The 143,694-nt window shown below is 45.7% G+C and overlaps 4 protein-coding genes across 5 annotated transcripts; 1 reads left to right on the top strand and 3 right to left on the bottom strand.

The window, feature by feature from the left end:
* The first annotated feature begins 13,337 nt into the window (after positions 1-13,337).
* Positions 13,338-18,235, top strand: TENT5D (terminal nucleotidyltransferase 5D). Its single transcript, XM_069867662.1, has 2 exons — positions 13,338-13,518; positions 16,537-18,235. Exon 2 carries the CDS (start codon positions 16,556-16,558, stop codon positions 17,729-17,731), a length of 1,176 nt encoding a protein of 391 aa, XP_069723763.1. The 5' UTR covers positions 13,338-13,518; positions 16,537-16,555; the 3' UTR covers positions 17,732-18,235.
* Positions 18,236-56,974: 38,739 nt separating this feature from the next.
* Positions 56,975-58,136, bottom strand: LOC138726170 (syntaxin-1B-like). The gene has a single exon (XM_069867668.1). The coding sequence runs from the start codon at positions 57,976-57,978 to the stop codon at positions 57,097-57,099; it is 882 nt and encodes a 293-aa protein (XP_069723769.1). The 5' UTR covers positions 57,979-58,136; the 3' UTR covers positions 56,975-57,096.
* Positions 58,137-60,542: 2,406 nt separating this feature from the next.
* On the bottom strand, positions 60,543-111,340 carry BRWD3 (bromodomain and WD repeat domain containing 3). 2 transcript variants are annotated; one of them, XM_069867337.1, is made up of 40 exons: positions 111,083-111,340; positions 110,948-111,006; positions 110,676-110,705; positions 110,489-110,548; positions 102,092-102,242; positions 99,768-99,866; positions 94,211-94,371; positions 93,051-93,272; positions 91,501-91,601; positions 90,736-90,806; positions 89,786-89,886; positions 88,006-88,046; positions 86,998-87,102; positions 85,606-85,759; positions 84,970-85,104; positions 84,049-84,177; positions 83,415-83,640; positions 82,547-82,717; positions 81,244-81,427; positions 80,569-80,662; positions 80,171-80,320; positions 79,203-79,279; positions 78,709-78,886; positions 78,102-78,218; positions 77,543-77,650; positions 75,985-76,109; positions 75,670-75,752; positions 75,149-75,260; positions 74,713-74,774; positions 74,467-74,622; positions 74,028-74,148; positions 73,335-73,460; positions 73,164-73,245; positions 72,461-72,517; positions 71,817-71,957; positions 71,402-71,554; positions 69,604-69,767; positions 68,976-69,073; positions 68,346-68,504; positions 60,543-67,219 (listed from the first exon to the last, which is right to left on the bottom strand). In XM_069867337.1, the coding sequence occupies exons 1-40, from the start codon at positions 111,114-111,116 to the stop codon at positions 66,435-66,437; spliced, it is 5,382 nt and encodes a 1,793-aa protein (XP_069723438.1). In that variant the 5' UTR covers positions 111,117-111,340; the 3' UTR covers positions 60,543-66,434. The 2 variants fall into 2 exon arrangements, with proteins under 2 accessions (XP_069723438.1, XP_069723439.1); XM_069867338.1 differs by having other exon boundaries at positions 68,346-68,498.
* Positions 111,341-131,654: 20,314 nt separating this feature from the next.
* On the bottom strand, positions 131,655-141,914 carry HMGN5 (high mobility group nucleosome binding domain 5). The gene is made up of 6 exons (XM_069867559.1): positions 141,620-141,914; positions 139,806-139,835; positions 139,313-139,342; positions 137,970-138,020; positions 133,645-133,788; positions 131,655-132,355 (listed from the first exon to the last, which is right to left on the bottom strand). Exons 1-6 carry the CDS (start codon positions 141,632-141,634, stop codon positions 132,308-132,310), a joined length of 318 nt encoding a protein of 105 aa, XP_069723660.1. The 5' UTR covers positions 141,635-141,914; the 3' UTR covers positions 131,655-132,307.
* Positions 141,915-143,694: the final 1,780 nt, after the last annotated feature.

Raw genomic sequence — 143,694 nt, 5'->3', positions numbered from 1 at the left:
AAGTCAGTGTGTGCAGCCCAGCTGCAGACCCGTCACCTCCCATTGACCGCCCGCTCCATCACCCTGCAGGCACCGGGGCACCAGTGCCATCAACGCCCACAGCCTCTGCCCGCTCCTGGGAAGGGCTGTCTCCACTTTCCCTACAAAGTGGCAGTTAGGACATGCAGATGGGAGCAGATTTTGCTCCAAGTCATCTTCTAACACTCACTGTCCTGGATTTCTCTGCCTCTTTGCGCAGGTCCCCTTTGGGGCTGTATCCTATTCTCCTTCTCTATTCCTCTTGTAGAAAGAAAAGTTTTAAATTGTGCTTGGGATTGCCGTGACTCCATGAGGTTCACACAGCCCCACCTCTCCAGCCTGTCCAGGTCCCTCTGGATCCATCCATTCCCTCCAGCGTATAGACCACACCACACAGCTTGGAGGCATTTCTATGGGACCTTTTGTCTTGCTCCTAATATTTGTGCCAGAGGACCAACAAAGGCTGGGATTGCGTGACATCCTGAGATGCATTTCTGTTGCAAGAGAAATCTTTCAGCAGATAACGTGCATTTACTGGCAGTTAATGCTGTTCTAACAGCACAAACGAGCAGAGGGTGCAATGAAACCTACAGCGAGGTGTGCAGCCAAGTGTGACCACATCTGGGGACGTTTCCTGCTTTCAGCCTGTAGCTGAAGTGCATGGTCTAGGCTGCAGAATGGTCCCCAGTGCAGAAGCAACCTGTAAAGAGGGACATCGTGCTGCTGTGCTTCGTGCAATCCTCTCGGGGGCTTGGGCATGGCTGGAAAAGTCCTACAGCAGGAGATCACCTGGGTTTGAGGGCGAGCAGCAGGAATTCCATGATGTCATTTGAGCACTGATGCAGGAAGGCATTTCAGTAGCTTTTCTGCTCATCTGCAGCATTTGGGCAGGATTTCATTCTCATCCCTCAGGTGCTCCAGAGTGCTCTACACACACAATCAAATTATATGAGCTTTACCAGGGCAGGAGATTGGATTAGCAGGTAAACAAGCCAGGTCAGGTTGTACAATTCTGTGCAGTTTTTGCTTCCTTGCATCATATAAAGAGGCACACATTTAAAACCACCAGCATTTCCATACAGGGAGATCTCATCATAATGGCCACACATTGATTAAGCGAATAATTTAAATTTGGTACCTGATGAAGGAGCCAGAGGTGAAAGGCACGCACAGGGCTTGTTGTCCTGACAGGACAGGCAGGAAATAGCATTTTCCTGAGCTTCCCAGCTGTCCATCAGTGACAAATTACTGCTTGTTCCCAATTAGCCTGGCTTCAGCTGCTCTAAATATATTCTTTTTACAAGTGCCCTGAGATTAGTTCAAGTTGCTCCAGACTTCAGTGCTGACGTTGGAGGAGATAAACAGAAGCAATTTGCTGATTCACCATAATGATTTTCATAAAATATGAGTCAGGGTTTTCTTCTTTCATGTAATGATGCAATTAGGTCGGCATGCTTTGAGCACTGAGCTCTGCTGTATGTGTTCCCAGTAGCATCTAATGTTCCTGTGGGATATTTTTGGAAGTATAACCAGATTTGCGGGGCCACATTTTCTCCTGTTTCCTTTGGCTTCCCAATAAGCTGACATTCACCACTCTGTGTTTTGAATTAGAAGCATCTTTTTCATTCCATTGCGTAGCCATGATGCCAAGAGGATTTTCTGCAGCCTCTCACCTGCTGGACTGTTAAATCTCGATGTTCTCTGTGAGCTTTTCCACAGCTGGAGCAAAGTTTGCTTCATGTCTGAGGATCTACCTCAAATTACAGAGTAGGGAGACACCTCTTTCCTTGGATTCCTCATTCACCTTGGATCAGGGTCTTCTTTGCAGTCCTTTCATATGGGACCTTGCACGTGCGCTGCCCCTTCCATGGGTCTCACGGTTTGTCTGGCAAACCTCCCTCTCCTTATGGCTCTGATGGTGCTATTCTAGTTCACCACCATTAAAGAAGCTCTTTCAAACTGAAGTAGTTACTGTAGAAAATGTCATCAGCATTTTAAATAAATCTCCCAAGGGAATGTTTTAATGGTCATTTTTATAGCTTATTTTGTGCTTTTTAACTTTTTCCTCCCTGGCCAAAGGTCAAGAAATTATTTCGTCCAGACCAGACCAGAGCTTGAGCATCAGCACAAGAACAGAGCTACTTCTGACTAATCTCATGGGTTTGATTGTTTAGATTCATTTTCATTCTGAGCACCAATGGCAGAAGAAAAAAGTGAATTGCAGTCTGCCTTCAGAGAGCCTTTTCTAGATGAATGCAAGCATTCTCCACTTCTAGGTTCAGGCAATAAATAAACCTAACAAGTCTCTCCACATTTAAGAGTAGAACTCCCTAAAAGGCTGCGGGAGCTGTAAAAGCCCTGACCTTGGTGGACTTGTCTCCTTCCACCTCCTTTAAGAGAAATTTGCACATCAAGTAGTTCTCAGTACCTGTACACAGTGAGATTCCATTATCCTGCTATGGCCACTAAATTGAAAAAAACAGGCAGAGATGCTATAATTCCTTCCTAAATCTGGCTGAGTGCTCGATGCAAGGTGCCCAGTGATGAGAGGAAGAGGTTGCCATGTGTGCAGCCTGCCGGCTTCACCCTGACAGGGTGGAAAGGAAAACTTCTAATGGCTGCGTTTTTCTCTTTTTTTTGGTGTTTGTACAAAAGCAAATGCCTGCTTAACCTGCAAAGAGTGCTTGCTCCCATGTTGGCTCAGAAGGATGGGCTTAAAATTAAGGCCATGGGAATATTCTTCTTGGATTATTTCCTTTGAGACATAACATATATCATGAAATCCTGGAGTTTTGGAAGGAAAACATAGTCCCACGATGGAATTTTCCAAAAGCAGAGATGATTTTCTTCTACCTTAATGATCTGCAGAGTGGAGAGGTAATCGCGAGGGATATCTTGGATTTAAATACATGGGAGAACTGGGGAAGTGCAGATCAGGATCTGACCTTTACAGCTTCAAGTGTGGTAATCTTCAGCATTTTACCTCAGTTTTTATTGCTGTCAGAGTCTGAACTTGCGCTGCACATCCAAATCTCAAGGAATTTTGATAAGGTCTGAAAGTAGGGCTGGACCCCATTGTCGCAGCTGAGGATGGAGGTGCTGTTATTCTAGCAAAACATGACCTTGCATTAGGTTATCTGCCACACACTACGGACCTTGAGCATTGCATTCATAAAACTTGATCAAGGGCACGGTTCCAAGGCTCTGTGAAAAATTGGCTCTGCTTCTAAAATTTTATTCAGCAAGAAATCAGTGTTTGTGCGTCACTCGTCAAAAGATGAGTAAGCTCAGGGTATAAATGATATCGACAATAAGGAATTACAGCTAGATTATCCCACTTTTCACTCCTGTTGAGTAATACCTTCCTTCTTAACTAGGGAATTAGAGATAAGGAAATCTTTAAACTAGGTGTTTGCTCAAGAGCTTTTCTGACAAGAATGTATTTATGTATATGTTAAGTGCTTTCTTGAATTAGGGCCAAAGTAGGAGGAGGCAGCAAGAATTCAGGTTTTAGGGAGCGTTTCTTTTATGTGACATCACGGAGGAGACCTGGCTTCAGAGAGTACTGTAAAATCCTCATTTCCAGAACAAACAAAGTGCTCTGGGCAAAATCCTGGCTTTACTGAACTCGGTGGCAAATATCACAGCTGCCTCAGTAGCCTCAGGATGCCATCACGCAGACATCCTTCTCCTTCATTCAAGTGCCTCCTGGCACTTTTTGACTTGTTGGAAAAGCTCTTGCTGCCAGCCCTGTGCTGGTGTCCCTGGCCTGCCTGCCTGTGTCCATTTGGGAAGCCTGGTGACATCACGATGGCACCGATTTACATCCGCCTCCCCCAAAATGCGCAAAGAGCTAAAGGCACCATTCCAAGAAAATCCACCTCTCCCTGGCTGACATTAAATTAGATTTATCAGCCATCAAACATCACCTTTTGGCTGTACATTAAACACTATTCCCTCCCAAGTGCAATAGAATGGGGAAAAAGTAAAGGCATTTAGCTCTTACTTAGTAATTCACTGTTTTAAAGGTGCAATAAAACCATTAAGTAATTAATTTGTCCAATTAATATACATATTATGGTGGGGAAGAGCTGTGGGCTTCATCCTGACAGAGGCTGAGTGTCCTGTTCATCCCTCTGGCTTGGCTGCGGTGGTCTAAAACCAGGCAACCAGAAAACACAATTGTTATAGCTGAGAACTCGTTTGTGTTTGAATTTTATGAGTGTTTGTAAGTTACAGAAGTCTCATTGCCTAATTTTTTTTCCATTTGGACAACTAGGAGATAGGAGTTAATATAGTAAAGAAATAATAAGCCAAGAAAAGGAATAACAAACCGGTATAATAATATAATTTAAATATAAATACTTTTCACAACTGGGGATACAAACAAACTTGGTATCTGTGATACGACATGATGTTGGCTATTGAGTGGGGTTCTTTAATTAGGAAATTAATTAGGCTCACTCATTGAGCAGAGTTAATCAGAACAGCAAAGTAAATTATCTCTGTTCTTGGTTCCGTGTAGTGGCAGAAAGTGAAGTGAGATACTGTGCAATAGCACATCTATCCTAGAATCATAGAATGCCAGGTTGGAAGAGGCTTCAAGGATCATCTGGTCCAACTTTTTCAGGTGGTGGCCCAGCACCCTGCCAAGGTGAGACTTGAAAGTGCCCAGTGAAGAGGGATCCACCACTGCCCTGGGGGGATCATTCCAATGTTTCACTGTACTCATGGGGAGATGTTTTCTTCTGGAATCCAATCCAAATGCAAGGTGTTTACTACTACAGAAATGAGCAAGAAAAGGCACAAATCCATAACCTCACCACATTTTGATAGGAATGGTTGGACTCGATGATCCGGTGGGTCTCTTCCAACCTGGTTATTCTATGATTCTATGATTCTATGAAGGATTTTATTCCATCTGGCCAGTTAAGTAATTGATCTTAGATAATATATTTTAGATGCCCACAGCTGGAGAGCCTGGTTGTCTAAATAGACTCATGGAATGGTTTGGGTTGGAAGGGACCTTAAGGATCATGTAATAAAACCTCCCACTGGATCAGGGGCTCCAAGCCCCATCCAGCCTGGCCTGGAACCCCTCCAGGGATGGGGCAGCAGCCACTGCTCTGGGCAATCTGGGCCAGGGCCTCGCCTCCCTCATTGTGAAGAATTTCTCCCTAATGTCTACTCTAAATCTTTCTATTTAAAGCCGTTCCCCTTGTCCCGTCACTCCACGCCCTTGAAGAAGTCCCTCCCCAGCTTTCCTGTAGCCCCTTCAGGTACTGGAAGGTCACTGTAAGGTCTCCTTGGAGTCTCCTCCAGGCCGAACAGCCCCAGCTGCGCTCTTTAAAGCTAGAACAGAGTCCGAGTCACCCCCTAAGGCCCAGAGGGGCCTTCCTGGGCAGCCCCACTCCCTCCCGGCCCAGCGGGGCTCTGTACCCTCCCCTCCCCCCCTCCCGCCACCGTCCCCCGGTCCCGGAGCGGCGGGCGGGCGCCCCCTCGTGGCGGCGGCGGCGGCAGCGGCGGCGCCGCCTCGGGGCCCGTGACGCGCGTTGCCATGGCGACGCGTTTGCGCTGCCGGCGGGGGCGGGCGGGGGGGCGGGAGCTTCAGCACCGGGGCGGGCGCGGACAGCGGCGCGAGCGGCCGGGACCCGCGGCGCGGGGCTGCATCCCGACCCCCGCATCCCGGGGAGTGCATCCCGACCCCCTGTATCCCGGGACTGCATCCCGACCCCCGCATCCCGGTGAGTGCATCCCGAACCCCTGTATCCCGGGAGCGCAGCCCGACCCCTGCATCCCGACCCCCCGGATCCCGGGGACTGCACCCCGACCCCCGTCCCGGGTGAGTGCATCCCGGGGAGTGCATCCCGATCCCTGCATCCCGAACCCCGCATCCCGGTGAGTGCATCCCGACCCCCCGGATCCCGGGGCTGCATCCCGACCCCCCGCATCCCGGTGAGTGCATCCCGAACCCCTGTATCCCGGGACTGCATCCCGACCCCCCGCATCCCGGTGAGTGCATCCCGAACCCCTGTATCCCGGGAGCGCAGCCCGACGCCTGCATCCCGACCCGCCGGATCCCGGGGACTGCATCCCGACCCCCGTCCCGGGTGAGTGCATCCCGACCCCTGCATCCCGGGGAGTGCATCCCGACCCCTGCATCCCGATCCCTGCATCCCGAACCCCGCATCCCGGTGAGTGCATCCAGAACCCCTGTATCCCGGGAGTGCATCCCGATCCCTGCATCCCGGGTGTGCATCCCGAACCCTGCATCCCGACCCCCCGGATCCCGGGGAGTGCATCCCGAGCCCTGAATCCCGAGCCCTGCATCCCGACCCCCGTACCCCGGTGAGTGCATCCCGAACCCCGCATCCCTACCCCTGCATCCCAGTGGGTGCATCCCGACCCCCGCATCCCGACCCCCGCATCCCGGTGCGTGCATCCCGACCCCTGCATCCCCAGTCAGTGCATCTCGACCCCCTGCATCCCGACCTCCCGCATCCCGTGGAGTGCATCCCAGTGTGTGCATCCCGACACCCACATCCCGGGGAAGGCATCCTGAACCCCCACATCCCCGGGGCGTCTGGTCAGTGCATCCCGTTGCTCCAGTCCCCGGGGTACCCGGTGAGTGCCAGCCATACACCTCCACCCCTGGGTTGCGCGGGGAGTATGTCCGGTACCCGCCTCTCCACCCCTGGTGAGTGCATCCCATACTCCTGAGGAGCCTGGTGACTGCACCCCGTACCCCCTCTTCCATCCCCGGGGTGCCCAGTGAGTGTGTCCTAACCCCCCTCGGTCCCACTGAGTGCATCCCGTAACCCCCTCCAGCCCTGAGGTGCCCAGGGGTTGGGGGGATGAGTGGATGGCTTGCAGGTGGCTGCTGGGGCAGCGCTGCCAGGGCTTTGCCTGCTCCCTGGAGCATCCCGAATGCCTCGGGATCTAAGGATGCCTTGGGGTGGAGCAGTTGGTCCATGCCCCATCCCTCGGAAGCGGTCAGTCCTGGTTACAAACGTGGGGATGGTCACCTCGGGCTTGGCTTTCATCCTCTTGCCCCAAAGCATTTGCTATAAAAACTTCATCAACTTATTTAAGAGCCGTTTGACTAATTGGCAAAGGGAATGTGTGTGTGTGTGTGTGTTTTGGGGGTTGGGGGGATGGTCATTGCACACAAGCTGTCCTACTCCAGGTGTTTGTTTGCATGGATCCGAATGGTCCCTTGAATTCTGGGCAAGAGCTGCCTCACCAAATTAATAGCAGCAGTGCTAGGAGTGTGGTGTTCACTGCTCACTGTCCGAGTAGATGCTGGAAGCTCTCTGTCTGAGTAGATGCTGGGAGCTCTGTCATCTCGTCCAGGTGGCACAAAGTAGCCCTGGTATCATCTTAGGTCTTTTTTAGGTGTTGAGGAAGGGTCATCCACATTCCCCAGGGAGGTTAGACCCTGGAGATGACAGTCAGACACCAAGGTGGGATGTTCTGCCCTAACTATTTGGGAGTGTTCTTCAAATAAGCGTGCCTGAGTGAAAAGCAAAACTGGTTTCCAGCAGCTCAGGGCCAGTACTCTGTGTCTTCCCAGCCAGGAAATCACCCTCCGGTGCTTGCTGCCTTCTCCCTTCCTCAGGGTACATCTGTTACATCTGTTAAGCCCCTGCAAAGCTTTAACTGTATTTATTATTCCATCAGAAAGAGCATGGTTGACTACACAGGCACACGCATCGCCTTCCGCGTGCTGCATTAACAGGAATTGTTTGTTCGTGGCTCTCATAAAAAGCAACAAGGTAGGGATGAATAATGAGGTCGATCATTGTGAAAGGCTGAGAGACGAGTGATAAACAGAAGTGAATCGAGAGCAGGGACTCCTGGATACTTTATGCTCCTGTGTCAGATGTGAATTGTATGTGTCCCATTCAGAAATGTAAAAACAATCCCCTCACCTTTTCGTCCCACTCTGTGATGTGGATGCAGCATCCAGGAGTAAGAAAGAAGGGCTTGGTGTGTGGAGAGGGAACAGCAGACTCTGGATTATACCTTCTATTCCTTTATGTCTTAGCCCTTTTACATTCCCACAGCTTATTTTAAAGAGAGCAATAATAACTCCTTTAATTTGTGGTTGCTTCAGCCCTCTGACCCCGCGGCAGTGGTGGTTGCCCACTGTCCTTGCTCGGCTGTGCATTAGAGACATAACTTTACAGTAAATCTAGCTTTGTTGCTTCATTAAGCATCAGCCGTACGGCACTGGAGTACGGACCGTGTGCTCTGTAATGATTCAGCTGCCAGAAAGGGAGACATCTAACATCGACCCTTGCGAGCAAAGGCCTGAACTCGAATTCCTGCTCTGCAGAGCCTCTCAGCAGCTCCTGCTCAAGTTCAGAAGTAGCTGCTGACTCAGTAGGCTCTGATAATTTATGAACCCGCTATAAATCAGGGACAGATAAGTGAACCGAATTCCTTGAAAGAACACATTGAAAAAACACTGAGATTGAGTTATTCTGGAGGCCGAGTTAAGCAGCATTTAGGCTGGCGGTGGAAATTCATTCATTAACACTGCTTGCAGGAATGGTATTTTTAAACTGCTCCCAATCCAGCTTGGTTTCATGGCTCTCCTAGTTGGTGCCTCTGATGTGATGATGGACACCATCCTCAGCATCCTCTGGGACTCCTGGGTCTGAATCGGGGCTCCTCACCTCCAGGATGGGTTTGGCTGCGCCATAACAAGGCGTGAAAGGGCTGGTAGCTTGTGCTCTGCTTTGCCTCGTTCATTCGTGTTGAGCAGCCCTTGGTGGGTCACTGGGATTATTGACAGTGTTGGCTGGATTCCCAGTAGCTTGGTAGTTATCTCTATATGGGGATGGAATTTGGCTTGTGGATGAAAGGCATTCCTACGTTTTACTCGTATACGTTTACATCCGCTGGTTTTAATGGCACGTGATGAAACCCAAACAATTAATGTGATTTGTAGGCAAACTCCAACTGAAATTTCACCATCAAGCTACGGAAAACGTGGAGCGAGGGATGGTTCAGTGAAACTGCACAAAGTAGACTGAGTGCAGTAACATTGATAGCTGTGAAATTTGAGTGGAGTATAGAACTTGGCTTCTTCATGTCGCAGGATTGCTCACAGTTAAACCATCATTTCAGGTTTTCTATGGCTCTAAAAACTGTTTATTTCAGTAAATGTTAACAAGAGTGGTTTTCTTTCGTAAAACGCTACAAACTGGTAGAGCAGATGTCAATTTTTGTCAACATCAGCTGATTTTCTTCTCCATTACCCTTTCAGCTGGATCTTTGCTTATCTAGCAGGTCCTGTCTGCTTGACATCCAATGTCACAGGGAATGTTTATTCACCTTTGGTGATAGAAAGCTTGACTCAGTCTTTCTCAAAACCTGGTGTTGTAATCCGCATGATGGTCGTTATGCATTATTGATAGTGATGGAAGAGTCACGAATACACACAGTTTTGCTGCAGGGCCTCAGCCTTTTCCTTTGGTTTATCGGTGCTTTATCTTTCCTCTGCACTTTAGTAATAATGTCAACAGACATTTCATGCTGCCTTCCCCGCCAAAGAGTCGCAGTCCCCTGGTCCTGGTGCTGCAGCCGTGTTCCTTTTTCCTGATGTAGTTTGAGTGGAATTACGCAGGTTTTTTTTACTTCATAGAGTCGTGGAATGGTTTGAGTTACAAGGGACCTCAAAGCCCATCCAGTTCCACCTCTGCCATGGGCAGGGACACCTCCCACTGGATCAGGGGCTCCAAGCCCCATCCAACCTGGCCTGGAACCCCTCCAGGGATGGGGCAGCCACCCCTGCTCTGGGCAACCTGTTCCAGGGCCTCCCCACTCTCATCGTGAAGAAATTCCTTCTTCTGTCCAGTCTAAATCTGCCCCTCTCCAGTTTATACCCATTGCCCCTCGTCCTATCACTCCATGGCCTTGTAAAAATTCCCTCCCCAGCTTTCCTGTGGGCTCCTACAGTTATCACAGAACTCTAGAAAACATTTCAATTACCAAAAACCTATTTGCTAGCAGCATCCTCACTCTTACTGATGCAGAATTAAGAATGAACTCTTGTACAGCAAGTACTTCGAAGTTAATAAATAATTCATGTATTTCTTTTCGCTTTTGACAATGTAACTCATAAAATTGGGAGAACAGCATTAAAAAGAAATCCCAGTGCTGTATTGTTTAGTCAGAGAGTAACTTTCTGATATAAATACAGGAATTAACTCATAAAAACATGAATCTACATTAAAGTGATAAACACAAAGAGTAAAAGAAACAAAGAGTGGAAGACAGTAATGTTTGAATAGCACCGCGGCTTGTCCTCCCCTTGGCTCTGTGCGACACGTGGCTGTGGAAGGTGCCAGCCAAGCCTGGCCCAGGCTACAGGCTTTTCCAACTCAATTTAAACTCGCCACTTGCTGTAGCAGTCACGAAGAGCCTTCATTTGGAAGGATCCTAGACCGCTTAACGAATCAGCCTGGAGCCGGTGCCCAGAGTTCATGTCTTGTGCCATAAACTGAAAATACTTCTGGAGTGAAACAGGATAATTGCTAATAGCAGATACTTTTACAGACTATGCAGAGCAGAGCAGGAGCGCTGCAGAGAGAGCTTTTTGGAGCATGAGTGTGTTTGCCTTCACCTTTCTGGCTCACCCCAAGGAAAACTCTCCAAATCCATTGTAGTACTGTACGTACTATCGAAAGCCACCCTCGCTGCTTCAGTGGCTCATTACTGATGCAGAAGAATTGATTGAATGAGCTGAATTCAGCTTCTAGCAAGGCACAGCGGTTTGGGTATGCTCAGTGAAAAGAAGAAATCCGTTTAATTTACTCTGTGTGTTGTGTCGGAACCCCTTCAAAACAGACGTGACTGCAAATCTAGTGGTGTCCTCCAATGTGTTCGTGACCAAGGCTGTCCCACAAGACAGGTTCTTGGGGACACTGCCACTTCTGTAACTTGTCAGCTCTCCCTTGGGGGTAGATGAGAGAGTTTCTGAGGAGAGCCTTGACTTTGTAACGCCCTCTGGCCCCTGAAAGCAGCCCAGGATCAGGACTGTAACGGCATGCTGAATAGCTCGTCCCTCTTCCTCCAGCAGTTGAAGAGGAGAGATAATTATGGAGATGGTTAATAGGTGGAAAAGGAGGATTGTTTCATTCTCTACCTTGCCTGCTTTTGCTGCAGTTTAGTCATAATAATGAGAGTTTTTGATAAGTGAGCTTCAGATTGAGTCATTGGTATCTCGAGTGTGTAAATAGATGTTGTTGTTAGTCTGAGGAGCCAAGCAGAGCAATCACACGCTGCTCTTGGGAGCTGGCAGGCAGAAAGGAGAGGCCAGCATCCCCGGTGAGAGGAGAGGGTCCCTGGCTCTCATTCAGGACATCACCTGAAAATGCCATGGGTCAGATGTTGAGGTGTCCAAGCAACACAAGGGACAGCCAAGAGCAGTTGGGAACCTGCTTTCAAGCACAGGCTAGCACGGCATGTCAGAGGGAGAAACTCAGGGCACAGAGTCATGCATCGCCTCCTAGAGCCTGCTGGTTCTCATTATCATCTTCTGCTCGTTATGCATGGAGACACAAGGGCAAAAGACTTTGAAACGGGTTTGTTGGTGCGTATTGTCGTAATTCACATTTTGAATTCAGCAATGGGGAAAATATTATCTTAGAGACACGAGGTTATTGTTGACACAGTTGTTTTTATTTTTGTTTTTGCTTAAGTTTGAAAAATCCTGGAAACCACGAGCACAGAGTAATGAAATGAGGCACTTTTCCTGTAATGACAAAGCCAATAAGCAGCAGCCATTGAGAATAATGTCCTAACAGCCAAGGCACTCCATCAATCTCAACTGCTGCTTCTATGAATGTATTTTGTAATAATGGGTGTTCTTTTACAAAAAAAAAATATAAAGGTGTCTCTCTCCTTCCCTAAAAATCACCAGGGGAAGCCATTAATTCAACTCTGGAGTGAATCTGGTCTATCATGATGATATAGCCATTAATGGATATCACATATCCATTAAACCCTCCACCCTCACACAGAAAGAAATAACAATAGTTCATTGTTAAAAATACTAAATGATGTGGGTTTTTTAAAGTAACCAACTATATTTGTTTAGCTTTTCCTCCAGGAGGCCAACTCCACATGCTGGGACTCTTCTATCTAAGCAGTCCAGAACCTCTTTTCCTTGGCATCGAAGGCAGAACTGGCTTCTCCCTTTCAGACTAAGCAGACCTCAGCCCTTGCCAGGCTTAACCCTGCACTCCCAGCTGCAAACACGAGCCATCCCAGCACGGATTTGGGGAGCTAGCTGGGAACAGACAGGCGCAATTAAGCCCAACACGAGTTGGAAAGCAAATGTGAGCTGCAGACAGGCCCTGGCACATTAAAGCAGAGAGTGAGGAAAGCAAGTACTTGGCTTCTGGCAGCAGTAGAACGGCATATTCAGTGATAAAAATCTGACTGCTGTAGCATGGAGGAAAAATCCATAATCATAATAAAATGCATAACACAATCCATAGCTCCTCGGGCTGTTAGTTCTGCTTTTCCTGCAGACTATGCATCTATTTACATTGAAACCATACTTGGGAAGTTATATTTACTTAGAAACATGTGCATTTTCAGCATAAAAATTGAGATTGTGGGACACAACTCAGCACGAAGGAGTAGATTCCCGTGTCGTGAATTGGCCAGTGGAGAGGGCTCTGCTCGGGATCGCGTGAGGAACCAGGTGTAGGTGTGAACTGTGTGGGATGAGGTGCAGGAAAGCCTAAAACATGCTTCCAGGTTATCTTTGAGTGAGAAACAAATATTTAAAAGTGCCCTTATTTTAGCTTGGAAGTATTTACAAACCCAGCTGTAATTCCTGCATCAGCTGTCAATGAGCCTTGCAGTGCCTGGGAATTCCAGCAACCACTGAATTCTGGGTTTATGGTAGATGAACCAGCTGCCTGGACTGCCCCAAGACAAGATCTTCCTGCATCCACACGCAGCTTTAGAACGAATGTGAAGCCACCGCACAATTCACAATATTTAATTTTACTGCATTATTAGTTCCATTTTTGTATGGTCCCACAATGTCCCTGCTAATTTGCATATCTATTAAAAATATGAAATTCTTATTTGAATCCCATAGAGAAAATAGTAAGTTTGTTAATATTCTTGCAGAAGTTTATGTATGACCTGAAATCCAGAGTTTTTATCATCACTTCTGTGCCTTTCCTCTGCTTTTACCTTATCATTTCTGACTTTAAAGGATTACTGTTAGGACTGAAGGACTGCCAGGTTGTAATACATGATTTATTACGTACAGCAGGTGACTGGTAGTGAACATTTATCTCAAAATGAATGTTGTTGTTTGTTGTGCTTCTTTTTTTTATCCTGCAGCTTTCCCTGGGAGATTCGTGTGTTTGTCAGTGACAAGATGACAATTCATATTTTCACCAAAGGATCCAGTGAGTCATCCTGTTAACTCTGCTGAAATACATGCTTGCTGGCCATCCTGCCGCGGTGAGTCTGGGGTTTTGCATTCTCTCTGGAAATGTTATTCAGGAGTTATGTGTCTGATAGTACAAATTATCTGTACCTACAGCAGGAACTTCACAGCCTCAAATACACCAAAAATTGCATATCACCCCTATTTTTTTTTCTAAGTTATTGAAGTATTTTAGAGCAAATGACAAGGCTGACTGAGTTTCATACTGTGCTATTAGCAAGGACGCGGTTTGTTTGACCCTGGAGGATGTGTAAGAAGGGACCTCGTATGTTGTGGGAACAAATACGATGGCATCATTTGTCTGGCCTTGGAAATGTTGCCTTATGAGGGGATCCACGTGCGGCTAAGAACGAGCGCACCGTGAGTCACGGTGGAAGAATTCGCTACCCAAAACCCCCCAGATCTCCAGGATGAAGTAACATGGATTATGTATTCACACTGGTTGCCCAAAGAAAAGTCCTGTTACCTTGTCCCTCCTGAGAACTCCCAGCTCATCATCGTGTAACATTTCAGTGGGGGACCGGCTGCTCGGCTCCTTTCCCCAGCTCTGTGCTCTGGGAGAGGGCTGGGCTGCTCTGCAAATCATTTCCATGGAGGAGAGGAGCAGAGCAGCCTGGTACACAGCTCTCTTGTTTTCCCTTGTTCCTTAGGTTAGGTTAGATTGGAGAAAAGGTGTGACACATTTTTGTTGATAAAATCTCCCCTCCTTTTCCGCTCGCTTCTGCCCATGAAGGTGATTTTCTGTGGCACAGTCCAAGCAAATTGCTTTCTGCTTAAGCGTATTTTGCACACCATGCAACCTTATCTCACAGGAGAAGAGCATATGGCCTTGAGTTATTATTTGTTATTTCAGGGTAACTAGGTGGTGGCTGTACTGAAAACTTATGGCAACTCATGCGTTATCTCATGATAACGGGATAAATAAACAGTATCTTCACTGCATGCATTAACATTAATGGCAGGAAAAGCTCATGAAGGACGCTGTCAAACCAGTTTAAATATGTCCCCATTTAGGATGCCCCAGATGCTTTGCTGCTTTTACTCGTCTCGTACACATTTAAATTATGACTGGGACTCCCTCCACAGTTGACATTCTTGCTTGCAGAGCTAATGCTAGCTGCAGTCCTTAAGTCAGTGATCACACAAAATGCTTTAAAATGTCCAGTGTAATAGAGAAATGTATCTTTGGATTAAAATAAAGCGTTAGCAAGATATCATGGAAATCATTGGTAATGCATATAATGTGTATGCAGCAAAGCCAGCACAAAGATGTGAGGGGAGGACAGCAATAGTTACCTTGAGCATCACTGGGGTCGCCCCCAAAGCAAGGCTACTGCAGCAGCCGATGGCATTTGGCTTGATCTTTAAGAGATCCCTTTGCAATCGATTTCAAACAAAGTAAAGACAATTGGAGCATTAAACTATTCTCTATATCTGTTGGAAAACAGATAAATAGGGAGCAGATAGAGGCAAAGGGAAGAGAATGGAGCGAACACAGCTGCACAAAAACTCTTTCAGATGTATTCTGCTTGAGAATGCCAGCACCCTGCAAACCCTTTGAAAAGGCACTGAAGCAACATTATAGAGTGTATAAAAAGGGAATCTTAAACAGTTCATTGGTAAAATATGAGCTAAATTTGATGAGCCTGTCCTCTAGACTGTAAGTATCTGTTTTTATGAAAGTGGTGTGGAACATGAAAGCACTCATTAGTGTAGCAGATTTTCTTTGTTCGGATGTGAAGCCAAATCTGCTTTTGTTCTTCTGATGAATCTGGTGTATGGCAGAGCGCTGGAAGGTGGTTAACTAAACTAAACCTTCCAGCATCATTGTAAAATCAAACTCGTAGCTGTTTGGTCTAAACCCTGCCGAAGAAAATTAGAGCCTCTGATTTCAGTATAAAAATAAATAATAGCAAAACTGTGTTTAATGATCCCACACAAACTAAACATTCTTCCACATTGCAACCACTTCATCAGCTGAATGTCCAAGCACAAGCTGGAATGTGAATCAGGGAAATCTTTTTCTAACCTTATGGTAAGGTTAGAAACCATACAACCCCAGCACTCACTTATGTTCAGCTTCGTCTGGCGGCTGTGGCCACGTGCAGTGTGTTGCCATCCTTCTGTCCCTTGTTCTCTCTTGTTTTACACAAAGATTTGAGTAATTATAGCCTCAGCACTGCTGCTGATTTATTGTAACTGAGCTCCCTTGCATTAATAAGGACTCCCGAGGTTAGCCTGAGCACCTCGGTATATAGATTTGCCTCTGCTTGAAGAAATAAGGCTCCTAATGACAATAAAATGCCTGGAAATTGTTCTTGTTGCCAGACAGGATTAAGGAAAAGAACAAGAGAAATTCCTTCTACAAAAGTGCGGGGCCATGTACCAGCTTGCAAACTGGAAGCAAATCAGTAAATATAAGAAAGAAAAGTTTATTTAGGTCAATCTATAAATTAATTATATTCTTGACAACTTAATTCCTGGATTTCCTGGGACATTCTCCTTGCTTGTCAAAGTAGAAGGCGGATTTCAGCACAGAACCCTTAGTATTTCTCCTAAGGCATTGCTCAGACATTACTCTTGAGGCTCTGAACGCACAGAGCATCACTGGATTCTCCAGGAATCACTTTACAGACAGAGAGTATCAGTTTTGCCCATTTTGCTCATTTCAGCTCTTCACAGTGAAACTTAGTTGGAGTTTCATTCTAACCACCGAGTATTTAATCTCGTTAACCTCTGAGTAGTTTTAGATGAAGTCTGTATGGTTTACTGCATTTACTTTGAGTCACGGATTATACAATACCACAATGGCTTCTCAGCAGGATTAAAACCCGAGCACATTAAAATTCAATTAAAAGCCTGTGACAAGTGCAGTGGCTGACTCAGACCGTTAACTGTGTCTCTGTGAAACCAACTGCTTTGTCACTGCACTGAGGAAGGGAGATACATGTTTGTTATAACCCGGTGAAATGTCAGGTGCTCTTGTATTTGAGCAAGTTCTAACAGTTCTTTCTTAATTTGTTTCTCCCTAGTTAGCCAACCGACATCACAATGACTGAGGAGTCAGAGCACAGGTTCAGTAGTCTCACCTGGGATCAGATTAAAATCCTGGATCAAGTTTTAGCTGAGGCCATACCCATTCACGGGAGAGGAAATTTTCCAACGCTGGATGTAAAGCCAAAGGATATCATTCACATGGTCAAGGAACAGCTTATTGAAAAGCAAATCAATGTTAGAGATATCCGCCTGAACGGTTCGACAGCCAGCCACATCCTGGTAAAGCAGAACGGAACCAGCTATAAGGACCTAGACATCATTTTTGGGGTGGAACTTCCAAGTGAGCTCGAGTTCCAGGTTGTTAAGGAAGCAGTTCTTCATTGCCTATTGGACTTCTTGCCAAAATGTGTTAATAAGGAAAAAATCACTGCCCAGACCATGAAAGATGCCTATGTGCAGAAAATGGTCAAAGTCTCCACCGACCACGATCGCTGGAGTCTCATCTCGCTGTCAAACAACAGCGGCAAGAACGTAGAATTGAAGTTTGTCAACTCACTCAGGCGGCAGTTCGAGTTCAGCGTGGACTCCTTCCAAATCATTCTGGACTCCATCCTCAGTGTTTACAGAGCGACAGACTGCAAACTGACGGAAGAGTCTCACCCCGCTGTTATCGCCGAGAGTATGTATGGAGACTTCAACGAAGCGATGGACCACTTGAAATACAAACTGATTTCCACGAGGAACCCAGAGGAAATCAGAGGAGGCGGCCTCCTGAAGTACAGCAATCTCCTGGTTCGTGACTTTAAGCCAGCCGATCAGGCTGAAATTAAATCTCTGGAACGTTACATGTGCTCCAGGTTTTTCATTGATTTTCCAGATGTTGCTGAGCAGCAGAGGAAAATTGAGTCGTATCTGCGCAACCACTTCATTGGGGAAGAGAAAAGCAAGTATGACTACTTGATGACTCTGCGTGGAGTTGTAAACGAGAGCACGGTCTGTCTCATGGGGCATGAACGGAGACAAACTCTGAATATGATCACAATTCTGGCTTTAAAAGTACTCGGAGAACAAAATATCATCCCGAATGCAGCCAATGTAACGTGCTATTATCAACCTGCTCCGTATATCAGTGACAGAAACTTCAGCAATTACTACATTGCTCACGGACAACCCCCTATCATCTACCAGCCGTACCCATTTCACATACAAATGCAGAGCGGCCTGGTTTAGGAACACGAGAACCTCCTCAGCAATTACACTCCTCTCTCTTTCCAGTTCTCTCCATAATAAAGGCCTCATTAAGCAAATTTTATCAGCACTTTTGATTTAAGGACATATCTTTGTGCAAGTTGCCAAAGTTATTTGGTTGGTCAGTGTCTAAGCAGATCATAAAATAAGTGAGATGGCTGTCATTATTCATGATGTATTTATACTCCTACGTGTGTTTGGGCTATACTTTTTTTTGATGAAAAGAGAAGGATATAAATTATTCTAATTTTATAAAATGAAATGCACTAACTTCTGGGTTCTAAAAAATTCTTAAGCAAAATTTAAATAGTGTATATGAAAAATCAAGTCAATAAAATACCTCTCAGTAGAAATGTCTGATTTTAGAAGTGATAGTGTTCTGGGTACGTTAAAGTAGCTCATCCATCAGTTATACCCATGCAGTTCCAGCAGCATTTATTTGCAGCACCTTTAGAAAACATACATTGATGGGCTGGTTTGGGCTCTGCTTTATGGGCTCTGTTCTGATCACTCCTCAGCTCCCATCAAAGACACGAGGTCCCACTCCTCACCAGAGCAGAGTTAGCAGGAAACACAAAGAGGAGACTTGGCATTTTTGCATACGCCCAGATTTCACTGATCTGAGTGAGAGATTTGGCTGCTTAAGTAACGCAGCATCAAACCCCCGGATCTGCCTCGCAGATAATGAAGGTTGTAAGAGATACAACTCCTCTGATTAAATTGGTCTTGAAAAACAAGGTAATAGAAGGCGAAAGAGAGGGAAAATTGAGCACATAGGGCTAGCTTTCTATTGCTAATTTGTTATTGATCAGAGATGCTTCAATGAATATAAATGGAGTCAGGAAAAACCAAAAAGCCTAGGACTGCAATGTTTTTAGGTGAATTAAAACAAATCCTTGGCAGTGGCATTTGAAAAAGTATTTTATATTAGCACTGTCCTGCATACGTTTCGATACCTGCACACGTACACTAGTAGCAAACGAAGAGTTATCTTATTATCAGGAAGTAAAACCTTAGTTAAAAGTTTGTGTGTGTGTGTGTTTACCAAAGATAAGTTTTAAACATGTCCCGTAAGTGCCTCCCTGAAGCAGTTGCTCCATGAAAGCCGTAATGCTGTTGGCGATCATGCTGGAGAGCACCTGAATTACAGAAAGGGAAACGCCTGCCCTTGGCTCTCCGCCGATGGGTCACTAAGTGTTGGTAGCACTGAAGGTCAGTGAGGTGTGAACCGTTTGCTTCAGTGTGAGCAGGTTTGGGAGAGATGGATCGGAGGCGTTCCAACTAGGACTCCACCGGTTTAGGTGCTGACTGTGGTACAAGGAGGAATAGTAATGAAAGATGGATTTGAGGTGTTCTGACCAGAACTCCTCCAGTTTAGGGGCTGATTGTGATACAAGGAAGAACAGTAATGGAAGGAGATTTAGAATGGGTGCAGTTGTAACACTGGAACAGCCAACTGGAAATGTAAGCAGTAGAGTTTCTTACATCTGATGCTTCGTACATCACTGTGTTGTACTATGAGTTCATCGCTGTGCGTCCTCACCATCTTTGAAAACAGGTGTCAGGTCTTAGAAATTTCTGCCACTTGGGAAAGAGTGTTTGCTTTATTTTACACAGAAATATCCTATGTACCGCTATTTTTCATCAAACATTTCTAAAAGTTCTGAGTTCTGTGGAGTCCTATTGCCAGTGAGATGTAGCTTTCCTTTTTCCTTTTATATGCCTGTACAGTAGAGCAAAGAGCTGTTTCGAGACAACTTTGCTGACCATCATCACTGAAATCAACACTTTGCTGTAAAATATAGTGCAAAACCCCAATGTTTCTGCAACGTAAAAAGGGCGCACCAATTTACTTGGAAAGTGACTCATTTGGTGATGTCTTTCATGAATATAGTACTATTATTTTGCTGATTTTTCAAGTATGTCCAATTCTGTGTCAAAAAGCACATTTCATTGCACTTCCACTTGTATCTTTCCATCGGCTAAACTATGTAATGAAAGCAGAAATTCTAATTGCTGTGTTATCAAAGATGATACCACTCCATTTGCACGTAAGCACTTCTAGGTAATTCCCCGTCAGAAGCAAAATGGAGTGAAACATGGTGAACTTTTTCTTGGTTTTAATTGAGATGTTTAGATTACAAAGGGATCCTTTAAATTTAGTTTGGTGTTTGCCATATTAAGTAGCACTGTGAAATTCTGTAAGAGCCTTATGTAACTTGTGCCCCTGCTAACACGTGTGCTTCAACTCTCAGCACATGTGCTTCCAGGGCCAAAGAGCTGAAAGCTGGGCTGGGCACAGCTGGGACTTCCTGATGAATCTGCGGGATTTAGGCATCCAAATGTTGACTTTCAGGAGGAACGGGGCTCCTAAGCTCCCCAAATCTGTTTGAAAATCTCAGGCCATCTGCACTGACCTGTGACCTTAATGTAATGTAGCTACATCAACTTGGTAGTCCTCCACGCCGGGCTTCCTGGCTTGCTGGGTGGAGAAGAGTGTTGATCTTCTCAAGAACCAGGAAACAGGTCAGCTGGGAAGGAGCATTTTCAACATGTTGTGTTTAGCCAATGATCCATCACCTGAAGAAACATTCTGAAGGTCTGGGGTTTTGTATTTTACCAACAAGTAGAAACACGTGTCATCCTGTGTGAAGGACTGTAATTCTCTTTTGAATCGGGCATTGTGAACAGTGTCAGGAATGGTGAATTAGCTCTGGATTTGTATAAACCAGCCTGTCTGCTTGTACAGCAACTCTTCATTTAAATATATTTTTTAATTCTGCTACGGCTCTGATTTTGCATCCAGGTTAGATAAGAAAGGACTCAGCCAAAGTCCATGGAGTTAGCAGGGAGAATCCAGCTAACTCTAATGGCCTTTGAGTGAGACCCCACAAAAGAGTGAAGGACTTCTGTGCGTACCTGCAAATAAAGGTACAAAGACATCAATATGCAAAAATGTCTCAGGTATAAAAAAAGGTCTTGTATTTCTTATCTAGAGGTAGTTCAGCCTTGAAGGTTGTGAGGTTTAGATATAAGTAGAGATAAAACCTCACACGTCTACATGTACACAGGCAAATAACAAATCTAAAGGGATTAGGTGTTTCCTTCCAAATGTTATATTGATACCTGGCAGTAGTATTTGAGCTGGAGAGGTTTTTTAAGGTAGTAGTGATTCTGTAAACCATTATTGAAAAGAGGATGGTGTTGCCTAGACTGCTGCTTGCAGACCACTGATATCAATATGTAAGAGGAAATATTATAACCTCTTCTCCAGTTGTTACTGATTTTACTATGAGCAGGTATAAATCTCTAGAAAAATGAGAGTTTTCTCAGTACCAGTGTCCTGAGCGTGATGTTTACATTATAATTATATCTTATTGTTACAATCTGTTCAATAATTATTATAACTGGAAATTGTAATGTTGATTTTATTTAATCACATAAAACTTTTTAAGGTTTACAGCTTAAAGTGATCTAATGTTGTCAGGACCTAAGTGTTAAGGTTTCAAGTGCTTTTCTGAAAAATGTCATTTGAATTTTGTGTTCTGTTGTAAAAGGTCTATTTGACGTCTATACTTTGTGGTAGTTCCTTTAAAAAGTGATTTGTGAGCTTTCTACTTGACTCCATACAAAGGGATTTGCAATGGATAAAAAGCAATGTAAACGGGTCCTCAGTCGAGGTGTTTCATCATCTGTTGTGTTACACGGAGCCAGCAGATCTGTGGATCTGATTTCCCACCGTTTCATAGCTCTTTGAGGAGTTAACGTCAACATCAGTTCAGTCAGGTGTGTGTCCAATTTGATCTGTAGAAAGAGCTCAAAGGCAGAGAGAGTTTGGCAGCCCAGTACTGTTCTTACAGCTCAGGTTTGGTTTGATATGGTTATTCTGTGATTCTGTGATATGTTCTTCTGTTAAACTAAACAAATGGAAGGGTGTTCAGGACAAAGCTGTTGCGGATGAAAGACGTATTTCACTTCATGTGCCACCCGAAGCGGTTGGAAAGTATTGTAATGCTAAAAATGTGTACTAATCACACAAATTTGTAGGTCATTATTCCACAGTGTTGATTAGTGCCTTTGGGTATTTGGGGAGCAATCATTAAAATAACTTTCTTGTTTAATGTATGGTTTGCTTGCAATACCTTTGTTATTCTGGTTGGACGTGGATTGTAGCCTGAGAGTGCTAAAGGTGCAGTTATGGTTCATAAGGTAAATAAACCACCACCTCAGATTTACGGCTGCTCCGCTGTCAGACCCATGCTGAAGGTTACAGAGTGATTGGATTGAAGATCATGAATATTTTTAATACATTTGAATGGCTCTGTGCTAGTTGTCAAACAGGCTTGTGTCAAATATTCACATTTTAAGTGCCTAGATATATATTTATATAATAAAAACATGACTGTCTGCTGGGTAAATAAAATTGGTACTTAACTTGACAAATGATTTGACTTTACATATGCCTAAATATACGTTTTCCCTACTCTGAATGCACATCCCCATCAATCTAAAAATCTATCCAAGCTCTGGGTGCAGGGGGGCAGTGAGACACCCACAGTCTGGGGAAGCTTTTTTTTCAATTTGTTTTAATATTGCTCAGAACACGCTCTTCCTTTGGTTTTTCATAGCAGAATGGATATGTTTTTGTAAAAGCATTCCCATTTTTTTTTAAACCAGTAATAATAATTTAATCGTAATTTAATTCCCTGACACTTTCTTTGATTTTATACAGCTAGATTTTTAATAGTCTCCTTCTCAATAAAACAGTAGGTGGGGTGATGGGAAGGCAGCCCACATAGGGAGGATTTCTTTCCTTAAATATTCACCAGACACTTTCCTGAGGAATTCAAAGTCTAAGGAAATACATGAAGGTAACGGAGAGCTGCCTTGTTTCTAGTCCCTGCCACCCCTCATTTTTTCTGCTCCATCAGTCTCAGTCATTAAATACTATTTCATAAGCAAGTGATTTTCTTCTTACCAGCTGCTTCCATATTCAGCTCCATTTCATCTTGTACCATTGCAGAACCTGCGTTTCTGAAATCACAATTAGTTACCATGGAAAGCAATTCAATACACTCAAAGGCTGCTCACTCAGCTGTGCATTACAAAATAAAAACAAGAGGAACTCCAGTGGATCCCAATCATGTGCGTATACGTTTGTGGGCCAGTGTGTGCTATGAACGTACACAGGATAATGTAATTTTTGATTACGTTTTCCTCATGTGCTGCGTGTATATGAGCAGCAAATCCCACTGAGATGCAGCCCTGGTCCCTTACAAACCCTGCCCTCCAATAGGAGCCACTTTTTCCACCTCTTCTATTTCATTTTCCTGTAAAAATTCACATCCTGTTATTGATATGAATTTATTTCACACTCATTCCCTTTTGCTTTCTGAAATAGACGGGAACATGATGCTGCCCATATGTTCCCATATTTCTACGCACACACAACCGTCAGCATTTCAGCATCCTTGGCAACTGCCTGGTGCCGGCTTCGCCGTCCTATTTCCCCATGGAGGAGAGATAAGAGTTGGGAGCACAAGTCTTGGCTCAAGGTGTTGATGTAGCCCCCCCTTTATGGCAACAATTCCTTCCACCAGTGTTTTATCAGCTCCTGACACTTTACAGACAATAGGGTGAAATTGCAGTTGTAGTTTTGTCTAAACGATAAGAATGGATGTTGAAATAGAAGTGTTTTTATTGTATTGCCTGCTTATCCCTGGCAGTTCCCAAGTAGTGACATTTCCCAGTCAAGAACCTGGAATTATTACCTGCCTGGAATGGCTTATATGTCCCATCGGCTCAGAGGAAAGAGCTGTGAACGTCTCCTATTGAAGTACAAACAACTCGTTATGCTTCTTTAGAAGTCAATTAAACTCTAAGTTCCAGCCCAAACACTTGTTCATGTTTTCAATCAAAAAGGGAGAAAGATGACCAGGAGAAACAGCATCGTAGCTGTTGAATTTAATAGTGTGGGACAAGCACAGCTGGTCTAATACTAGACTCTAAATAGTTTATTGCATCGATTAGTCCTTTCATTAAATAATGTATTCAGTCAATGAATTTTTCAACCCTTATTATAGGCAATGAGAGCATCAGAGTTTTTCTACCCCGTGTGCCGGCCAGGTACGTGCTTCATGGAGCTTCCGCGGAGACCATTCACAGGGCACACCCAGGCGTGCGTGCGTGTGCTCTTCTGAACCCAAACGTGGTTTCTGAGCCAGGTGGAGCATCTCAACAGTTGTGTTCTCCAAAGAAGCACTTTTCCCAGAGGATAACTTTGAAGTTAAAATGGTGGAAAGAAATTTGTTCGAAGGATACAGCATTTTCTTTAACACCTGCTTGAACATTATTACAGATTTTATCAGCGGTTGAGCTCTGTCTTCAAGTCCTTGACAAGAGCTGGCAATCAGTCCGAAGGGCCCCCAGGTTGCTTAAAATCAGTGGGAAAATCTTTCCTGTCTCTGCCCTGGTAGTTCATCCCCTGATCCAGAGCAGTAACTCGCTCCTCCACATACATTTGTGCTTTGAAAAATAAGCAAAGGTGGCAGAATTGGGAATTGTGTGTGTATGGGCTCTGTGCAGCTCACACTTAACGGCTATGGGCTATGGTTTTACAGCAGGAGGTTGTACAGCTGAATGAAAAATAGGTGAGAAGATTGAAGTAATAGAACAGTAAAGACAGAGGCTCTGGGTTGTTCTTTTTTATGTCATGGTTGCATCTTAGACACTCTAAAAGCCAATTTTAAAGCCATTGAAAGCCATTAGAAATCCTTCCTTCGGTGTTGATGGGGTTTGGATCAGGCTTAGCCTTGTGCACATGGCTTTCTGCTTCTAATTTAACATGAATGGAAGATTTCAAGATTGGTTTTCATTTAAAAATGTGTTTTCCTCCTCCTTGCTTCTCCTTGTTCCCTGTTTGAAGCCTCCTCCAGGCTGGTGTTAGAGCCCGCGCCGACAACCCCTCCTGCAGCTCAGCCTTGTGCAAACACCGGGGCCACCGCTCGACCCCGGCTGCTGCAGTTCATGGCTGGCAGTCACCTGCTTTCACCCCTTTACATATGTTGGCTTGCTTGGCTGTTAAAATGAGAAGAGAAATAAGTGCATTTAATCAACCTGAAATGAAGTACACAGCATTAATGGAACTAGCAAAGCTGCCGAACCCAACCGAGCCCTTTGCTTCAGCAAGAAGTGGAAATAATTGAAATTGCAACCCCCAGCCTCTTGGAAACGTGGCAGAACAAGCAAACACCAGCAATTTTTTTCCCATGAACTGGTTCTTTCCCAAACCCTGACTTGTTTAAACACAGGCATCCCCTAGGCAAGGACCACCAGGACATCAAATCCATGGTGACCTCCGCATTTATGAAACAAACCTGCAATTTAAAATGAAAACTACAGCTGAGAAGGTAGACAACAGCCAGGGGTGAGTGTGCAGCAAAGGTACAAGGAGTTGGGGAGCCACAAGCATTAGTGGTTCCCAAGAGCCAGGGGACACGTGTGACACATAGTGAGGTGATGATACCCATTGATCTGGGTGTCTGAGCCCCTCTGCCTATGTGGTGAGTAGCCAAAGAAGTAATTCTCCCCTAGAAACCTACAGCTGAAAAAGGCTAAAACCATGTTCTTCCCCGTTTTGACAAATTGGTGATTTTCACTCCTGAGTACCTAATGACCAAACGCTTGATGTATTTACATGCCACCTACCTGTGGAAGCCAAGGAAGATGGACCCAGCCTGGAGCAGCTCTCTATCAGGGCAAGATGCGCTGATCTTGGCTTTGCCAGGTCGGGAGGCAGAATGGAAACGACGTGTCCTCCTTCTGCTCGTTGACCATGAAGGACCCTCTGCCCCACTCCTGCTGGGGACAGCGGCTCTATGGAAACACTGCTGGACATCGTTACTTACGGTGTTTTAGTCACCCTGGAAACAAAGTAAATGCTACCAGACATGACTTTTAACACAGCTAATTGTATCATTAGTGTCAGTGCCACTTAACAACTGGCATATACCTTCCCTGGTCCAGCACTGGCAACGTTGCCATGGGAATGACCCAGCTCCGCACCTCAGTGGGGATGTGCACAAGATGCACCAGGACCATGATGAGGTGTCACAGCTCTCTGCCGCTCATGCTAGGGCAGGTTTGCTGGCTGATCTAAGTTCTCCATTTGCTGGGAAATACTGTTTTTGGGGACAAGAAACAGCTTGGGAACTCAGTTGAGTTTTGCAAGCCCTCTGCCCTGAAACGTTTGACCCTGCCATCCCTTTGTGCTGTACTTCAGCCTCCTGTTTCTTGACAGTGCTCCCACCTCAATATCTACAGAAGCAAAAGAATTCATTAAATCAAAACCAAAAACACCCAAGAGCAAAATGAAGGCTTTCCTCCCTCTTTACCCAGGACTTCCCCAACTGGTTCAAGCAACGTCAATCGGCATTTTAAGATTTCTGAATGGCTCAGAGAAGATTTGGCCTTTCAATACTGAAAAGGGGCTGATAAGAAAGACAGGGAAATCTCTTTAACAGAGCCTGTAGCAACAGGACAGGGAACGAAGGTTTTAAACTAAAAGAGGAGAAGTTTAGAATAGATATTAGGAAGAAATTTTTTATGCTGAGGGTGGCAAAACACTGGCCCAGGTTACCCAGAGAGATGGTGTGTTCCTCATCCCTGGAAACATTCAAGGCCAGGTTAGATGGGGCTTTGAGCAACCTGATCTGGTTGAAGATGTCCCTGCTTACTGCATAGAACCGTTCCATGATTCTATGACTTTGCTGGGTGTCCAAACTGTTCATCACCTGGCACGGGCATCTGGCTCCATGGACAATGTGGCCATGTCCAGGAGCCACATCCAGCCAGGCCACACTGCACCAAGAGCCCAGCAGGATCCTGAGGCCCATGGATGTGCAAGAAAACACTGCTTATTTTTCCTCCTCAATTGTACGTACCTGGAGCCAAATAATTGCTGATGGGTTTTCACGGAGCTTAACGGCTTTATAACCACACATGAAAAATGTTGTCCTTAGTTTCTGAGTGAGGAGCAGACAGCTCTAATGAGCTAATAAATGATCCTTGGAAGAAAAAAAGATACTGAGTTATTAAATCCTAGTCCTGAAGGCTACACACATCGGCTCGGCAGACTTATCACGCCTTTTCACCCCAGGAACAGCCGTTATGGATGGTGTGGTGAGTCCCAGGCTGTTCATCACCATCCAGCTTTTTCATGGAGATGCTGTCACCATGGTCTGGCTGTTTTGGGGTGATGGCAGCAGTTTTGGGGTGATACATGCATTTCAAGAAGCTGATCTCCCCACAAATGTGGGATAGATGGTTGAGTTGGGTTTTTAAAGCAGAAACCTGGAAACAAAGTATTAGTGGAATCAGAGAAATCACTTAAAAACCAGAGAATTACTGATCTGCCACTGAAAACCAAATGTGACTGCTCTGCTTTGCCCGGGAGAGATGAAACGCTGCACTAGCAGATGATAACTAAGGCATCCAGCGTGGCTGGGGGCTACCGTGGTCAGATAGCAGAGATTTAGAGTGGGACCATGTAAACAACGGGGAGATAGATGGTATGGAGATGTGCCCAAAGCCCCAAGAATAATTACAAGTGCCCGGTGGATGTTTTTCAGCAGAAGACAAATAGTGTAATTTTGGATCATCCTTCTGGGGATTCAGCTCCATGGTTCAAATGCAATGGGATTTTTTTATCCTTTTAGTGCCACTCATTTTTATCCCCTTGGTGGTCACCGCTCACCCCAAGCCCAGCCGTGCACTCACATCTGACATACCTTTACAACACCAAAGTCCTCAAGACCCCACAAACTGCTCTGTGCTTCAGTTGTGTCTTGGTCTCACGCACAAAAATTTTATCAACTGATGATAAATCTTTCTGTCTTTGTAGATGAAACACTGTAAAATGACTTGAGCTGGCAAATGAAAGGAAGAAGGTTGTTCTTGACTGGAAACCTTTTATTGCAAGGTTGGGCTCAAGGGCACTTGTTCCTGCACTCGTCCCATCCATTTCCACCCCAGCCCTGAGAAAGCCAGCGAGAGGGGAGGTTGGGCACCATCAACCCATTCAGCAGTGTGGATTTGGCTCTTCCACCAGCTTCCCGTAAGGAAGGCCCCAGGGGAAGGTAGGGCTGAAGATCTCCAACTCCAGCAGAACCTGTTCATCGCTGTTTGTTCTCCATGTACCACTCAGTGCCATGCCCAGAGCGACTCAGAGTAACACTGGCATAGATGAACCCACTCAGCACCTTTCTTGTGGCTGTTTAAAACAAAAAAAGCCCAGAAGATAAATACGGCTGGGCGGGCAGTATAAATCCAAAGACACTTTGCAGAAGCATCTTTGCTGCCCACCACAATCCCCCAGGCAGAGTCTGCCCTCAGGTGTCAATTATTGCAAAATTGGCTCCAGCTGAAGAGCACCTGCTCATAAATATCCACAAATCCTCCCACATCCTGTTTGCATCACCACCCGTGTACTTTGTTGGGAGAGAACATGAGTAAATGACTGACTCACAATATCTTATTTCTCAAATTTCATGCAGTTTTGGAGTTGTCCTTGTATTTTACATTAAGATGCTTGTTCCTTTCATAACCTTCATTACACATTAGGAAGAGCGCATGCAGAACCAAATAGCTCTTGAATTCATAAATACGGAGCAATCAATGTATTTTATTTTGCAATTATTGCGATAAACAAATGGGATATTTCAGTAATGCTCGAATGTGCTCTGTAAGTAATGCCTCTCATTGTCCTTTAATTGTATGTATTTGGTAAACGAGCTTTAAAGGTTCTATTAGTATTCATTAGGCAGAAGCTACCATACGTTTCCTGCAAAATTAATAAAATAGAACTGTTTCCTCTTATCATGACGTAGCTGAGTTGCAGCACCAGGCAATGCACTTTTATTACAGGTTTCTACTACTGTTTCCACCCAAAGTGTGGGTTTGAAGATTACAAAGTGGCTGTTTTCAGTTAATGGCTGGGTTATGACCATAGGTGTGTGCACCTACCAATTTCCTTATGATTTTCAGGCTAAATTCAACTGCTGAGCTAGAAAATAATCCTGGAAATCCCACTCGCTCCTAGGGTTGGAGTGCTAAAATGCTCCTGTAAGCATTGCCAAGCCAACAACTTTTGGGGTGTCCCAGTGCTCCCCTGGGCCAAATGCCCATGGTCAGACCCCAAATTCCCTTGGTTAAGGAAACCCTGGGAAGAGGAGGTGGCCAACACCTACATGGGATGATGGAACTGTGCATGCAAGCAGCTCCATGGAGCCCCAGCTGAGCAAAGAGAGACCAGAACTTGAGAGCACTGGATTTAGTGACACTGGAGAAGGGAGATGTGCTGTTTGCACTGTCAGAGTTGTGCTTTAGAGCCGTTAATGGACTGCCAATATTTTGCTGCCACTAATTTTCACTCTTCTTCCCCACCCACGGAAAATTCAGTACAAGCAGGAGCCTGTTCTCAGAGGCATCATTAGCTGAAGCCCTCCTGGTTACAAGCACCTGCTTGGCAAAATACAATTCTTCCCTCTGTGTCCCAAGCTGCACTGTTCAGCTAAGCTTGTTGTCCAAACTGCTTGGCTGCATCTTTCTATTAGGACCCAGAAGTCTTTATTACTCTAAACTCAAACTATTTCTCCTGTGGGAAGCACTTCTAAGACTGCTGATGGGTCTTCCCTGAAGATTCACACCCTGCATGGAGGAGGTCATGAAGAATCATAGAACCGCTTGGTTGGAAAAGACCTTTGAGATCATCACATCCAACCATTCCTGTCCAACTAAACCATCCCTGAGCACCTCATCCACCCGGATTTTAAATCTCTCCAGGGATGGGGACTCAACCACCTCCCTGGGCAGCCTGTTCCAGTGCCTGAGGAGCTGCATTGTGTCTGATTCCCAAGAATTTGGAGTGGCTGGGAAAGCACCTCACCTGTGAGCCAGGGCAGAACATAAAGGTGAGTCTCCGGAAATAAAACTCTCAGTGGTTTTATCTGCTTTTTGCTTTTTAAAAAAAAAAATCAAATGCATTTCAGTTCGCTAATTTTGTTTTGTTGGGTTTTGAAACATAAACCAAAAAAAATGTACTTGAAAAATGAAACAAACTGCATCAAAAAGCCCAGAGAACAGCTGCAGAACTCCAGAAGGCTTTATAAACCCACACGTACAGAGCCGAGGGCATCTTTCCTAGGGAATTAATGAAAACTTGACCTAATGAGTCACTGGCTCTCAACACAGAGGAAAACACTCAAGGAGGCGGGGATGTCGAGCTGAGGCTGAGCAGGTTGTGCAGACGGGTGGAAATGCCACCCCAGCTCTTCCATCCAGGCGGCACCTAATGGCTTCGTGGGGGTTAAGAGGAGAGACCTGGTGTTGTGTGAACATCCACACTGATGGGTTTTTCAGAAGCAGGAAGCAACAAACCGTGGGAACAAACCCGCCTCCGGAGCAGTTGTGCATCATCGCCGGGAAAAAATACCCACCTCTTGTCGAGGTGTGGAGATATCAAGTATACAATAGAGGATAGAAGAGAAAAAAACACGTATGGCAAGGTCAGAGAGGGAGAAGGTTTGTTACGAGTTTGTTGTGGAGACGCTGGCTTGGAGCCTGCCAAGCGATTAATAACCTGGAATTGAAAAAATCTGTCAATCAGTTTGAGCTGAATGAAAAATGACTGAGGGCAGAGCAGGGGTAGAGGCTGCAGAACGTGTCTGGTTCCCGCAGACAGATGTAAAAAAATGACAAGAGGGGAAAGTGTATTAAAAAAACAATTCAAAATCAATCAGGAAAGCTATAAAAAAACCCCATTAAAATATAATGAAGGCTAAGAAATACGGAATATTACAGTTTTCAGCTTCCCCAAAGGACTATTAAATAAGGCAGTGGAGAAAGGCAGGGAATGTGGGCTCTCACTTGGAAAGGCAACACTTGCTGGAATAGTGACACATCAGACAGTGAGAAAAGTTCATAACCAGAGGATTATTTATGGCAAAATACAATGCCACTCCCTAATCACAACAAACTGTGGCATTTGGCTCCAAACCACAACAGAAATGGAAGAGGCCACGTTCATTGAGCAAGGAGGATGTGTTTAATATACAAAGAAATGGGTCAAGCAGCTGATAGCTCTATATAAATATTTAAATGGCAACAGAGCAGCCAATCATGTACATTGCGTGGGGATTTAGGCTAAATAAATGAAGTTGGCCTTTCCCACCCTGACATCTGTGGGTCAGTAAATATTTGGGGTGCTCAGTCACCGAGTGCAGACACTTTGGGAAGAAGAAAGCCACAAGCAGGCACTGAATTTTAAAAGCAAGTAACTTTGTGTTCCCAGGCTCAAAGGAAATGATTGCTGGTTTCTATTTAAGTCAGAACAATATAGAACTTGGTTTAGTTGTTGCTTAAGGCATCTGACATCACAGATACATTGCGCAAACTGAAATCTTACCCACCTTTTCTTGATCTGTAACAGGTCAGGCGAGGACTGGTGTGTACGTGCTAATGGCATGTGACATTAATGCATGGAAAGACAAACTCAAGCCTGCTTTTGCTTAAAGCACAGGAGGAGCTGTGCTGCTTCTAATGGACATCCCACTTCAAGGCATCCCTAGAATCACATTTACGGTCTGAGCCGTGGTGCATAGGTGATGCATGAGAGATTTGGGTGTTTTTCTCTTTTGGAAGAGGGAACAAGCATCACCTCTCCCTTTTCAAGGACAGAGCAATAGATTCCTTCCGTTCTGTACTTGTACTTGAAGAGAGCTTGCATGTATCCTTTCCAGGCTAACCACTAACTAAACATCTCAGTGTGAGTATTTCTGACTGGTGAGCAGCACAGAGGGGCTCAGCAGCTCTGACTAGAAATAGAAACACTCTTCAGCAGAACCTGAACTTGCTGCACTTCACCTGGAGAAGGGACACGAAAACATTGCATAACGTGTTAGCGCTGGAGGATCCCTGGAGAAGTGGTGGAGGCACAGGAGGGGACAAATCCCAACTGGAAATTTCCGAATGAGCTGCCTGTGATTCAAGCCAGCAGCAGGTGAGAGGGGGAGCACAGTCTGAGCTGGAGACAACACGCCACGAGCTGGGGGTGCCCAAGTGGTTTCCCTATAAAGCGGTTTTAAGTTTTACAATTTTAGATGCAATGCAAAATAAAGGGTATTTCATAAACCCTCCCTTCCCCAAGCCAGAGACAGGTACACACAGCCAGGCGTAAGGAGAGCTGTAACAGCAGAGGGACAGCAAAACCACATGGAAATGTAACTCCAGCGACTCATACAAACATCTTTCAATGCAGCCTTTTGCTAGGCTGAGGCAATACATATGTATAAAGCAGGTAAAATCATGTTATCAACACAAAGGAAATAATATTCCCCTATCAGCTTTACCGGGATCAAAATTTACCCCTCTGTGTATGGTACCCAAGGTCTGGCAACGTAACAGCATTCCCATCCCCTCCGTGTCTGTGTTTCCTCTCCTTAAAGGAGCATCTTGCTGAGATAAAGAAAGACGGGGAATTATACATTATTGATTTAGATCCTGCAGCTTGTTTGTCCTCAGAGGAACTTCACTAGTTCCAGTCAATTATCCATTTTAAGTCTCAACAAGAGATTGCTGGGGGTGGGAAGAGGAGGGGCTCCTATCACATTAAGAATTTAAACGTGCGTGTGGTTGGCATCAGTATCTTTTCCATGGCCCTTCAGCAAGGGCTAATAAAGTTGTGCCAAGGCTAGAGGAGCAGTGCTGTGAGCACCCCCAGATGTTCAGGGTGCTCTGATCGTTCCCTGCTCAGGCTGGTACAGTCGGTGGTTGATACGGGGCTTAAATAAAAGAAATACAGCTCCTATAATAACCAGGTGATAAAAAAGATGAGATTGCTCCTGAAGTGAACTAAAATGTGACATCCTTCCCAGCTCTGTGAGGATTCAAATTCACTTGAAATGGGAAAAAAACCCAGAATATCAGCATCAGGAATGCTGCTTGGAATCATTGAAAAGCTCTCTTGGTTTCCTTGAGGTGTCGCAGACATACACACAGACACCAAGCACACACGTGCACCAATTAGCACTCACATTGCTCTTTTCACATGGCTGTTACTCAAACGCAGTTGAGGCACCCAGGAGAAACTCCACTTGCAGGGTGCCATTCACACCAGAGCAGCCCAGGTCTGTCACACTTTGCCATTGCTAAACCAGGCAAACGCAGAGGAGGCAACAACCATCTATTAACGCATCTCAACCAAGTACAAGAGTTTTTTCAAACTTCTGGCTCTTTTTAGCCTGAACTAGTTAATTTTCCAAGATGTGGGACCTGCTCAGAGCAGATGTATCTCTGCCAATACTGAAAAAATGAGCTGCCAGCTGGAATGTGATGACCCCTGGTACAAGTATGAATACTATAATAAAATAAAGATGATTTTCTTACAGTTGAAGACAGGGGTGTCTACACAGCCTACTCTCTAGCAGCTACACGCAGCTGCCCCTCTTACCTTCTCCCCTCTCTTCTCTATCCTAGCTCTCAAAAGGCAGGCACTACCCCAACCTCTCCTTTTATTTACCCAGAACACCTGGGAGCAATTTCTTGCAGCACATAATTAGCTTTAAATGAACAGTTGGGTCATTTGTCACCTGTACTTGTTGAGCAACACAGAAGGTGCTCAGAAGGTGTCCACCCTGCCTGCGGTGGCCAAAGGGACCTTTGCTCGTAGAAGCCGAGGTACGGTTTGATGTAATACCTAGTACTTAAGAAAGTTTATTTCTTACAGTAGTTCTGGAGTGGCAATAGAGTTGTGGCATTTATCTGCAGGTAATGAGGTGTGCTGAGGCAGGACCCCTCTCCTCTGGCTGCTAGGAGCCTGCGAGCAGTGAAACGAGGCTGGTCTGCTCTGGGTTGTAACATCAGGGTTGTTTAGGAGCAGAGAGGTGAGTCACAGCAGCGTGGACAGGACAGGCAGGAGAGAAAATGTTTGGAGAGCTGTGTAGCAACACCAAAGCCTGCTCTGCTGGTTTGCTGACTTATTCCAGGTGCACCCTGTGCTCTGCCTTGGTCCATCAAACAATAATTAAAGCAACTTTTGCTCCAACACAGTGTTCGGCTGAGGGGATATTGGGGGATATTCCCCTCTTGTTACTCCTTGGAGGGTCCCAGTGACTGGCAGGATGAGACCTGTGTACTGAGCACATCTTAAGCGTGCAAGCAGTTCTGCAAGGCTCTTTTTAACTCCCCACTCCACTGCCCTGCTTAATTGAGGGCTTAGTTGTGAGACGGTGGTGCGGAGAGGAGCGTGGAAGAAGGATGCTATTTTAAGTAAAGCCATTTGTTAATCAGGGTGGAAATTTACTGAGGAGAGGGGACCTGGGCACAAACAGCAGTGCTTTCCCAGGTGCCTGCTTCAAAAATACCCAGATAATGTGAATTTAAAAGTACCTGTTCATCCAGCAGGTTCACCCCAAAACTTTAAATCTTCTTTCTTGAGTTTCTGTGGGTACAAAAAGCTGGGTAAGTACTTTGTGCACTGGTTAGGAGAATAAATATTGTTAAGGAAGGGTTGTATTGCCTTGCTACAGGGCAGATCTCCCACCTACTGGAGCTCTTGCAGCTGGAGGCGTGGGCTCCAGCAGACATAGGCAGTGCAGGAGAGAAGAAAATCCCTAAATGTAGAGGAATACTATGAAGAACTCTCTTCATTGATAGCTCTGGGCTACAAAATGCTTTCTGACGTGTATTGATTCAGCAAAATGTCTATAATGTATAATAATGCTACTTTGCCATTTTATATCCAATTATTTCTACTCCGTGTCCTTGGGATTTCCCAGCTGAACACGATGAAGTGGGTAGAGAGGAGTCTTTACTGTTTTGCTTGCTCAAAAAAAAAAAACTGCTGCAGCTGATGCTGAAGGAGCTGCTGAAATTCTTCAGCGTAGGCTGGGCAAGGAGTCATCTCCTGTGCTCAGGTGTGGAGCTCTCCTAAACCTGTCTGCTCCTTTGGTTATTCTGGTCAGGGCTTCTTTCTCCTTGCAAGAAGCTAAGCACCCCAGATTCATCTCCTAAGTCAAGCGCTGTAGTGATGCAGGAAAGAAGGGAGGTTGAGATAAGATCTTAGGGAGAAATGTTTTCCTGTGAGGGTGAGGAGGCCCAGGTTGCCCAGAGCAGTGGTGGCTGCCCCATCCCTGGAGGGGTTCAAGGCCAGGTTGGATGGGGCTTGGAGCCCCTGATCCAGTGGGAGGTGTCCCTGCCCGTGGCAGGGGTGGGACTGGGTGGGCTTTGAGGTCCCTTCCAGTTCAATGATTCTATAAGATGCGCACCAGCCCCTTCAAACAGCAAAGTGTTTTGGGGCTGAGGGCACAGTCCTGGCTCAGCAGGGCCAGGAGGAGCCTGTCTCACTGGAGTTACCGTCATGCCTCTGAGGTTTAGCTGCTCTCACCTGGAACAGCTGCAGGGGCTGCCTGCCTGAACTTATTGCACAAATAACCTGCGTAATAAGCTTTGTAAAATAGTCACTGCCAATGCTCCAAACTGCTGCAGAAAGACCTTGCACCTGTGAACATTGTTCCAATGTAAAAGGCTTTGAGCTCTTAAAATCTGGAATTGGACCAAAAAAACCCAGTGTAGAAGAGAAGGCTCCCGCGTGCCCCGTCGCAGCGAGAGATGAATCATTCTTTGTGCAGCTGGGTAGATGCTCTCTGCAAATGACAGGAGAAGGACCAAGCATAGAGAACATCTGGAGCTATCAGGGGGAATGATGTGCCTGGTGTGACATTTGACATTTGCTCTGTGCCACCTCTCAGAGAAAAGCCACTTCACATCCTAGTAGCACAACACCCGGACCGCTGATACTCGCAACTGGCAGGTGACCTGCACCTCTGCGTTTCCCCCGTCCCTCGTGTTTTGTCATCTTGTGCAGTAAGATAAAAAGCAGATTTACACCATGCAAATGAAGTGAACCTTCACATTAGTTTGTCTATTTATTTTCCCTTAAATATTGCTGTTATTTCTATTGTACAGCCACTCTTTGCTGCTTCAGGTCCATTGTTAATGTGCAGGAGCAGAGGCTCTTTTACAAGCTGTTAACATTCATCAGCACTCCAGGTCCGAATGCAGAGCAAACCTTTCCTGTGCTCATTGTCATTCACCGCGTGACACCAGCAGCGCTAGGGACGTGGCCAGAGACCAGCGAATTCCTATGGTGGGTTCGCTGGGGCTCTGAGCTGACATCAGAGCATGCGTCACCGTGGTCCTTGGCAGTTGCCCCTGGAGACAGAAGTAGTCCGGGGTGATAATTATTTAGATTCCTCTTGAGCTCCAGAGGTTTCCAAAGGATTTTTCTTTTGCTGTCCTGTGCAATCATGTTGTCATGGTGACCAGAGCAGCACGCTGGACACCAGCCTGGCTCCGCTTCTCAGAGGACAAGCTGCCCAAGGGAGGAGCTGATGGGTTCCCATGGGGTTTTGTCACACCTGGGCAGAGAGAAATGTTAGAGAAAAAGGAAAAAAAAAAAAGGGAGATCTTTTCTAAAACAGAGCTGAATTTTTTTGCTTAACCATGATCAGAGATTCAGATTGTCCTTACTGTTCTGCAGAATCAAACATTAAAGATAAGAAGCCAAATCACAGCACTGGAGTGAAAACTTCCAATGAACTGAGTGGTTCTGGAGCTGGCACCAGCCGAACGTGAGCTGTGAGTCCTTTGTGCTGTTCCCCTGCACAGCCCGACAGACCTTCCTGCACAGCCCATCACTTACTCCTGTGAGTACACGTTGTCTTGGCAAGAGTAAGGCTCCTTCCCGTGGTCCATAAATTACTGGATAGACTACTCCTATGCAATTATTGGATTAGTAATGCGTTTCATACCACGCTGTGACTCACCTGCAGGGTTCCCTTGTTCTCCGAGCACAGCACTGACGAGCCTGGTACAGCTCAGCAGGGCTTTGTAGTGGAACAGTCACATCAGGCGCCTCTCTCCCTCCTGCCTGAGCCAGCCCTCAGTCAGCAATAGCTCTCCTGTACCCCGAGCAGCTCCAAAAAGGCTTCGAGGTGCCTAACCAGTTTTGTCGATGGGAATATGTGTGGGAAGGAGCATTTGCTGCTCTGCCAGAGGCTGCCCATCCGGCCAAAGTTTTGCTCTGCTGAGTGAAAGGAATGGTAAAAGGGGCCCGGAGTCGCTTCAAAGGGAGCGTGTGTTGCCTGTACAAGAGAACAGCCTTTCAGCACCTCCTGAAAGCCCCGATTCTCCTGAACTCTGTCAGTGGGTGGTAGATGCAGGCTGGAAACGGTCCAGGGACGTTGAGCCAAGTCGTGTAGGACTCGGTGCTGAGTCAGCAGAGCCTGGCGAGGAGCCCGCGGGCAGCGCTGCCACCGGCCCCGCGGTCCAGCCCGTGATGCTCCTTTTGTCTGGCTGCCACTGGGAGGATGAGGCTTTGTGCAGGCTGCGATACCATAGTCTAATGTTTAGTTTTACGGCTCCTCCGCTGTCAAAACAATTCAGCTTTCGTATGCCTGTAGGCTAATTAGACAAATGCATGGAGATAACTTCTCAACCATATATGAAAACCTGGGAGAGGAATCAGCATTTCTCACTGGAAAACGTTTCCTCCACTTCCACCCTTTGTGCCTCCCTAACCCACCCATTTCCCTCCAGCACAGCCTTTTTCCAGACAGGTCGAAGTGTTTTACTCAGTCCTGTGCCCAGGATGGTGGTGCCCCAGGCCACCTTCAGCCACCTCACCAGGGCCACCTTAGCTCTACTCGCTGCTGGCTGCCGCCCAGTGATGCAGAGCAGGATGAGAAACCTCTGCTTTGGGGCTCCTCATCTAGTGCCAAGGGCTGTGTTGGTTCACTAGCAGCCACACAAGGGCAGGAGGAATTCACCATGGGTGCATGGAAAAATCCAAAAGGAGGGTATCATGCTCCCCCCTACCTGGCCAGAGACTCTCCACAGAGAGGGCACCTTCCTTTTCTAGACCCTGGGTCACCAGAGGCAGCCAGCCTCAGCAGTGCCAGGATGCTGAGGGCTTGTGATCATCACCTTGCAATTCCTGGTGTTCCATAAAATCCCAGGGATTGACCTTGATGCGTCCCAATCAATACTTGGTATCTCCTTGGGTCTGTGTTTGTCCTAAAGGATGTTTATCATAAAGAAATTAGTGAAGGCAAAGTACATACTTCAGTGTTTTCCACTACTAAACAGGTGTTAATCCTTAGTGAATTATATGTGCATGAATCCAGTAGCACTATTTATATTATCTGACCTTTGTTGAGTCAACTTATTGTTATAAATAACTACTCTTAACATGCAGCCAGTGTACGAGTGGCCTGTAATGATTCAGGAACAATCACAACCTAATTTCCCACTGATAATTCCTAAGATATTTGAATAAAAAGAAGACTATATTTGCATATCTCCGCAGAAGGAAGTAATCTCCCTTAAAAATATTCTGGTTTGCAAACTGCATTAGTCAATGACTTGAGCACAGTCACTTCTATGAGAAATTATGCTAATACATATGGAAGATTTCATTTTCCTTAAAAGAAAATGAAAGCACAGTAAGACACAGAATCATCCGAATGACTGCAGAGAGAGACATTGCCCGCAGTAATTGATTGCAGGATCCATTCAAATAAATCATGCTTTGTTAGGGAAAAAAATGAGGCAAGTTAAAATCAGATATAGCTATATCTTGGTCTTCAATGAACAAAGAGCATTCTGGATTTAATTGGAATATGCATTCATTGTGTTGCATACAACACGCACGTATTTAGGTCTCGCTGTACTTAGCTTCTGCAAAAGTAAGCACCTCTGAAATACCCAGTCTAGCTAAAATACAACTCAAAATCTCATGCACCAGTTAAAATAGGTGGCGTGGCAGATGGAGAAGGAGCGCAGACCGTGGCAGCGTGGGGCTGCGCGATCCCACACACCCACACAAGCAACTGGGCATGAAAACAATGCAGTCATCTCCAGGCCAGCCAGCCCCGAGCACTGATTTTTCAGTTTCCATTTCTAGAGAAATTAATTTCGTATTCAGTGAGGGAGACATGACAAACTGCTGTCGACCCACAAGCTGCCACGGCCCCGTCGCGAGGCACCCGGAGTGAGCTGCGGCGCTTACATCTCGTGTTTACTCCTTAGCAAGCGAGACAAACCCCAGCGCGAGCACAAAGCCTTGAATATTTCAGTAGTGGAGACGCGATGCCTTTGCCAAATTCCCGAGTTCTTAATTGCCAGCTCTGAAAGTCGTCTCTGTTTGAATAACATCATCAAACTAAGCTTTAAACCTGCTTCTCAGTCCAAGGAAGAGACAAATATCCTCATGTCCATGAAGCATACCATTAACCACAAAAATCATGAGGAGGACTCTTTAGAATGAAGCCCAAGGTCTGGTTTGTGAATCTTTAATACCCATTTCTGCAGCTCTGTTCCACACTCAGCAAATTCATATTCTTTTTGACAGAGTAGACATTATCATGAAGTATTTATAGCAGCCAAGCAAAATAACCATGTTTCTGGAGATCCTAATTTACAGACATTGTTTTTAAAGCAATGGCTTTTTAACAGAGGCTTTGAGGAGACTGTTTTGAAAATCCCAGTCTTCCCTAGTTACACTATAAACACCAAAGAGATCAAATAATACAATGGACGTGCAATTAAGCTGCTTTTTCCAGTGGAGAATACCTGCATCTGGAAGAAAATGTGTGTAAATTCTGACTGTTCTGTATAACTCAATTATTTATGAGGGAGGAGGATGCTGGGAAGGGCTGGGGCTGGCCAGCCCTGCTGGGACAGGAGGAAAGAGCAGACCCGAACATGCTCTTCTAGCATGGAAATGCAGCCAATCCTCTGGGCCTGTCCCCAGTGTGATGAGAATAGCTCGTTCTCCAGAAAAAACAGCTTGGATCCATCAATTGATAAAAATCACTCTGTGCTACAGCTGACAGCTTTCTACTACGCGGGGAATTTTTTTTCAGCTACGTCTCTTTTGATAAGCCACTAATAGCCAAGTGAAAGAAAGCACGACAATAAGACCCTGTTAATCTGTCTTCCTTGTTATCAAATGTGATTTCCATTTGTTCATAACTCTCTTCACGCTTCCAAATGCAAATTGCAGAGTGGAAATGGCAACCAAAAATAATGTTCAAACTCTTCTTTGCTGCTATGGTTTCTCTGCCTCGTCTGCACAGCCTTTTGCAAGGCAGGCTGATGCTTCACCTCAGCCCAGCACCGGTTCCAGATGCTGGTTTCAAGGGGTCGCATCCCTCTTCACCAAAACCACTTCATCCTGACACAAATCCAGGATTAAATATCATTAATTGCTTCTGCACAGGCTTCCGTAAATGCAAACGCAGAATGGGGTTTGGTGGTTTGGCTTTCGGTTTTGCTTTGCTTTGTTGGGATTTTTTCTTCTTTTCTGACTCAAGCATCTTCTTTTAATATTTTAATTTTATTAGCTGTCTTTGGCTTTATCATTGGTGTCAATTGCGCTCCTCATTGAATAGTCCTTGAACTAAAGTGAGAGATGCTTTTGAAAGAAGACACTTTATAATGAGATGTATTCCTTCTTTCCACTAAAAGGGAAGGACTCCTGTAGAGTTAATGACAGGGTTTGTATGCAAGGAAACATTATTTCACAGACTCTGACTTTCAGAAGTCATTAAAAAGTTTGTTGTAGCACACTGGAGGACGCCCATTCTCCAGCTCCCTGGCGGAAAGTCTTTGCCTCCTTCGTGAATGTGACATATTCCACCTTTCTCCAGTGTAGAATCAACTACATTTCACAGGTGTCTTTCCTTTCCCGTGTTTGGTGGCATCGCCAGCTGGGGACACGGCTTCCTGAGTCCTCTCTGGAGCCACATCACACTAAGCCAAGAGCTCTCAAGACTTCATTTTCTTCCATGGGGGTCTCAAGTTTCATCTGCTCTTTCAGACCAGGATGTGTTCAATAATCCTTAATCTACTTGCATTAGTGGTTTGCTCTTCTATGTCTTTTATCTGAGCATTTCAAAGACCTTTAATTAAGCCTCACAACCCTGCCAAGATGATGGCAGTATCCTTGTTTTACACGGGCTCCATTGAATCAAGGGAGATTAAGAGGGTCCCAGAAAATAAATAATAGGACTTGTGAACCTGGATTGGTTTCCCTAAATATTTATTCCAGCAGCATCCTAATTGCTTCTTCCACCCAGGGCCATGGTTTCACATCTTTCCTTCTCCAGGGGCTTGATGGTGACCGAGTCCTATTTTTGTCCCTCATAAATGCACAAATATTTCAGGCTATTGACCATTCGGCTCTGTCTGCTATAAGCTTATAAGCCGCAGGGATACGATTTGCTGCTATTAGAGTCTTTAGTTTTAACTGTGATTCCAGTGGCAGGAAGATGAAAATGTAACAAACGTAAAAGCCTCTGCCTGAGCATCTGCATTTTATAAGTCACTTGATATTTTTCATTTTAAATTACTCCAGTAAATGTGGCTTGCTGGTCAATTTAGCAATTTAAATGTTTCTGCTGAGCGCTCAGTGCAAGACAAATAAGCAGGTTTCAGTAATATGAGTCTTAAAGTTTCACAGAAATTATTAAAAAGTCATAAGTCAGGGTTGCTTCCCACTAATTGCCAGTTGACAGTCATGTTCCCACTGCTTTCCTTAAGGATTTCCGCCATCCAGACCTTTAAAAAGTACCCAGGGAACTTAGAGAAGACATTTGCTATGATTGATTGGATGCAGACATGGATAAAAAAATAGAATATGGGGGAAAGCAAGTAATGTCTCTGAGTTTCTCTGAGTTTTATGGGCAGCAGAAGACTCAGCTGCTGTCATTACTGAAATACACCTCCTGCAGGCAAAGATTTCCATTACCAGTGGATCAGTCACATGGGCAGAGAACGAGATAAAAACCTGGTCCTTTGTACAACCTGTAGCAGAAATAATTAATTGGGAATCGATTCAGAAGAATCTAACTACTTTTAAGTTTACAGTGATAAAATCATGATGGATGGGATGAAGCAGGAGAAATTCCAGCCCAGCCGGGCACAAAATAAGCTCCGTGTGTGGGAGCAGCCAGCCTGCCCCGAGACTTTCCCAGGTATTTCCACAGGTGGGTATCGAGGGTCATTTTTCATGTCACCATCAGCAGTGTCACTTCTCTCTCCATCTCACCTCTGGAGCCCCTGCAGCACTGATGCTCTCGCTGCATCGCAGTGAGCAGTGGTGGAGGGCTGAGCCTGCAGCTTTGTGCCTTGTTCTTCTGAGACAAGACTATTTAAAGCATATAACTGGTAATTATTTATAAACCACCTTTATAAGCTACATATTTTTTTTCCATCTGCACAGTTTTCCCTGCCTCTGAAAGATGATCCAATTAATGCTGTTATGTCACTAGACCGTCCTGTCCCTACCCGTAATTCTTACGGAAAAATTGGTGCCATCTACTGCTATTTTTTCAGCACGGCATCTCTGACTGCTGTCAGGGTAAGAATTACTTCAGAGAAATATTGCCAAGTGTCTGCTCTGCTGTTCCAGCCTATTCCCTCTCTTTCCTCTTTGCCACGCAGCTTTGCTGGCCCCGAGATTCTCTAATTAGGAATTCCCCAATTAACAGTGTCCTTGCTGCTTCTCCCACTTCTCCCACCTGAAGCCACGGGTTCACATCCTGGATTATTCCCTATAATGCCTGCATTTGATCCACTTATTTATTAAGAAAACCGATGGGTAGAGAAGCACCCCTGCTGATGGTGACAAATGGAGCAGACGTCAGCGGGATGTCAGCAGGTTGGATGCACATCGCCTGTCTCTGGGGCGAGGACGGATGGATCTGCACACGCATCTGGAACCTGGGGACTGAAAATAGATTAAAAGCAGGCAATAATGTCCCGCTCCAAAATGTAATATTCCCATTGCCCATTTTTGAGGCGTTGCTACAAAGCAATGCTGTTTAATTCTATTATTCAGTGATGAAGGAGGATCAAGACTGAGAAGGCACGTGCTGGAGAACCAGACCAGCGTGATAGCCCAGTATCTGAATGCAGAGCTTGCTCTGGGCATTAGCAGGTACAGGCTTGGCCACTCGAAACAACAGATTCTTGTGAGCTAAAATAAAGGGATTAAGTTTCTTGTTGGCTGCTAGGGGAAACAGCAGTGGTAATAATGCAGTTGTGTGTTTGTTGTGCACTGCAAAGCAGCATCAAAGCAAAGGAGGCTGCCAGCATGGTAACTCTGCAGTAAACCTCCCCCAAACTTTCCTGTGAGAGCTCCTCGATTCCCTGACCCCCCTGGAGCCCCGTGCCAACACAAGCAAAAGTAATCCTGCCTCTGGGTCTTTTGTCTAACTAATATTTCTTCTTTGTGTTCCCACAGATATTTGTTGTTCCTTGGTGCATCACCAGCTCCCAAAGCCTAATGGCTCAGAGCACGTAGCTTAAGGTTTTACCAGGACACAGAACTGTGCTGGATGGCTAAAGGAAAATTTTTTATTATTATTATTATTTTTGACAAGTCGTATAGAATCATGGAATTATTCAGGTTGGAAAAGACCTCTAAGCTCAGCCTCTGCCAGGGCTTCACCGCTCTTCCAGTCAAGACATTTTTCTTAATATCCAATCTAAACCTGCCCTGGTGCAACCTGAGGCCCATCACGTTCCTCTTGTCCTATTGCTTGTAACCTGGGAGAAGAGACCAGCACCAAACTCACTACAATCTGCTTTTAGGTAGTTGTAGAGAGCGATAAGGTCACCCCTCATCTTGAGAAAAACACATTAAAATAAGAAATCGGTTCCTGCAGGACTGTTACCATGTTGGTAGCAATGAAGGCTGCTTTCATGCTGTGTAATAAAGAAGAATCTAATTAGTTTTGATGTGTATTTCTGCATTTTCAATTGTATATGAAAACATAGACTATCAACCTATCTTTTAAATAGTTGCAACACTCCACAATATGCTGCTAAACTAAAATGTAGCCATTTTTCTGAGCACAGAAGTGGTTTGCAGCTCTAGGTAATGAAAATGCCTCAGACACAGCTAGCTCCATCCCTCCAGAGACAGCGAAGTCATTACAACTCTCAGACTTTATAGACTCTTATTTTCATTAGTTTTTTATTTAAAGAAAGAATAAACCCCATACACTTCAGCAGTAAAGCACACGAACATGTGGCTAGTGTAGAAGTGAAGCCTCAGGAAAGGCTAATTTGAGTACAAAATCAATTTCATTTTGGAGCACAGCTCCCTTCCCCAGTCCTCCGAAGAAGCTTCTCAGAATTACAAATCTCAGGCAGGACGCTGTGGGTTTGAGCCACGCTGGGCAGAAGATGCCTTGGTGATGATATGTTGTATATATACAATATACTCTCTGCACTGTCCATAACTCATTATAACCCGCCACTGGAGATACACAGTGGTGGTTTCTTTGCTTCCTCCAGGTAGGGTTTGAGTCCTTTTGATGGGTACAAGCAATGCTGTTGGTTTCCTTGAGTCCCATGGACCACAATGAACTCTCCTGCGTGCGTCACAGCCCTGCATCCCCACTGGCAGCCCCTGCTGCTGTCTAGCTCAGTTAACACCTTTTCTCCTGCCTTGCCAGGCATAATACTTATTTTTATTTTCTTGGTGAGGTCTCAGGTGGTGGTAGAGGATGGGCTTTCCCTGAGCATCTTGGCATCCATCCATCTGCTAATGTCAGCGTAGTGGAAGAGGCTTCCAGAACGTTTGCCCAACATGGACAACCTCACGACCTGGATTGCTTGGTAAGGGATGAAAAAAAACTTTTCTACTAATATCAAGACTGGATGTGTTGATCAATATTGAACTGGACATTTGATAGGTGTGGAAATTGTAGAAATTTTATAATACTCTATCAAACTGGTGCCCCATCCCTGGAGGTGTTCAAGGCCAGGTTGGATGGGGTTCTGAGCAACCTGATCCATTGGGAGGTGTCCCTGCCCATGGCAGGGGGTTGGAACTAGATGATATTTAATCCCTTCCAACCCAAACCATTCCCTCATTCAATGATTCTAGGAAAGAGGAAATAAATTCAAATATAACAGATTGCTCCTTCCTGTGTGATGCCACAAAAGGAAGATAAGAGGTGGTTTTAAAGGAAAAAATAAGTTTAGTTTGACTTACTGGTATGAAGTGAATGAGAAAGCTTTAACGTATTGATTCAGGGCATAGCATAATGTGTTACAATGATCCGTTTCGGTGCTCGGGGACTGTATGTTGAATTAAAGAAGCATTCAGCCTGCTTGCACTGAGTTTCTGAAGCTCTCTTTTCTTTCAAATGTGTGTTTTCTTTGGCTATTGTATGAATTGTATGCATTGTTTCCTTGCTGGCAAACTTTCGGAGCAAAATGCTTTCCAACAGGGAAATAATTTGCCATTTTATGACTAAAATTGTGCTATTGTATTCAGCGATGGATTTCAGGAAAAGGGCATTGGGTCCAATTTTCCCCACCCTCAGTTTTCCTTCTTGCAGTGCATTTTCAGGGCGCTCTATCATGTTTCCAGCACTAACATAGAGGGAAACATCACACATGGAGTAAATCCCAGCTCAGCCCCTGTGCTCCTGCAGAAGCACAAGCCCCAGGGGTCTAGGACAACTCGTTGTGGCCACGTCTTTGTGGGCAGCTCTCTGTTGGACACCTCTACGTGGCTGACTCTCCACAGGGACAAATCTACACAGGGAACCCCAAGCACCCACCCCAGGAGCTGCATTGGACTGTCCCCAGTTTCTGCTATTAAATGCCCCCCAATAAAGCACCCGCTGCGAGGACACCCCAGCACTGAGGTTTGTGCTCGCTCACACGTGGTGGTGCCAGCATCACCATCTGCCAAGCAGACCACGAGCTTCCCAAGGAGAAAGAGATTCACAATCAAGAAATGAGGAAGGACCAACCCCTGGTGTCTGCTACTACTAACAACCCTGCTTCCAAAGGTTGTCATAAGCATCTACCATCAGCAAAATAAACGCTTTTATTTTCCTTTTGCCTTCCTAAAACTTCATGGCTCCTAAATCACTTTAAAATAAAGTTTTTTGGGGAAAATTTTTCTTCCTAAGCAAAGAATTGGACCATCACAATTCTGAGTAAATGTTTATTGCTGAGCTATAAAGTGCTGGTAATGGAAATGCTGACAATCCTTTAGCCACAACAGTCCCAGCTGGCTCCTCTGATAATAAATTATAGGAGATGAGGAGTAAACAGGACTTTCTGATTCACCAGGGCTGTGTGCAACAGAGTGGTAAAAACAACTTGGATTTTCAGCACTGCCACATGTTTTTCTTCCCCCGGCTTCTGTTTTGACCCAATGACTGGAATCTTTAAATTAGTGTTGAGTATGTTTAAAGATTTTTATACTGTGAATATTTCAACTTATATGAATCTTCAATACATCGCTGCTCAGCTTTGCTCAGGAAATTTGACAATTATTGTGTAGCGATGATACAGCTTTCGTAAAAACATTGTTCTATGATGTACCAGCAAAATAATAAGCTTAAATTTGTCACACTACTGGCTGCATGCTTGCAATCAATTTAGCTTTGTACAAATGCAAAGACGTTCCCCTTGGGAATGTGCTAGATAGATTTTTCTAGTGCCTATGGAACGCTATAAAGGGATCAGAAGTGACCCAAACCAGCATGCATATGCATTTTCACTGCACAGTCTGTTAAAATGTTCCCAATTTAAAATACGTCTGACCAAAAAAAAGTAAAAATGCTTTAATTCCGTCAGCACAAACTGGAAAAAATGGGGATCATCCACTTTCGGAGCAGAGAATTCACAGGTTACCTGGGTAGAGCCCGGCACAGCCAGGCAGCGCAGCCGAGCTGTGACCGTCTTAGCTGCACAGCACATGATAATGAGTTTCATTATTTAATAATAAATAGCGACAGTTAATTAGTGCAACCATTACTATTCATAAAATGCTTTAATTACGCTGAAGGCTGCTGGAAATAAACCAGTTTGGGATGAAGCTGAGGGGGAGGCTGAGCTCTCATCTGTGCACTGAGACGCGGCCGTCAGCAGACAGGGGAGCGATGGGGCTTTGCCTTCGGTGCCTGTGCTCGCAGGTCGACTGTGCACTGAAATAGCTTTGGTTTGGGTTTTAATTGGTGGAAGGGGGATGTTCCTGATTGCTCTTGGTTGTGTCCACAGGAGGTTGTTGCTGCTGTTGGGAGAGGAAGGGCTCCAGCTGCCTCCTGTGAGCAGGCAAGGCAGGCACAGAAAGCCCCTCTCTGCGTGACCACAGCCCCTCTGGGAGGCAGCAGAGAAACTGGAGTTTGGAGGAAGTTAATGAAGAGTCTTAGTGCACAAAAAGTTGAGACTGACAGTTCACCGAAACGTTCAGGATATCACTCCAATTTCCAACACTTTCCTGCATTAAGCCACTCGGGCAACAGGTAAAGGTGCAGGCAAAAAAGCAAAAGTGGTTGCAGCCGCTGTCATAAACCATGCCAGGCAATGACAATCTGTGAGTCCTCCTCAAATCAACCACCAGCTGCCGTAGAAGCTGGCCGAGGCTGGCCCTGACACCATCTGGATGGTGTGGCAGCTCTGCACGGTGAGGATGCAGGCTGGATTCACAAGCCAGGACTTCAGTCCCATCATTCTCCTGTGCCCTGCACACCAGAGCCTGCAGCATCTCTGCAAACGATCCGTGTTGCCCCTAGTTCCTCCCTCTTTCTTGGTACCTCTTCTCCTTCAAATGCATCTTCAGCCTTGCTTCTATTTTCAGCCAGGTTTCCTTGCCTTCTGCCAGCCAGGACCTGGGGCTGTTGGCATCCCTGCGGCCACACTGAGCCAGGAGGAGGCACGGCTCCAGCCTGCATCTCCTCTAGCATCCCCATCCTTCAGCTCAGGAGGTGTCCAAGTGAGGGATTTGTAGCTTTCTGGAGCGTTACGTCTGCTGTGGCTGTTCCAGGAGGCACACGTGTGACTCCACACATAAATCATACCTTGTGTCACCCCCGGTGAAGACATTAGTCTTTGGTAGCCACATGGCAGATGGGCTGGAGGAGTCTCATCAGCAACCTTGGTGTTGCCAAGTGGCTAAGTGGCTGCATGTGTTGTCCCTACACAGGAGAGTAATTCTGGGACGCTGCGTGTCGCTGGCTGAAAAAGCGATGAAGCCTTTGAACTGGAGGGAAATTGCAGCTCACAGTTTTTTTCCTGGCTGGATAGATTGAGGCAGGATGGGGATGGATGAACCACCACTCAGGTTTTCCTTCACTTTGAAACCTGTGCTTGTACATCCATCTGCCCCAAAACTGGCTGCCCCTGATCCTAGAAGGTTGCTTCGCTGCACAAGGGTGAGAAGTATCTTCCAGCTTTGCCAGTGTTAGATTTGTTCAGGAATTTTGTAAATTTTTTTATCAGTTAATCAGTTCTTTCCTTGTTATTCCTCTTCATTAAAATCCTTTTCTCAAGACAGCATTTAAAATTGCTAAAGACCTTATTTTAGCCTTTCCTAAAAGAGAAGTGGCCATTTAAAGCATTAAAAAACACTCAGACAAGCTGAGAACACGTTCAGCTAGAACATACACATGAAACACCAGATTATGATGAAACCACTTGAAAGAAACTGAGTTTTTTGAACTTCCTGATAAGGATAAAGGACTTTTCAGGACCTTAAAAATGTTTGTGGAAGGAGAAAAACTAATTCTGCTCAACTCCCTTATGATGCTGGCGTCTAGAAATGTGGGATATGGTGAGAAACACCTGTGAACGCATGACTTGATGTGTCAGGTCCAAGGACAGCTGCCCTGTAAGTCGCAAAATCATTGAAATCAATTATAAATGTCTGGATTTATGACGAACCCGCACTTTGCAAGTTTGAAAACTTCAGTTTCTTGTGGAACATATTTTCTTCCTGGAACTTTTTGATTCTGCCTTCATTCATCAGAAATGTTTTAGTCTTAATTTAACATTATTCTGTCGCTGCTCTATGGAGAAGAACCACATTGCTCGGTCCCCTGCTTGCATCTGCCGCGCAAACAAAAAGACGGCGTTCTGCACCTGTCCCTGCTTCACAACCAGCTGAAATGGAATTCGATTCAACGGCCGCTAAACAAAGTGGGCAATGACTCAGTATGGAAATTAGACTTATTTCTTTTTAACTCCATTATGTGACAGCACAAGCGAGCGGGCAGCAAGATAGATAGATAGATATATATATGGTGTGCCTGTTTCTGAGTCTTCTTCCAATGCTTTCTCAACAACTCTGAGACAAAAGGAAAAAATACTATATTTCCCTCCTGCGCACGATACTGATGCACATCTGCTCTATTCACCATTTACATTTTTTAAACTTTAAGCATGCATGGTTAAAAACCAAACAAACAAAAGGAACAAAAATAGAGGAAATGTCTCAAGTCCCAACCTGCACTTGAATTTTCCCAGCATCCACCAAATTTTAACAGGAACTTGTTTAACAGCCTCCCCAGAAGGGTGTTTTTCTCAGAGACCATGAAGTCTCCATCCCTGAAGGTTGTCAGGACTTGGCTGAGTGAAGCTCCCGCTGACCTGAGCTGGTGTTGGCAATAGCTGGATGGTCAGAGGGATGCTGGACTGGATGAGAACCACAGGTCCCTTCCAATCGACGTGGCTATGATTTTGATTTCCTGATGCTGATATTGTCAATAAGGTTGATTCAAAACCATTGCTAAGTGTGCGGGTTATAAATACCGTGGTCTTTGTACGCTGCTGATGGTTCTGAGCTACCAAATCCCATCTGCATCGCAGGTGTGCTGTGAAGTGGCCTAGCCACTCGACCCTAATTGCAGGTTTAGGAAGCCAAGGTTAATTCACTTATGATGACCAGATGATGGTGTTGCTAATTATTATCCATGTTGTAAGGATATTCCAATAGTCCATTCAAAAGTGGGAGCCTGATGAGATGGGCACCTTGAAGACACACACAATAAGTTTCTGCCTAACCATGGTTGCGGAAGAGACAACCTACCCTGAAACTACTCCTTGCCTTCAAAAACAAACAGAGGAAGAGTGGAAGAAGCTAAAAAGCATGTGGATACAACAAATAGATAAGAGAGAGGCACAGCACTTTGATGCTTTTGCTTCTTCATTTGTCCATGCTACAGTTTTCAATGGAAAAACTTCAGCCATATGTTGGGCCACATTTAACATCTGCATTTTGCTTTAATATTTACACCTTCTCCTTGACCTTAGTCAATGAGGAAACTTTCTCAGGCAGTGGGAGGGCATCTGAACCCCTGAGTTATGCCCATTAACTGTGTATATTTACAGTTGGAAACGCATCTGTGTGCACAACATGTCATCTACCTGTGAAATGAAGATGGGAAGAGCATGTTGAAATAGCACAGCTGGAAATATTTCAGCTCTGCAGATGCTGGGACAAGAAACTTAAAAAAACAATAATAGCAACCACTGATACCTACTGTCCATCTTAACCAATCCAATTTCCTTCTTCGCTCAGATATATATATTCACCAACTTTCAGCAGAAGTTTGGGTTGAGAGTCTTTTGTCTGTTCCCTGGCTTAAACAAAATCCACTTTGTTACAGTGAATGAACCTAATACATTCTCTACTGCAGTAAACACAGCAATTTTTTTTGACTGCATAATGTAGCTATTTAAAAAGGGCTAATTGCTTCTTTTGGAAAAACTGCCTGAGTGTTCCCGTTCCAGCACAGAACAAGCAGTATATGTATGGTGTTATCAAGATTGTTTGTCTCCCCTGCTTCTCTATTCTTAATAGTCTCCTCTTCAGTTATTCTGAAGCCTGGCAAGCTCCATGTAAAAAAATGGGTAAATGATTTAAAAAGCAACCCTTTCAGAGCTGAGCTGAGTGTAAGATAGAAAGTAAAATAGTCTTTTTGCTGTGCAGTTGCACCTTCCTAGTGTGGAAAACCATGGAAAGTCTTCCAGCTTGCTGCCCTCGCTGACAGGTCATCTTCATCCCTCAGAGAGGCGTTAGTTCTCTTCCAAACCGCACAGCATCAGTCTGAAATGTAGGAATATCCACATTCTGAAGAATGTAGCTTGAAGATAAAAGGGCAGTGAGGGTTTTAGGACCTGGCTTTGCTGAGCTCATCCAAGCATGCGCTAAAGAAAGAGGATTGCCTTTGGAAACCACTCTTCCCGCAGGGCAGAGCCCCGTGTCTCGTGGGGACGTGCACACCTGGCACACACATCTACAGGCTCTTTGAAAATCATAGAATCATAGAATCACCAGGTTGGAAAAGACCCACTGGATTATTGAGTCCAACCATTCCTATCAAACACTAAACCATGTCCCTCAGCACCTCATCCATCTGTCCCTTAAACACCTCCAGGGAAGGGGACTCAACTCCCTCCCTGGGCAGCCTCTGCCAGGGACCAATGACCCTTATTGTGAAATTTTTTTTCCTAATGTCCAGCCTAAACCTCCCCTGGTGGAGCTTGAGGCCATTCCCTCTTGTCCTGTCCCCTGTCCCTTGGGAGAAGAGCCCAGCTCCCTCCTCTCCACAACCTCCTTTCGGGTAGTTGGAGAGAGCAATGAGGTCTCCCCTCAGCCTCCTCTTCTCCAGGCTGAACACCCCCAGCTCTCTCAGCCGTTCCTCTTAAGACCTGCTCTCCAGCCCCTTCACCAGCTTCGCTGCTCTTCTCTGGACTCGCTCCAGAGCCTCAACATCCTTCTAGTGGTGAGGGGCCCAGAACTGAACACAGGATTCGAGGAGCGGTCTCACCAGTACAGGGGGAGAAGAACCTCCCTGGAAAACGCGTGCTTGAGCTCAGCTCTACCTGGCCCCTGCCCACACGCGGGAGTCAGCGTGGTGAAACAGGGGATGAGTGTGGTCTGTTGTGCTCAGAGAAGGAAGCAGGGACGGTGCCCACTCCGGGGAGGACAGGCTGCCTCCATCACCCACAGCGTTCCCGTTGTGTTCCTCCTCGCAAAGAGGACGTGCAGGTATGAGTCAGGATGAATCAACGCCAGCCGGCAGCAGGGGACAGCTCGCTCCGATTAGCAGCTCCCTGGCAGCTGGCTGGAGGGCAGCAGGGCTGAGGAGCAGGTCTCACTGCAGGCGCTGAGCCCACATCACAGCAAGGATACTTGGGCAACGCCACAAGGATGAGTAAAAGCCACCTTCACACCTTGTTGCACGTTTGCTCCATAAAAGGGTGACGGAGTCCCAAAAAATCATATTATCACCCATAAGCTATCCCTCCCCTCTTCAGGGGGACACAAAACCACCCAGAGCCTACAGATACCTTTAAGCTGTAACCAAAATTACAGATTTTTGCCTTCTGAAACAATAATTAAAATTATAACAATGATATAGGAAAAGAGAGAGAGAAGCCTGAGGTTTCAAGATGCATTGGACTCTCCTGCAAGATGTGTTTGGACAGTGAGTGCTAACACGCACATCTGTAAACGCAAAAATAAAAGACTCTCCTAATAAAAACCCCTGCAGCCTCCTGCTCTCATTTGGATGTGCCAGGGATAAAAAAAAGTCCCCACAAATGTCAGTCATTCCGGGTGGAACTGGATGGGCTTTGAGGTCCCTTCCAACTCAAACTGTTCTGTGATTTTTAGGGGGGTGGTAGGTGAGAAAACCATCATTTATTACAGTGTTGAAGCAGCACACGCAGCAACAAAGTCAACGATGCTACGTTATTTCTTGTTATGTTAGATCTGAAAATATTACTGGCAAACTTTATATGTCCTTATGTCCACTACCTTTTTTAGGAAATGCATGTATTTATAGCAGCGAAGCTAAATGAAGTAACAATGCTAGATAAAAGAGAGCAAATTTCTGAGTAGCCCAGGTGCTTCCCTCCCACCCCACATACTGGTAGCTGTTCTGCCCAGTGGCTGAAGTGACTCATGCCTTTGCTTGGCTCTATTTTAAGGCACCCGCACATCCAGCCTCTGCCTGAGATGGGGAATGGTTTTCTGTGATGCAGATCATTTGTACCTGTCAGCTCCAGCCGCTTTCCTGTTTACTCTCACTAATAAAATGCCAACGTCAGGAGCAAGTTGTTCTGGCACTTGGATTTCAACATATGTGCTCGGTGGGACCTCTTCATTCAGGATTTTGTCTGTCCAGTGTCTGCTTGTTAGCCTCCCCCCCTCCCCACCCACCTTAAATAAAAGCTTCTGACTTGAAGCTTTAGGAAGAGCAGTTGAGAACCAAATCATCCCTGAAGAATCTATTATCTACTCATCTCATCATCTGATGCTAATGTGATATCCTGGCAGATTGCAATGCGCAGCCGTCCTTTCCATTCAGAGATGGTGTGATGGGAGAGTTTTGAGTATAACAAATTGCCAGGAATCCCTTTTCTCTCTCTCCCATCATAAGTACTTCGCCCTCCCCGCTGAGCAAAGACCATAAATCAGCCCCGCTGCAGAACTTCTTAGGTCTCTGCTTGGAAAAAAACCAAAAGGATTTGTACAAACAAGGCTTCAAGCTCTGGTGAACAGGAATTTCCAGTCTGAGCCGCCCATCGTGCCGTTTGCAGGACGGTTTGATCCAGCCCGAGCCAAGCTGGGCAGCTCAGGGCTGCGCTGGTGCGAGTGTCTGTGTTCTGCGTGTCCACGCGACCGCATCGAAGTCCCAGGTTTGATTTATTCCCCTGATTTTATGAAAATACAGGAGAACTGGAACAGGCTGTCAACATGTACATCTGCGCCTTGCATTGTTGTCTGTAGGAGCAACCTCCCTGCTAACGCAGGCAACGCCCTTTTGGAGGAAGAACTGTAAAAACCTGATTTTTAAATGTACACATTCCTAGGAGAAACTTGGATTGAGTAACCTGAATAGAAGTCACTGCCTTCAGCACTTTAAAAACGTCTCCTCAGGCTACTCGTGGTGCCACCATCCTTCAGGGCTCAGACAGGGCTTTCACCCCCAAACTGAATAGACAACAAGTGGCACCCCTGTGTCCAACTTTGCCTAATTCCTCCTCCACTCACCCGCGACCCCCTGGAATATCTCAGTGGGCACCACAGAGCGTTGTGTCCTTTCCATTCCCTTTTTCCCACCAGGGATGTAGCCCTTGGTCAGACAATGCCTTGGCAGGAGTTTAATATTTACCCACTAGAAGGCAGTGTTGGAGAAAGCTTCACAGAAACTTCTCCTTCAGAAAGCTGCAGGTCACCAAGCCAAACAGCTGGATTTTCTAAGATAGGAAGCTTGTAGAAAACACCAACGGCTTCATCCTAATTTATTTCTGGTACATTTTGCCTGTGTTGAGTGCAAGAAGAGACGTGGAGATCATCGAAAGCTTTGGGCTGGAATGGACCTCAAACCCCATCCAATTCCAAGCCTCTGCCATGGGCACGACACCTCCAACTGGATCAGGAGCTCAAAGCTCCATCCAACCTGGCCTTGGACACCTCTAGGGATGGAGCAGCCACAACTTCCCTGGCCACCTATGCCAGCATCTCACCACCCTAGTTGTGAAGAATTTCTTCTTAGCGCCTAATCTAAATCTTCTCTCTACCAATTTAAAGCCATTCCCCCTTGTCCTATCACAACAAACCCTTCCAAAAGGCCCATCCCCAGCTTTCTAACAGGCCCCCATCAGGCCAAGATCAAGCTTCATCCCTGCCAATAAGAAAGAAGGATGGAGTTTCCAGCCTGTTGCTGGAAAGACAAGTGTCTCCCCTACATTTCTTGGCAGTGATCCTGCAGAAAGGCTTGCAAGCCAGATCTCCACATTCAAAGACAGGCAGCAGCAGATATTTGTTGCGCTGTGTGAATAGAGGTGTTGATTCACTAGAAAACACAGGAAAAACTGGGAGAAAACAAATCAAGGCAATTTAAACAGCTGACACATTTTTGTAGTGGTGAATAAGATGCAAAACGTGTTTGGAAGCATCGCAATAACTCGGTAGCCCACACAGAAGAATGAGTTTCTGATTTGACATTAAGTACACTCAAAATAAAAATACCAAGTGTGATTTGGTTCACAAAGCCTTTCTGAACAAAAAAAACCCAACAAAACCCCCAACGTTTTGGGAAATTTCTGGAAACAGAAATATTGGGTGATGGATTTCAATGGTCGAATCTCTCATCTTGAATTAAAATAGATAAATATGATAAATATTTTGGATTAAGAATGTATCCTTGCTCCCGTGACACGGTGTGTTATTCAAGAGCAACTGGAGTCCAGCAAAATGGAATTACAGTCCTAAGCATCGATTCAACTTTCCCCTCCACTTCTGCCAGTAAACCTGTAAGTCTCAGGGTTTGGGCAAAGAGATGCAGCAAACTGAACTCTAGGAACTTCCTTCCTATTGGATGTTCAGGAGCCTTCTAAAAAGCTGCCTTCACCAGAAATTGTTCTGTTCAGGGGTATTTGTTGTGACAGGTAAAATCAGCAGTGTTGAAGGGATAAAAATTCAGCATGGAATGCACGAGTCCTCCCGGGGTCTCTGAGCAGGAGAGACAGACCATTCAGCTCTAATAACCTACCTCACCTTAAAAAAAAAGAGTTCTCTAGGGGGATTAAATTGTTCTGGAATCATTTGCTTGTCTCAATGTCAGGAAAAGATTTTATAGTCTTCAAAAAAATAATTGTCAGTGACATTCCTTCAACTGAAACACTTTGCAAGTGAAAACCAGCATGTGCTACCCACACAGTTATAAGGGCTTTGTGCTTTTAAGCCAGCTCCTTTTAATGCGTTTTACTAAAATGATTCTCATTCTGAGCATGTTGTTACAGAACGGAGCTAAGGGGTTTGGGTAGCCTGGTTTTAACTTAACATGTTTGGCTTTCTCTTAATTTTCCCCTTAAATGTGAACTTCCTAAACATATGATGCTCATCTGGGAAATAATTAAAACAGCCCTCTGTGTACATTCTTCAAATCATTAAAGCGGGTCCTCCCCCTCAGCTCCATCAGCTTCAGAAATATTCATAACACAGACATACCCTAAATGAAGTCCCAGCCTTTACTCAGAAGAGAAGGAAAACGTCCCCAGCCCAGTGCCCACATCGCAATATTGTTTATTACTTCGCTATACAGTAATCAGACTCCATCTATTTAACGAAAGGCAACAAGGCATCATAAAAATAAAGAGATTTATAAACTTGCCAAGTCCCATAAACTGCTGGAGAAAGATCTGCGCTGAGGTGAAAAGTTTCTCATCGTCTTCTCCTACTTCTTTAACTCCTCACCTGTCCTTGATACACAAATCTGGGCTATTTTCTTATGAATTCTGATGCTCTCCTGTATGCAAAAGTGTCCCACTGCTGCTGCTGCCAGCGAAGGAGCCAGCGCGTGGGGCCCATCACCTCTGCACCAGTTGGGAGGAGGTTGTGCTCCCTGAGCCCCCTGTGAATGCACCTCAGCCAAAAGCACTGACGATCCCACAGGTTTTCCTCCTGCACTTTAGAGATAATCATTTACCGAGCAGCTCAACCAGTTCTGCAGGGCTGCTGGCGCTGGGTGCTGCCTGGTCACCCATGCCAGGGCTCAGCAATGTTCCAGCCGAGGCTGGCGCTGGCTCCGCAGGGAGGTTGTTTGCACGGGGTGATGCTGATGTTGCATAAATCATGTAGGACTCACCACCTCACCGGGCTTTATCCCCTTCTCTGCATGTCCTGGGAGTCTGTAAATACTCTTCCAGGCTTCCCAGGAGGCTGCTTTTGCCTCTGCACATCAAACATAGTTTTTAATATAAGAGGCAGACAGTGGTTGTGGTGGCTGCATGAGATGGGAAGGCTGGAGAGGCTGGGTGGGAGCAGGAGCCGCTGCGGCACAGGAATGCACATAAAAATCACTCAGGAAATAGAAACTGGAGAAAGAAAGGAGAATAAATAGTTGGATGTGGTGGAGGAGCCTTCATTCAGCTCCATGGTGGCACTGAGCCATCAGGTCCCCTTGCACATAACAACAAAAACCCCAAACACTTCAACAGGCCCTTTTTTCCCTCTCCTTTACATAAATAATAACAAAAAAGAAACATTAAGGTTTTTAAGTTGGGTTTCCTAGTAATAAAAGTGCTTTCCCTTGTTGGGTCCTGCAGGGCAGCCATGGTCTCCACTCTGTTACACAAGGCGTGCATGGTCCCTGCCCTGCCCTGTGAGGCACGGGTGGTCCTTGCGCCATCACACAAGGTTGATGTGGTCCTTATGGTGCTGGGCAAGGTGCCTGTGGTCGGTCTCAGCCATTGCACGCGATTGGAGCGGTCCCCGTGATGCAGAGCAAGGCGTGCACGGCCCTTGCACCATCACACACGGTTTCTGTGGTCCCTGATGCTGGGCAAGGTGTGCGTGGTCTGCACCACCCAGCAAGAAGTACAGGACACAGCAGCCTCTCGTGACGCCGCTTCTTGCGGAGACACAGAGGGGAATCTGTGAGAGGTCCTGGGGCAGCTCCGGCTCATCGGAGGGTCCCGCTGAGGCAGGACAGGCAGGTGCAGCAGGCGCAGAGGCTGAGCGTGGCCGTCAGCAAGGCCGAGAGCCGTGACGGCCGCTGGTAGGCGAAGGCTTTCTTCACCTCCCCGCCACTCTGGGCGACGTAGTCGAGGGAGCGCAGGACGTGATGCTCCACGCTGTCGGTGGCCCCGTGCTGCTCGGCCAGCAGCCCCTCCAGCTGCAGGAAGAGCCCGTGCAGCTCCGCCATCTGCGTTTCCAGGTCAAGGAGCTGCCGCTGGCGCAGCTGGGCCAAGGCCAGGTGCCGCTTGGCCTTGAGCTCCTCCAGGTCCCGACCCACGATGCGGGGCACCTCGGGGCTCTCGGCCAACCGGTCCAAGTCCTCGACCCCCAGGTCAATCCCCGCCAGCGCCGCCTGCCTCTCCATCTGCTCCTTCAGCCTCTGCCGGTAGCGGCTCTCGCGGGCGTAGTGGCGGGCGAGGAGGGTGCCGTAGCGCCGCAGCAGCAGCCACAGCTGGGCCTGGCGGATGCGGGATCCCGCTCGGCCCGGCCCCGGCTCCGGCGCCGCCCGCAGAGCGCCCAGCCGGGGCTGCAGGGCCACGGCCTCGTGCGCGAAGGCGGCTCTGGCAGCACCGAGCTCCTGCTTCTCCCGGGCGATGCTCTCCTCAGACGTGCCGCACAGCACCGTCTCCTGCAGCGTGCCGATGCTCTCGGAGAGCTGCTCCAGCCGGTCCAGCGCCCGCCAGAGCCCGGCCGCCTCCCGCAGCACGCGGCTGACGGAGCTGCCGTCGTCCCCGCCGAACGCCGGGTTGTCGAAGCACAAAGCGTCCTCGTGCGGGGCCCCCTCGGCCGCCGCTCGCCGCTGCAGCTCTGCCAGCCGGTCCCTCATGCTCCTTGCCGGCTGCCGGAACCATCTGTGCGACTCACAGCACGTCGGCCCCACGAGGGGAGGTGCGAGGCCAGAGCTGCCTGCGTCAGCGGGAGCTGGTAAAACCTTCCCTGCCGCTGCCTGAGCAAATATTGATGGAGGCGGGCAGGCTCCTGCGTCAGCCGAGGGCAAAGGGGTTTCGCCGAGAGGGAGGAAGGCGGCGTGGGGCGGGACGGCCGCCAGCGCCCGCGTCACGGGAGAGGCGCTCCTGGCCCAGCAGCTGATCCTTCGGGTTTTAAAACAAAGGGCTTTTATCCACCGAGAAAGAAAGAAAGAAAACCCCAAAGTCTGGGCTCGCGGGGCAGAGGAGGAAAACGGCCTTCGAGCGGCCTCGAAGGAAGAAAGGTTATGTCTGCGACCCTGAGCAGACCTCGCCTGCAGACCTCACCCCGGGCCCTCAAGCAGCTTCTCTGCGGAACCGAAGGGCACTCAAACAATCCCCGTGCGGGGGCTGTTCTGAACTGAAAAGGAGCGGCTGAGAGAGCTGGGGGTGTTTAGCCTGGAGAAGAGGAGGCTGAGGGGAGACCTCATTGCTCTCTCCAACTCCCTGAAAGGAGGTTGTGGAGAGGAGGGAGCTGGGCTCTTCTCCCAAGTGACAGGGGACAGGACGAGAGGGAATGGCCTCAAGCTCCACCAGGGGAGGTTTAGGCTGAACATTAGGAAAAAATTCTTCACAGAAAGGGTCATTGGGCACTGGCAGAGGCTGCCCAGGGAGGGGGTTGAGTCACCTTCCCTGGAGGGGTTTAAGGGACGGGTGGACGAGGTGCTGAGGGACATGGGTTAGTGTTTGATAGGAATGGTTGGACTCGATGATCCAGTGGGTCTCTTCCAACCTGGTTATTCTGTGATTCTATGAAAAGGTGGGATGGAGGCAAAGCTCGGCTTTCCCCTTCCCTCAGCGGTCGCCGAGGCCCCAAGGGCTGGATGGTTCCTGCGTTGCCGTCGGAGCACCGCAGGTGTCGAGCGGCCGCTGGGTGTGCGGAGGGGGCTGCCTCGGGGTTCTCCGGGCTGGAAACAAGCACTGGGAGGAGATGCTGTCCTGAACATCAGGGCAAGGCTGGATTTAATCCACACACTGCTGAAATGCATAAAGATCACGCTTTGCTTCTAAAACATCTGCAAAAAAAAAAACATTAAAAAGATACTTCTGCAAAAAAGTTCATTGGAAGAATAATTACATTATTCTCTCCCACATCCATATTTTATATCATATATTTAATAACATGTATTACCATGCATGATCTAAACATGTGATGATATAAAGTATAAGACAGAGCAGCTATAATGTAAAAACTACAGGAGTGACAGCAAAGGGTGGGTGACGAAGGTGAGGTGCTATTTCTTCTCCCTGAGGCCATTTGATGACCCCCTTGGCAGGGGGGCTTCAGCATCTGGACAACAAAACTTCAATTTTGTTCTGTTCCCGGGGCCTGGAGTAGGAGCATCATGTCAAACCCAAGATATTCATTCACATCTGAAAGGAATTTGCATTTGGCCTGTTTGAATCAGTGCGATGAAATGAAAAGTCACAGTTGGGTCAAGGGGTTAAAGAGGGGGGAAGGCAAAATACTGGATGATGAGGTCAGCACGTGGTGGGATAAGCTCAGGAGTGAGCTGAACGGCCAGGGCTGGGCCAGCCTTACCTGGGGACCTTGTCACGGCTGTCTCTGAGCACTAAACCCCCTGAGCCTTCATGCAGGAGGCGCAGCCTGCGGGCAGTGGGGCAGCACGGCATCCCTGAGCCCAGACCAAGCTGGCCACCACACCACAGCACCCCTGAGCCCAGCCTGGGTTGGCCACCACGCCACAGCACCCCTGAGCCCAGCCTGGGTTGGCCACCACACCACAGCATCCCCGAGCCCAGCCTGGGTTGGCCACCACACCACAGCATCCCCGAGCCCAGCCTGGGTTGGCCACCACACCACAGCATCCCCGAGCCCAGCCTGGGTTGGCCACCACACCACAGCATCCCCGAGCCCAGCCTGGGTTGGCGACCACGCCACAGCATCCCCTGAGCCCAGCCTGGGTTGGCCACCACACCACAGCATCCCCGAGCCCAGCCTGGGTTGGCGACCACGCCACAGCATCCCCTGAGCCCAGCCCACTGCCTTCCACCCCCAGCTGCGGGTGCTGCTGGCGTAGCAAAAGCCCTGTTTAAACATTTATTATCACTATTATTGAACAAAAGGGCAAGACCGGTGATAATAAATGAGTCGTTTCCTGTTTTGCATTGAATACCCCTTACAAACAGGTGCGAGCTCCTCCTCAAGCTGAACCTCATCGCCCAAACTGCAGTGGCAGGGGGGACCTCACCCCAGAACCTCCTCGTCCTCCTCACGGGTGCAGGGGAAGGCTCAGCACAGCCTCGCGTTCTAAGTTTCTGGTTTATAAATGTTCCCTTTTTCTAAGTATAAAACAATCCAGTTGAATCAAAAAGTGATTTTCTTGAGTTGAAAACTCAATTTTGAACTTATCTGTTGTCTATTTAACGTCTAAACTATTCAGTAAGCCATGCCAAACCAACGTAAGAGTTTATCCTTTTTTTTTTTATTAAGACAATCCCACAGCTGGAAAATGAAACATCCTAGATTACATCAGTGACTTCAAAAAAACCTCTAGAAAAAAATCTTTACAAATTTACATTTGTACAATACAAAAACTAACAGCTCATTGCATATAAATATTACATTTGGTCTGCCAACAAGTGGCATCAAAATCCCTGAAGTATTCATTTAAAGGGACCTGAGATAGCGGATGTGACGATATGGGCATAAATATCACCTGTAAAATAAAAATCAATAGAGAACATAGACAGAATTCTAATAGATTTGTGCATTTTTGGAGTATTTTAAATCCAGAAGATGGACTGGAGAGCCTAAATCACGCGGGTTCCACTGCTTTGACACCAACAATTCCTAAATGAAGTCTGATATCACAACTCAAGGAGGAATGAATCGCCTGTTTGAGGATTTCTACAGAGAAACAATCACCACACACTGGTTTCTGACAGCATCCGAGCAGCCGGCACTCTCTGAGGAGGTGTTTGTAGGAAGAGAAGTGGATGGGGTTGGTTCTCAAGCATCCCAGGAGGGCCACCAGCTCCCTGGCCTCAAGCGGCTCCCTCGCCATCCTGCCTGCTCCTCCCAGACCCAGAAACTGGGAAGATACGCAGTGCTTGCCAGATAAAAACCCCAAAGTGAGAAACTGCTCTGAGTTGTCCCCCGGTTTAACTATTTCCCAAGTATTTACAATCCCCGGAGGCGGCCACTGTGGCCCAGCAGGAGATCTGACGCGCAAATAATGCTCAATTTTGCTTTAAATTCTCACAAACTCATATCAGGTACCCATATCCATGCACATAAATGTATTTAAGCACCATTTTTATAATACTAGAGTTAAGGCTGTGACAGCAATTCCACTGGAAATCTAATTTGTCAGGGATTCGTAGCACAGTTGTGTCAGTTTGCTGTGGGCTGGACATGACTTATTCAAAATGTTCAAGCTTCCAACAGGCCTTGGCGTCTCTAATACTAAAAAAGAAAACTAAATTTTGCAGGCTGTTACTTACTGTACATAAAGGAGTCAGGGTGGGTTTTTTGTTCCACGTGTAAACCTTTTGATATACTAATATTTGAAAATTATCTACTGCACATGCGCAGTAATTTTCTATAATACATACGTGTAAGAACACAAAGACGGCTCCCTACGATACTAAATATAGGTTTATCCTGGGATGGTTAACTGCTCCTTCAGTCTATCACATAAATAAGTAGCTTTTTACAAAAGGATGGTTTCAAATAAAAAATAGAATCAAGGAAGGTAAACACACAAATACGTTTGTAAAACACGGAATTCATGACCGGGACCAGCGACAGCACGACATGCAGAGCCAGGGCGGACGAGACATCCTTAAACCTACAGCTATTCCATTCTCCCTGTCGTTCACCGCTCAAGTTACAGATAAAATATTAATCGAGTTGTTATTAAAAATGAGTGATTTAACCATATTTTCTCACATCAACGCTGTGGGACTTTGAATGGCTGTTGGAAGCATTCCAGAGGCACCCAGAGGCAGAGCTGGTCCATGGGTTTGCTAAGGCTCACCCTGCTTTTTGTGGGCACGAGAGCCCCAAACATTGTCTAAAGCAACACAATGTAGCTGGTCTTTCCACATTCTTTAAATTACTTGAAACCCCTCTTTTCTCTGCACCTGGTGCCAGGGCTTTAGGAACTACACAGCCTTCAGGAGAAGCAGCTGAGGGGGACATTTGGGAAAACATTCAGGGAAAAAGAAAATAAACAACAGGACACAAAATTCTAAGCGGCCAAAATCATCTACAAATTATTTCTTAATGATTATATTTAGCTTGTTTATCTGCTGGGTGGGGTGACTGGGATAAAGGGGTGGCCTCTGCTTGGTTTCTGGAGAAGGGAGTGATAAGAAGGTAGAGAAGACCGATAAAGCTGCCCAGAGCCATCGAAGTTCAAGCACCAAACTAAAAAGTTCGTCAGGTTATTCAGAACAGAGCTATCTCGTGAGGCTGGAAGCGCATGACCTCTGCGGGGGTCACATTAACAACAATTCATAAAGCAGGGACGGAAGGAGCGATTTGGTGGGCAGGGAGCCAGGAGCTAAGGGATAGCGGGTGCTGGTTTATGTGCACGGCAGCACAACAGGGCTCCGGCCACCGGGTCTCACAACCACCAGGGAAGACACACGCTGCCCCGTCCAACCCGGCAGCGCTCCTGCCCGGGGCACGGCTGCGCACGGAGGCGCGGAGCAGCCCAGAAACCAGCCCTCAAGCTTTCCATGTTCATTACATCCATCTCCGGCAATTCGGGAGTGTTGCCAGCAAGCAACGTAAGGCAGATATAAAAGATGTGGAAAGTCTTAGGGGGAAAGAAGCATAGGAAAAATGAAATCTTACAATTTACCCGCAATAAAATCCATCAAGATATCATTTGTTTCCAAAAGAATATCCTAAAAAAACCTAGGGGCAAGAAGTGAGATGGAGCACAGCAAAGAGAAAAACAAAAGATGAGAAAATAAAAAGCAGGCAAAGTTTGGGCTGAACTGGGACAACAGCACATCACCCCTGCAACAGCAGCCTGGGCACTCGTGCCCTGATCAGGGGAGAAATGGGAGCATCACAGACACAGCAGAGTGGGAGCCAGGAGAAATCTGAGTGCACAGTCACACACCAGACTCGCAGCCCCATCTCTACAGAGGATGGAGAGTGTGGGCTCGCCCTCAGCTGCCAGTAAAGCCCTGTTTTCTGCAGTGTCTCCAAATTCCCTCAAGTCCCCCTGCAACTTGGGAGACAGATTATGCAAGACTGCACTAGAGAAAACCTCGAAGCACCAGTGCACGAGAATGAATCCTACGGCTGCGTAGGAACCTGTGGCCTGCCCACACGCCCAGACAGCCTTCAGGAATCGGATACATAACCAGACCTTCAAAACCCTTTCTTCTCGGGCAGAGTTTGGGAGGTTATGGTTAAAAGTGCAAGGAAAGGGACTACGATCCTGACTCTGCAACCCACGCTGGGCAGTGGAGCTTGGCACCTCCACGAGGTGCAGACCAAGCCACCAGGTTTGGGGCCAGGGAGCAAGATGGTACAAGGTTTAAACTATTTCACCTCCTGGGTTGACACTAAGTTTTCTGCAACCATAAACGGCTCCTAATGAAACCTGGATTTTGAGAAAGTGTCCGAGTTACCACAAAATTATAATTATTCCACAGAGCGAGTCTATGAGAAATCAACTGCCAAACTCGGAGAAAGAATCCAGATACAAACCCAAGTAAAAATAACATCTCTGAAAACAAGTAATTTCTTTCATGCTTATAAAAAGGTTCTCATGCACAAAAAAAAGCTATTTTTTACAAGAAGCAAGTTCTGTTGTTCTAGCACACCCTGCTGCCGAGCTCTGAATCATGTAATATGTTTGATTAATACTTACGCCACAGTAAAGTGATGCCTCACTGTTATCTTCACAGTACTCCATTACATAGAAAAGATACATTTAAGAACATATTTAATATTATTCTAATTGCTGCTAAAATACACAAACTTATAAAATGATTTCTCTGGAATCCACGTGTTTTATCTCTCCCCAACCCCTACACAAAATAAATAAGTAATCGGATCTTCGGCCAGTCAGAAATATATGAAAAGCATTTCTTTTGCATTTCAAGGTTTTCAGGCTTTCAAACAAGAAACCATAGTGTTTGCGTTAGGTCAACGGGACTGATCTACACGGGGTCTGATTCTGGCTATGAACGGATGCATACATGCTATTCCTGGTTACCATATGGAGAAGGATCCATCAGTCAAACAAACAATACATTTCTTATAAATATATATGCGAGTATATATATACACATAGATATGAGAGATGATAGGACACGTGTTATATTTTAAAGCCCAATGCAGACCTAGGAGAGCCTCTGCACCTTTTCTTTCCCCATCAAAACACAACTGAACCAAGTCCAGAAATGGATTTTGGCCAACTCAAAACATTCCTTTAGCAATTAAAAGTGTGATATTTGTTCTGTACCACAAACTCCTATTAATGCTCTGAGCGATTTAGGATATACTCTCCTCCCTCATGAAACTAAAACCTCTGCATATTTTCAAGTCATTTTGCATCTAAGTAGAATTTTTGGAAAGCGAGATAAAATAGCTAGTGCTTAATATAGAAAGTCAAAAATTAAACTCCTCCTGCATCTGAGAATATACACGGGTCGCTCTTTGCTGCCTGAGGTTTTCCAGAAGTATTGACCAAGCTGTGCACAGAAGAACGTAAGGATATTGGATGAACGTTTTCTTTGAAATAAAAACTTTAAGAACTTTCCCCGGACTTCCCATTCTCTCTTTCCACTGGTTCTCTCTATGTAAACAAACTCACCCTCCTAACCAAGCTAGAAACATCAGATTAACAACAGGGGAAAACCAAAGTCCCACCTCTATTCCAGCCAGACCCTATGAAGGAAGAGGCTGCTCATCTCCAGCTCAGCCCACACCAAGCACCCGTTTCTATTCCCCAAAGAGCAAGACTACAAATGTCACCACATCCTGCACTATTCCTACCAGCATGGTTTCTGGTTTCAAGTTAGCATTTTTCAGGATAACAAGAGTACAGTGCAACACGAATTCTCTTCTGGAAGCTTGAGATACAGGAGGCCGTCTGGAGGACATGAGCAGGAGCAGATCTGAAGTGGCAGCCACCAGCCGTACTAGAGCTAACCTTCCGCTCCCTCGTTACCTTCACAGGGCAAATTAAACCCCACACCGATTTGCACCGAGCAAGTGGCAGCAGAAATGAGTGGGAGGCAGCCGGCCTATCTGCACAAACAAACCACCATCTGCTGAAAACATCACACGGCTGAAAACTCTGAGAATGGCTGAGATTAGTTTTCATCGTGTCAATACAACGCAGATACAGTCACTCTACAACTCCCCCAGCAATTCCTTCTTGCCTCTTCTTCAACATGTACTGAATAAGAGCATCTATTTTCTTTTTAGTTTCCAGTAGTTGTAAGTAGAGGTAGCTGAGCTACTATTAAAAATCACGTTATGCTTTGAAGAGGAGGAATCTTTCAAATGCTGAAGTCACCCCTTAGCTGCACAATCTCTATTAATACTATAAAAATATGAGAGGACAAAAAGAAAATAGATGCACATAACTTTTGCATTTGGCACCTTTTTGTCTAGATATTCATACTTCTCAAGTATTCTCTTTTTAATAAAGTTAATGCACACATAGGACACACCACATCAAAGGTTTGCTACATATTTACAAGGCACCAACCCTTTGTCACTTTTTACATGAATAAAGAACCAATAGAAAGCACATCAGGACCTCCGTAACTGTAGTATAGACATACTTCAGTTCAGCACAATTCATGAACGTTTGGCCTGGGAAGATTAAAATTATCCAGATCCTTCTTACAATATAGAAACTGTAAACATTTTATAGCTGCCTTTAGGATTGGTGTATTGTGCAAAAGTTATAATTATTACTGTGTATAAGGATTTATGGCAGAAACCACATAAAAACTCTGTAAGAAGGTGCTATTTCTATAATACAACAACAAAACAAGGGAGAGAAGTCATAAGCGTGACTCAAAATGTCATGTTATTATTGAGAAGCTGGAAGCCTCTTTCATGTGATGAACTTGTAGTGTGTGGGGAAGAATTTCTGCAATTTAAGGCCTAATGAATAAGGCTTCTTTTGACCAATGAAGTGTGGTGATCTGAAGTTTTGGAACAAACACAAACTGACATAATGGAAAAGCACCACTGTGAAACGTGAGTGGAGTCCCCGCACAACTTGCTTGGTAGATTTTCTGGTAAAATCCCTGCAGTAGAAGGCCATAGAAGTTCTTTTAAAATTGTTCCAAAGTTTTTTATCTGTCAATAATTCCATCCCATGAGATGGCTGACCCTGGCTTTTTCTGTCATTTTCCGCACCCTGCCTGACCTGGAAGTACCAAGGTTCAAAGGATCCTCGGTGTGCACAAAATTGTCATTATCAGAATCGTCGTTATACAAGACAGTTCTCCTGCCCTCGTTCCTTGTTTTGATTCGAGGGGGTCTGCTGAACCTCCCTCCAAACATGTTCTCACCAAATTGTCCTCCAAACAGATTTTCAAATTCATCGTCTGTAATTCGGGCGCGTTTTGCTCTGGTGGCTCCTCGCGAGGCTCCTCGGCCTCCTCGGCCTCTTCTTCCTCCCCTGCCGCCACGTCTTCCTCTGCCACAGCCTCTTCCACCTCTACCACCTCTTCCCCCTCTGCTCCATCTCCCCCACCTCCCCCACCTACCTCTCCTCCCTGTCCCTCTGCCCTGCCAACTCCGTTTCCCACCAGTGATTTTCCTTTTGATTTTTCTTCGGGGTTTTTTAGATTGCACAACTTTGCTGTAGTCATGGTCTCCATCAATGTAATCCTGATCTGTTCTAGATGTTGACTCAGAGTCTGAATCAGAGCCACTCCTGCTTTCAGAACTTGAACTGGATCCCAATTCCCCACTTTCAGATGAAGACAAACCAGATTTTTCCTTTAATTCTCTCTTCTTCTTTTCCTCTTCCTCCACCTCCTCCAGATGCTCATCTTCTGATGCACTTATTAATTTCCTCTTGACTCCCATCCGAGGTTCTCTGCCATCACCGTTTGTAAGTGGCCCATCAGGAGAGTGATCTAAGCAAACACAAGATAACCCTATCAGTTATCATCGGCACGCCTGAGCCAAACAGGACACGAAAAGCAGGATTCGCCTCATCTGCCTTTGAGGGCTGCTCTGGGGACAATCCAGCTCTGAGCTTGTCACCACAGGTGACCTTCACCTGCTGGGGAGACAAACTAACACTCTAAGGGGAAAATTTCTCAGACAAAGTAAACACAGTTCATCGCATCAGGAAGCAAGGACTGCAAACTGTCTTGACTAAGAGCTCAGCGAAGACCGAGTCTGTAAGAGGAGCCTAGAGTAACTGGGTTAGACACAAACATCTACCATTTAGTCAGATGAATCCTGCCGAGGGTGTCAAGGCAGAGAAAACTTCAAAATCCATTTCAAATCTAAAAACAGATACTAAAAATATTTTGTCACTAGGATTGCTTAACCCCTTAACTTAAAAATATAGTATTTTGACAGCTCGGGTTCCATAACAGTGCATGTTCTCAAAACTACAAGTCTGATGATGACAATGAAATAAGATTTAACACAAGGTATGAAAAGCTCACCTGCAAAACACAATACTGCTACAGCACAGTAGCAAGGGCTTGACAAAGGCTTCAGGGCTTCAACCACTGCTCATACAGTGCCTGCCTCACTGGAAAGTTCAATTAACACATCCCAGAGAGAAAACGGCAAAGCTTTTGAACAGTGTTTCCACTTCTGATCACAGCCACTTGGTCATGATTATGACAAAAGTATTTAACAATTTGTAACTTGTTTTCATCTTTGGTTTCAACTCAATTAATAAAAGGATAAGGGTTTGGGGTGGGGATTCTTTTGGTTTGCTTTGTCATTTTGAAACTCCTGAAGGTATTGTAATTCTCAAGAAGTTTAAGAGTAATCAAGCTTTTCTTTTTCTTTTTTTTTTATAAGACCTCTATGAAGTGCACATGGCACCATGTGCACGCCACACTTCAGAGAGGAGACCACAGAACTGTGAGAAGTAAGGTAAATTCACTTCTTTAGCACGGTTTGGGGATATAGTGTAATGTCAGATTCAGGCAAGAATATCGTAAGCATCAGAAAGAAGCAACAGCTTTTATTTCCAGTGCAACCAGTCATTCAAAGAACAGAACATTTATCTCTCACCTTGTTTCACTGGTGTAGATTTACTCCGGATGGGTCTACTTTTCCCTGGATCAATGGTATTTCCACTTCGGTTCTGTGCATTTGAGCCTGAGGAAGATGGCTGGCCTTCCATCTCTTCACCAGTGGCTGAACCCAGAGCTTCTTCTGCTGTATCTGAAACTTCAGAGAGGACACCACTAAAGTGACAGAGTAACTTTTATCCTCGATTTACAGGGTTGTAATGCAAGCTGGGGGAAGTCCTGTCACCTGGGTTAAAGGCCCAAGTCAGGAGGTTAATCTCGCCAAGCTGCTTCTGCAGTCATGGAGAGAGATTCCTCCAGAGTATAATCCAAAGTAAGCTTAATCTATTTGTAATCACTGTATGAGAGAAGTTTGTATACAGGAAGACAAGGCCCTCGTTGCTAGATTAATTCTTTCCAAGGACAGACTCAGATTCCCTGTTGTCTGATCCTTCCCCTCAGCTCAAGAGCCAGGTTCAGCTAAAACAATCTACAGACAACATATTTCCATGATCTTACTATTTGCTCTTTCTACAGCTGGGTTTTGCATGTGTCCCGTGAATATAGGCTTTAATCTGCACATACACGTTGCTGCAAGAGAAAGGATGCATTTCAGAAAGCTTCTCCTCACCATGAGATGAAACTGAAGAACTCGTCCTAGTCAAAGGCAGTGAGGTATTCTGGTTGGGTTTAGGTTGAATCTTCATTTGCTTCTGTTTCCCCTTTGGGCTGAAGACAAAATATCCCAAAGAGAGAAAATGGTTAGGACCAAAAGATTCAAACACAAAACCGATTTCCCCTGTTAAGTGCCTTGGGTTTTTGCAGCAATGCATAACATCAACGATCACTTCCCAGTGCTGGCAGAGGTGTAGGAATACTAGAAATAGTGACAATATCACTATTCTGTTTGAGAAAGGCATATGAGTTTGCAAGGACAAGATTTTATCTCACCTTTTAAAACAAATACTCAGTTTACTTAGATAAAGTATCACACGCAAGTCAGAGAAGTGTTATACAATACTTTTTCCAACAGCTACTAAACAAACACAAAAAAGAAACTGGCTCTTCCATTTTCTCCAAAAAGAATACTTCTAATTATGTTATCTTTCACTTACCAGAACTATAAACAAACTACAGGTAGAGCATGGGATTTGAGCTGATGATTTTATCACCCTAAAGAGCAACAGCATCAGGAAACGAGCTGTTACTGACTGCGTAGTCACAAAGGCACGTCTACAGTCTCACTATCATTACATTACCTAGATGCTCTGCTAGTTGAGGGGGAACTGCTACTGCTTCTTAGCCGTTTTCGGTACCGTGGCCTTCTCCTCTTCTGACATTGCATTGCTGACTTGTACTCGGAGATGATATTTTTCATATGATTTTCGAATAAGGCAGATAGTCGAAGTGTCATGCTGTAAATCTGGAGTGAGGAAGCACGGTCATAACTTAATTTTTGCCCAGACCCTTATAATTCAGCAACGTCTCTTTCTGTAGCTCTAGTACGTAGTACCCTGCCCTCCTTCCCTCCACTCAGGATGCTGTTGCGAAGATGGTAAAATGGCCTGGGAAACCTCAGCCTGATGGCACACATTTGGCACATGAACCTGCAGTGCCCCAGCCCTCCAGCAAGGATCGTCTCTCTGAGGCACTTCACAGTATTTAAGCAAATGGATATTGATGTGCCACTCCATTAAAGTAATTTGGGAGTTGACTCACGAGCTGTAAAGTTATTAATACGCCAGGAACTTCCCAGGGAGCGGGCAGCAGTAAATAACTCACCAAGTTTACTCAGATGTCAAGAACACAAAAAATCCCCTCAAACCACTTGTCTTCTTGCAGTCCTCTACCGATTTCCTCTCTATTAAAGTGAGCAAAAGTCACTGCCCTTTATCTCCACAGCTGACCCACAGCGCACCTCCCAGCCCTTATTCAACACCAACAGCTCAATCTACCTTCAGCAACAGCAACTTTGTGCTCTCTCTCCTGCTCACTAACACTCAGCTGCAGCTCCTTTCTCCTGCAGCATCATCGTGTTTCAGGCTTACCTTCACTGTCCTGCTTACACAATGGTCTTTACAACACCAATTGCCTTTAGTCTCTGGAAATAAAGTCAGAATTTCTTCTACTTTTATATTATGAAGACATCAACTACTTGAATTCTATTTTGTGTCAACAGCAGTTAAAGCTGCATCTGTGTCCTCCTGTCAACCGGTGTTTTTTTGAGCATAAACAATATACGATTAAAATACTGCAAAATGTTTGGATCATTTGATCCTTTAGCAGCTTAGGGAAAGCTGGCAGGCACAGGAACACACCAGAAGCAGCGATGTTCCCAGGATCAGTCACACACTTCAGAGTCGCTTTACCCAGTTCATATAAAAATATCTATATTCTAACATTTTGATCTCCCCTTTCTCTCTTGCTATATCCTGCTTAGAGCTCCAGACCAATACATTTTTTACTGTCTAAGTGGATTCCTATTTCTGCATGTAGGAAAAAAGGAAGACTGGCACCTCAGAAAAGAGGCAGCACCATGCAAAAGCTTTGTTGAGTATATTAAGTAAAGTAGAAAAAAAGTAAGTATCACAATGCTCTGCTCTCCTCCAGCCGCAGAAATATTGCTCGACGCTTGCATTAACAGTAGATTAAGAAAAGATCCTCCTATAGAGGTTATAACCTAACACATGATCCTTATGATATATATGCACTTATCAAGCCAATAGCCTTGTTTCCAGGAACAGATTATTGAAAACAAAAAAAAAACAACCGCTGATCCATTTTCTGCTACAAATATTCGAAGAAATAGTTGCAAAAGTACCCATACAATTTCTCAAAAGCTTTAAGTTCAGGAAGTTCAGATGAAAATGAAATTCGAGGCTGAACCATGAGAGAACAAAGCAAATTTATACCCACAGGTCCCAGAACTGACAGACGCTACTAATTTTTATTTCACAGGGCCGTGTTTTGCTCTCCAGACACAGACGTTACTTTATGCGCTGTATTCACATAAGGCTGAGGGTCTTTGTAAAGAAGGCATTAAAATGTATTACTTACTCGAGACTTTTTATTAGGAGTGTAAGCTTTAGAGTTGCAGAATATTAAACGAATGTCCTTATAGAATTCCAAGGGACTGGTGTAGTTTCCTGCTTCCAAGGTTTCTTTCACAGTGCTGAAGTCCATAGGAGTGTCTACGATATCTCGATAATCCTGTAAGAATATACCAGAGAATAATAAAGGCTGACAAATCCTACAGCAATAAAACCACCTCAGTGTTCAGCCACAAGGCCGGCTCTCAAGTCATCATTTCTATTGGAGAGTTACTGCAGATAATTCTCTGAAAACATCAGCGCCCAGAACACGCTGCGTTCCAGATCCAAAAGGGAGAGCTTTGTAACATGCCCAGCATTCATGTTTTGCTTAAGGATGAACAATAGACTTCTTAAATTTTGAATATGGAAGCTGTACTCACAGGATAGGAGAAGAGATCAACTGGCTGTCTAAAAGGCTCTGAGTCCTCCCTTTCATAAATCAGGTTTAACAACTGCTTGCATTGCTCTTTCCAAGCATCAGGACTTGCTTTCATGGGCTGTCTTTTTATGCGTCGTCTTACCTGCAGGCAAACAGACACATTTCATCATCCTTCAGAATATTCATATTTTTCACTTTAAATTCATAATTATTTACCAGTGTCAGGATTCAAAGCAAGATTCCACAATGAAAAACAGCAAGATTAAAGCATAGCTCATGGCATGAGAATACACAGTATGCAGAGTGCAGAAATACACCTCTTCTGGTAGCATGTAAACATTCAAACCCATGAAAAGTATGTGATAATCAGATTGAACCTTGCTATTTTTGTCAGCTTTCATCCAAATTTGACTGGAAATTCAATACGTTCTAGGCATCCTTCACATCAAATAATAATAAAAACATTCTTCAGCAAATAAATACATTTTCCTGCACTTCCTTAGGCTGCCCACACTGGCATACACATGCATTGAATTCAGACAGATTATCAGCTAGGAGAAATTTAAACAATCCCAGACCTAAAAGTATTTCAGCACCTGGTCCATCTCCCTTCCCAAACCAGACCAAGCAGAAAGGTCTACTCACTCGTCTTTTTCCAGAGGAAGTTCCCGGAGCATCAGAATCCACATCTACTTCTGCCACCTAAAGGCAAAGGTACTGATTACGCACATGCAGCTTCGTGCACACCCTCAGCAATGGAAACGGATTCAAAACCAGAGAGCCAACACCAAACATCGTTTTAAACAGCTTGCTTAAATGCAATGAATGGTTGAAGAAAGACAGAAACCAGTCTCAAACTAAAACTTGCTTAACTTCAGAAAAAAAAATAGGTGGATAAGCTATTTCGTCTCTGTTCCAAGTTGGCTCCCACAGTAATTACATACAAACATGTGAGAAACAGGAATGGCTCATTTTCAGTCCTTAAGACTACATCGCAGTCTGGCAGACCTGTATTTCCCTGCCTCAATGTTCCTGCCCTGAGCAGCTGCACTGAGTTTATTCAGGTTTCACGTAGTACCTTACCTACATTAAGTGTAGGTAATATTATTTTCAGAATCTGATTTAAAATTACACCAAAAACTCTGTGTACACAGCTTTCTACCACTAACTAAATACAAAGAGACAAATGGTTGCTTGAAAGTTATTACAATGAATATAAGCAACTCAAATGGCCTACGTGGGCTCATCTCAAAAACTCAGTGCAACTATCCATAAAATAAACACTCAACAAGAACCTAGGTGCTGAATTCAAAAAGGCAAGAAGTTCAGATGGTCTTAATGGTCTTACCTCTTCTTCTTCATCAGTGCTGCTTAGGTCTTCTGCTTTCACCTTGTTATATACTTCTAATATGTCAGTACAACTCTGATCCCTGAAGGGCAATAATAAAAGCCAAAAGAATATAATCAAACACCTCAGAAACTCAAGACGTCAGCTCTATAAAGTGAAAAATATGCCTACCCGATGAAGCGAAGTAAGACATCGGTTACAATTTTGGCTGCTTTGACTATAGGACTGTCTGGCTCATTGAAAGTCCTGGCATTATGTTCAATGTACCGTACCTCCCACATCAGTGCAGAGATCCTCCTAAACAAAAAAAATGAAAGGGATGGAGAGGAAGGGGTACGTTATTTGCCTTCTGAGTTCAGCAGGATTCCTCAGTAAAAAAAAGGAGATTGCTGACTGTCCCCAGTTAAAGAAAGCCTTACAGATAAAGTGGTCCTCAGAGGGAAAAAATTGAGCAGGACATGATTTATCTCCAAGTTAACTGGAAAAACAGATTTCCAGTTTACAGCACTACTTAGCCCACTTCTGGCAACTGCAATACAAGCAAAGCATCTGTTTCAAAGGCTACAACAGGTGAAGCAAATATGCTCTGCCTACAGCACATCCAGAGAGTACAGCTCAGTGTGTTAGATAAAAAAGACACTCCAGATCCAGACATGGCAGCTTTTGCCTTAACAACGTGGCCAAAGGAAATTATTCAGCAAGACTCCCTTTGCAATAGCCAAATAGAATCTGATCTCTTCCTGTTGGCTCGTTGAAGAAATATATTGCTGAAGTGGCATGACAGTGTACTCAGCTAAATGTATTTACTGTGCTCAACAGGGCTAGAGTAAATATAGATTACAAACAAATAAAAATCCAACTGACCTATAAAACCTGTTTTCAAGTCTCCTCCTGATCGTGGTGAGGTCAGTTGGATAAGCAACAACAGTGCAATACATGGGATAGGCACTAAGGTCCACTGGAACAGCAAAGGGATTCGAAATGTCTGAAAGACGAAAGAACAAAATAACTTAGATCAGAAGATACTAGGAAGAAAGTTATAACGGGCTTCCTTAGAACAGGTTTCCTTTCTGAAAATTCAGATATGATCCAGTGAGACTCCACACCAACTTGAAAGTAAGCAGGTGAAGCCCCAGAAAAAGAGAGTGCAACCAAATAGGACACCATATTAAAGGCTCTTTTCCATGACTGAGCACATTTCAGATACTCCACATCAGCTCCCAACACTCTATCCTATCTTCTCTTCAGACCTGTGCCAACACATTGATATTGTTAATCTTTCACCTTTCCTCTCCAAACGTACCAAGGGAAAGAAGTTGCTCAATCCCCCGGATTACTCGTTCACATTCTTCATCTCTGGAATGGGCCCCCCATTCTCCTTCCTGGGGTTTGTAGAGAAGAGCTGTCAGCTCATCTGGAGTCACAGGAACTCCAGCACCAACCTCCTCAGGATACGCAGCTAAATAGGAAGAATTCAGCAGCATTAAGTACCAGCACTGGCAAAACACTATTTACTTTGTATACGGACATGAATTCACCACAGACTTACTTCCTTCTGGAATTGGTTCCATGTCCCATGGACTCATCCTCTCTCTCTCATTATTGTCCCAGCTATTACAAAAAATACATTCAAATGCATAAGTTAGAGCTGACTATAACGACACAACTTTTTCTCTGCCAGACTTAAAGCAAAGAGGCCTCACCTCACAGAACCAAGACATGTCACTAGCAACATTCCAGTTCCTTGTTTTTCCCTTGTATCTACTGTATATTCACTGCAATGCTGTTTACACTAAAAGTGTTGTTTTATGAATAAGTTAATAATAATAAATCAATAAAACCAAAGTGGCTTGTTGTGTATTTAAAGGAAAGAGTTAGGAAAAGGATCCTAGCTCTTGAGGTACATATTTAAGTAGCACATAAATGTCTAGGAGGCCTATGGCATGTAAACACATGCAATACCTTACAGCTTTGCCAGTACTTACTGAACAGAGTAGCACTGGAAGGAACTATCAGGATATTCTGCCTGGAAAGGCTGCTGACTCTCCACAGTTCCAAACCACCAAGCGTCATCTATTATACTGCGAAATCTATCCCCTATAAGAAAAAGATGGCATTCAGGAAAAGAATAACATAAATAATTGTTAATTTTTGGTTTTAGAGAATCAAAGTCATCTTTAGGCATGGACTACTTCCATTCTTGCATTTTGCACTACAGGAATCAAGTCCTTTCCCTGATGGGAGGACTTCCACATCTCTGCTTCAATAGTGACAGCACAATATAACAGGACATTATTCTGCCAGCACAGGCCTTGGAACAGTTTCTCCCATTTCTCTTTTTTTTCTGCTACAGGAATTGTAGTAAACATCAAATGAAGTTTCCAATGATCACTGTAATATCGAGTGTGGTACAGACCTTTACACCACATAACACAGACACTGTGCCCTATTAAACAGCTACAGAAAGGTTGCTAAACGTATCCCAGTAGAAAAAAAAAGTAGTCACCTATTTGCCAGTTCCTTTCTTTGGCTTCATTATAGAACTGATGCAGCACAAGGAAGTCAATAACATCTGGCATGTCATGGTACCTTCATGAAACAGACAAAAAATATTGCTTCTGTTACCCATAAACATAGTTCCACAGGTACAACAGAGTCTCCAAATGCAATATTTCATGCATTTTGTTTTCGACTTTGGCGTAATAACTAATCATTCTCATCATTGTGTCTTGAAAGAGAAAAAGAAAAGGGTCGGGGAGCAAAATCCCCTACGCTGCAAGAAAATCTCTTGGAGAATGTCATCAGCATTTTGGTTACTTACTTTATGGAAAATGATTCTCCTGTCATTTTGCCTGTGATTGGATCTAGGAATGCAAGCTTCAAGCAGCAGAGTGTAGGAGGCCCAACTTCATACTTAATTCCTACAGTCTTCACAAATTCTTGTTCCTATTTATCAGTAGGAATGGAACAGTATTACTTTAACTTGATAACAACAATTTTCACGTCCAAGTACAAAACACATTAATAAAAACCAAATATGTTTCCACTTTACAGCCCAGGTAATTTCACCAATAAGAGTTTTCTTTTCCAAGCACTAAAACTCAATCAGTTACCTTAAAAATAAAGAGATGAGGTGCCCATTCCCTTGGTAGATTTGAGAACAGGGCACCAGAGATTATTTAACTTTTGTAACAAGGCTCTAAGGAACATTCCAGTCTGGATTTAACCATGCTGACAGCAGCAAGGGCCTCTCACCCTTGCACAGCAACACACAGGGGCAATAACGGGGAACAGTCCCTCTTAAAGCATAAATTCAACAAAAGCCTTTATGTTCGCATCCTGTCAAACATTGGCTGGTGGTTAAGATCTCTGTCCTAAGTGAAATACTATTTCCTTTTCCTTACAAAGTGATGATGCCTTTGAAGGTTACAGCTGGAATCATTGAATACCCAGGACTAGGAACTGGACATTTTCCTAGTAAAGCAATTATTTTCATTAACAGAATTATTGGCATCCACATATATGAATATGTGCACATACATGTGCTCTTCTCTTGACATAAAAATGAGTAAAGAAAAAATATGGCAACGTTAGATTAAGTATTAAGGGACTCTGATAAGACAAATCAACAAAACCGTGCCAACCTAGTACCTACCTGAGCAATTTGTAACATTTTTATTTTATAAAAGTATGTTATAAGCTACTGTCTTGCTCTCCCAAGAATTTAAGCACACACACAATTGGCTAGACCCACTGGTCAGAGCTTGTGGTGCATTTAGATCTGGACATCACAATGTCTTACTTCTTACAGCATTTAAAACAACAAACGGAACCTGGCTGTTCAGGTCATTGTGGAGTGTCCACAGAACTACGAACAGTGTGGGTTCTGCAGGAACTAGTGTTAAGTTAAAAAAACAAGGTGTAAAATAATTTGGGTTGAAAGTGACCCTAGCAAGTTCAAAACCGTGATTAGGGCAGGGCTGACATTTACGTCAGATGAAGCCACTCAGAGCTTGCCCTGCTGTGCTCGAGCCTCCAAGGACAGAGATCGCGAGCTCTTTCTGGGCAAACTGTTCTAGTGATTAACTCCTCTCACACTGACTTCTTTTTTATTTTAATATTCTCCATGCTTTAATCTCTCAGGAAAGAATCCAACACTAGATAAACTTCCACATACTTTGATATCCTTCTGGCTTCCTATTACAAGGAACCGAACAGATGTAGAGGCCTTGTGCTAATGAAAACACTAAGTTTTAACATTAACAATTTTAATTTTGATATTAACATTTTAAAGGAATGTTTTCTTCATATTTTTCATGCTGGTTTTTAATGGCAGTTGAATGTTACATTCATCTCTTTGAAGTAGCTGTTTAACTTACCCTGAGTTCCATTTTGTTCCATGGTTGCTTTTGCATGTTAATACTGTAAATTTTCGCTTTCCTCACTGCCCGCACATAAGCTTCATGGCCTTGTCTGAAATATATGATCTTAAAATAAAATAAAAAACAAGTTTCTTTTATTTTACTGATAATTCTCTTCCGGTTTATTCTAAAATTTCTACAAGCACGTCAGGCAGCATCTCTTCCAGAACACACTGCACACTACTTTGTTTCATTATAAAGTGCTTTTCTCCTTAAGAAGATTTATATCAACCCCCAAAGTGGCACCTACTATGGGCTTTGAAAAGTGGGATTGTTAAGAAGCGTGCAGGTTTGTCTGAAGGTGCCCAACCAACTCTTCCTGCTACTCCTGAGTAACGTGCACAAAGACACACGGGACAACTCTCTGCGAACAACCAATCGCCTGAGGAAAAAGCCAGTTCCCAAAAGTCAGCCCATCTTGAGCAGGATGCACTGAAAACACTGCTAGGTTTGTTAGCCCTGACCCAGACAAGCTCATCAGCCTCGGTGGGAATTTGAGCCTTGCTGCGCTCGTTACCTCATCTCCCATTTGCGGGACGAAAGGCGAGCGGCGGGGAATAGTATCCAAGATCCACTGCGGGGCGAGCCACTCTTCACTGGGTTCACCTTCCATCGACAGCAGTCCGCTTGGTTTCTTAAACAGATTACGTGGGATTTAGCATGCAGTATGCACTTACTGTGGCAGAACAGCTGAAAAACTAGTCAGACGGCCCTTCCTGAGGATAACCAGATAGAGGGGCAAAGATGGAATGCCAACCTCCCAAAAACCTCAACTAAATAGTAGGGAAAAAGTGACATTCACTATAAATATAATAGAACATCAAAACATCCACAAAGAGACTGTATTTCTTTCCTTAGAAATATTCTAAATACCTTCTTTAAAAAATACCTGGGAAAAGAATCCTGATTAGGTAAATACGATGCATCTGCGTTGTAATTTTACAAGTACACCTACCCTACCACAGCATCACAACAAAACACTCTGCTATTCCGATTATCGCATTGTCTATAGGATCTTTCTTACTGTAAATTTAGTTGTGGAAAATTTCACTTTGAAAACAACCACTCCAAAAAAAAGTACATTCATAATGTTACAAACACCCTAAAAAATTCAAAAGGCTGACCTTTTTTCTAGGCTGTTTAAGTTTCCTTCGTTTTGGCTCCAGTCCTTTTGTTCCCTTCACATTTTCGTCATCAGAACTACTAAAGATTTTGCGAGCTGCCTGCCTGGTTTGTCTCTTTGGAGGCTGGAGATTAATTCCAGCATCTGCTGTCCAGTCAGAATATTCACTTGAAGAATCACTGTCAATAAAAACGTGTTAGAAAGAGAACAGCCCTTCAGTTTTCATACGGGGGAGTGAAAGGTCTGAACAGTCTACCTGCTCTTCTGATTATGTGGAACACGTCAAGATTAGCACAAAATTTCATTCTCATGTGAATTTAAAGAAAACTTAAGTGCTGCTTAATTTGTGTATTGCAGCAAATTATTTTACCCATTGCAAACTCACAGCTATGGCTCTGAGTATCACAGCCATGTGTGGCTGTATCGCAACATCAACTGCATCACTTCAATTATAAAATCAACTGATATTAACAAAGAAGAGATCAGCAAAGCTACCTGGAGCTGCTCTCACTTTGCCAGGCTGCCACAGGATCATCCACTGATGCATCACTTGTCCCAACAGTCTCATCTTCCTGTAGTGAAACAAAAAAAATTTCACTTTTGTGCCAAGTTTAAAATGTGTCACTTTCATTTGCAGGTAAGTTGTACAGCTTGTCTAACCCAAAGAAAGCTTTAGGACTGATTAAGCTTAAATTGAGTGCAAAATTTTTTTCTGTATCTTAATTAATATTTTACTACATGCTTATATAATTCCTACAGAAAGAAATGTGAATTTCAATGGTTGTAGAACCATAGAATGAGTTCTTGTTGAAGTGTTAGATTAACAAATTCTAGTGTCAAGTGCCCACCCCTCCTGTACTTTCAATGCATTTACCTAGTGACAACATCCAGTCTCTTTACTTTATGTGCTTGCTAAACCAGAAAAGGTTCTAGTGGGAGGTGTCCCTGCCCATGGCAGGGCGTTGGAACTGGGTGATCTTTAAGGTCCCTTCCAACCCAATCATTCTATGATTCTATGAAGTTATATTTGATCTAGAATATTTTCAGTTCTTCCCTTGCCAATATCAACGATTAATACCGATTCTCCACCTCTTTCAACAACAGTCCACAGATGCACATGAAATCAAAGCCCTGAGTGTGATACAGAATGTATGAGCAGTATGAAATCCCAAAATAGCAAGTGGTTTTACACAACCCAGCTAAATTTACTTGAAAATGTTTCAGCTTTCCAAAAATACACAACCTGGTTTAAGCTAGTTTTGAATATTGTCCTGGCACTGAGGTAAATGATCCTTCTCTCTCCAAGATCAATATATTACACACAAATCCAACACCATCAATTAACTGAGTGTTTCTTCCTAGGTGGAGAAACTCAGAGCCCTAATGGGAAGAGTGCTCTCAGCACTCAACCCTCGCAGTTTGTGAACAGGGAGTTATAGAAAGAACCACTTGATGGAGCAGACCTCGGAGGAGCTGTCTGATTCTTCCCGCGCCCGTGGGTTTTGACTCGCTCCTTGCTGACTGTGCTCTATGGTGGAGCGTGTTTGGTAGGCGTGCTGGCGTTTGCGCTGGTTTCTCCTCAAAGAGCGCCCGCTGCCTGGCTGGTAGTCGTTCTTTTATCACAGGAGGGACAAACAGAAAAAAATTAGAAATTTAATAATTAATTAAACTGTTGAACAAAGCCTCATTAAAGTGAGTTAATTACTGTTACAGTAGGGAGAGAGAGGAAAAACTAGTACTATTAATGTTATAAATCACTTAATAAAATTGGTTTGGGGGCTTTTTGGTTCTTTTTTTTTCTTTCACTCAGTACTTGGAGCTGCTTTGCCCCCCAGTTCCCTCTTCTACTGAATTAACTCACCCGTTGTAAGATATGCGATGGCTTTCTTTTCTTCTCAACAGTGTACAAACTAATTTCTATTTCGCCTTTGGCAGCTCGACATTCTTCCTGGACCCTAATTATACATAGAATAAATCCATTTTATTCCACAAATCATCACATAACTTGACAGTTTCATTAAAATATACATTAAAATACTTCTGGTTCCCTTGACTATAAGAAATCTTTGCACGAGTCCTCCTAGCAGCATCCACACAGATGTCACTCCCAGAATCACAAGTTAAGGAAACAAACTTGTTAGTTGCGCACGTGCAATTATTTTCAAGAAAACTGAAATGCATTGTACTTATTTCTGTTGTTTTTTTCAAATAAAGCTCGCCTGCCCATGGCAGGGGGGTGAAAATGGAAGACCTTTAAAGTCCCTTCTGACTCAAACCATCCTGTGACTTTACAAAAAAGCATTATTTTAACTACCGAGGGAAGATTTGATTGTGAAGCAAAGCAATTACTGTTCTCAGCTCTCCAGCAGAGGCCACTGCTCTAATCCTGACATCTGAATTTCAAAACTAACAGAACAAACAGAAACAAGCCAATAAATTTCTGAAAAATCATTTTCTAACTTGTAACAGGTGCATGGAAGGATCATTAAGCATTACACAACTGAACCTTTTTCCCCCATCTCACTCAGCCTCTTACTTGCTGACACCCGGGGGAAGTTCATTCACCACGACTCTCCTGCTCCAGGCCATGAGATCTCTCTCTGTCGCCATTTGGCTTCGGGGAGCGTTGTGATGCATTTGCCGGACCCCTTCTATCTGACCACTTCTCCGGAGACCAACGTTTGGTGGAGATGAAACATCCAAAGCTGGGCTTCGAAGAGCTAGGGAAGAAAAAGTACATTAAGTATCTTATCTATACACTAAATAACTCGCACAAATGAGCGGTTCATGTAGCAAAGCCTCTGATCGAGGCAAATTCGGTAAGGTTGCTACTTTAATTTCTGTCCCTCTCATATCTGGAAATTCCCTTTCACACAAATACAGGGATACAGAAATGAAACTGAGAACAGGGATTGCACTACACATCAACACATCAACCTACCATAAGAAGCAGAAGAGAATTTTTGTGAGTTACAGGTGGCTTCTTGACAATACCAGTTTAGATCAAAGCAAAAGTGTATTTTCAGCATTTTTCCCTAATATTTTTCCTAACCTTTCTTGAATTTAAAGACAATTTGCTCCAAATCCAGCAATCCTGAGGAGCTTTGCTAGGAAATCTGATTCAAACATGTAATCAGTCACTTAAACTAGAATTAATTTATTAGCAGCTATAAATTTTTCCAAGCTCACAGACTTGCAGCACAAGTCCCCGACATCTGCTCTCCTCCATCAGCTGCACTCAGTGAGCTCCCTCGCAGCCAGCTCTTCACATCTGACTGAGCTTGTTTTAAATTTTTAATCACTTTGTGTATTGAAAATCAAATCACAGTAGCAGAATACTTACCAGGAGAATAATCTCCAGCTTTCTAAGGAAACACTAAGACAAGGCAGACATTTATTTTATAAACACTGATGCTCAGCCTTAGCATTTGTGGTGCAACAGGAAGCCACTAATCTGTCACAACACTGTGTTCCACTGACATACTCTAATTATATGCTGTTATCTTGACATGATGCAGTTGCAAAGCATCATCTCGGCAGTGACTGACATCCAGACAATACAGTGAACCCCATGTTTATTTTTTAGGAAAGGTTTATAGCAGGAATAATTATAGTCTAATAGTTTGAGGTAACCAGATACAGCCCAGTTAGGGCACTGTGTACCCTCAGCCACATATCAGTGGAATGCCCAACAGCCACACACAGGTTACCGATGAGTATAAGAACAAGAGAGAAAAGATCCTCAAAGACGGAGTCTTGGAACTTACATTAACACGCTTTGATTAGTACCTTACTGTGCTTCAGGAGAGAAATGACAGAGGTGACAAAGGGACACTTACCTGCACTGACAGAGTGGGATCTATTGACTGGAGGGTTTGGAGGAGTTTCTCCTTCATTAATTAACCTCAGATCTTGCTCCCTCTGTAGCTCTCTGATCATTCCATCAAGGATACTCTCATCCTGGTCATTAGTTTGCTGCCCAATGACTTGTTCGACTACTTCACCATCACCTTGACAAGAACAAAGCCACAACTGCTTATAAAATGATTACTTTCTGTTTAAATAAACACCACAGAAACAATCAAACTTAAAATTGTGCACAATTATTTGTCTGCTGTGCAAAACATCTGATTCCCAGCTGTCCCTCTGTGCTCATGTAATAAACAGAGGCAAAGTTTAAAAGAGGAATTACAATAAAAAAACTAAAATTACAAACCACACGTAAAATAGAAACACAGATCTTTTAACAACAGCTAAAAGAAATTATGCTTCTGAAGGTTACAGTAAAGATCTCTTCCAGAGATCAGCATATTGCAAAAGTTTATATCTACAGGGATAGAAAAGTCTATTTTAAAACCCAAAAAGCTATTTTTTCAACATCTTTCTTACCTGCCTGCTTCTTTCCTCACATATACGGTTACACCGAGGTTTATGGGACAGTTCTTTAAGCACACTGCCATATACCCGATAGAAGCCCACAGATTTTGGAATACCACAGTCTCCTCATCTTGCCTCCACTTAAGTTGATTCCATATACTTCCTTTCTTGTCACAAAGTCACCCCATCTCCTCTTCTACCTCTATGCTGAATTTAAGCCACTAATTTCAGAAGGCAAACGAACAAACAAATCCTTACAGTCCCATCCTACAGAGCTGGTGCTCAATACTGTCCAATATATGTATTATGCATGAGTTTTAGACAGCATACCATTAGCTACATATCCTAGTTGAGGAATAAGCTGTTCATCCTTGCAATTTTCCCTCCCTGGTACCAGCCGCTGGAATTTCGTGGGATGAGGATTTCCATCAACATCCACCAAGAATGGAGGAGGCATAAGATGTGGAGCCTGTTGAGTCTGTTCGTCCAACACGTAGTTATTTGCATCACGGATCAGTGGTCGGTAATCCGTATGGAAGAACATCTGATCTGGAATCTGCAAGAAAAGCAAATTAGTAAACAAATCAATGGCCATTTGCAGCTGTCTCGCTGCTTTGGAATGGCTCCCATACCCATAAACCACAACTCCTACACTTAGGATCAGCAGAAGAAATGTTATGACAGAGAACAGATTCCTACCACAAATGTGTTTTATTATCAAGGCCTGATGCAAAGGAATCCATAGGAAAATATGCCAACAGAGGTGAACACATAGAAGTCAGTGCTTCGCTCCCGTGCCTCAAGATTCTCTTGTCTAAATCTTTTTGATTTTGGCTAACAGCAACTGCTTCATGATCTAATTACTATTTTGTCTGGGGCAGGGCGAGAGGATAAATTATAACAAAAATACTTCTAAGATACAACTAGGTCAGATACAGAAGAGTTTAAATTCCATTCAACCCACCTTTTCATAGTATTTATTGCATCCAAAACCAAATAGCAGCAGATGTCCATGAGAGTCTGTGCAGGCAAAATGCTGTCCATCTGGTGAGAATTTGCAATCAAAAACAGCTCCGTGGCCTTGGCCCTCGATCTGGAGACAAGCACAGAGCACTCCTCTCACCATCACACATTCTGTATAGGAGCACTTTTACAACAATTTTGCCTGGGCTCCGTGTAAATTCTCATTGCGCTCAAAACTGTTTTGCACTTCTATTTTTTCCCACTGAATTAATAAAGCTTCACTCAACAATAAAGTCAAAACCTCGTATTTTCTCTTTGTCCTGGAATTTCAGTGCAATATTTAATGCACGTGCTGAAACAACTCCCTAGAAGTCTACTTTTTACGTCAATGGCAGAGAAAGGACAAGCCCACACCAAAGATCGTAGGCGCCTATTGGCTCCACACAAGCAGGTTTCCCAGCCCCAAGTGCTCAGGTCTCGAGGCAGTACAGCTGCATTTGCTCAGTGCTGGAACCAAACCAACAAACCTGGTACGGGGTGCACTGAGATAGACACAGCACAGAGCCAACCACGTCTTTTCCCAGACCACAGCAATGGGCTACAACACACAGGTGTACTGGTTTCCATTGCTCTACCTTAGAAGTCATTGCAATATTTTGCATGGTATAACCATACCCATACACACGAAAATTATTCAGATGCTACAAAAGATCCCATTAAAGACTTGCTGTTACACTCACAGTATGCAAAAAGATACTTAGGTATCGCTTACGGGAGAGTAGAAGGTTTTTTATAATATGTGGGAATTTTCCCCTAATCCTGTTGTAACATTGGTCACAACGGGTATATAATGAAATCTGCTTTTGCCCCCAGATAAGCTTTACTCACGTGTGGAAAAAAACCCTTCCCTGATCATCCTTACCATGTTAAAGTAATTGCGAATTTTTGTTCCTTTGTCTATATCCCAGACAAAAATATTTCCATCGTGACCCGCAGACAGTACAATCCTTTGGTCAAACGGATGGGCTTCCAGAACAAAAACTTCATCATCGTGGCCCTGCAGCGAAAACAGGGTGAAATAGAAGGTAACATTTCCCCATGCAGTATCTCCAAACAGGCTAGTATTCGGTGCGAGGACATCTCAGTCCACAACTGCTCAGCTTACCAGATCTTGGACTAGAACCGTGTCTGTACCGAGTCAACACTGCCGCCAGAGGCGTTATCAGTGTCCACTTTGCGGGCAGCTCAGCACAGCTGGGACAGAGTGGGATGAGGAGGAAGGAGAAATTAGCAATGAGGTCAGCTACAACCCTCTAATCTGGGCACAAATGGTGGCCTTGGAAGGGCTCCCTTGTCAGCCAGCAATCACCAGGCTCTAGCAGCATTTGACCTTCAGCTCCTCTCCCTGTGACACAAACTCCTCCCAGGGGGAACAAGAGAGGTGGCATAATTCAAGACAACAACCCTCATCAGGGGGAATAACGATGCAGTTTTGCCTCAAATTGATTCCAGAGCTGAACTACAACAGCTTAAGATTACCCACTTGAATTTTACTCACAGATAAGCTATGAAGAAGCTGCCCTGTGGATGAGTTCCAAACTTTGAGAAGGAAATTGTTGACTGCAGTGATGACAGTAGCATCGTATCTATCCCAAGCCACCATAGTAACCTTCAGCTTAGTCACCTTGTCCTCACCAGATGCTATGTTGTTTCTACAGAAATTAATAAGTAAGAAAAGAAAGAAATCAGTAACAACATATGGAAACAATTAACAGTGCAAATTCAGTATGAAATTACAGAAAGCATGGCTGCCACCACCACAATCAGTGGCTAATGCAGAAGAATGAAGGACAGCTTCCACAGGGGTAAAACACAGACAGACAATATTCACTACCACTGACATTTAGAGAGGGGTTTATCTGTTTTTTATTTATAGAGTAAACTCTATAATGAGCAAAAACATGATAAATAAATCCAGATCATACTTTGAAAGCTAGCTTATTAAAAATGTAACCATATGAAACGTAAAGAATTCTGCAAAGCCAAATGCTTGATGTGTTTCTCCATCTCTGCTTTTTGTTATCCCGCATATTCAATCACTAAGCTGTTCACAGAAGGCGCTGGAGGATCTTAAACAGAAAAACTTGAAACCCTAATTGAACCCGAGAACCAAATATCTCACCTCTCACTTGAAAACCTTAAGGAAAAATAATACGGTAAGAAACATTCCAGATACACATTAGGAGAATTCTAACAGGCAACTCAGGCCTTGGAATGAAATAAGAAATTAAAAGATATGTTCATAAATGAATGTTGTTAGGAAAAAGAAGCCGTGTCACACACCTTTAACTTTCAGCTTAATGGCATTTGTCCTCAGGTGGGTAAAATAAGCTGTAGTAGGCAATTTTATTTTTTTTTTAATCAACAATTATTTACTGAATTTAATTACTGGGATGGCAGCAGAAGCTGTCAGTTTCCCATAGCAGTGGAGTCTAACACTAGACACTGTTCAACACATCCATGTTTGCACTCAGATCACACACTTTGCACACTTTACTCCATTATATAATTGATTATTATTTTAACTGCATTCCACAGCACAAAATCCAAAACAGCAAAGCACAGCACAGAAATACACATACTATCACTGAGGTTCTACTAAAACCTCTTTCTGTGAGATGAACTCGATCTGACACTCTTTACTTTATATGCAAAATTCTAAATAAGTCCTTAACACCAGAGTAGGGAACCAGGAATGTATTCATACCGCCTTGTTGGAGCTATTTATCTGTATAACTTAACAGACAGAGCGACAGCATTTTCAATACACAAAACCAAGCACTGAAATTCACTCAAAAAGGAAGTAAGTAAATAATTTTCAATATGACAGAAGATTTTGTTTTGCATGTAAATGGTCCTATAAAGTGCGTTCTAGTTTGGTTTGTTTTACCCTGTCATTTTAGTAGCCATATCCAGGACTACGCTCTTCCAATCTTGCTGCTGATAGTGCCATACTCTTGCTGTTCCATCTCTGCTTCCACTGACAAATCTTAAGCTACGGGAGAAAAAAAAAAAGATAAAGTCATGAAATTCTGGATAAAGATCGGTCACACTCCTTTCAGATCATGCCCCTCATGGGATCCCAGTTTCTCACTATTTGGTAGCTTTGCTATGGAGTTTTCCATCCTGCTAAATCCTGTGGCAAGGATATTTAGGAGCTTGGCAGAGGACTATCATTCACTTTAGGAAAGGTCGCTAAAAACACTTACTGTTAAGTTATTCTGCACTTTTACATCCCATTGAAACACTGTTCTTTGCTCATCCCCCCTTGGAAATAAACCAGGGGGTTGGGGTCTTTTTCAGTAGTAATTTCAGAGTTAAAAAACACAAGACGAAGGATGAGGGCCTCATTATTCACCATATCACGTTTATCACTCTAGAATCTCACAGCAGTTGTTGAACTTTTACAAACTGTGAGTGTGCTTACGAAAACAAACACTCTTCCCATATTTTTCAGAACTCTGTGCACCAGAAGCGACAACTTGTATATCTGATGTGCCCAGAGAGGGCCTGGCAGAAGGAATCGTTCAGCAAGGAATTAAATCAGACAGTAAAGGGCGGATGGCCGGATGTTTCAGCAATATATCAGCAATGTCACGTTAACTCAGAAAATGTTTCCAACTATGCTAATTATTGGCTGCTTTCTGTTCCCCATCTGGTATAAATGATACACAAAAACATATGCAAGAAGTAAATTTTTACAAAAATCCCCAACAGATACATAATCTATCAAGCCTGAGCTTGTAGACATGACACCCCTCTTGCAATATACTTCGAACAATGTGTCTAAGGTTAATCAGAGCCCATTTGGCCCTGTTACACCAAATTTGTTCTGAGAAGTTACTTGGAAAATTAAATAGTGTACTTCTCCTGTCAAAACCCCGGGACAGCCACTCACCTATCACCATTGTTACAGAACTGGACTGCAACCACTTTGTCCTAAACAGGAGGGAGGAAAAAAAAAGTAGTGAGCGCTTTGTAAGCTGAAACCCTCATCCAAAAAGGTCTTAATGCTGAGCTGCTATTTAGCAAATTGTCTCTGCCTGTACTTCTCCTACAAGTTAATCTCTTACAAATTCAAGAACAGAGAAGTTGTGCTTAAAGCTAAAACTTCCTCAGACACTGAAATAGAGAACTTCAGAGAGGTGACGAAGTCAAGACACATCAAGAGACAGAAATGATGTTCAACTCAGTCCCCCTGACACTTAAAGGGTCAGAAGGAACAAGTGGCAGCAGCTTTACTCTCACCTGAGCACAGTCCCCCTGCACAGAGCCATCGGGAAAAGCTCTGCCTGGGAAACTCAGTACCTCTCCCACCCCACAGCATTAGCAGGAATAAGGAACCTCAGGAGCTCACAAGGGCCAGTAGCTACAGCACCCAACAAGGTGCAGAAAGGATGACTTAACCAAATAAATGATCACAGCAGGTCTGCAATTTTTAGATCTAACAATAAAGCAAATTACAATATTTCAACAAAAGACATGCAAACCTTGGCTTTATTTCCACTTTTAAATGCTTGAGAAACAAACACCAAGCTTTAGACATGTTTTTCCCCTTTTTTTTCATTCTGCTAAATACACTTTGGCTACACTTGCTCTCTGTCCTCCCCCTGACGGCTCCAGCTGCTGATAACCGAGGAACCACTGTGGGATTTTGGCAAGGGCAGGTTGACAGCAGTCTGCAGTCAGAAGTGTAGCCTTTCAAAAAATCAAAGGAATTCCAGTTTGTTCCAAACCTGAATTGCTGAATAGAGAAAACATTTTCTCTTTTGTGTGCAAAATACTTGTTAGACTGGTAGGCTTGGTGCTCCGAGACTGAAATGTGAGATCTATGACTCCCACTGAAGTTCAGTGAATCAATTGAGACCTCGGATTTAATCCAAAAAATATCGTTAAGGTGGGCTGTTGAGGTTCAGAGATAAATGCTCCAAACTCCCTACAAGCGACAGCCCTATCAGTGTTGCTATAAGCTTGCCTTTCTGACGTACTGTTTATTGTGTAGATAATAAATAATGCAATCCTCACCTGCTCTGGGTAACAACTGAGAAATGATGGAAGAGCCGATACTGTTTTAGTGACGTGTCATTATGAGGTTCCACTACAACTGAGACATTCAACAGTCTAATAAAAGCTATCAAGACTCAGACTTGAAAATGAACATTGAAAGACACCTTATAGTTTGAATTTTTATGAGAAGCCTTCTGCATCACCAAAGAAAGGATGCTTTTAAGATTGCTTTATTTCCTAAAAGAAATTACTATCACCATCCACAGTTTGATTTCACATTCTAAAACCAGAATTACTTTGTTTTTTCTTGTTACGTGGATTTGTGGTCACAGCTAAAGTGAAATACTCAGCAGTAAATTTAATAGGAAAAATGACATCATGCATGAAAATTACTTTAATTTCTCATTCCACCACAGACCTTCTTCAAGAATATGGGAAAGTCACCTAGGAACTGTTTCCTGGGGGAATGAAACACAAAGCTTGTTTTGCACACATGTGCCTCAGAGGAAAAACAAATATACCACAAATTTCATGCATTTAAATACCACACTGTTGAGAGCCAATTACACTCTAAAGACAGAAAATAAGCCAAATAGGCTCTAGAAAACCTAAATTCCTAAACTAAGGAAAAGAAGGGAAACAAAAGATTTACCTTATGATTCATCCCTTACCGTATGAGATTCCAACTCAGCCATTTTCTCTGGAGATTCTGAGCCCAAATAATAAATTCTTATCACGTGGTCAGTACTGCCTGTTGCGATGAACATGCCACCTAAGAGAGACAGGGGGGTTGTGAGAGGAAAAGCCAGCCAAGGAACCACTCATTTAATTCCTGCTTTACCATCAAAGCAGAAAACTACAGTTCAAAAAAAGATGCTAATGTAATCAAAATATATATCTCCACCTTCAGTATCTGTTTGAAGCACATCAGATCAATTATTGCTGAATCAGGAGTCACTGATTAAGGTATTTTCTTGCAATGTGTGTTCTATTTACACAAAAACAGCAGGATTGCATCGTTTACTGCATTGGTTTTAGTTTTTTCAGGATTTCTGGTTTTACAATAGGAATGTGGGCAAGGCTGACATGGCTTCGGAACAGCTCTCCATTTCAGCCAGCAAAAATTAATGAGAAATTTTACAATTCTGCTTGTAAAAATCAATATTTTTTTGAGAATTCAAAGCTGCAACAAAGGATGTCAGTTCAGTTGGATCATCGAACTGATCCTCCTAGAAGTTAGCCAGATCTGGAAGACTGGCAAAGTTGTAACCAAACAGAGACTATTGTCTGCCTGATTTCAAGAACTGTTCACTTGAAAACTTTACAGGATAAAATGATGTTACAGAGGAAAATCTCTGCTGTGCAAATCAGCAGGCTGACAGCACAGTCTTCCTCAGAGGTGGTCAAAACATTTTAGCTTAAATTATGGGAAAAAAAAGAGGAAAAGAAGCTTGCGGCAGACATTTAACATGGAAAGTTTCAAACACTCACGATTTCACAGTGCAATAATTAACTAAAAAAGAGTTTAATGCCATCTGGTTTTAAGAATAAATAACGGTGCTGTCACCACAGGAATTATAGCTCATAAAACACCTTTCGCTACCTCACAAGGGGCACGTACCGGAACTGAATGACGAACAAGAGATCTGGACTCCAGGCCTGGACCGCTCTGCAAATTTTACAGGACGATCCCTGTAAGCAATAGCACAACATTTTTACTTTTCATTCCTTTATTCCAACAACATTCAAGAAGAACAGTGCACCGCAGCTCAGCAGGTTCAGGTCAATGCACCCATCCGAAATCTCTTCATTTCTGAATTCTCACCTCAGTTTACTGGACCTTATTTTTCATTTTAGTAATTTCCTTAGTTAAGGAAGGAAATAATCATTTTCTAACTGGAAAAAGACTATTTTACTTATTTATCATGAAACCGATTCAAATATACTTAACACAGAACCACGCAAACCATCAATTTAACACCATTTACTCCTATTAAGTACAGCTTGATGCCATCTACACATACGTGTTCTTCCAACTAAAAGCAAATAATTCTTCTGCCTGTACATTTTGGACAAGGATTTGGTCCTAAAGAAAAAAAGCTGGAAGTTCTCCTGTGGAACACTGCCTTGCAAAGCACAAAGCCCAGAAATACCAGCCCTGATCTCTGCCTCCACAGGCTCCCCAGCGCCGCTAAAGAAGTGCTCACGTCCCACACACTAGTATCACAAACGCAAAGCGTGTCTGTGAGAGAACATATCCCGAGAAACTTGTTTATTAAGAAAGAACATGACCTTATTTAATTATCTCAGCATTCCCTTCTATGCTAAAACTCAAAATAAATTTGTCCTTTATTTAAGATAATTATAATTATCTAAGCAGGCTTACTTAAATTTCATGGTGTTAGCGTGCCACTGCCAGAAACAGATTGTTCCATCAGCACCAGTAGAAGTGAGGTATCGCGTTGTTCCTTTCCTTGCTGGAGAGAACTAAAAATAAAAGTTACAACAGTTAAACCAGCTAATTTCTTTCTCCCCTTACATGCTGGAAACTTGTAAATGGACGTCAACATAAATCTTTTTCACAACATATTAGCTTTCTTCCTGGAAGCACAGAGAGCAGCATCAGGGATGAGCATAGAGTTTGAACTTCCATAAAAATAAAGCCAAGGAATGGAAAATACCTGTATTTTGTAGCAAGACTTTCTTTCTATCACACAGAAGTCAGTGAACTGGAAAAATGAAACAAGCCTGGACCGTTTTAATGGGGCAACAAGACCAAGAAATACTTCCTTATAAGACAAACTGGACCAAACATGGTAACAAAACCAAAACTGACTCCTCTGGCTATCTGGTAATCTGAGAAAAGAATCAAGGGCTGTTTTCTTAAAAAGCTGTGACTGATTCTTTTCTGAATTACCAGAGTTTTACAAAAAGCCGGTGAGGAATGTGTTTATACAGATGTGTGTAAACAAACAGCAGACAAACCACAAAACCAGGTGGTAAACTACCTTTCCAAAACAATCACCTTAAAGTAAGTAACTTGCAACATAGTTGAAATCAGACAAAATTGGAAGTGCTGGCAAGAGGGGGAGAAATGAGACTCCTAGGGAGTACAGGCATGATGGAGGAGACCATGATGAATCAAAGGCAGAAAGGCTCCAGAGGAGAGGGATTCAGATCCTCACTCATTCTTCCCTCTATGTACAAAACCTGCCAAATCGCAGACTGTCTTTTTTTATCCTGGAATTTTGTTTTGTCAGAGATTTCTGCCTGGCTGTTGTGGATTTTTTAAAGCAAATAAACCGCACATTACTAGCCATTATTGACTGTGCCACATCTCGAGAACAGAGTGCTGGCACTTCACTCTTTTCCTGCTCTGCTTTTGCTTACCAGGCACTCGTCACCAACTGAAATTGCAGGGACACAAGCACAGAGTCTCTGCAAACCCTGGTGTGAGCTGTTCTGTGGCTGCTGCAGCCTCTGTGTATGCTATAAATCCAGAACAGATCTTTATATTACAGGCTAAGATAATGAGAAAATAAAACTGTGGCATAAGGATTTTTAGTTGGCAGCATTCCTCTGAAAAATAAACATTCTCTATTAACAAACGATTGCTGACTCAGTCGCTGTGCAAAGACGACCATCAAGGATGCCAGCCACATCTCCCTGGCTCAGGTAGCTGATTCAATGCTCTTGGTGAGCATTCATTTGCTAGATCCGAGGAAGAAGCCATGGGATCATAAAGTCAAAAACAACTGGAAGAAGCAGGATCATCCACTGCATAGGAGTGAGTTTGGAAGGACACAACACTCTTCAGCTGGGGCAAAACTACAGCGCCAAACAGAGACGAAAAGGAGAGTTTTATCCCCGATTGTTAATCCACATTTCTTATCACTGTTTTATTCCAAGGGTTTAGGAGAAAAAGTCATTCCTTACCTGTATGGAAGTAATGGAAGCTGAATGGCCCTGCAGCACTGCGACTGGGGCGCAGGTTCGAAGACACCACACTCGGACTACTTTATCACAACTGCCAGCAGCAAGCAGCGTGTTCTCGTAGTTAACAGCCATGTCAGAGATCTCAGCAGAGTGTCCTCGCAACGTGGAGAGCAGGCGACCATCATCTGTAGCCCAGATTTTGACCAAACAATCATCTGACCCCTAATGCCACACAAAAATGTCCAAAGATTATATAAAATAACACGTGCCATGTGTAGATAACACATTTCTTTATGGATAAACAAAACCAGAAAGGCTCTCACTATGACCCAGAGTAATTATTATAACAACATCTCTACTTGACCGATTTATAACAAGTGGAGAAGCCAGCAAGAACACAAAGACAACAATCAGCCTGCCAGGTAATCTGTTTCTGAACATCTATTGATAAAAGAAAAGGGGAAAGACAAGACAGGGAATAATATTAACAGTTAATAGATGATTATTAAGTTGAAAAATCTGCTTAATTTTTAATACGCGCAACAAAAAGCAAGGGCAGTATCACAGAAATTATGTTAATACAATCTGGAGAAGAACTTAAAACAATATTTGTGTATTTCCCGACATCCTACAGATTCTGGAAAGAAAATTCAGTAGAGAAGCAAATTGCAGATGAAGTACTGAGGGTTTCTATTTATCATCAGGTGTTACTGGAACGTAAGATAAAGATCACTCACATCTCCTAGGTTACCAAAAGGTAAAATGGAGCTTTAAAAAAGAGGGTTACAACTTAACCCAGCAAGCAGTCCCAGAATATTGCAGGTGCCATTCAGTAAGAAAGATGATAATAAGACAAATGAGCAGAGTTTCCAGAGAGAGTTGCAAGCTGACAGAACAACCCTGCTGTAAGGTTCAACACAGGGAAGCAAAGAGCTGGCGAAGTTTCAGTCTGCCAGAGCCGTGAGTAGATTTAAAATACACACTCAAAATTAGCATCAAAAGAGATGGGGTTTCCAACCATTTCAAGATTTTTCTTCTCTTCCTTTTCAGGAAGGCGTATCTGCATCTCAGTAACTATGAGGCTGTTGAGGGACTCAAGAAAGAAAGAAATCAAAGCAAGCACAGCAATCTTCCAAGAAAAGGACAATTTGTTAACTTACTGTAAAGATCCTTCTCCCACTGCGATCAAAGGCAATACAGTAAACAGATGAGAGATGGCCCAGAATCCTCTTATGCATTTTCATGTGTTGGTAGGTGGATGTTGGGAACAAGTGGCTGAAACGTCCGCATCCAGTTAATTGCCTGGCAGAAATTATATGTACTGGGAGAGAAAAACAAGACAAAAGGAAAAGAAAAGATATGAACCTTGTCCAGAACTCAAAGTAAATAAATATTAAGTTAAAATTAAATTTGCCCCAACCCTGGTGGTGTTCAAGGCCAGGCTGGATGGGGCTTTGAGCCCCTGATCCAGTAAGAGGTGTCCCTGCCCATGACAGGGGGTGGGACTGGATGGGCTTTGAGGTCTCATCTGACACAAACCATTCCATGATGTTTGGTAACAACTTTACTGTTATAATCCACAAATCTAAACTTATTCCCCTTTTATGGAATGGTACAGAACGTCCTGATAAAAGAAAGCCCACACTCGAGGAAGCCTTTCAATGCCCACCACACCACACATTGCACCTGGCTGCTTAACAAAGCAGGAAAGCAAAATAAAGAGCTCTCATCATAACTAGAAGCTATTCCAAGTATGCAAGTCATGAACAGACAACAGATACGTTTATTCTATGCAGATTTCGAAATCCTGATATTAGCAACATATATTTACCTAATAACAACAGATTTATTTTTGGAGTATAACAGTAGTTTACTTCAAGTGCTTTTTTTGTAATAAAAATCACTCTTTGGAATGGGTTCCAGACCCTATACGAGGGTCCATGGTGTTCCACAGTCTCCATAAAACCTCTCTTAAAAGCAGTAGCAGCAATTTAATTTCATTTCTGTGACAAAGTAATTGAAGAATAAGAAATGTGTGGCACGCATCCACACTGGGAAACAGCCTCAGTGACAGAAGGGCAGGAACAAGAGAAAACTGCAACAACAATAGGTTTAGCAACATGAAATAATTTAAGAACCCTTACAGGAACAGTCTGAAATCTGAATGCACAAAACATCACATAGAAAGCACTGTTTGTGGTTTCACTAACGATAACCATGACCCTTTGCACTAGACAAGAAAGGGAGGGAGCAGGCACGTACGTGCCTTTGCAGGAACCCGTCACCGACTAAAGATCATCAGGGCTGAGGATGCAGAAAGATTCTCATTTTAACCTTTGATTTGATGCATAGTTTAAGAACATTTTGGGTATTTAATTTGAGTTCACACCCAGACACCATGCCAGCCCCCAGAGCTTTGGCTGTGAAGCGTTTCTTAGCTCATAACATCCCTGTGCTTCAGCACCCACCCTGCTCACCAGAGCTGGCTCCCGTTTCCCAAAGATCAATTAGTGCTCAAAGGAACCCGGTTTTGGTTGGTAGATGTGAAAACAACACAGACACAGCCTTTCAGAAGATGATCTGGGAGAATTGCTTTGGATGCTGGCAGCATCATACGCAGCCAGCTGTCAGCTCAGAAGGGAGCTGTGGTGAAGGTGATCAGAGTTGCCTTTCTTAATTTGTTAAACAAAGAGTTACAGGTACAGTTTGGGGGGTTTGAGGTCATGTGTGAGGTCATGCATCAAAGATGCAATAGCATCTTTGAACAAAAAGTAGAAAACACTCAGTGTCTCTGGTCCTCAGTATAAAAATACTCAGGGTAAACCAGAAACACGTTACACACGCAAAGCTATGACTGAGATTTTAGTCTTCCCTCCCTTTATAAACTATCACTGCTTTAGAAAGAACTGCAAAGTTAAAACACCTCACAAAACAAACTGAACATCCCCAGTTCCAGCTCTCATATTTTTTGGTAGAAGATTAATACACAGTATCGAACTGGGGAATTACCCACATGGTAAAAAGCCCCATGAAGTTTGCTTTCTTCAGCACAATGAAGTTATTGTCCTCACAAAGCCTGAAAGCATTTAAAAAAAAAAACCAAAACAATTCCCACACGGAGAATTAGCAACATAGGAGCCCTAAACCTTGTAGCACCCTAGCTGATTAACTGCCAAGTCTGCCCCCTCACCATTCCCTGCCAGGGAAAACTTTTGAAACTGCACTGATGTTATATTTCACATAAAAAGTGAGCATGTCTAGTCTTCCTGTTAAGAAAAGTAAGTTAGCTTTGTCTACAAAGAGAAGAACCGCCTTCTCAGACCAAGTTCCTCACCTCTAGCTGTGGAAATGACTGCTACCTCGGTGCAGACGCCACTGATGCTGCCATGAGCTCCTCTGCCAGGAGCGACCGGCTCCCACTCTACAGAGACACATCAGTGCGTCCTCCAACTACCAACTGAGGATAATGTGTGGTAAAATGCATGCATTCTGTTTCTTGGCACTTGAAGACCACTCTGTCAGGAGAAGACCAGTCCTTAGTGAAGTACGGGCAGCTGCACGGGGCAGAGGGGAGTCACGCACTCTGTGTGACAGTAATTCTGCTAGAGATAACAGCAGAAACGTAAAAACCCTTGCAAGAAAGCTCACCTAGGAAGGATAAAACCAAAACCCTGTAACTATAGCCCATCAATGAAAACAAAAGTTTTAAATACAATCATCAGACATCACAACTTCAAAGCTCAGTCACAAATTCAGAAGGAATTAAAACATTTCAGCATGGCCAATCGCATTCCGATCCCTCGGAGCAGCCGAGGTTTCCCACATCTGGTTCCACATTTTGTGTTATTTTCGCTAACGACAGCTGCCCACATGAAGATTTTCACACTCGGGTTAGACCAGCTCTGGTGATAACTGAAGAGGGAAAACAACTTTCTTTCTGCTCTGCTTTTTGGTGCCTGCGAAGAAAACCAGTCCTAACAAGACCAAGGTAGCATTCAAGAGCAGGTTTATCACAAGTAACTCCTGTTGCTGAGGTGCTCTATGACCGATCTTTCACCTTTACGACTGAAAGAGTACAATGGGACTCCTAGATGCACCCCTACTGCCAAACCTGCAAAGAAACACTCTAAAAGGCCCTCCTCCCTGTATCTATCGTGCTATCCTTTCCGCAGCAGAAAGCTAGGACAGCATTTCCCCTTCCTCTCCTCCTCCAGCAGGTCAGCACAGATCTCCACAACTCAACAAGCAACTAGGATCCTGAGAATAACTTCCACAGGTCAGCACTTTCTTGGAGATTCCCCCAGACAGAAGATTCCCAGCTCTGAACAAACAGGCTGGGAAAAGGCAACGCTGATTTCTTGCTCCAGTTCCTGAGAACGACCGTTTGTTTTGGAGAACAGACCACAGGGTCCCAGCCCAGCCACAATCAGACAGAAAAGCAAAGGACTTCCAGTGGGGAGAACAACCACAAGCAATCCGACTCTTATACCAGGAAAACACACTTGTGGTGGCAAGCTTAAATCTTCACTGGTGGAAGGAAAACGATAGAGAAATACTTTTAGCTGCTAGTTCTATGCCTTATTTACCACTCACACAGGCAATTACACAACCTTTTCATCTCACTCATGACCACACGTTATTATGGGTGTCTATTACTTCATCCCAACTACTTCAGCAAGTCATTCCAGAAAACTCAACTTGACTAAGCCACCACAGTTTAGGAATTCACAATTATGCCAAAATGTTAAACAGGCTGGGTATACTTCACCTTGTCTTTTAGAACCAGACACACGCACACACACTGCAGCATCTTGAAGGTCTTTTCCAACCGTAACGCTTTTCTGATTCTATGACCTGTGGCTGTTGCTTCTCACCAGAAAAAAAGCATCTATTTTGCACAAATATACACAGAAGGATTTTGTGACTTACACTTCAGGATTAACTATGGGGAACTCCTAAACCAAACTCCTGATTCCTGCACAGCTTAAATAGAGTCACCTTCTTGTTTTAATCTTCATACACATTTTCTCCCTCTTACCAGTAGTTTATATACCTACACAGAGGAGGGCTGTATTTTTCCAGGAACCAATACGTATCAAAATTAATTCCTGGCCAGAAAAGATCCTTTTCCATGTAACACCTTTGCGTTTCTTAACAAAACAATTCATAGGAAACCACCAAAACCAACGACTCATTCTGTTCTCTAAGTCACTAAACAGTCATGAAGCAAGCAGCACAAAGCTTTGTCATGATGGCACAACAAACACTGACATTCAGCCTGCCAGTACAGTTCATTAATAACACCGCATATTCCAGAAAAACACAGTCCGATTTTTTCTCTTGTGAAAGAATTGATCCAGGAGCCCTTACAGAAATACAACTATAGAAGACAAGTGCGTGCAGTAAATCTATAATCCAGCCAACCATCAACCCATGAGCCCGACTGCAAACAATAAACTAACTGCAGAACCAGCCTAAAAGAGTAAATACACAGATATGTACAGAAGTAACCACACTAATACATGGAAATGGTTTTCTTTTTTAACATCCACAGCATGACTCATAAATTACAAGCAGGACAAGTACTAATGCAATAGTTCCCCATGCAGCAGTTCCAGGCAAATATCCATTTTGTTTCCATACAGCAGACCCATAATTAACTTTGCTGCTCTGTCACTCTGCTGCCACAACACCACAGCCCTTATGCAAACCACGCTATCGATTTCAACCACAAACAGCCCCAGCTTCGTCACCCTTGTGCCTGATAAAGATTCATTTTTAGTAATAGAGAAAGTGCAGAAGCACAAACAGGAACAGACATGGGAGCAACAGGAGAGTGCTGTCATCGCCCCTGCATCTCCAAGTGGACGGGAGAAACAGATGCCAATGCATCTCCTAACAAGGCAGGAGAAGTCCATACATTTACACAAACACACAGTAACTACAAGTAAAATGCCCAAACTAGAAAACAAAACATGACCAACAGGACATGTATGTATGCTTCCAAGACTCAAATTTGTTTGCTATGAAAATGGTTAATGAAAGTTCAGGCCACACTAGGAAAATAATTTGTAGTTTAAAGAAAACAGAGCAGCTCTTCAATGATGTGTAAGTCGAATGCCTGCACGTATCCGAGTCTCATATATCTCTTTATCTGACTGCGTGGACAACTGAAACCAAAGTAACACAAATGCTGTTTGCTGATCATTTCCTTTTTGGAGAGGGATGTTGCAAGTAGTCTGTTTTCTGTCATAATTGAACTAAAATGAATTCTTGAATCAAAAAAGTCCTCTGGGAGCCAGGGACTGTGTTCTGGCTAAGATTCCTGGATGAAGAGATTGTCTACACGTTCCTGCGATCCTGTCTATTCCATCTTAGAAGCACATGTACATATTACATAGGTCTATCACAAAAAAGCACTCAAGCATGTTGCCCTCCAAACATGAAGCTAACGTGCAAAGCTTTTCAATGTGGCCACTAATGTTTTAACATACATACACACACTATGGAAGATGCAAGCCTGAATAATACAAAAAAAAGAGTTGTTCTACCATCGATGAGAAAGCCTTTTTAGACTAATTCATGGTGAAATGTCAAAAAAAGCACCATTGATGCAAGCCCATGGTAGTGTTTCAGTCAGTAAGAGTAACTTTCGGTTGGAACAGTAATAAAGACACAGAGGAGAAAAAAGCACCTTGTGCATGTTTCAAAACTCACCCACATTTGGTGGTTTCCCATAATTTACAGGTAGTTCGGGAGGCCGGCCTCTGTGAAGAGCTGCGAATGCAGATCCTTTCCATAGCGTATGTCTGAAGTCTGTAACGGGAAGATGAACAGCGGATTAGTGAAACAATCAGCCAAACTGGAGCAAATAGATGTATTCTTGGAATCAGGAGCACCAAACACCACTCCCTGCATCCCAAAATAAGATGTGTCTTTTTAACTAGCCTGTCAGAGATCTAATACTTAAAGAAAACGCTACTCTGCTTTCTAGTTCCTAAGAAATATAACTGTCAATGGTTTCACCTTATTTCTGCTTTATTCTGGTGAGCAGGGAGTCTAAACTGATTGAAACAGAGAATCAAAAAAGCAGGTGCGCTTTATATGACAGCAGGACTGAACTTTGCTATGTTTTCAATCCTTCTGCAATCCCAACAGATACAGGACCTCTTCTTATGAGCTCTACATGGTTGAGAATTCACATATGTGCGCACATTTGCTCCCTGAAAGTGATTTTTTTTTCCCCAATAAATCTCTTTTCCTGCAATCGGTGGCAATGTGCCCTCCTTTCTGATTCTCCTCTGCACACGATGCTCCAAAAAACGTTGTCTTCAAAATGAAGACTCTTTCCTCTAAAGGCTCTCCAGGTCTCTGCTGCCAGCTGCCCTCATAGAGCCGTCTCACTAGAACAATAGTGAATTTTCTGAGACTGTTCCGAGCGCCTCAGAAATTAGACCTGGACTTCTTCCATTTCTGGCCATCTGGAAAGAGAGAAATGAGCTTCCACAGTGAGTAAGTACTGAAACAGAAGGACAGTGCCACAGATCGGTGGATCTGCATATCACCATTTAGATCTCTGAACTACGCAAGCTTACGTGGCTCAGCAAGACTCCTGACAGCACGTTCTCTTTGCGATAAATTAATTGCACGGCTTATGAAGCTCTGCATCTTTCAGGGATTCATCTACTCTCTGTCCCCTAATCCACATAAGTAACTTGTTTCCCTGCACAAGAATGTTTAATTTCTCTTTACATTTTGCTGCTGTTTCCTTCTAAGATGCAAAATGAAGGTGAGATGCAGGAACGTTTCACTTCAGGCCTCCCTGCAAATCTGAAATTCTCCACCCAATTATAGCAAAGCGCAGGCAAAACAAGACTAAGCTCCAAAACTTTGTGTAAGTAAACGTGTTTGTAAACAGCACATCCCTCCAGGTGACATCCAGTGCATCAGCAGAATGTCCTTGTTGGCATCCGAGCGTGACTTCACAGGATGCAGTAAATTAAGTGCTCAACCGCCACTGAAACAGGAAGGTCCTGCTCTCCCATCCCGCCTCCTCTCCTGGAACGCTGTTCCTGCTGCTTGTGTCACCTCCAGCACTCTGACCCTTCCATGAATTAATTGACTGCTCTACAACAGCAATAACAACTTTTGCAACATTTTAGCACTCTGAATCAGTGCATCACAGGATCAAATAACTTCTGGTTCCTACAGGCAAGAAGCGGCAGGGGCACGGAGTGAGGAGGGAAGGGAGGAACCACATTTTTCAATAACAGATGGCTCTCAGAGCAGTTTAGTTATAACACAAAACTGTGCTTTCAGGATCATTAGCTCAAGCAGAGCAGTTTTCCGAAAGGAACAGGACTGGTGCAGTGTTCATGAAAGGAATGGGGCTCTCAAACCAAGGAACAGCAGGAATTATCACTGAGGAATCAGCCTTGCTTCCTTTCACCCTCTAAATGCTGCCCCAAATGCCACCCTGCCTTTCAAGCTGCCTGCACAGCCAGGGAATCAAATAACAGAAAAAAAGGAACAAAACAGCCTGAAAAATAGCCCAGTAAAGCACAGAGACTGCTGGGTTATTTTAGACACAGACAGTGTAAATGGAAAAGTGTCTGTATTTCAGATGGATCAAGTCTCTAATCCCATTCATCACATCGTTTACACAAACACTGTTCCAACACGCTATGAAGGAAAGACAGGGAAAGCAAGGAACAAGATCAGGCAATTGAAGGCAAGAGCTGCTCAGGATACCATTGTCAACTGAAAATATAACAGGGCCAGCAATAAGGGCATTTCAGCAAGAAGGCAAAAGAAAGCTGAGAAGCAAAGGAGACAAACCAGGGTTCATGCAAACACGCACAGGTACCACGACAGGAAGGATCCACCTAGTGGGAAGCGTCCCTGCCCATGGCAGGGGGGTGGAACTGGATGATCTTTAAGGTCTTGTCCAACCCAAAGCATTGCATGATTCTATGAATGGAAGCAGAAGAGGGGCTGATCATTAAAATCAAATCTAATAACACATTAATTGAGAATCTTACCTTTCGCTGCCCTTAGTAGAGACTGGCGCCCGACACCGAGCAACGTCTGCACACCTAGGACGCTCTGTGGGATCTCCTTGTCTAAAAGGGGTCCCAGCCTCTCACAGATCCTAAGAAGATAATCCGGAGGGATGTGTGCATTGACAGCCACCTAAACATACAAATAACGCAAGCATTTGAAAATTGGTTTATTCTGTCAAATAAAGTTACTGCAATCAAGTTTAAAACCCTTGAATACCCAGTCTGCAGTTTTTAACTACGGTGAATGGGTATCTTCTAGAACCACAAGTGTCGGCTCTGAATTCATCATATCGGGAAAACATTCTTTTTTCCCATCAGACAGAGACTGTTTTCTATGGAGAGAGACAATAGTTTTTCCGACAGCCTGTTCAAACAGCAAATAAACCGTGCCTCATTATCCAGAGTGTCCTGCACTTGCCTGATTTCAACTGTATTTACCAGCTGGCAGCGGAAACTCAACATCAGAGCTTATTCAGCTCCATCAACACAGGACATACAGCCACATCCACCTCCTTTTTAAAGATCAACATTAACACATCTCTCCGCTCTTAACGGACCTGTGATTGAAAACTGAAACATAGTTGTGGGCAAGCTCTTCACAACTTTCATATCTGTTGCAATATTATGAAGAAAGAGATTGTCATAAACCAGCTTATTGTTTTACCAAGCCATGAACTGATGCCAAATAATACTAAAGCTGACCTGGAAGGGCCAGAACAGGGCTCGTTCTAAAGAAATAATAGCAGGCATGTGCCTGCGCACAGCCCTCTCTTCTACTCAGCCGACTCAGCTCCCCTGGCTAGCAACACTAGGGAAAGGTTTTCTGCCAGCGTTGGCAAAGCCAACTGTGCTTCACAGAAGCACCAGAGCTGGTGGAAAGCAAGCAACAAGACCACTTCTTTCAGCAGCAGAGCATCATCAGATGGAACCTGCTATCCTACCCGCCCAGACCCCAGGGATACGCCCAGCTCCTGCCTCAGCACTCGGGAGAGAGCTGCACACATTGGGAAGGAGGAAAAGGTAAGCGCTTCGCTCAGAACTGCTGCCAACACATTGTTCACTGAACTGTGTCATCAAAGAGATTATTACTACATGTCATTAGGAAATGGCTCGTTCCAATTGGGCAACAGCAGTGGTGCTACAGGCTCAATGCAGTGAGTCATGAGTGTGTGGTGGAACCACCTGCATCAGAGCCAGGATCAACACCATCCCACAAGGAAAATTTTAACCGAAAACCACCCCAAAGGCTTTTCTAAGGACACAAAATTCTCAGTTAACTAAACCCAACCAAAACTCTTCCAATCTGAAGGGGAACTCTTACACAAGAGAGACCAGATCCCCAACACATCCTTCCAGTTGCTGCACGTTGAAGATAAGGCTCTGGCCTTTCAACAGAAACAGAAGAATTGTTTTCTGCAGGAAAAATAAACCTGATGATGGCATTGACGTGGTCCCATCCTGTGACTTTTCATACTATAAGCATCACGGAATGACACCACAAAATCTCTCCTGCACTGACTGGTTTCTCCAGTCATTCTAACTTTTTTTCCCCTCAAAATCATAGAGTTCCAAAATTACAGTGGCATCTTCCCAGCTGCACAGCCAGTGAAGTTCAGTTTATGTCTTTCATTGCAAATCACAGGGTATAACAGAAGTCAAAAAGGGATAAAAGGATTATGTGAACTATTTGCCTATCATTCTTACTCATTTCTAAAACATTAGAGATGTGTTAATGCTACAAAGTATTTTATTATCCTGACCTTAGCCTCCCTTCAATATGTATGGGATCTGAAACAATGGCAATTTGAAAAAGAGAATCAGCAATTTAACAAAATCTGAGTAAAAAGTTCTTTTTTATATCTCTGATAATTATTAACATGCTTCTCAGTCAACAACTGCCAATTCATAGCAACTTATCAAGCCTAAGATTAAAAAGAAAAAAAGAGTAACCAATCGAGAAGCTGCGGAATTTTACTTCTAGGGCAGGAAAACTCCCAGCCCACAACGCTTTCTCTAGAAAAACAAAACTTCACAGGAAGTCCAGACTGTTCTGCTACTGTAATCATAGAATCGCTTGGTTGGAAAAGGCCTTTGAGTCCAACTGTACCTGCCCACTACTAACCCACCCCTGAGTATCTCTCCAGCCTGTCTTTTAAACCCCTCCAGGGACAGGGACTCCATCACCGCGCTGGGCAGCCTCCACTAGTGCCCAAGAACCCTTTTGGTAAAGAAGTTTTTCCTGCTGTCTAATCTGAATCTCGCCTGGTGCAACTTAAGCCCATGAAATGCAGCAAAACGCTTCCCTTTCCACTCAGGAGGACACTGGTTTTGAAGCATCCCCACTATTCTGTGTCTAGAGAAAGATGTTGAATTACGCCTGGCAGCACATGTCCTGCTGCGGAGACAGAGAGGGAGTTATTCACAAGCAGTCCTGATTAAATCAGTGCACCAAGTCAGAAATGGAAAGGGACTTTTGTTTCTTAATGATCTGCAGATTAAGCCACAGTTCTATAAAGAACAGCAAAGAGAGGGAACACCAACACATGTGGGAGGCCAGCAGTGGGAGATGAAAGGCACAGGGAGCGTGTGGCACTTATCCACACACGCCTGGCGGTGATTTGCCTGGGATGCCCAGACGTTAAGCAGCTCAGGATATCAGAAATCTGCATGATAGCTGCCCAGAGCTGAAAAGCTGGCAAACCCATCCTGAAGTCAGAGTTAAATCAGCACAAATAACCTGCATCTCAAATTAAGCCCAGAGTTTTATTACACTGTATACCTTCCTACTGGACATTTAACGTGGGGCATCTCGCACAGACCACGCACATACTGAAGTGACCGCTCACTCTCTCAACACGCTCTGCTCACCATATTTGCCCCCTGCACTCAGAAGGCTGTAGCAAACTTCTTCCCTTGCATATTTCCATGTTTCTACAAGCCAGAACAGCCCTTAATCCAAATATCATCACTGTTGTTATTACCAAACATCCGCACAGGCAGGCAGCAATAGCAAATTCTCCTGGAGATCTTTTCTATAATAGCTTCCAGATAAAATGCTTAAACCACAGCCCAGAGCAAACCAAGAAATTCTATTTTCAGGTTCGCAGAAGAAACTGAAACAAAAACTCTTCCTTCCACCTCTGCCTGAGATAGCTGGAAATGGATTTTAAGTCTCTTTTCAAAAGGTGAGGCTGCAAATATACAGCTGAGCAAAACAAAGTCTCCCAAATCAGATTTTCATTCAAAGAAGGAAGGAAAAAAGGCAAAGCTCAGCATCAGTTATAGCCACACCTCTGAGTGTACACTGGTCCAAACCCCATGTGGCAAAAGTAAACAACAGCAAGGCAAGTAGATTAGAAAATATTTTTAGAATATTAAAAAATTCATATTATAAAATTAGAAAAAAAGTAGAGACGAGGAACAGAGTCTAAAAACAGGCTTTTAAAACAAGCTTTTAAAAGAGCATGTTAAAATTACGCAGAAGAACCGAAAATGCACTATGTGATAGCAAGTTCTGCTCCCTGGCATAAATCATAAAGAGAGAAACATTTTGGTGCCTTAAGATGTGAAAGACCCTATAAGGGTTACAATGAGAAAGCACTGTGGAAGATTCTCTGTTGCAGTAACCAGGCAGGTTTTATGGATCTAAAAACTCTCAAGAAACAGGTAAAGTGAAGTCATTCTTCTAAAAAAAAAAAATCTATGTAAGCAGCCAGGGGTGGAGGTAACGCAGCCAGGAATGCTTGAACCAGTATGCAAATAAGCTGCCACGGTGATAAGCAGCTGCACATAAAGAACTATTAGTGAAGTCACAGCAGGGCCAGGTGAAAGCCCTACCCCTAAACCTGTTTACCACTGGAAGTATTAACACGTCATCTCACAGACAACCGAGTGAAGGGTCCATGCTGTGCAGCTAAGACGACAGGCGTGAAGCTTGTTGATCCCTGCAGCAAGCAAATGAAATCCCCTGGTCTGACTGCCGACAACTTCTCCTCCAAGGAAGGTTCCAATAAACAGGAAACAAACAAAGATTCTTTGTGTTTACTACTTATATAAGACGCCTGTCTTCCCGGGGATCAGAACCAGGTCGCTCCGAAACATCTCTTGGGATGCCCATTGAACACCGCTTGAAAGCGCAGGCTAAATTTGATGCAAGATCTGCATAATGGAAGGAGCCTTTGGAAGGCTCCTCTGCAGCCGGGCTGCTGCGGGCAGGTCGGCCAGCGCGCATCGGATGCGGCTCTCGAACCCCTAGGCAGCCGTACAACACGTCTCTCATGCTGAAATAACAATCAATCCAGAATCACTTGACAACTGCGTCGAAAAGCAGCAGAGGAGACCAAGAGGACCAAGGCAGCTGAGCAAGCAGGAAATTACTCAAGGCCTCAAACACAAAATCTCAGCAAAAGGAAGCTCAGATACCGGCCTTGCACAACACGTCCAGGGTATGCAAATACACATACATTTAAAAAGCCATTATCCACTCGGTTTCCCCAGAGAGAACGCATTGGATCTACCACACCACCAGATGACATTTTCCTGAGGTGACAAGACCGTAACATCTCTGCGCTGCTAATGCTGGGATTGGCGATATCTATAAATAACAGCACCTCGGCCTCATCGCTTGCTTTAAATCAATGCAGATGGGCAAGGCAGAAACCCAAAGCCAAATCCCATAAGCTGTTCCATACCAGCACAGCCGTTCAGGGATGCAAATTCTCCCCTTGAATACCCTGCCCAACAATAGCTAGGTTTCTGTTTTTCCCGAAATCACACACATCTTCAGCACAAAGACCAAAACTGGCTGAGCCAGAAGAGACAGCCCATCAAAAAGTTCTTGAAAACCAGAGCAGAGCCAGCCAGTCTCATTAGGAATAAACACAGATAGTTTCCAACAGCAGCCCAGCCCGCTGGAGACTGTTCTGATAATCCCAGTCAGTTCAGCTTGATTAATTTGTACAACAGCTGACTCCACACTGAACTGCTACAGATAATATAAATGAGGAGTGCTAATTGCAGGCAAGTTTGACACACTTCAGGCCCTCACAAGGAGAGTGAGGACCCTCCTCATTACAGACACATTTTATGTCTTCAGTCCACCAGCAGGCAATAACAAAATAAAAATCACTTTGGAGTATACCTGCACGATTACCTAGACAGGCGGACACATGTTGCATGTAAAAAGTATTCCAAAGTGGGATTAAGCAGAAAAGATAAAGGGAGTGCAAATGCATGTAAACTAGAATTCGCAGCGTGGTTTTGCTCGTGAGGTATGATTCTTACTAGCATGTCTTAAATTACCCTTCTGCCTTGCAGTACCTGACATTTAAAGACCAAGTTCAAACAAAAAAAGAAAAAGAAACGTCGATGGAGAGTTTTCACATCTTGACTAAAAGCTCTAGTGCCGTGGGAGCAAACATTCCCTAGGTAAAAGCCACTAGCAGGCAATTTAGTTGCTACATCTTTATGGTTTCCAAATGCCCTAACAGCAACCACAACATACTCGATGGCAAGGGTATTGGCGTCTTTTCTGAAAAACACCAACGCTAACCTGAGCAGCCAAACCGAGAATGGAAAACAGAGCTGAAACCTCAGCAATTGGAACAAGAACTACTTTGTCAGATTTGCCAAAGCAGAATAGTGAGGAAACAAAGGAAAAAGAAAAACACAACAGACTTCTCTGAGTCTGTAAACTTTTACTGGGTTCCATTATCTCCTCCTGCCCAGCCTGGGCAGTTGCCACACAAGGCAGGGATTGTGATTGAATTTGGGTTTCTGTCTCGAAGTTTTCAAAAAGGAGCAAAAAACTTTATCCCAACTGCCAGAATCTGTAATTTATTTTTAGTTCAATATGTGACCGAGATGATTAAAATGAAGGTTAGTTATTTGTGTTATCCGCAGCCCTGGCTTTGCTCTAAACATTCAGGCTTGTAGCTAGCACTGCAGTCACACAGCTCAGGTTAATATACAAACGTATGCAACCCAAGGTCCAAACTCCAATCACATCAAACGCAAAGCACTGAGAGGAACAAGGCCTCTCCTCAACAGAGAAAGCTGCAGCCTGAGCATGAACAGAGAAGCTCAGTTCATCCTACCTCGCATCAACCTGTCTTCTTGTAATGATTCATTTATAGTCCAGGTCCCTACTGTAAATCACGGTAAACAGTTAAATGATACTAAACAAAAGGGCTATCTAAAAGGACTAGTTCTAGACAGATGAAAAGCACCTTATACCGGATTTTGATAGCTCTACGCAGCAAGAAGCAATTTCACATTAACTCCAAGCCTCGTTCCACAACAGTTTGTTTCCTGATTCTAAAACCTTAAAGAAAAGTACACGATTTCAGCAATGCCATCTGATTCACAAAGAAACAGTTTAAGACTTCACTATTGATGTCCCATAGAATGAAAGGAAAAATGCCTAAGTTCCTGTAACTGGCTAAGCAAAACCAGTGTGTCTGCAACCAGACTTCATGCTGCCCCTGTTACTACTCCTCTTGGGTACCAGGTGCTGTCACACGCTAAATCTGAAACAGCCCACAGTTAAGTTTTCAGGTTCTCTAGCATCAAAGTTTATCAAATGCAATACACACTTCATGTCTGTTCACTCAGTATACAGTCTGGAATTACTCATGAGAGGAATGAAGAAGCACAACGTTCATCTTTCTTTCTAAATACACTTTGGAAAACCAGCAGGTACAAATGTCTCATCTCAACGCAAGGAGCTCTTCCCATCTGCATCTGAGCTCCTACAATATTGCTACAGCGGAAAACTAACTCTTGAGCAAGCTACAACGCAGCTTGAGCAACGGTCATGTCAAAATTCCCCATCAACATTGCAGTATGCGAGATGGGAAAGGCGAGGATGTACTTTCAGCTCCTTCCAGGTGAGAAGACAGTGAGGACCACGCACATATCATTATTAGAAAACCTATTAGTAAGTTTGCAGCATCCCAACTGCAAAGTGCCAAATCAGCGCCACGCGTTATTACACAGAGCTCCCAGAAATGAAAACAAGGTCATTTGCACCCTTCGGAAACGAATTGGAATGACTTTTCATTTTCGGTGCCTTCACCCAGAGGCCGGTAGGAAGAACATGAGCATCTCAGGGCAGCAGGACCGATGTTCCCCATGGGAAGGGAAAGCAGCCATCCCCACGCTCCAGGCCCCTTGGCAGCACAGAGGGACGCTGACCTTCCCCAGTGAGAGATCGTCAGATGGCTCATATCCACCAAAAGCAGGCACTCCGTATATTTCATAGCTGTTTCACAGTGCCAACATTACACTTCCTAAAAATCCCTTTTTCCAAGGTTGAAGCCACTCTGGTAAGCCACGCTGGGATCACAGACAGGCTGGAACCCCCACCACCAGAGCAGAGACAGGGCAGGGTCCCTGCACAGAGACTGGGATCCCTGCACCAGAGAGAAGAGAGGCCAGGATGCCTGCACCAGACCGGACAGAGGCCAGGATCCCGGCTCCAGACACTGCGATCCCTGCATCGAACAACAGACAGGCTGGGATCCCAGTGCTAGAGTGGAGACAGGATCCCTGAACAAGACTGGGATTCCCACACCAGACCGGAGACAGCCTGGGATCCCCGCCCCAGAGAGGAGAGAGGTCAGGGTCCCCGCACCAGACCCCGCAACAGCCCGATGGCACCTGCACTCCTGCAGCCCCAGGGGTGCCTGTCTCGCCACCGCGGGGCACGGGGAGCTGCCGGACCCCACCGTCCCTGTGCAGAGGAGGCCCTGCTGGTGCCGGGGCAGTGAGGAGGGCAGAGGGATGGGGGTCCCAGCACCCTTTTGCACCCCGCCTGCAGCCCATCGGTCACCACCCCGCGTTCCACACCCCAACGCGTGATGCCACCCACACTGCCACTGGTGCACCAGGACCTGAGAGAACCCGCACCGCTGAGCATCCCCCCCTGTAGCCACTACCGGCACCGCCAAGCATCCCCTCCGTAGCCAGTACCCGCACCGCCAAGCATCCCCCCCGCAGCCGGTACTGGCACTGCTGAGCATCCCTGCCTGCAACCAATACCGGCACCACCGAGCATCCCCTCCGCAGCCGGTACTGGCACTGTTGAGCATCCCCGCTCACAGTGGGTACCGGTACCGGGGAGCATCCCCCCGCTGCAAGCCGGTACCGGCCCCACCATGCGTGCCAGCCCGCAGCCAGCACCGACCGGCACCGGTACCACCGTGCATCCAGCCCTCACGCCCGCAGCCGGCCCCAGCAGCCTCCCCCGCGCATCCCTGCCCGCAACCATCCCCGAGCAGCGCCGGCCCCGCCGAGCATCCCCCCCGCAGCCGGCCCCGGCCCCGCCGAGCGCCCCGGCCCGGCCCCGCGCGTCCCCGGCCGCGAAACTCGTCTCACCAGGTCCTCGAAGCTGCGGCGGTGCTCCTTGCCCTGCCAGTCCAGGCGCTGCGGGATCAGCTGCGGGAGGGAGGGAGGGACGCGGGGGGAGGGAGGGAGGGAGGCGGCCGTCAGCGCCGGGGCCGGGGGGAGCCCCGCAGCCGGGACACCGGGCAGGGCAGCCCCGGCACGCCGGGCAGTGCCTTACCTGGTGCTCCTCCAGCTCCTCCACCAGCACCTGGGGACACACGGAGGGCGTGAGGCCGGCGCCCACAGAGCTGAGACCCTCCCCGGTTAGCCCCGTTCCCACTCCCCGTTCTGCCCTATCCCCCTTCCCCGTTTATCCTCGTCCCCGTCCCCCTTTATTCCCATCCCCGTTTATCCCCGTCCCCGTTCAGTCCCACCTCCCCGTTCCCCCCCACTCCCCCCGTCCCCGTTCCCCCCCGCTCCCCCGGTCTCTCGCCGCCCCGCTCCGCTCACCTGGGCGGATTTCTTGCAGGGTCCGGACTGCAGGAACCGGGCGATCAGGTAGTAGAGCTCTGCGGGGGAGAGGGGGAGGCGGTGAGCGCGGGGCGGGCCCGGGGCAGCCCCCGCCGCCCGCCCGCCCGTACCCACCGGCTTCCAGCTGGGTCGGGGCGGCCGCCGCCATCCTCCTCGGGAGGCCCGGGGGGGAGGGGAGGCGGCGGATGGCGCCCCGGGGAGCCGCCGCCGCCGCTACAGCGGCCGAGCCGCCATGGAGGAGCGCGGCTGCCCGTGCGCGGCGCTGGCCCCGGCGCGGCTCCCGCCCGGCCTCATCGCATCGCCCCGCGGCCCCGGCGCGGCCCGGCCCGGCACCCGCGGCAGGAGGCGGCCGCCGCCGAGCGGGGTGCAGCGCCGCCGCCGCCCGACGAGGGGCGCTCGCGGCCGCGCGGGGCGGGGCGGAAGCGCCGGGGCCGGAAGCGGCGCGAGGGCGGGGCCGGAAGGGGGAGCGCTTCCGGGCCTCGCTCCTTCCGGGCCTCGCTGCTTCTCCGCTGCCTCCAGGCCCTGCGCCCTCCTCCCTCCCTGCCTGGGGCCTCGCGGCCTCCCCTCGCGGCCTCCTCCCCACCGCGAGGCCCCCGCCCCGCCGGGGCCCTGCGCCCTCTCCCCGCAACCTCCGCCTTCCCCACCGAGGTCCTACCGGCGCTCTCCCCGCCCCTGGGGTCTTGCAGCCTGCTCGGCGCCCTCTCTGCCACGGGGACCTCGAATCTTCCTCGTTCTCTGGGGGGACTTAACGCCTTCCCACTCCGGGCCTGCGCCCTTTCCTCGCAGCGCCCTCCCCACCTCAGGGAGCTTCATGCCTTCCTCACCCCGGGTGCCCTCGTAGTGCCTGTCCCTTGCAGCCTCCACCCCTGCTCTGGGGGACCATTGCACCCTCCCTCCCCATCCCGGACACCTGGCGTTTTACCTTTCTGAGACTTTGATGCTTGCAGCTTCCCTCCCTGCCCAGGTCCTGCCTTTCTCCCCACAGAGGCCTTGTTCGAGGACGGGTAGAGCCTGGCTGCCCGCACTGTGGCCTCCCCACACTTTACAGTCAAAACTCCAGAAATTTAAGTCCATTTCACGAGGAGTTGCTTAAACACATTAGGTGAATTGACAGCATTCTTTATACTAAAGTTGTGTTTTGCACCATAAATACCTGGCATTTGGTATTAGAACTCTATGAGCCTTGGCTGTGAAACAAATACTGTCATCACTGGAAAATTAAGACAACTTATCTTTGTGCTTTGAATGCTAAGAGCTGAATCATCGTAAATCGATGCTGCTGAAACATTAAGAATAAGTTCGGTTTTAGCCTGTATATATAGCATTTACTCATGACGAGGCATTCTGTAAAGTGCTGTTTGAGAGTCTGTCCCTCACTTGTGTCCTTCCCATCGTTCTTACTGGGAGCTTCGCCACATGCTGTTGGCCCGAGTGCTTATGAATATATGACACTCACAAGAGCTCCGTGTCGCAGCCTCATCACGGCTCAGATGGATTCATGCCCTGAGAAAGGCACACGTTAGTAATCACCCTGCTATCTGTATGTGTCGCAGAGCAGAGGTGCCCAGGCCAGGGCATCCTGCCTCCCGGTCAGTGCAAACAGCATGAGTCATGCCCGAAGCAGCTGTTGTGTAACTCTTCCCTTGGCCGGGCTCCGTCGTGCAGTCACGGCTGTGGTTTACTGCTCTGCAGTGACTCCCAAGCCTCTTCCCTTGTTGCTGGTTCCCTGGCACCTCAGCTTCCTATCAATAACATTTTCCTGGTTGCTTTATTATTCCCTAAGGCTGCTGTAAGGACTGTGATCCATTCCTCTTCCTACTTTTCCCAGGTTTTCCCCTTAAGGACTCATCTGTCTGGTGAGCAACGCCCATCCTGATGCGTAGTGTTCATTCCCCAGAGTTCCATTTCCACAGCACGCTGCAGCCACACGCGGCTCCTGCAGCGCTGTGACTCATCTCATTCGGGATCGGCTGCGTCCAAGCAGCAGCAGCATGCTGGGGACCATAGTAAATCTCCTTGTGAAAACAAGACCTTACTGTTGTGCTTATTCACCTTGCTCCAAAGCAGAACTCCATTACCTAAATGCCAACAGCGGCAGCGGCACCGAGCAGTGAAGAACACGCTAATCCTCACTAACGAGCAACAGAGGTATTCAGCAGCAGATATACTTTAAGGAAGAAACTGAAATGTAGTAGTTTCTGTCCGTAGTGCTCTTGGAAAATCAATAAGTAAACTGGAAAGCCTTCAGAGGGTTTAAGGAGCAGAAACCTTGTGATAAATGTGTGCTCAGTCACCATCCTGCAGAGTAGCTCTGATCCCCTTCTGCTGTGGCCAAACGTGTCGGCCTTTGCAGGGTTGCCTGCCTCTCTCTGTGCCTCCTGGCGAGGCAGGTGCTGGTTATCCCAGGAAAAGAAAGCCTGAGGGGGGTGGATAACAAGTGTTGAATGCATACGAGACTATGAGGGAGAATATTGCTCTGAAAGAGATCTTGCTGAGGTTTTAGAGGTGGGTCACGGGTGGGGCTGCTTTGTGAGGTGTTCATTCCATTCATGCGTGTGCATCTTTCGTCATTCCGTAGGCTCACTTCATCCTGCCTTTCTCCCTTCTCACTGCTGTCTCTTGTTCCTCACAAGTCCCTGGTTCCCCAGCACAGCACCTCTGTGTGAATATAGATATGAGAAGCCAAGGTTTTCTTTAAGATGAGGGGGAATGACTTTAAATTGAAAGGGGAAAAATTTAGATTAGACATTAGGAAGAAACTCTTCACGCTGAGGGTGGGGAGCCCTGGCCCAGGCTGCCCAGAGCAGGGGTGGCTGCCCCATCCCTGGAGGGGTTCAAGGCCAGGTTGGATGGGGCTTGGAGCCCCTGATCCAGTGGGAGGTGTCCCTGCCCATGGCAGGGGTGGAACTGGGTGGGCTTTGAGGTCCCTTCCAGCCCAAACCGTTCCATGATTCTATGATCTTTAAATGCAGCAGCCTCAAAATTAAATTTGGGTATTATGGCTTATTTATTCTAAAAAAAAAAAATATGAGATGCAAAATGATAATGACAGTCATGGGTTTTTGCTTCTGCGCAGAGTCCTGTCTGCAAATCAACATCCAGTCTCGCGGGAGGAATCTCCAAATTTCCAGTCCTTCGTACAATTTTTTCCCTGGATACCAGCTGTTAAATAATAATTAAATAGCTGTTAGATAATATACAATATCTGCCCTAGGATTTTTTTCTGTTTTTAAGAGTCGAATATTTGATTTCCCTGCTGCATGGTACCAACCTTCCCTCTAGATGGTGCCCGATACCCACGACTTGGGGCGATGCTATCCCGTAGGAAAGCTATTTTGAGGAATGATTGGGATGCCACTCTCCTTTGTTTCTAAATTTTATTTTATAACAGTTCATCAAAGTTCATTGATTACTTATTCTGCGTGATGGAAATATGGTGTTTACCCCCTTTGCATGGCTTAAAATGCATTCCCCGGAGCCTAAAATGCCCCCTGCCTGGAGCAGCGTGGTCTGTTGCTCCGCGGCACGATTCATATCTCATATTTCTTATGGCAGCCATTTACTGCTGCCAGGGGCTGACGGCGTGTGCATCCCTGCTGCCGCGCTGGGAACGGCTTCTCCGCGCAGCCATCACATCGATACGTTCTCTGAATATCCTTTAAATGTCTACGTGTCCCTTATTTTGCATAAAAATGCAGAATTTCAGACGTGTCTGAAATGCACGTGAAAATGGGCAGCAACGTAGCTGTGTGCTCAGAGCTCCGTGAGCGGAGGAGCAGGGAAATAACATCAGTGTTCCCGGGAAATGGACCGCGGCATCACTGAACATACCCGAAACTGCCTGCATCTCCGCAGCTTTTGTAAGCAGGAAAATCAATATGAGCCGTAAGGGACCAGGTAGTTTGTGTTGGTATTACAAGCGCACTCACCTGCATCCCTACCCAAGGGCCAGATCCTGACCCCATGTCCGCAGGAGCCCCTGGTTAGGATGAAGCCCGAGGTTGGGATGGAGCCCCCGGTTGATGGAGCCCCCAGTTGGGATGGAGCCCCCGGCTGATGGAGCCCCCGGTTGGGATGGAGCCCCCAGTTGGGATGGAGCCCCTGGTTGGGATGGAGCCCCTCGCTGAGATGGAGCCCCTAGTTGATGGAGCCCCCGGTTGGGATGGAGCCCCCGGTTGATGGAGCCCCCGATTGGGATGGAGCCCATGTTTGGGATGGAGCCCCTGTTTGGGATGGAGCCCCTGTTTGGGATGGAGTCCCCGGTTGGGATGGAGCCCCTGGTTGATGGAGCCCCTTGTTGGGATGGAGCCCCATCCCTGGCTTTTCCCAGCTGCCTGGCACAGCCTTTGCGGGAGAATGTGGGGCGCACAGGAGCTCCCCCTGAACACCGCCTGGTGCTGCCCAGTAGGGCTGACCAGCACCTCCACATCATGATAACCTTTTAAAAAGGATCTTTTGATGTATGGATTGTGGTGCAGTTTTTTTAGGGCCCAATCCTGCGGTTTTTTCACTTGTGGATGTGGACGGGAGCCACGCAGCACCCTGGGCACACAGTGTCCAACTGGGAGTTCATCCCCTCTGGCCCCACAGAGCTGGACCTGCACGTTTTACCAGAGCTCCCTCAGCTACATATATCATAGAAGTGGAACCGTGCCCCCGTGTATGCGCTGCCCTTCCTCCCTGAAGCTGTAAACATCATGGTGTTTGAATTCTGTTCATTAGTTTTACCAAAATATTAGCTGGTTTGTGAAGGGACGCAGAGGGTTCACGGGAGTTTTTAGAAGTGCTGCTTTGAGTTATCAAAATAAAATGAAGTTTAACGATTATTTGAGGTATTTTTTTGTATTTATTGATGTCTGTAATATGTAAATGAGCTCATGAATTCTTTGTAAATACAATCATATAAAAAATAGCATTTAAATATAAATTACTGAGAGGGATGATGATGAGAAAACTCTCTTGTATCAGTTTGCCTGCAGGAGTATGAGTTTATAAGGAACTTTCTAAATCACTAATGAAATGAATGTTCCAGTTCAGTGATAAGGAGCACGAAAACTGGCTCAGGGACACCAGGATGCTGAAACCAACACCAAACCAAGGAGCTGTCATACCCCTTCACTGTGCACTTTCGGTACTCCGTCCTGTTCTCTTTCACACACCTCTTCTGATTAAGAAAGCCCCACTCTGTTTAACCCCACCGGGTGATTTTTGCAGACCCCGTGCCTTTCTGCCCCTTGTCTGGGTACCCCCCCTGCGAGGAGCAGGCTGAGACACGTGGGCACAGCATGGGCTGGGGCGATGCCGTAACAGCGCTTGGTTTGTTTGTTCTCTGTGTCCTCCCCAATAATTCCTCACGGTCTGTTTGCCCTCCGACTGCCTCTGAGCGGCTCCATGGAAATGTCAGCGCAGCGATGCCAAGATCTCAGCGAGCGATAGTAGGTCAGGGCCCGCTCCTGTGCCTTCGTAGGGATTTGCATGAGTTTTGCATCCCTTGCAGTTTAGTTTCCTTTGTTATTCCAGTCCTTCTATCTCTGTCCTGATTCTCATAAGGGGTTTCTGACTAGGGTTAAGTAGTTGGACAGTCTTGTATTGGGACTCGTATTCTCTGGAACCCTCAAAATCCTGCCCCGTGCTGGAATGTTGTTGCCATTATTTATTTGGCTTAAAGCCTCTTCTACAGATCTTCATCTTGAGATGGCTTCTCCATCTTATCCCTCTTAAAAGAAGTCTTTAACATGGAAGCCTCCATAAATTCCTCTGTCATAAGCAGTGGCCACATAGAATCATAGAATCATAGAATAACCAGGTTGGAAGAGACCCACTGGATCATCGAGTCCAACCACACTTCCCCTCACTTGGTGGACACATCCATTCTCCTGTCACCTTTCAGCTTCTTGTCTTTGGGACCAGTCTTTCCTGCGATATCCTCAGGAGTTCCATTTTCAGAATGTCCCTTTTCTAACTTTTTTTGGCCTTAACTTATTAGTGCTTGAGCTACCACCTGCTGAAATACACATTTTCTTTGTCATCTCCATCTAGAGATGGCTCTATTTTTTTGGAAAGCCCCTTAAAGCTTGTCTAGACAGAAGGACTAATTCAATTTAGAGTTTTCAACATCTGCAAATACTCGTTCCCTTGTGTTTCTCTGGTAGATCTCAGCCTTTTAATCTGTTCCTTTTTTTGCTCCTTCCTCATGTTTGGGTGACTTAGTTTGCTACAGGTAAAATCCTTCAGACCTCGACCCTTCTACCCATCTTGACTTCGTTGCTGCTGCCTGTTGACTCTCTGAGCCCCCCATGGCCCTGTATTTGTGCTTTTTGTCTTCTACCACTCTTTCTGAGATGCTGCTTGGAACATTTCCTTGGGAGATACAATGCACTCCTAAAACAGGCATCGAAAAATCCCCTGAGAACAATGATAACCTCTTGGCACGGATTTTTTATTCCCTGCTGGCTGAATGCATCAGGTTGGAGCAAGCAGAAATGCTGGGAGCTGAGCACGGGTGGAGGAATTTAAGCAGAACAGAGGCTTGTGAGGCGCCTCGATAGTTTTTCAGAGTCTTGTCTTCCTTACGAACATGTGAATAAACAACCCAGGCTGCAGCACTCCCTCCCTGTCAGGAGAAGAAAGCAACAGGATAAAAACTCTTGCTGAAGTGTCCGCCTGCAGCGCTCTCATCCTCTCCATCCTGAGGGCAAAAGGTGTGAGTGGTGGTGGTGCCTGGGGAGGTGGCAGAACCCATCCTACTCCATCAGCACCGTCCACGGGGAGGATGCAGGCATCCCCGAGCTGGGGACTTGGCTTTGTTCCTGCAGCCTCACCCCAACCCCCCAGCTGAAAAGGAGATTTTCTGCTGGCTGCCAACTCGGTTTAATATTCACTTTGGCAATTTGGATCCAGGTTCTGAGCTACCTTACCCAGGAATTGGTGCAGCAGCCCCGAGGTCCAGCCACATCTGGGGTGTGAGGGTTTGTTTTGTTTGACGATACGGATTTTATGACCAGGCTGCCCAGCACTGGGAACCATTTCCTTGGAATAGCTGCAAAATTAATGATGGGACATTTTTTCCCATGCAGTGCTGCAACCCCCCAAAATACCACTATAAAATTCACGGGCGCAGAGCGCAGTGAGTGCATTAAGCAAGGCTTAGGGGATTATCGAATTAAATTGCTTGCCCCTTCCACCCTTCCCCCAGCCGCAGAAATCTGAATGCAGAAAAGGGGTTAAAGCAGCACAATGGGCTTCACTGAAACCCATAAACGCAAAGAAACTCATTGTTACGGCTGTTGCTTTCTTCTGGGCTGCTATTGTGTTGAGGCGCAGCGTTGTGTTTCCGAGGGTTCTCTATCGGGGAGCGGCAGAGCTCAGGGTAATCTCGAGAGGCACAGAAACCACCGCGGCTCTAATGCTCCTGGAATGGCTCCGCTTCGATAATTCCCCCGGCGCACGAGAGATGCAACCGAGCCGCGTGCAGCGCGGGGCTGTCGCCTCCATCCCCAAACCATCCTGCCTGACTCTGCCATCGTCATTCCATCGCTGTTCCCAGCTCCATCCTTTCCCAGGGCCAGCAGCGTCACCGCAGCCTCCTCGTTTCAGGGGGAGTTTTGTGCAATGGAAGCTTCGCTTTAATCTGGGCTGGATTTATCCAGATGCAGCAGTCGCTGGAAGGCTTACGTGGGTCTCGGGTCTTCTACGTGCACGCAGCCTTGATTTGTTAATCTGAAGGTGGTTTATTCCAAATTTAAAAAAAAAAAAAAATAAACAACTTTATCCCTGCTTTGCTTGAGCTGCTTTTGACGGCGCAGTGGAACGAGCGCCCGGACTCTCATTCGTGTATATGATCTGGCACCTGCGTAATAGGTTTTAGGTTAATGAATGCCATGCTGTGCCTGCTTTTGTTAAATGAGTTATAGCAAAAAAAAAAAAAAAAAGCATTTGTAGTTCAAATTTAAATATTTTAATAGCTTAATGATACGATTTGTTTAAATATTTAATATATAAATACATAAAATTAGGTTTGCAGAACCCGTTTCACCCAGCTGACCACAGAAATATTTCCTTACCAGGGAAACATCATTACAGACCGTCCTATTTAAAGTCTTTATTTCAGTACAGTTCTCTTAGTAATAACATAGATTTGTTCAGCTTGGGGAAAAGAAATGAGGCACCTGTGTAGCATCAAATAGGATTTACAGAGATTTTGAGCTCTTTGGGGCCAACCCGGCTTCGCTCTTGCCTGCGTGCCGAGCTGGCAGGAGGACCACGAGCACAGCTGCACCCCAGCCAGATGAGTGGTGTTCATTAGCGCTAATTAATAAAGCCACTGGGTTATCTTTGACCTTCTCCAAGCCTTAGTGCGAGGGCTGGGGAGAAAGGGTAAGAAATAGCCAGAGGGATATTATTTTTGCCTGAGTTTTGCCCTCACCCCCCGTGTCTCTTCCCTCTGACTGGGGTCCCGTCTCTGCTTGTGCTCTGGAGAGATCAGTGATGCTTGAGGAGATAGATCAGAGCTGAAGTTCCAAGGTATTTTGCAGCAGAGTGGGAAGGCGCTGGCCGGGAAGGGGCTCAGGATGCTGAGCATTTGTGACAGGTCTAGCCTGGAAGAAAACTAAAATGGGAACAGTTCAGAACCTGAATAATATTACTATGGCAACAAAATAACTCACCTTAAAATCAAACGTGCTTTGGGAGGCAACCTCGCATGTGCAGGGGACAGAAAAAGGAAGACCCTCTATTTTTTTAATATTATTTTTAGCTTCCTGAACTCCTGACCTGGTACCGGATGCTCACGTGGATCAAAAAAAAATCCATTTCTGTTGGCAATGAAATAAAACTCAACACAACCAGATCTCCAGCCACGGTGCCCTGAGCTGGGTTGGTTCATAACCCCCGATGCCTTTAACTCTACGGCAAGGGGGGAGCAGGTTCCTGCCCCGGCTCGGCTCAGCTCAGCGCAGGAGACACACGGCAGCCCCTTTCCATCCTGTGCAGAAGAGTTCCTCCCCTCCAACTGTGACACTGCGACCCACTCCATGGATAAGGTGTGGAAGCTGTTTGGCTTTGAAGAGCAGCAGCTAAACAAAGCAAACTTGCATTCTCTGATGAGCGTCACCGGTTAGGAAGAAAGCCAAAATCGAGTGATCAACGGGAATTGGTCTCTTCTCCTAAATAACAAGTGATGGGACAAGAGGAAATGGCCTCAGGTTGCACCAGGGGAGGTTAAGACTGGATATCGGGAAAAATACTGACGGAGTGGTGAAGCCCTGGCAGAGGCTCCCAGGGAGGGTGGAGTGTCCGTCCCCAGAGGGGTTCAAAAACGGTGCAGAAGTGGTACTTTGGGACATGGTTTAGCAGGCATAGGGTTGGGCTGGTCATTGGACGGGGTGATCTTACAGGTCTTTTCCAACCTTAATGACTCCATGATTGGTTTAGTATTTGATAGGAATGGTTGGACTCAATGATCCGATGGGTCTTTTCCAACCTGGTGATTCTATGACTCTATGATTCTATTCTAAGTCACTGTTCCTCCCTGGCCAGCAGCAGCCCCTGCTGCCCCTGCTGAAGGTTTCTCCACTCAAGTGGACATTTCTATCTGTATTTCTATGGCAGATGCTGCCCCTGGTTCCCATCGAGTGCACCTGATCCGACTTTGAGGGCAAAGCTAGCGGCGCAGCTCAGCCTCAGTTTTCTGGCTCTTTTCCTATTTGTTTGGATTTTTAAAACATAACCTAATGCACATTACAGTTGCAGTTTGTTCAGTGTAAGGAGGGAAAAGAAATCAGTGACTTAGACTCCAAATGCATTTTATACCCAGTGAGATGTTAGCACCATTTTAATGTTTAGCATTAGCCTTAAATTGCGCTTGAAATTCAGAGTTAAATCCCCTTTGTACAGTAAATAGGCTTAGTGCGGGGGTGCCAATCAGCCTGCCCGCCCCCCTCCTTTTTTGGGGTCTTATTTTTCAGGAAAAGAAAGAGCCCACTCATCTGACATAAAGCCCTAAGATGCCCTACTCTGGTAACTGAAATAAATCGGGCTATTAAAGGCATCATTAGGAGCAGCCGGGGGCAGCTTGGGGGCTGGCGAGGAGCTGCCGCTGGCTCCCCCATCTGCTGCGCCGCTGCCCGGCAGCTCTGCCCTCGTCCTCGCCTCATAAAAAATCACCATTAAAACCAGAAGGGAATATGAATTTGCTGCGGAGCAGGAACGCCCTGGGGTGCTGGTAACCAGAAGTTACAGCATATCTGATGGATATGAGATCCAGAGTATTAATATCTGAAGCTCAAGCTGATGAGAGGGGAATAATTATTGCTAAATATCTTTCACGGGTGTAACATTCACCTGTTTCAAACAGTCCCAAACACCATTCTCATGTCTGATTCCTGCAGCCAGGTTTGCTTTCCCTGCAGGAAAGCTGGCGAGGGGTTCTTGGTCAGGGAGTGCAGGGATAGGGCGAGGGGAACAGTTTTAAACTGAAAGACACGGGACCTCCCCAGCAGGAGCATTGTCTCTCCTCCTGACCGGCCCTCGCCTTCACACCCCAACTGTGAGACCCCTCCGGTCGTGTTTTAATCATCATAGAATCATAGAATCACCAGGTTGGAAAAGACCCATCGAGTCCAACCGTTCCCATCAATCACTAACCCATGTCCCTCAGCGCCTCGTCCACCCATCCCTCAAACCCCTCCAGGGAAGGTGACTCAACCCCCTCCCTGGGCAGCCTCTGCCACTGCCCAATGACCCTTCCATGAAAATTTTTTTCCTAATGTTCAGCCTGAACCTCCCCTGGTGGAGCTTAAGCCGTACTTCGGGGAAATAAAATATAAAAGTCATAGAATCATGGAATCATTAAGGTTGGAAAAGATCTCTAAGCTCATCCAGCCCAACCCCACTGTGCCACCTAAACCATGTCCCAAAGTGCCACGGCCACACGGTGTTTGATGCCCTCCAGGGCTGGGAACTCCTCTGCCAGGGCTTCGCTACTGAAATGTCAGATTCCTTCTTTTATTTGCTTACTGAGTTTTGGGTCTACGCCGTTGTCTTCCCCAAAAGCAAGAGGACCAAAGTCACCTCTTTTCCAAATGCAACCAGAAAGCCTTAAGCAAGAGCCCCCGTGGGCTTGGACGGGAGGTACCGAACCGGGCAGCGAGGGAGCTCACAGCCAGGCCCTTCTTGGCATAAACACCCCCTCCTGAGGAGAAAAATCCCTTCCCCACTGCCACCTGCCCAGGGCCACCGTCCTCACCTGCCCCCCAGCCACTCGGAGCCCCTGCTCCAGCGGGGACGGCGCAGCTGCAGCACGGGCTGTTCCCAAGGGTGATGGCACTGGAGAAAATATTATATCAGGTTATGGATTTTTCCCTGAGTGCTCTTTTGATTACAGTGAATGAAGAGCTTAAATATTTTTTCATAGTACTCTGTGTGCATTTTACCCTATAAATCTCGTTTCGTGCGAGCTTTGCACCCGTTTTGGCAGCAACAAAAATAATTTACTTCCAGCTGCCGCTTTCATAGCAAACCAAGGAAAGTGGATTAAAAGAAATGAGGTTATCTAGCACAGCAAAATACTCCAAAAACAACTGAGGAGGAGGAAAGAAAAGGTACAGTTCTGCCATCGGGCTGGGTCAAGAATAGCTAGGAGCTGTAGCAACGCTAAATAATTGAGTATGTCACGTTTTAATGTCATCAGCATGGAGTTTGGACACAGCCTCTCTCCTTTTCATCGGTATTTCCTTGCAACGCCACATTTTATTTCCTATTATGCAGGCTATGGTCATTTGGAGAACAAGGAGGAGCACTTTCCCTGCTCCCTGTCAGAGCAGGAGGGCTGAGCTGGGAGGAAAATGAGTTCCCAGCCTGAACACGGGTCCAGCTCTGGCTCTGGGGCAGCCCCGCTCCCGCATCCCATCCCTGCAAGTGCCCTCTGAGGAAAAGTAATCGCTTGCCTTACCTCCACGTTTAATTACTCTGCTCCAGAGCTAATTAGGAGCACGGTCCGTCCGGAGGTCGGGGACGGAGCCCTCCCTCCCGCTTCGTGCCATCTGCCATTGCCATGGCGCTGGCTTTGCTTTTCACGCCTGGCCGGGCGTGCTGGATGCGCGGGGTAATGGGGCTATTTTTTCTCCCCCTTCCTTTGGTCTTTGGAAAAGAAATAATAAAAAAAAAAGAAAAAAAGAAAAAAAAATAGATGAATGGTTCAAACTGCTGCACGCTGCCCTTTTCCTTTCCACTTTTTAAGCCTTTTAGCATGCAGTTTTCCAGCAATTGGGAGGAAAATTGCCCTGAAAGAAAGAAACAAAAATCTGTCTTATTTTTTAAACAAACCCTCCCCGTGCCACAGAAGCAGCTGCAGAGAATTTCTCTTCCAACTGGATGATGTAATGGGCTTTGTCAGCCAATGCTGTAATGAATAAAAATGTAGACCCTAAAATCATCCAAGCTTTTGATGAAACTCCTAAGGTTCCTGGTGCAAGCGATCACCAAAATGAGCTCAGGCCGGTGGTTTTGTCATGCAGATCTCGATTGAAGCAAGCTGGAGAGCTTGAACTGGGCAGTTTGAGATCCGCAGGCCTTGCGGAGGGACAGGAGAAGCGGCACGAGGGAGAGGGAAATAAAGCAGTGGCTGCGGGGGCAGCCGGGGACACCCGCCTCTCCCGCGGGCAGCTGGGTGCTGGGACACCGCAGGGTCACAGAACCATTTAGGTTGGTAAAGACCATCAAGCCCTAACCTGAGGTTCCCCACTGAACCCTGTCCTGAAGTGCCACGTCCACATAACTTTTAAATCCCGCCGGGGATGATGATCCCAGCACCGCCCTGGGCAGCCCCTTCTAGTGCTTGACAACCCTTTCCATGAAGGAATTTTTCCTGATATCCAACCTAAACCTCCCCTGGCACAACTTGAGGCCATTTCCTCTCGTCTTATCACCTGCCACCTGGGAGAAGAGACCAGCACCCTCCTCACCACAGATTCCTCCCCAGGAGCTGCAGAGAGCAATCAGGTCTCCCCTCAGCCTCCTCTTCTCCAGGCTAAACAGCCCCAGGTTCCTCAGCCGCTCCCAGGACTCCTGGGCTTCAGACCCTTCCCCAGCTCCGTTCCCCTTCTCTGGACACACTCCAGCCCCTCAGTGTCCTACTTGGACCGAGAGACCCAAAACTGAACCCAGGATTCAAGTCCAGGGGGGCAATCCCTGGTGTCATCTGCAGACTGACTGAGGGTGCACTCAATCCCTTCATCCAGATCATGGATAAAGACATTAAACAGAACCAGCCCCATCCTGGAGCCCTGGGGCCACCGCTTGCGACCGGCCGCCAGCTGGATTTAACTCCGTTCACCGCAGCTCCCTGGCTCTGGCCATCCAGCCATTGTTTCCCCCTGTGAAGCGTGCACCCATCCAAGCCATGAGCAGGCAGTTTTTCCAGGAGAACATGGTGGGAATGGGGTCGAAGACTTTACTAAGGTCAAACAAGGCTTTCAGCACCTGCCATGGAGTCACTCTTGTTTTGTCACCATAAAATCCAGCACATCAAATTTATACAAAGGTTTAGAGAATGAAATCTTCACCTTATTAAATCTGATGGAGAAACTTCTGTTGACAGCAACAGGGCAACAACCTCAGCTTTGTATCCACTTGGATTTCTATAAAATGCTGTTTCTCCTCCAAGCTCACATACTTTAGTAAGTAGGATGTGCAAAATGGAACAAGAGCATTTGGGTGCTTCTAATCCACCACAGGACTGGCACAAGCCACCATCCCCGTCACCAGGGCAGCAGGAAAACCGGAGCATCCTACCAGGGACCCATCAGCCAGCACCCACACGTTCTGCTGCATCCCAAGGAAAAGCAGGCTGGTTGTCCCAAACTCAGCCCCTGGTCCCTGATGGTGACAACCGGAGGATGGGGACACGCAGACCCCAAGTTTCTGTGCCACAGAGGCTGCAGGACAGGGCGGGGAGGAGCAGCCATCACCCTAGAGGAGCTGTGGTACGTGGTCCTGCTCACAGCACCATCATTTCCCCCAGCCAGCTGATTGACCTCAAACTTTCAGGCCCTCCCTGATTATTGATTTATATTTGCAGTGCAGTTAGACAAGAATATTCAGACATGACCACCACCTAGAGGCTAGAGCACTAAATGAAGCTAGAAAGACACACAGACAAGACGGGCCAAAAAAGGGGGTTAGAAATATTCCGTGAGCCCAAACAGAGCGACAAGGAGAGCCAGGTACCCGGACCACCTTCCCCTGACCCATCGGTGGCCCTCACCTCAACCTCAGCCTACGCAACATCAGCAGCACCAAGCAAACCTGCCAGCCCCGAGGGAGGCACTGAGGGAAGGAATCTTGCAAAGGGAAGAAGGAGAGCCCTGTTCCTCCTGGGTACCCTCCCCAACGAGGGTGGTTAAGGAGGAGCCCGTGATTCAGCTCTGACAGATAATGAGGTTCCTGGGCACAAGCTGCAGTCCTCAGCCTCAGCTGCTGAGAAGTCGAGGTCCAGCAGCGCAGGGCTCAGCGGGGACACAGCAGCTCGCCAGACCAGCCACCTCAGGTACCTCCATGCTGGGGTGACCGCAGTGCATCTGTCCCCAGCAATGGCCAGAGGCGTGTGCGGATTTTGATAGCAAGTGAGTTTTTCTCCGCTCGAGGTGCCAGGAGTGCAGCCAGCAGGGCTCAGACCACAGGTGTGTACAAGCCTGTGTCCCGTTGCCTCCAGCTCCAGCCAGAAGCGATGGGAAAGGGCAGAGCCAGGGGATGGATGGGGAAGGGCAGAGCCAGGTGACTTCTCCAGGTCCTCCCCCTGCCTCCCGCAGCTTGCAGCTTGGGCTCCTCCTGCACTGGAGCTGAGCTTTTGTGTTCCACAGCCCTACCGGGTCGTCTTCCAAGAATTTGTCTAATCACTTGCTAAACCATTACGATTTTTGGGATCCATGTGGGCAATGAGTTCCACGGCTTAATTACACATTGTGTGGAATATGTTCGTTTTGCATCTGCCACTCGGTAATTTCATTTGGTGCCTCTTTGTTCGCTTTTGTCTTCCAACACAAGAGCCATCGACCCCCATTCGCTTTCTCCGTGCCACTGCATCAGTCTATGCATCTCCCTCCTCTTTTTCTCCCCCTGTCTGTCAATTCTTGGCACGACAAAAAGGGGTAATTTATTTAATTGTTGCTGATATAATGTGCTAAAACTCTCCTTTACCCTCCAACAGTTAATTACGCTTGTTAATTATTTTAATTACTCCCCGGGTAATGGTCCAGGTACAGAGGAGAACCCCACTGGGCTACGTAGGCATAAACACGGAACAGAAAACTCGATGTTTACTCCAAAGAGCTACGTGGATATAACTGGTCTGTAACGGGTGGTGAAACCGGGGCAGGGAAAGCTTGGCCTTCCTCTGCAAGTTCCTGGTTGCAGCAGATTTATAGGAGGCGGCCACAGGGGAAGGCAGATCCTGCGGGAATTCCTTTGGTGATGGCTGTGGAGGCTCCGAGTGGCGACTCCAGCCTCTACTTGCTGAGCAGAGACGATGCCTTCAGAGCAAAATGCACCGCGACGTGGCCACGTCGTCCCGGCCGGCTGCTCGGCGCTGGCGGAGACTCTTCTGTCAAGGAAGAAATCAAACCAAGAGAACTTGCAGCCTGGCTGGAAGCTGCGGCTCGGACCAGGGCTTAGCGACAGCCTCTCTCGAACCATGTGTGCCCTGGGGAGCAGCGGCCCCCGAATCAGTAGAACAAAAAAAAAGATCATTTGTGGTCTCGCAGAGCAGCGTCTGCCAGCACCCCCATGGCCAGGGTGAAATCCGAGAGGTGCCGCCACCTAAACCTTCGCTGCAGTTTCTTTTATCTTACCGGGGGGAACACAAATAGAAGAGAAGCAGAAAGCTTTGTGGCCGAGATGTCTCACATCTGGTTTTAGCTCCAACAAATGTTCTCCCACCCCCTCCCCGAATTGTTAATGTTAAACAAACAAAACCGTGGCGGTTTTTCTGGATTCCGGCTCTCGGATAACTTCCAGGCAGCTTTGACTGCGAATTCCAGGCTCGCACTACCCTTCATGCCTGATGAAAGCAACACACCTTGCTTGGTCAGGAGGAAGGGAACCCAAAAAATAACGTGCCCTGGGGCTGCACGCAGGTACTGGCACCCATCAGCTGCGTGATGGGGACGCTAACACTGGGAAGGAGAAGCACTTTGTGCCTCGACACCTGGAAGAATTTCCAATTTGGGGCAATTCATAGAATCATAGAATGGTTTGAGTTGGAAGAGACCGTAAAGATCATCTAATTCCATCCCCCTGCCATGGGCAGGGACACCTCCCACTGGATCAGGAGCTCCAAGCCCCATCCAACCTGGCCTTGAACCCCTCCAGGGATGGGGCAGCCACCACAGCTCTGGGCAACGTGGGCCAGGGCCTCCCCACCCTCAGCGTGAAGAATTTCCTCCTAATGCCTAGTCTAAACCTCCTCCCTTCCAATTTAAAGCCCTTCCCCTTGTCCTATCACTCCATGCCCTTGTATAAAGTCCCTTCCCAGCTTCCCTGGAGCCCCCTTCAGGTACTGGAAGTTTCCTATAAGGTCTCCTTGGAGCCTTCTCTTCTCCAGGCTGAACAACCCCAACTCTCTCAGCCTGTCCTCGTATGGGAGGTGCTCCAGCCCTCAGATCATCCTTAGAGGCTCTGCTGGAGCTCCTGCCTCTCTGGGACATCCCCTGCACTGCACGCTCCTCGCTTCTGCGCTGCGAGGGACCCCAGCCTGACCATGCTCCGGGGAGCCGGGCTGAGGAGCGAAAGGAAGCTGGGCTCTCCTAGGGAGAGATGAATTCCCTGTTTCCAGCGAGATGAACCTGGTTTAAATCTTGACCACTCTATTTTTAGGTTTCAACGCAGCATTTTTGCCTGTGTTATTTATGCTTCCCCCTCTTTTTTTTTTAAGAAGGTCTGGAAGTGCTTAAGACGTGTCCAATTGTATTAACGTGCCTTTGAGAGCTGTATGGTGTCAATTTGATTTCTGCTCTTCTAGAAACAGAGCTTTCTAATTTGCAATTTTATTCCTTTTACTTCCCATAAGCACCTTCTCCATTTCACTGCTTTCAGGTGTTAGGTCAATCCAAAGTTCACATCGACGCACTTGGACATCACTTATGGATTTGTTTGACACCTTCTGAACAAGCCGCAGGAGAAGGGCAGCGTTTCAGTCCTCCAGGGTCTGATCCCATCGGCTCCTCACTGTTCTCTTCCAGCAGAAGGGAGTTAGACGGGGGAGGTGGAGGGTGTGGGAGCAGCACGCTGCTCCTCTCCCCTACCCTCCTTGTGTCGCCCCGAGCCCAATCCTAACGACGCTCTGGCAGAAGCAGCGGATGGGACAAATGAGTAACCAATGATTTCTGTCACCCATCTCCATGCTCACTTGTGACCAGTTCTCCTCTCCTCAGGGCACTGGGACGGTCTCTGGCCAGAAGCCACGTTAACATTGTTCTCTCAAAATGAGAGGCTCTTCAAAAGCCAGGCAGCAGCGGGCCCGAGGGGTGTTCTCAGCTCTCTGGAGCCCGTCCAGGGCATCAGGTTTCAGAGCAGGGGCTCCCACGCCAGCTGCACGGGGAAGGAACATCACCACTGGGACAATTAGAAACAAGAGCCATCCGTTTCTGTTCAGGGGATTCAATTTTCTTTCGACTTCATCAGATTAACACCAGGGTAACTCCATTAACTACTAGGGAGTTGCTCTTGATCGGAAAACCAGGCCTGTCGGATTTCCTGGCTTTTGCAGGTAGTCACTTCATCCAAAGGAGTGAAGGTGGATGTAGGATGTACCTACAAAAGCCTTCCTTCTACGTGGTTTGGCAGGGTTGGGAGTTGTTTTCTTTCCCCCAATTACCCTCTCCTTTTTAACCCCCACGGACCTCACTGTGGTTTTCATGTTCTGCTTGCTGTAGGCAGCCTTGATTTTTCTCTCCCATCTTCCCCCAGCGCTGCTCCAGAACATCACTGATGGTGGACACTGGGAAGGAGTCTAGAGGTGCTTCCTTCCCTCTCAGACCTCACGGTCCAGGTCATTGTGCCACCTCAGGACCATCACCATCTTTAGACTCATGAATGTTCATCATGTTGCATCTTCCAAGGGTCACAATTGTTGTCAATGATGATAACCAAACTCCTGCAGACGATTTTGCCTGCCCAGTAGTTCTGTGACTCTCTCATAACTAACCAACATCAGAATAGGCAAACACAGTCCTTCAACCCAAACCGCTGGATCTTGGTGAAGGCAGTTTCTCCACATACTCCAGTGGGCCCTGAAAGCCCATACGCCCAACTGACTGGCTCCCAAAAAGGTTGAAAACCTCTGCTTTTCAACCATGAACTGAACTTTTGAGCTGATGTGAAGCTGGCCTTTGGCTCCGTGTTTAGACATTGGGACCAACAAATGAGAAGGATCTGGCAGAAGGCAGGCAACGATTTAGTTGTGCAACTCGCTCAATACCCCACTGCTCAGAGAAGTTATGAATTTGAGCAAGGAGGTTTGTCTGAAAAGTTCTTAAGCAATTTTCTGTACTTATTTGAAACAGGAATCTGATTATAACAATAGTTATAGAATTAAGAACAACTCTCGCCCTGGCACTCGAAGAGGAAGAAATAAACAAACCCAAACCCTCAACGCTGTTTCTGTGTAACAACTCCATGTTAAAGTGGAGAAACAGGACTTGACATCCAGAATGACCTCAATTAGCGTATGACGGGCTGATTACACCTTGGCATGTGGATAAGCCCTTTGCTAGGAAGAAAATATCAAACATATTTACAGTGTCTGCTGTTATTTAGGTAACAATGCTTGAGATGCTCAGTGACAAGAGGCTCAAGCCAAAGGGAAATGGTTCAATGGTACCAAGATTTGGAGGAGCTCACCTTCCTTGCAGAACCAGATTTGCTATTTTAAGCCCTTTTAGAGAAACTTCTGGGAGTAGGGGAGAATACAAAAGTATAAAACATTTCATTCCAATACATATTTTCTCCCTGAAGCAGCACAGGCCCACTGGTATCTCTCGTCAGCTTCAAGCAGCATTCGCCAGACCCTAAATATGAATGTACCACGTCTAAAACACACTGCTGGGCTCGTTAGTGACCTTTTATAATTCAAAACCAGGCTGAATTCAGTAAATAATTTTTAGATGTAAAATCTCAGGATGATATTTGAAGTATTGTTGGATCCTCCTCAAACTGGGACACCCAGAATCTCCCTGGTTTTACTAAGTTCTTCTATTTTGTTCAGACAATGATCCACACATCCTATCAAAAACAAGCCTAGGAGGCAGAAATGCCAACTCAGCCCTGTTCTTATCACATTCATGGCAAAAGCCCACAGAAAGATGTCCACGACACACCTGAAGAATCCCAGCAGCACATAAGCCACCCACATCTCACTACCCTTCCACCTGGCAGGGGAATCCAACTCCTTCTCTCCATCGGTTTTCTCTGCAGGAGAGCTACGGACTGTGCCTGAAAGTCCCTGTACCTGGATTACGGGGATGTTCTGCGAAGGAAAAGGGCCCTCAATACTCTCCCACCTTTACTGCTGAGGAAGATGCAGCTCAGTTAACCCGTTGCTTTCATACAGCAGCTCTACAAAACGAAAGGGGGTGCAGCAGGAATAAAAATCTCCAGTGCCTTAGGCCTTGAAAATCAAATCCACATTAAACATTATCTAGTAGCCAGTGCCCTGGGGTACGGATCCGAAATACACATTTAATCCAAGATGCAGTACGCTGAGATGCTGAGTTAGGTTTTGGATAGGAGATAAAATATGCAAGCTCTTGGAATTTCACATTTCCGGGCGGTGAAACAATTTAATGCAAAAGATAAGGTTTCTGCATTGCAGACATTTTTCTCCTTATTAAATATGTAATGGACTCGGTCATCAATGGGAAGAGGCTTTATACAAAAGCAGGCTTTAAGAGGAAAATCTGAAGAGTCCTTGAGAGAGTTGCATAGAATAGCTGTGGTTACACAGATGAGGTTAGGTAAAACCAACACTTAACGCTCGTTTAACTGCTGTCTGGTCCAGCTGTCAGTGCCCAGAATAACAAAGTGTGCATTAATGGAAAGCAGTTCTGCACACATACGAGTTATCATGCTGGGAAAACCTAAGTGAGTCCAAGAAAACATTCTGTAATACACGTTTAAAGCAGGAAACCATAAACAGTTACAAAAGTTCAACCAGGACTACGAACACTCCTATATCATCAGAGAACTATCTTATACTATTACAGGCCTGACGTAAACATGGCAGCCTCTAAGCTTCTCCTGTATTCCTGAGAGGAAAGAAACCCCCTCTGAATTAACAGGCACATAAAAAACAGACAATACCCTTCAGAAAGTATAACAACATCTACAACACGTAAGGCACACTGGCCAACACTGAGTAACCTGCCTTCATGGAGTTTCTGAGGTCAGCGTTGCTCTGAAAGCACTGGCTGAAGATCCCAGCTGGTCTAAGCCGGCACGTTTCATCTGAAACCATCTACTCAAGAGCCTGGCCCATAAAATCATTTCTGTGGACACAACTGAAGAAGACGTGGGCCCAAGCCCTATCCATACTATGGCCTGAAGCCTTCTGGCTGCACGGGTTCTCTCAGTCTGAAGCCTTGCACTACTGCAACTTTTCTGGAAGGACGTTTGCAGCACAAGCAACAAACCACAATCAGCTTTTGAGGAGTCTTTTTTATTAAGATAAATCCAGCAAAATTCCTAACAGTGGGTACATACAACCAACCTGCCCTTTTAAAAGAAATGTTTGTATTTCATTTAAAAACATGATTACACTTTTATTTATTTATTTTTCTTTTTTTTCAAAACTGACAAAATAAAATTACATTTGGGAAACAACAGATTTCCAGCTCTTAGGTTTTATCATGAAAATAGCTCACCTTCTTTATAAAAGCAACCCACAGAACCACTGGAATGTTTAACACAGTTATTTGTTTTGAGACCTCCCCACTTTAAGAAACCATACAACACATAGAAGGGTAAAATTAAAATCTGAAGTCTGTAAGCATGACTTACACAAAAAGGGACACACTGACAGAAGTCAAAAGCTACCACCACTTATTCTTTCCATGTACCATACAAACTATTACAATCACAAAATTTAAAAACAATGATTTTTTTTTTGTTGTTTTGTTTTGTTTGTTAGGGATTTAATTCCCAAGTAACCGAGATGAAGATGTTCCATAATTAAATTCATGCTAAAAAAACCTGCATTTATAAAATAGTTGATAAAAATATTCCTCTCTGTTAACAATACAGCATGGAGGTACGGATACCAAATGATGGAGATATAGGGCAGGGTTAACATTACTCGGACTTGGCTTCTTTATCATCAGATGCTTCAGCAGCTGGTGCCTATAAAAGTGTTTGGGAAGAATAGAAATATTATTGGTAACGCTAATTGGATACCATCTTAACAAGCATCAAAGAGAGACTAGTTTGGTAGCACACACACGGACAACATTTTGTGTAGATAGACAAGAATGCACAGCTACTACAGGAAAAACCAACATAACATCATGTCGGCCGATAATTCTAAAAATTAGAACACAGATGAGTATTAATTAATTATCAAGTTGATTTTGGAATGTTGAGTGCCTACAAAGAGGCTGAAGTTTTGTAAGTACTTTAGATTAGGATCAATCATATGCTAGGGAAAGTTCAAGTCCTCATCTCCATAATTTGCAGAGAAGTGCAAGAATGACACAAAACCCCACAATATTTGTCTGTTGTCCAGGCTTCAGGGAAATTGGTTCTCACCTGTTCTCTACGAAAGTGCTTGCTCTTACTTTTTAAGTCAACTTATCAAAGTCACAAAGCTCCTGTCAAAGATCCCTTGACGTACATTAGCCCCGTATTAATTTTTTAGCAAAGAAGCCCCTGGATTAGTTTTAAAATTGAAGGAATAAGTGATCCGTTAACTGGATAATGATACCCAACACGTGCCAAGAGTAAATTAGAAGCCACAGAGAACAAGAGGCTAGTCTGTGCCTGCAGGGGCAAAGGAAGCCCAGAGCGAATGTTGGGCTTCTATCAGCAAGCAATCTGCTAGGACAAGGCCATAAGGAGCTGACTGAAGCTGTCCTAGCAAACAGCAGCTCCTAGGCAAGTATCTGATGTTGTAAAAACCTGTAAGAAAGAGGCTTGCAGAACAAGAGACAAGACCAAGGACACTTTGGAGATCTCTTGTTGAATTGTTCTGAGGCGAAGAATTGTTTTAAAGAATTGTGTAGAACTTAAAACCAGATTTCTGGCACAGTACCAGCCCATGCTGAGCAGAAGAGGCGATCCAGCAGCCCAGAAAGGACACGAAAAGTCAGCTCCGGGTTGGATAGCAATCTCACTGAGCTCTATTGTTCCCCGAATATTCTGCACTGCTCTTGGGCCAGCCCCACGAGGGGCACTATGATAGCACAGACCACCTGCGGAAAGGCTCTATCACACAGCAGGAACGAGTTTGAAGGAGAATGCTATTTTTCAGGCTCTCCTTGGGAGTCGCCCTGCGCAGATCCTGCAGCTGGTCTGGCTCTACAGGATGGCAGTGAAACACACCACCTTCTGACAAGGACGCCCAACCGTTCACTCCTGCAGATGTATTACCAACACATCTGTGTTTATTCCCATCTTTACTGCAGCTACAGTACCTCATTAGTTTTGGTATCTCCGTTTTCAGAGTGGTTTTCTTCTTTAGCATCCTCTTGTTTAGTTTCGTCTTTGCCTTTGGCTCCTTTCTTCCCTTTTGTTGCTGCCTTCTTGTCCTCCTTTTTATCATTTGCCGCCTTTTCCTTCTGTTAAGAGAATAGATCTCGATGTGGTAAATGCCCATTTCCACCCTGCGCATCTGCATAAGCACATTCTCAACTCTACAACCGCCTACACAACCTGCCTCTACACTGGACTTCCATGGACAAAGACAAGATGGAAGTTTCTAAGGAGAAGTGCTTTCCTTCTATTCTGTCCTGAATGCGCTACTGGGAAGTGCATAATAAAAAAGCAGCCATGGCTAGGGCTAAAAGAATTCCTGTTTTAAATAGGCATTCAATTAAATTAGCTAAAAAATGTTGGGAGTTGAACTGGCCTGCGTTTCTGCTGCACTGCTGAAAGGCATACCAAAGCACAAAAAGAACATGTACGACCAGTGGAAACACCAGAACCCTTCAGATGTGCTGTTAATGCCTATTTAGAAACCTGTAACAAAGTTGTACTCAAAGGACTTTCCCCCTTTCCCTGCCAGAAATATTCCTTACTATAATAAACCATTTGCGTGATAGACAAGTTTGGGGCTCGACAGCACCACTTCAATAACAATGAGAACTTTGCATTTATTATTTAAGCACAGTTACTTATATGTGGATCAGGCAAAACCAAAGCAAAACTTGATGCTACAACTCCCATAATAATTGTTTTCCATATCGCAAGGTCAGATCCTGACCCCCATACACAGTAAAACATACAACTCTCCTTAGTTTCACTTCCAAGGATTTGTCTCTGGCTGCCAGCAAGCAAACCAGCTTCGTTCCTTGCTTGATTAACCTGGTTCCAGCAAAGGACCCATAAATACCTGCAAACTGCTACTCACAGGGAAGTGAAGATAAAGAAATAATTACTGAAAAAATATATACATACACTCAGAAGATGAAGGTGTCTCAGCGACCAGAAGTTAGAAAAGTGTACTTGCTTATTCAACACCTCGCTTACCAGTATAGAGAACTAACTGCCGTTAAAAAGAGGTGCTTGGTAAGGGTAAACTCAGACACAGAGTACGAAGAGCAAAGTCACCTGTTCTTCAATGATACTGACGTTTAAAAATTCACCAAAATTAACACCAAATCCTCTAATAATGCAGAAAATTAAGACAGGTGGTCAGTACCAGTCACGTGGCTGAGTGTCTCTTTCCTTTCCAGCCTCCCACGCCCCAGTCTGACCTTGCTGAGGGATTTTGACCCATCTAGGAAAACTCTACTCCAAACGAGTGTAAGGAGTCTCCTTTCCCTGGGCTGTGCCTGCTCTTAACAAGCCTCTCCTCCTCTCCAGAGACTCATCAGACATAAGCAGTGACTCTTCCCCGGAGAAGGAAGAGAGTCACCAGTTCCCAAGGGACAGGGGACAGGACAAGAGGGAATGGCCTCAAGCTCCACCAGGGGAGATTTAGGCTGGACATTAGGAAAAAATTTTTCACAGAAAGGGTCATAGGGCACTGGGACAGGCTACCCAGGGAGGTGGTTGATTCACCTTCCCTGGAGGTGCTTAAGGCACGGGTGGACGAGGTGTAAGGGGCATGGTTTAGTGTTTGATAAGAATGGTTGGACTCGATGATCTGGTGGGTCTCTTCCAACCTGGTTATTCTATGATGCTATGATTCAGAGAAAGAAAGAAAAGAGCTTGCCTCCACTCATTCTTTTTCCCCTTCATTGGCTGAACAGGCCCCCAGCTTTCAAGAGAGGCAGAAGACAGATGAGATCACAGTACTATCAGCACCCAAGCATCCTGGTACTCCTTGGCACTAAGATTTAGAATTGCAGTACCACCGTGGTACCACTTTGCTCTCTCTGTCACTTGAGCAGATCTCCTCAGACCTTTGGGGCATCCCCCTGAGGCAGATTCCTCCAGCAGCACCAGCACGCTCCAAACTCACAGGTGTTGGTCCCTTGCTCTTCCAATGTAAGCCAAAAAAGATTTTTAAAGACTTGGAGGAGTTTGAAGGACTTGCACCATTAAAAAACAGACAACAAAGCATTAACAGAGCTAAATCTGTCATTTTCTGCAGCCTGCTCTTTGCTGGTAAAGCCCCTCTTAAGAAAGCATTTGAGGAGAATCCAGAGAAACTGGCTTCCAGGGTTGGACTCCAACTGGAGAGAAAGTGTCTTGCAGCACACAGCTGTGAGTGAGGATCTTGGGATCTCTGCTTTGCAAGATCCGTGGCTTCTGGGGCCAAGTTAACAGCTGTTCTGATCAAGTCCCCTTTCACAACCCAGTGAGTCCAGGGAAAGAAATACCCAAGGAGATAATGCTCTTTTTCAGTTTCCAAGCTTCTTCCACCCTCACAGCTAGTTCTGACCCAATATCATTCTATTAACTTCGCTGAAGAATGTTTATCTGCAGATGGAAACATTGATTCAGGAACAAAGTCATGAGTTTGTAAAGTGACAGAAACTTTTCCCAGCTCTGTATTTTCCAATACGGCAACGTTTAAAAGCTGAAGTTTATTCTGACACACAAAAACACATTCAATGAACCTGAAGGCTGCAAAGTTAAGCATCTGGAGGGAAACAATTAAAGCTGCTCACACAACTCCTGTTACATGCCCCCTTGCACAAATATTGATTCAGTATCAGACAGGAGCTCTAGGAGCCAAAAGCGTAACTCAAGTACCCTGGGTTCAAACCAGCACCTTAGAAGTAAATGCCTTCCAAGCCCAACTTTGGGGGCAACCAAGTGGGGCAGTGATCAAGGCACCATTCCTGCCAGAACTAACCTGTATACGATCCCAGAGGGAGACCGCACCACACAACTTGTGCAGTAAGCAATCAAGCTAAGTTTGGAGCCCCTAACTTTTGAAGGCTCATTTTTGCAACTTTAAAGAGTCTGTTAACGCAGTTTTTGTGTGTAAAACCTGAGATGTTTCCACAAAAATAAAGAGCAAACTTGAATAAAAAGTACCAACAACATGCATCATGTGCACCTGCACTGACCTCTGCAAGGGCCACCAGCAGAGGCTGAACTTGGGCCTCTCAGATTCCCAAGCCCTCTCTCTCCTGCTTGGGCTGGAAAAGCCACCACCAGTAACTCACTCTCCTCTTCCCCAAGGAGCAGCCACTAGAGGGAACTGCAATCCAGAGTGTGCCAGCTGCTCACACCACAGGAATGTGGGGCAGCAGGGTTCCTCGGTTCCCCTGCCGCTCTGGAATGGGATCTAGAAATCTGGCTGGGTGACCAAGACACAGATGTGAAAGATTTGCTCTGCACATCACTGGGATTAGAGAGCTGAGATGCAGAGTCCCCAAAACAACAAGCAGGGTTTCTCTTGCCCCTGTCTTGTGACATCTCCACTGCATCCTCCAGCAGGAGCTGGAGGCAGAATAGTTTCAATCTCCTGGAAGTCTGTGCAAGGCCTCTTCAACACACAGAAAAGAACACCCGGTTCCTAGCCCATCACCTCCTTCTGTAACTAAAGCACACCTCGCATGCATGCTTTGCCCATATCACCAACCAAAACCACTGCAGAAAATGGATGATAGGAACAGGTTAAAAAAAAAAGACTAAAGTTTTATTGATTTTTTTTCCCACAGAAGCAAAATCCTGATATAATTTGGATATTTACAGGCAGCTCTAAAAGAAGCACTGCAACCACTGGGTAAGTTTCTGACAGAGTTGGGGTCTAAGGAAAAACCTCATGGACTGCAGAACTGTCCCCTTTTAAATTTCAAACTGTTGCTCTGAAGCACAATGGAGCTTTAAATAGTTTCATTTTTAACTACACTGTCAGATATGCCGATATTTTTGACATTTCCCAAAATATCCAGCTTAAAAAACAGTGAATGTAGAACATAATCTCCAGTGATTAGAATTTGATAAACTGATAACTAATTGAAAAGAGTGCCTTTGAATGAAAAAAGCAGTAACAAACTGTAATTAAAAGCATGATTTGCAATGCCTGCACTAACTAAGCCTCTGATCTCTATTCAAAGCATCGTTTTCCCAACAATGCGTTATGTGAAACTTCAGAACAGCCTTGCATGGCAAGCAGCAAAGCTTCACCACAACTGATTGAAAATCTGTTCAGTTTACCACAATCCTCCCCTAGGAATTGGATAAAATTATCTTTACATCTTTGACTTTAACTCACATAATTCAATCTGAAATCTTTAAAGACAATGGCAAAAACCCAAAAAGGTTAATTGTGGATGTTTTTTCCCTGCCCGTAAGAAAGAAAAGTATAATTTCAGTTTGAGAGATGTCGAACACTTACCTTAGGTGCTGCCTTTTTGGGCTTTGGCTCCGGTTTAGGTGGAGCAGGTTTCTGTACAAGAGATAAGAAGCAAGAGTCAGATGAATTCTTAAGTAAATGTTTTAGCAACACGTTCGCAGCTTCTGAAAACTACATAGTTAAGAGCTAGCTGTCTGTTTCATTCTGTAATACAAAGGACTAAACATCAGAGACAGATCCTCATCCTTTGTTATCCAAACCCACTTTCCTCATGTATGTTACAGTGGTTATGATACAAATGCTAATAGTAAGTGGATCATTCCTGTGTCTGGGTGTCACCGTCTGTTGTGAGGGCAAGAAGCTGTCAAAAATGAAAGGTATTAATATTTGACATAACTCCATGTGTGAATATACATCTTAGCTTTCCCTAAAATTAAGTACTTTTTTTTTAAACAGCAACTGCTATTCACTTGGCATTTCCAAGATGGCTTAAAGAAGGGCTGGGTGCACCGAGCACCTGTAAAAAAACATGTCAAAAGCCTGTTTAAGACTGCAACTTTGGGCTGAACCCTACTGCACAACACAGACTTACACCCTCTAGGTCTCAGTTTACCCAACAGTTGGCCTCGCAAAATCAATGGCACATTACAAGTGTAAGGAGAGCACAAGTAATCTGAAGAGCTACGAGCAGGTAATGGTACGGAGAAGACCTACAGAGAACAAATGCAGCTTGAAATCACTATTTCTTGACTCTGGACTCATGTATCCACACTGAATGTTAACTAACAAAGATGTTGTAGCTCATGTGAAATGTCTAAAAGTAAGACTGTAACGATACTTGTGGATTGGAAACACAAAACAGGAATTTTACTTTATATAATGCAGTACTCTAACCACATCTTTCACAATAAGATCTCAATATCAAAAAGACAAGGTTTTCTTTCCAAGCCTTTTAGCATTCAATTTCTGCCCTGACCAAAGAGGATTTCCTACTGTATTCTTCATATTTCTGTAAATATTTAATTTTCTGTAAAAACAAGACTATTTTTTTACCACATAAATATTACCCAGTATTTTAGATAGGGAATTCCTTACACTCATTACTAATGGGCTGAATGTTGATGAATAACGGAATGTGGAATCAATCTAATGTTGTTAAAACCATTTCCAAGCTGCCTGCCTCATCTTGATATGCCAATAAGAAAGTATCACACCTCCAGATCCCTTCTTATGGCTATGCTGAACTCTTGCAAATTCTAGAGGCTGGAAACATTAACTTATTTCTCATGAATTAGAAACCATGACACTGAAAACCTCCTATAACTGTCCCCCAGAAGTTAGCATTCACGTGATGTAATGTCAAAAGAGTAAATGAAGATACTCACAGCAGATAGTCTGGCCGACCTTCTCTTTGGCTGTGTAAAGAAAGAGTTGGCATTACAATTCAGAACATATAAAGCTGCGCACTACAACCCAAACTAACACGGCACGTCCACTACAACATGAAGCCCCAAATGAACTCTAGGAGTTATGGAATTACGGGCATTTGGTCCACGAATTCCCTAAAGCACAACTTTGTTCAACAGTTCCCACTCTCTGCTGCCACGCTTTCACTCTGCTGAGGTGGTGAGAGATGACATTTCTTTATTTCCAGGTGCTTTGGCACCAAACTACCTGTTAGGATAAAGGGGGCAGGGAACCTTCGGAACCAGTAGCCTCAGTGGCTGCAACACCCAGCGCCCACTTGAGGTGACAGGGATAGCCCTGGGCATCCAAAGAGGTGCACCTGCACCTGTAGATCCCATTTGAGATGCAGGGACCTCATAATTTACATGAAACATGGAACACCACTGAAGTTCTTGGTGCAGCAGCTCCTACCTCCTCCTTTGCCTCGCCTTCAGCTGGAGCCTGCAAGGAAAAAGACAGACTGAGGTGAGAAGGCAGTGTCAGCTCCCAGACAGCAGCTGGAGCCCAGCAGGCAAGGAATCATAGAATGGTTTGAGTTGGAAGAGACCTCAAAGCCCATCCAGTTCCACCCCTTGCCATGGACAGGGACACCTCCCACTCAATCCGGTTGCTCCAAGCCCCATCCAACCTAGCCTTGAACACCTCCAGGGACAGCCACCACTTCCCTGAGTAACCTGGGCCAGGGCCTCCCCACCCTCATTGTGAAGAATTTCCTCCTAATGCCTAGTCTAAGTCTTCTTTCCAATTATAACCATTCTGCCTTGTCCTATCACTCCAGGCTCTTGTAAAACACCCCTCCACAGCTTTCCTGGAGCCCTTTTCAGCACTGGAAGCTGCTCTAAGGTCTCCCCAGAGCCTTCTCTTCTCCAAGCTGAAAAACCCCAACTCTCAGCAGAGGGGCTCCAGCCCTCACATCATCTTTGTGGCCTCCTCTGGGCCCTTTCCATCACTTCCATTTCCTTACCTTAGGGATTCCACAACTGGACACAGGACTCCAGGTGGGATCCCACGCGAGTGACGCAGAGGATAACCCCTGCTGCTCCCTCTGCTTTGGACGCAGCGCATCTTTCTAAGCTGTGCGTGCACTTATCCATTTTTTAACGCCTTGAGGAGGAGAACCTACTCCAAGAGAGGGAGCAGGCAGCTATGGCGGCGCACACCCCCCCCTTTAACGGACTACAACTCCCACAATGCCCCGCGCCCGCCGCGGCACGTCACCACGCACGACGTCGCCGCGTTCAAAATCTTCCCGCCAAATCGCCAACCCCCGCGCGAGGGCGATGATGGCGACCACCAAGAAGGCCCGCGGGGCTAAGGCCGGACCCGTCGAGCTCCCCCAACCCCGGACCCGCCGAACGGCGGGTCCGGGGATGGGGGCGCTCGACGGGTCGGGGAGAAGCTCCTTGAGTGGCTCAAGTGGCTTCATCGCCCGCGGGACGAGCTAATGAGGCGGAGGGAGGGGGTAATGGGGGGGGGGGGGGGGTGTCCCGTTTTATCCCGCGCTAAAGTTCCTCGTGCTGCTGTTGAACCCTTTCCCCCCCCCCTCTTTCCTTCTCTCAGGGCGCAGTTTTGTTGTTTTTTTTTTTTTTTTAAATTCTGCGCCGCCTAATGGCTCCGAATTACCATTGCACAACCATCTGGTATGACAAGAAGTGGGAGAGGAGGAGGAAGGAGAGAGAGGAGAGGAAAAAAAAAAAAAAAAAGGAGAACAAAGGCAAACGCAGGAGAAAGAGGCACCGTTTGGATTCGTATCCTACCAAGGAATGGCTCCAGCAGCCTTAAAACGCCCTTGGAAGGGCTTGGGGCCGGGAGGTGGTTGGGTTTTGGGCGCTGGGCAGAGCCCTGGGCGCTGTGTTGTCTCCACGGGGGCAGCAGCAGCACCATGGCTGGTGTTAATCCAGCATGGAGACACGGCTCCCAGCCTTCTCCTTCCCAAACAAAACGGCCCGGAGTGAACTCGCAGCCTCCCCTGCTTCCCCCAACCCCCTCGCTGCCCCCCAAACCCGCTCCCTCCCGTCCCGGCTCCGCTTTAGGACAAGCCACAAAATAATTTAAAAAGAGGAAAAAAAAAAAAAACAAAACAAAACACACCCCAACCAAAACCCCCCAAAAACTCCACATCCGCGCGCGCGCAAAATTTACAGCGATTTTTTTTTTTCCCCCTTCGCTCCCCTCGTTTGGCTTTTTTTTTTTTTTCGTTTTTTTCTTTTTTTTTTTGTACTTACCTTTCTTTTGGGCATAGTTGCACCTTAATAGTTGATTGCAAAATAGAGAGAGAGGGATAAAAAATAAATGTAACCCCCGAAAAACTGCCTCAACCGTTGTGCGAAATTGGAAACAAACAAAAAAAAAAAAAAAGGAGAGGAAAAAAAAAAAAAGGAAGATGTATAAGGGACCAAGAGTTAATTGCAGCAGAAACTGAACAAAAAAAAAATCCCCCCCTCTTTATTGCAAACAGTCAAATACACCAACACGCAGCCAAACTGCATGAATGGGGAGCGCGAGATGGGCCCAGGCGCCGAGCGACGGCCGCCGCGGCCAATGGGAGCGCGGCGTGAGCGCGGGGCGGGGCGGGGCGGCCGCAGCGCCGGGGCCGCCGCCGGGCGGCCCTTACGCCGTCTGCGCAGCGCCGCCGGCTTAAAGCGCGCGGTGGGCCCCTACGCTGCGTGCGCAGCGGGGCCGCGCGGGGGAGAGTACGCAGGGCCTTTACGCCGTCGGCGTAGCGGCGCCGGCCTAAAGCGCGCGGCGTGCGCAGCGGCGCCGAGCGGGAGACACGGCGGGCCCTTACGCTGTGTGCGCAGCGGCGCCGCGCGGGGGATACGGCGGGCCCTTACGCTGTGTGCGCAGCGGGGCACACGGCGGGCCCTTACGCTGTGTGCGCAGCGGCGCCGGCCCGAAGCGCGCGGTGAAGACGGCGCCGCCGGCAGCCCCGCGCGGGCCTCGGCGGGCGGGACGGGAGGCGACGCGGGGCCCGGGGCAGCTCCCGCTCCGCCGCCCCCTGCCCCGCGTTCCCCCCCAGAGAGCGGGAAAGAAACTTCCCCGAAAGTTGGCGCAGGCCGCGGTCCCACAACATGGCGCCGGGCGCGGGGCCGCCATGGCGGGGCGGCGGGAAGGGCCCGCGGTGGCTGCGCCGGCAGCGGCTGGCGAGGCAGCACAGCGCTCCAGGCTGCCTTTCTGTAGAATCACAGAATGGTTTGGGTCGGAAGGGACTTCAAAGTCCATCCAATTCCACCCCCTGCCCTGGGCAGGGACACCTCCCACTGGATCAGGGGCTCCAAGCCCCATCCAACCTGGCCTTGAACCCCTCCAGGGATGGGGCAGCCACCCCTGCTCTGGGCAACCTGGGCCAGTGTCTCACCAACCTCACCGTGAAGAATATCTTCCTAAGGTCTAATCTAAATCTTCCCCCTTCCAATTTAAAGCTATTCCCCCTCATTGTATCCTGCACTCCTTGATCAAGAGCCCCTCCACAGCAATCCTGGAGCCCCTTTCCACACTGGAAGTTGCTCTGACGTCTCCCCGGACACTTCTCCAGGCTCAACAACCCCAGCTCTCAGGTCATCTCCATGGCCTCCTCTGGACTCACTCGCAACAGTTCGGTCTCCCTCCTATGTTGGGGGTTCCAGAACCAGACACGGCACTCCAGGTGGGGTCTCATGAGAGCAGAATAGAGGGTTAGAATCCCCTCCCTCGCCCTGCTGGCCACGCTTCTTTGGATGCAGCCCAGGACATGGTTTACTTTCCGGGCTGTGAGCATGTGTTGTCAGCTCATGTCAAGTTTCTCATCAACCAGCACCCTAAGACCTTCTCTGCTGGGCTCCTCTCCATCACATGGTCCCCCGACCCATATTGAAACCATAGATTGCCCCAACTCAGGCATAGGACCTCACGCTTGCCCTTGTTTAACCTCATGTGTGTTAGATCTTAGCTGAAGGGAGCAAGATCTTCCCTGGAGACAGGCCTGCCTGTTTGAGGTAGGCAGTAAGGGAAGGTCTCAGCCTTCTGGATGGATTCAGGAAACTCTGCTCCCTTTTCATCATCACTGGGGTTCCTGTTAGGGTTACTCTTATCTGGTTTGTGTATTTCTTCAGGGAAAGCACAAGGTGGATATTAATACCAGCTTTAGGAATGAAAGACTGAAAGCAAGACTTGAAGCAGGAGCTGGTGCTCAGAGGTGTGACTTCCTGCCAAAAGGCAGCCTCATCTCTGCTGAAAAACCTCCAGTAAAGCAGATTCTGCAGGCTTCCTGGATAGCCTGTCTGAGCATACAAGTGTCCTTAAACCCACAAAGTTGTCCCCA

Source organism: Phaenicophaeus curvirostris, chromosome 13 (genome assembly GCF_032191515.1).
Source record: "Phaenicophaeus curvirostris isolate KB17595 chromosome 13, BPBGC_Pcur_1.0, whole genome shotgun sequence".
In the NCBI taxonomy this organism is placed as follows: domain Eukaryota; kingdom Metazoa; phylum Chordata; class Aves; order Cuculiformes; family Cuculidae; genus Phaenicophaeus; species Phaenicophaeus curvirostris.
Note: the sequence above shows the minus strand (reverse complement) of the source record. Positions and strands in the feature narration are given on the sequence as shown.

Excerpts from the sequence above, each read along its gene's own strand:
- HMGN5 (XM_069867559.1), bottom strand. Across the intron at positions 133,789-137,969 it reads CCAAAAAGGCAGCACCTAAG|AAGGAAAAGGCGGCAAATGA; the intron begins GTAAGTGTTCGA and ends TTCTCTTAACAG. Across the intron at positions 132,356-133,644 it reads GAGATACCAAAACTAATGAG|GCACCAGCTGCTGAAGCATC; the intron begins GTACTGTAGCTG and ends ACACTTTTATAG.
- LOC138726170 (XM_069867668.1), bottom strand. The coding sequence starts at position 57,978 with ATGAGGGACCGGCTGGCAGAGCTGCAGCGGCGAGCGGCGGCCGAGGGG.
- TENT5D (XM_069867662.1), top strand. The coding sequence starts at position 16,556 with ATGACTGAGGAGTCAGAGCACAGGTTCAGTAGTCTCACCTGGGATCAG.
- BRWD3 (XM_069867337.1), bottom strand. The coding sequence starts at position 111,116 with ATGGCGGCGGCCGCCCCGACCCAGCTGGAAGCCG. Across the intron at positions 110,706-110,947 it reads CCTGCAAGAAATCCGCCCAG|GTGCTGGTGGAGGAGCTGGA; the intron begins GTGAGCGGAGCG and ends GTGTGTCCCCAG. Across the intron at positions 82,718-83,414 it reads ACTAGGATATGTAGCTAATG|GTGATGGTGAAGTAGTCGAA; the intron begins GTATGCTGTCTA and ends GTTCTTGTCAAG.